This window comes from Mya arenaria, chromosome 13 (genome assembly GCF_026914265.1).
Source record: "Mya arenaria isolate MELC-2E11 chromosome 13, ASM2691426v1".
Lineage (NCBI taxonomy): Eukaryota > Metazoa > Mollusca > Bivalvia > Myida > Myidae > Mya > Mya arenaria.
This window is the reverse complement of record NC_069134.1, coordinates 31,651,297-31,795,475: the sequence shown is the minus strand read 5'-3', so window position 1 is coordinate 31,795,475 and position 144,179 is coordinate 31,651,297. Positions and strand designations below refer to the sequence as shown.

Here is a 144,179-nt window from a genome sequence, read left to right as displayed (position 1 = left end):
GTATTAAAACTTGATTGTCAAGTTGCAATGTTAAGACAATAGCCAGTTCAAAGCCTAGCGATGGTAATTTTGTTCCGACTACTTTGATTGATTAACCAAGTTCCAAAAATGTTTGCTATGATCAGATGTATTTCAGAAGAGTTTGAGATTGATATTTGAATTATTGTTTATTTACCCTTTATTTGTCGTTATTAATGATATGTTTAATGTCAGAATATAATGCATAATAAGTGTTTACCATTTACTTATACATGTTTTTGTTTCTTCATGATATGTTGTTATATGTTAATAATATAAATGTTCGTTCTGTTTCTTGCTACATGTTTTGTATCTTTAGAATGTGTATGTGTATTGTTCCTAAACAATTAACAATTAAAATTGTTCATTTTTTCTGCCAATATCTTAAAAAGAATGCGTACAAATAAATGTGTATTTACCATTGTATTTACTTATAAAATATGTTCTCATTTTTCAGATGTCTGTAGACCAAATGTGATGGTGAGCAAGCATCATTGCCAGCCAGCTGATTAATTAAATGCATTGTAATATTGCTATCCGAGGAAAATGGGTTAGCATATGATATCATCCGTTGGAATGTGTTGTTAGTGTATATCACGTTTCAGGTATTGATTATTCGTCTTTCGTACAAATTAACTATAAATATATGGCTCAGAACAGGATCCAAAACATAATTATATATACCTTAAGTTCAGAAGGCTGACCTCTTTTCCTATTATTTTAGTCACTGATACTGCTGTTGTCTAGTACATATATTAACGCATTGAATGGGTTGTTAACTATGTACATGATTTTTTAAAGACTCTTCGTATGCTATTGACGATAACGGCATTACTTCGATTGTATGAACGCAATTATGTAGGTTCTATCCATATGAGTCGATGAATTATGTAATCAGCATTAAGTACAGACAATGGATTTAAGTATATACTACCTTAAGTTAACAAACCTAGTTATTTATATATAGTATGTATGCACTGTGCTGTTTGTGGAGTTTTGTGCTGTTCTTCTAGGTTTCTTTTTTGTGAGTTTTTTTGTTTTGTTTTCTATGTCTTTGGCGTTTACCCAGAGCCATCAAACCAGGTTTATGTTTAAACTTTTTGCTGCTGAGCTTGTTTCTGTAGTATTTCACATAAGTATTGTATTTAATACGCGTGTTTCTTATGTAACTTCATTGCTTCTAAATTGATTTATATAGCGAATAAAGACATGTGTTTGTTCAATATTACAGATTACTCGAATTAAGCGATCCTTAATTCGTGGGGAGATGGGTGTGCATGAGTTAATTCCAATTATGCAAACAGATTGTTTGCTATTGCAACCGCACACAGACGAATCGATAAGATTATTTTTGATGACGTTGTTGTATCACAAAAATGATAATTAATTAGAATGTAGTGAACAGGGAAATGCACGACGACTTGCATCAGCCAACTTCATTATATCTGTAATGTTGATTCAGGGAAACTATAATGGAATGATCTCTTTCAGATGTCAAGTCTAACAAACATCAAAGCACCAGACGGATTTGATCTAATCGGAACAGACAGTTTTCTTGAGGCCTCTAGCATTACAGTTAACACCCACAGTCTCATTGGCATTTGTCTATTGCAAAACAGTCAATAACGCAAGAATTACTTATATTATCGTTCTTATTTAAAAGAAGATTTTGCAACACCCGCTTTAAATAGACCAACCGAAATGCATTCAATTCCGATCAGAAATAAAAATATTGACATTTTACTTGTATATATTTCGTACATATTTACATATCGAAATGTATTATTCTTTCCCAATTTCAAAACATATTTCATCTTCTGTTGACGATGATCCCAACACATATCTATGAACTATTTTCTTGTTAATTTGCGCATCTCGACTTCCAATATTTTGGTATGTTTTGTCATCTTGACAGCGAATTTCTAGCCAGACAAAACTGAAACTCAAGATGGTACATTGCTGGCAATAAATATTCACTACTGCTGTTTGCCATGTTCATGATCTATTCCGATTTGGGAATGAGTTAAAGTACTAAACAAATGGTAAGTGGATATAAATGTGCTCAGGTAAATACGCATTCATTGCTAATACAATGAACAACTATAAATAAATACAACTGCAATCAATTTCTTCGACTATAAACAATCGATTCCTCCCTTAATGAAATGAATAGCTAAGTATGAAGTTGGTAACCGTATCGAACATCTATATGAGGGTGTTAACCCCTCTGCCCTTACGTTAAAAGTATTCCTTTATGTATGTTTTTAAAGATTTCTGAGTTTCAAATATGCATACTGAATAATGTCAAGTATTAAAGTGTTTGTTGACCACGTACATGTATCGCCCCTTTAGTCCCAACTTCTCATTGAAACGTACAGCGTAACAAAATGGAGCGTTGATTTACGAAGAAAGTATATGTACCGCGTACATGTATTTTTATCTTTTATCTTTAGTTCTAAAAAGACCTGAATACAACGTTTTCCGCACTTATGATTTTATGACTCCGCATTCATGTGATAAAAATAAATAAAACATAAAATGAAAGCATGATTTTGACTTTTTTCGACTTGATATATAAAACAATATTCTGACAACACTGATAAATAAAATACTTTGAAAGAAACAGTACAAAGTTTGGAGTAAAAAGGTTATTTACTTTAAATGTCTCGTAGAACCTGTTTCCTTTTACCACTTTAGTAAATATGTGTCATGCAAATCTAGGCACTCACAAGGATTATTTATATGTAAACTAAACATATTCAGTTTCACCATTTGTTCGGTATAAAGAAACACTGCTTGATCGCTCGCCATTCTGGTTCTTTGTTCGGTTTGCAAGGAATATCAAGCGTATTAAGCGAGACATGGAATATTCATTATGGCCACCTTGTCATGCAATCTACTATTGTATAGGGCACACATTAATATAGTTCCTATTGGGACAATACTATTGACGTTCCGACAAAACAGCAATCACAACTCAGTTGTCATTGAAATTGGCCTCACAAATGACCTTGGCTGTTGAAAGATGCTTTAATACAGCAGCATGTAAAGGAATTAGATCTGATTGAATTTGTGCGGTACAAATTAGATATGAAATCATCCCGAGGCCATGAACGACCAAACGGGTCAATACAAAAACAACAATTATATAAAAGAATAACCGTAGCCTGACTACGTTTCTAAGCATTTAAGTGTTAATTTTAGCGCTTGTTAACCGTTTATAATTCCCCAGTTAGTTTTTACTTAGTTTTCACTGTCAGTACCAAGGTATATATATGTAATTCTTATTATATAGCAAATAATGTATTCATAATTATACGAAGAACAAAAATCTAGAATTGTGTTTCGTATTTAGTTGTTGTTTTTATTTAATAATTTTCACTGAACGTACTAAGGCGGCTATCCTAACATTTAGCAATGACAATATGCTGATTGTTGCTGTATGCTTTTGTGCTGTAGCGCTTTGTCGTTTAATAAGTGCTTGTTCGGCCATGGACCATGTGCCTTACAACAGGGTCTGGGTTATTTGGAGGCTGCTGGTATTGATGCTGCTTTATTTACTTTTAGGGAGCTAGTATTTAAGATATTTTCTGAACAATCATTAGTTCGGTTGTTTGGAACAACTTGTGATATTTAGACAAAATTGTCGTTTCGCGGGGTAACTTGTGCGCGGCAAATTGGGACAAAAAAACATTCCACAAGGTTAATTTTATCTTTCTCAGCCTAACTAGGGACATTACTCAAAAATAATTGCGAAAACGCGGTCAGTCTTCAAATTTTGAGCAGAGTGGTAACCGATGAAAATTTGTTACACGCGGAACCTAGTATATCGAAATATTACAATTCCGTAGTGTTTTTATTTATTTACACCAGGCGTTGTCCTAAGTTAAATATATATCGTTCTTTTCTCTCCTTTCATTTCTTTTTGGCCATTCCTGTCCCTCCTTTTGACTCACAGCTATTCTGCTTTCACTTACATGGCCTATGTATTGCTTCCACTGTCGTTTACACTCGCAAACTCTTCTCTTTGCCATTCTACGTTCTTCTTCAAAATGCCCTACTTTGCATGACCTTAAATTCCCTTCTTTTTGAACGTACATATATATATTTATCGAATTTTGTTAACGGTATCGATAATATTTGCGTACCACTGTTTTCACGTAAAACGGATACTAATGCTTATCCATCTACTTCTAGTGTTAGGAGTAGTTTATTCGATGAAACATGTAAAGATGAACGAAAGTCTTTTTACACTGCTTTAAATAATTACAGAAAATATAAAACTGAGGAAAATAAGGCTATAATGATTCGGGCGAGAAGTGTTTATAAAAGAAACGTTCGAAGTTATAACTACCTAAATATGAATAAGCGGACGAATCAATTAATAAATGCTAAAAACAAAAATGCAAAAGATTATTGGAAATTATTAAAAGATGGAACAACTCATAGAACTCCTAAAAATATATCGCTTGAATCGTTTACAGCCTACTTTCAGGCAATTAATGATCCTAATTATAGTTTTTTTCAGCCAGACGAAGACATATTATACTTTAATAATACTATTTTACAAAATGAATTAAAGATAAAGTTTTCTGAACTAGATTTGCCATTCACTGAGGAAGACGCTCTTAAAGGTATTTCAAATTTGAATTTGGGCAAAAGTGCTGGTCCAGATCGGCTACCAAAACGGTATCTGGCCAAGCACATAAAGCAATTTTTAAATTAAGAAAAAATTTGAACAAATTTACTAATATAACACCTGAGCATAAATTGGAACTTTTTGACAAACTTATTAGACCTATCCTATTATATGGTTCAGAAGTTTGGGGATTTTCAAAACGATTGCCAATTGAAAGGATACACACCCAATTCATATAATATATACTTTCGGTTAAAACAACAACACAAAATGACTTTGTTTATGCAGAGACGGGCAGATTAGATCAACTGTCCAATGCATTATAAATATTATTTAATACTGGCTTAAAGTTTTAAGTATGCCGAATGATAAATATGTAAGAATTATCTATAATGTAATGATTAATGATGTTGTAACAATTCCAAATAAAACAAACTGGGCAGTACATGTTAAAACAATATTGAGTAATATGGGGTTTCATCACGTTTGGCTTGCACAAGGAGTTGGTGATATTTCAAATTTTGTGTCATTTTAAAGCAAAGAATACGAGACGTTTATGTTCAAAATTTAAACAGCAGATTGTCAGACTCCTCAAGAGCTTTATTTTATAGAAACATTTCTGATTTTGAATTAAAACCCTATCTTAAGTGTGTTAATGTACAAAAATTCAGAATTGCTTTAAGCCAATTAAGATTATCGTCGCATCGGTTAAATATAGAAGTTGGTAGGTGGAATAATACAATTTTGGAACAAAGACTTTGCCCACATTGTAATGTCTTAGAAGACGAATTTCATTTCTTGGTTGAATGCAACCTGTATACAAATATTAGATCTAAATATATTCCTAGATATTATCGTACTAATCCAAATATGTTTAAAACCATAGAATTGCTGAATACTGATCATACTGATTTGTTAAAGAAGCTTTCTATGTTCGTGAATAAAGCATTTGCTCAGAGAAAGAATTTCATTAATTTACATGATACATGATTATTATATGTTTTTAATACCAGCCGTTATATAGTTGTTATAAGGAATTTTTCGTAATAATTCTTCTTTTGATTAACATTTGCTACTATTTTTGTTACTGTAAAATGTCTCAGCTAGTTAAAAAACACAACAACATATAACCACCGCCAAGCAAGTGTTAAATAATGGAAATGATCATGGACTATCATAGTCTACTTCATTGATGTATATATGTGTGATGTTATGTGTGGAAATAAACTTGTGTTCTGTTCTATATTGATAGATGATATTCACTGATTAAGTTTCCGTTTCCTTGTCCTGTTCATATATACACATTTAATGGTATGTATTAAAACAGACGTTTATATAAACGTTTATAAGAGCCCTGATCTCTTTCATAATTCAACTAACTGGTTGTAAAATGCATTGACTTCAGTAAATGACAACTTTATTACATGTATTATCAGAGGGAATAAAACATTTACTGATTATTATGTTGATTTTGTTATGTCATTAATACCTTTAAGATCGAATGCAATTTTAACATACTATTCAAGGACAAACATATTGCGTTGATCTGCATTCAAACTTTTCTAGACAAACATGGCTGATCATTAGAATGTTGGGATACTCTTGATTAACCACAAGAGTGACTGTTGCATTAGATTCGTAGTGTACGTAGTCGCAATGTATACAATATGATGGTATTATTTGTTCTAAAGGGTGCCGTTAGATCAAGAACACATATTTATATTTGATACGTTAAATGAATGAAAGGTTTCCTTCAATTCTAGAATAATTAGTAGGAAAATATTGTTCTAGCTCTAGTTAAGAGTCAGAAGTTTGTCGAAAGTACATGCGTCATCGTTATATAATAATCATTATGTTGATACTCTTCATAATATAACATGAATCGTTTTACACGTCAGTAAAGAGGAAGTACATGTCTAAATTACAAACGAATTTCGATTGTAATATTCCCGGAGGGACAAACAGAATGAATTTAAAGTCATTGTACTGGATCGTTTCTACAAACAAATTTGAAAATCATGCAGTAATGGAGTACACAAACTCAGGCGCGATTTTGGCAAATTCATAAATCGCCTAAGCGCTTGTCAGAAAATTTGCAAAAAATTCGTACCCAAGGGTTCATGCTACGTGATACTTTCACATTCTGCAAAATGTTTCTCCATTTGATTTAAAAGATTAATTCGCAATATTTTTATTTTTCATTTTGCTGACATTGCATTGCATGTGCATCCAGAGACACGCGTCATGCAATATATTTGTAGTGCAGTAATTACTTCATAGTTCTACGTTTCTAGAAAATATGAAATCGTGATCGGTGTCAGGATTAACAAATAGGATCGGTGCAATTAAATTCTACAGCTAAACTGCAAATTACAGCAATGACAGAACTACTTTCCTTACAAGCGTTTACAACTCCAGGAGTACTTAAATCCAGACTTTCTTTGTCTTTACTGTATGGATTAATTCGACTTTATAATTTTATGTTGTTCACTCTGCACGTAAGCTGCATGAAACCAAATCCGTTTAGAGAATTACGGCCTTCGAATCACCTGTAAACAATGTGTTTTCTCAATCAGCAATGTACCTATGCAACAAATATGCGTTTCTAATGTTAAAGATATTTTGCCAATTACATCACGATGATTATTTCACAATGACATCAGATCCTGAATTTTTGTTTTAAATATGGGATGCATTTTACCTTCCACTTATCACTAAATCATTAAACATGTAAATAGGAATGTCGGCAACAAATTTCGGATTGAAGTTAAAACGGCTGTTTCTATCGAATCCCACCTGTCCACAATACGATATGAAAACGACTTGTTCGTATGTAGTATGTTTGATGAAGTAGTCTTAAAAACGGGATAATGAAAGTGTAGTTGTAGTTAACAAATACACTGGATTTGAACTGTGACATCAAATATTCTCTCGTATAATGCCTATTAGGCATTGAACATCAAAACAGGCTCGTTGTTACATTTGAAGTTACTTTGCCTGTCCCTATTGTTGTCCATGCAATTTGCCAACATACCACAGTGTCTGCAGAGACATTCGCTCAGCAAGCAAAAACACAATCATGCAAATAAGCAATTACAGCAAACGTCTGTTTACAACCGATTGTTTGTTTGATTTGGAGATAAAGAAATAAGAGTAGTTCAATTTCACTCTACATCCCCATGTGTATTCCATAATGTGTTATATTTGTTTATAAATCGCAGCAATGACACTATAGAGTTCACTTATACTTTCCCTAAACAGTGTTCACAGCATCAATTACGAACGCGACGAACATTGTCAATTATTTTGTGCTAACGTTATTCATTTGCCCATTAGGGCATGTCAAATTATTTCTTTTAGTTCAGTGTTACCTGATATCCAAATGAAGTGTTATGATAATGAAACTCTCACAATTGTGTATAAAGTTTACGTATCTTAATAATAATAATTTACCAAAATAAACTGCAATCACAGTGACAACTCTCTAGAATAAGCCTGCATTGAGCAAGAATTTCCAGAAGATAAGGGACTGATTACCTTTTTGGGGTTGTGATTATAACCCTGGTGTGACACTAATAAACCATGATTTCGCAACAGCTTATTACTGATATTGTTCTTATCAGTTTAGAAAAAAAACATACTGATGGCTATAAGGTAGTTGAAAAAGATCCAGAAAAAAACTGTGATACATTCAAGACTGTTGTTCATATACTAAAGACACTATTTTATGGTTGAAACAATTTCGACATTTGCGTTTCGCTTAACGACACAGGATAGGAACAGAAGCCGAATGTTGTGCCGTTCAAAGTTGCAATAACGAGTTGATAGCAAACGAGTGTTGTTATTCAATTATAGTTAGCAAAGCGTGTGTGACCATTTGTGTGTGGTCACGTAAAAACATAGCTCCAAAAGCCTTTTAGATTTGACCTTCATATACAGATATATTATATTGGGAAGAAAGACCCGGGAAATAAAACTCCAGCTGCGATTCTAGTGTATACTTGTTTTTGTCCAGAGTACAACTCCATATTATATTAACGAATTTAAGGTATTGACTTAAACATCATGTACCTGTAAAAGATATTAAAGAAAACTGCAGTGCCCATGAACCATGATTATGGCTGAGATTTTTAAAATGTTTTGCCTTTTGTTCATTTTCATAGAGAAATCTAATATTTGTAAGGACAACATGCCCGAGAGTGCAGTTCACTCGTTAAATCATAATACTAGGTCAGAGTTAAATAAGTGTTCAAACGTGTGTTTTTTGTAAAAATAAATAAAATAAATGTTGTTTGTTTTCAAAAGTATAAATGCATGATAATACAATTGTGCTTTTGTCGTTTACCCAGTGCCATTAAACCGGGCTTATGTTTAAACTTTTTGCTACTGAGCTTGTTATAGTAGCTTTTCTCATAAATATTGGTGTCTGAAAGACTGAGCAACCCGTGTGTTGATCAGTTATTATCCCCTGTCAAAATGGAAAGGAACACAAGATTGACAAGTAAACACAAGACGGTACGCATTATTACATTTGTAACAAAAAACATCAATGAAAGTATTATGTTAGAGTTCCACAAACATAATTTTTCTATTCAGACATACTACCTGAGCCAAAGAAGCTACATGTGTCACAAAAGTGAAACTAGTACTGAATTGATGACACAGATATTGTACACACAAGAAACATAAATGTTTATCTTTATCGGTTAAACATTTAGTTTAAAGAATTCTATCTTGTAAATAAGACAATTTGCTACGTATCAACACTTTCTTTTAAATTAACATTACAGTAACATGTGTGCGGGTCATAAGCTCCATTTCAAGAAATTGCGCAGTTCCATAAACAAACTTAAATAGCAAGTTCAACAAATACATATTGCGGAAACTCAATTTTGTACGAGTGTAGTTTAATTGCACTTTTGTTTTACAATTTCAAGGAAACAACATATATAACTACCAGAAATAATGAGTAAGTTTACAAACGAATCATTTCTTCCTTCGTTTCCTTGCTGCTTCTAACGGTAAGACTTCGAATAGAAGTTGTTTGACTGTAGAAGCATTTTTTAAGCTCATACCTGAAGTTCTTTCCTGACAAAATATAAATAAAGAAATTTGCAGCGTAATTGATAAGTGACACCACAATAGCAATGTCAAGGTATGGTGTCACTGAAACATAAAATATATATGCTTCTCGACCCCTTGCTTTCACAATTATGTCCAGAGCCAACGACAACGTCAATAGCGGTAACAGCGTTCCGAGGTAAGTAAACGAAACTGTCAGAAGCATACAGGTTGTTCGGTGCGTTTTCCGCATAACACGGTGGTGCCGATTCTTTTGTTCAACTCGCGAGTTAATTTCGTTACGAATTTTGAATATTTTGTAGAGAATGAGTCCGTTACAAACCAGAACGAACGTCACCGGTAGAATAAACGTCAGGGTCATGTGGTAAAAGTAGATGTGAAGATTGGAGTACAGCTCGATAAAACTATCACTTGCTCCACAGTTTCTGGACTCAAGTTGTTCGACCATAACGAGGCGAAATGCCTGACTAAGACTCATGGAAATAAACAACACTATTATAACCACTGTTGCCCCTGATCTTCGCCTTATTAAGAACTTTTTGAATGGCATGCAGACCGCAATTAATCTTTCCAAAGCCATTAAAACAATTAGCCATGATGACATAAGATAGCAAATGTGTTCCGTGAAATTGAATATCTTGCAGCCGATATCGTCGAAGTTGTGAAATATTACACCTGATGAGGAGTTGTCTCGGGAGTATTCATCAACTGATCGTATTTGTCGGATTATCAGCGTAAGTGTATCAAAGACGGCGAGAGCACTCAGATACTGTGAGTAAGATTTATGACGCAGAGCTTTTGATTTCATGACGATAAGGGAAAGGATGTTACCGATGATTCCTGCAAACACTATTATTGGGGTTAAGACGGTCTTAAGCCAAAATCCCCATTTTTCCGGCTCTTCAGCGTTCTGAAAGTCTGTAAAAAGAAAAGAGCAAATGTAAAAACCGCACTCTGAATCATGCCATCTTATATTACTTTAGGCTAAAAATGAGTGGTTTCTGATGGAAAAGGCGATAAATTAATTGTTTATTGAAATCCTTTTATCGTTATTTTATCGAAAAGTTGGTTTAGTCAAACCCTAATATCTAAGTTTATCAAACATGCATCACAATCATTAAAATCACACGCTAACAGTGAGAAATGAATGTGTGCGTGTTTGTTTATGATTGTGTGTGTGTGTTCGTGTGTGTTAATAAGGTGTGCCGAATGTTAACACTGGTCTAAAGGTGTCTTTCATTGCTTGAATAACTACTTTTATTATATTACTTTTATTGATTTTGAAACAAACGCCATTAGCAAGTAAAAAACACACACCTCTAGCATGATACCCCTGCTCGTCGGAAACAATTTTACCAATAAAGCGCTCGAACGAACATAAACAAGCGACTTTCGTAAAAAACTTTGTCGAGTAAAATTGTTTGATATATACTAGGAGATTGAGGTGACTGTTCATGCTAATTATTGAATGTTTTCTTATGGACTTTTTATCAGGTGTTTTATTTCATAAATTCACAGTTAAATCCCTGAATTGAAAGTACAAGCGATCAAACGAAATGGAATCATATTGGTTGGACAATCTCTGATTATCGTTAACTAGGAAAAACATATCGGATACAGACTGGAGGGATTCATTATTTACGTAAATTTATATTTCTACTAAAATATATAGTTTATATTTGTATTTGTATATATAAGTAGAATGGCTTTGTTTTAAAGAACGGGATCCACTAATAAAAAAGATAATAATCGCATTTTATGAGGCTTTATACATATCTTTATGCCCCCGAAGGTGGGCATATTAAAATCGCACCGTCCGTCCGTCCGTCCGTCCGTCCGGCTCTATAACTTTCCCTTGTATGGACAGATTTTAAAATAACTTGCCACATGTGTTCCACATACCAAGACGACGTGTGGCGTGCAAGACTCGTGTCTCTACCTCAAAGGTCAAGGTCACACATAGTGGTTATTCACAATGGTGTGCTGCATATAAGGACATAGAGTTTAGGTTGTCGTGTCCGGGCTGTAACTTTCTCTTGTATGGACAGATTTTAAAATAACTTGCCACATGTGTTCTACATACCAAGACGACGTGTCGCCTGCAAGACCCGTGTCCCTACTTCAAAGGTCAAGGTCACACTTAGTGTTTATTCACAATGGAGTGCTTCATATAAGGACATAGAGTATAGGTTGTCGTGTCCGGGCTGTAACTTTCTCTTGTATGGACAGATTTTAAAATAACTTGCCAAATGTGTTCCACATACCAAGACGACGTGTCGCATGCAAGACCTGTGTCCCTACCTCAAAGGTCAAGGTCACATTAAGTGTTTATTCACAATGGTGTGCTGCATATAAGGACATAGAGTTTAGGTTGTCGTGTCCGGGCTGTAACTTTCTCTTGTATGGACAGATGTTAAAATAACTTACCACATGTGTTCCACATACCAAGCCGACGTGTCGCGTGCAAGACCCGTGTCCCTACCTCAAAGGTCAAGGCCACACTTAGTGTTTATTTACAATTGAGTGCTGCATATAAGGACATAGAGTATAGGTTGTCGTGTCCGGGCTGTAACTTTCCATTGTATGGACATATTTTAAAATAACTTGCCACATGTGTTCCACATACCAAGACGACGTGTCGCGTGCAAGACCCGTTTCCTTACCTTAAAGGTCAAGGTCACACTTAGTGTTTATTCACAATGGAGTGCTGCATATAAGGACATAGAGTTTAGGTTGTCGTGTCCGGGCTGTAACTTTCTCTTGTATGGACAGATGTTAAAATAACTTACCACATGTGTTCCACATACCAAGACGACGTGTCGCGTGCAAGACCCGTGTCCCTACCTCAAAGGTCAAGGTCACACTTAGTGTTTATTCACAATGGAGTGCTGCATATAAGGATATAGAGTATAGGTTGTCGTGTCCGGGCTGTAACTTTCTCTTGTATGGACAGATTTTAAAATAACTTGCCACATGTGTTCCACATACCAAGACGACGTGTCGCGTGCAAGACCCGTGTCCCTACCTCAAAGGTCAAGGTCACACTTAGTGTTTATTCACAATGGAGTGCTGCATATAAGGACATAGATATTAGGTTGTCGTGTCAGGGCTGTTACTTTCCCTTGTATGGACATATTTTAAAATCACTTGCTACATGTGTTCCGCATACGAAGACGACGTGTTGTATGCAAGACCCATGTCCCTACCTCTAAGGTGAAAGATACACTAAGTGTTTATTCACAAGGGAATTCTGAATATAAGGACATAACAGTGTAGGTTGTCAAGTATGGGTGGTATTTTGTTATGTTCAGAGGCAATTTAAAATAACTTGCCATATGTATTTTACACGTAAAGGCAAGATCAACTTTTCATGTACTGAACTTGTTCGTAGGTCAATGTCACATTCGGGGGCATTCGTCACATACTGTGACAGCTCTTGTTTTTTAACATTTAATCTTATTATTATGAGTGAAAGATGCTACTTAATTATTTTTTTTCTAAAAGTTCACATATGTTTCTTTTTTAAATGTTTGCTGTCCTTTGTTGTACTTACGATTTTGGCTCACTGATATAAAACATTTCATTACTTTAGTCTTTAGTTAATTTATCATATTTACCTGTATGTAAGTCCCCCGAGTTGTTCCCTAACATCGAATAATTCAACGCAGTGTTGTTTTCCATCGTAAACACTTTTCGTCTTGAATGCTGACGAACGGATCACAAACAAAATTACACCTGGAATCAATCAAAGAAGAATGTTCATTTCAAAAGAAAAGAAAAACGCAAATAAATATGATACAGTTAATAAAATATCATTTCCAGATTTCGTAAAATTGTTGCATACATAGTTCGTATTTTGATTTTTAACGTAGGGATATGGACTAATTTCATTTTAAGAAGAAAACGAAGAAAAATTTACTTCTGCCAGATGTTTTTACATTCTTCTAAATCCTTTTAATTTTTACTGGACGCCATAGTGTCAAAAGTAAGGTTGTTCTGTATGCGTAAACCCGCATTGGCACGTATGTAGTAATGGCTGTATCAATAGTTCCGGTACCATGGTATTACAGGGGTGCGATTCTTTTTCAAACTACCATTGTTATACTAAGTTGAATTGTAATCATCACTGTTATGGCTGTCCGGGGAAAACAACTCATTGATTATTGCAGTTATGGTTTATGAAAATCACGAAAAGGAAAGACCTGACAAATTATTACATAGAGAAAAGTCCCACGGTAGAGACACTTGAAGGACTGCTGAATTTTCGTCAGTACAACTAAAACTACAGGGGCAAGCATATTAGTATATATTCAAATATAAATGATGTATTAGAATCATTTTCTCAGTAATATTGTCAAACAACAATTTTTCACTTTATTTGTGTGTGTGTGTGTGCAGGAGGAGGGGGTCCAGGTGCTCTCCCTGACTCTGCTTAACCTTACGATGGAAACAGACCTTTCAGACAAAAAACATGGTTTGGAAACTTTTCATCTTTTGAATAAACTTGTCCAAGTCCCTCACGTTCTCTTATTATTTTCTGAATTGTGCAAAAAATGCACAAAATGTTACAGTAGAGTTACATTGGTAAATTGTATATTGTTTTATTATATGTAGCAAAAATAACATAATTATCGTTTCTAGGCTTTACTTATCCGGAAGAATACATATGTATCAATGTTCAAATTCTACTAGACCTACTTTTCTAGGGCCTCGGATCTTGTGTTCAATAAAAGAAAAACAAGTAAAAGGCTAAATGTTTGACAGATGGGTTCGTCTCTGTAGTTGCATTGTACTACTCGGAATAATGTAATTGCCCTACAAATGGTTTTAAAAATGTTATATTTTGACGGAAATCTCATTGCTATATGTTTACGATTACGCTCTTGCACGTGTACCCGTAGATTCAGGAAATACAGGTGTGAAAGTTACAAATGCTAATAGAAATATACAAATCATGTTAATTGCTTGAATGAATTCCTTTTGATCCAGATATATTGTTTACATTTTAGCACATTTCTTTTTCTGCTTTTCTTTTCGCATTTTATTGCTCAAAGCCTAACATATCAGACAATTCCATATCAAATTAGAATCTCTGGCATGAATGAGCGCAGAGGGACGGGTGTGATTTAGGTTATGTAAATGCTAAAACAGATGTAATTAATGCTCAGTATTAATATACAGTCGTTTTTAGATAAACAAAGAATCAGTCTTATCAACGATAAGAAAGATTCTTGTAAATTAGGTATTTAATTAAAAGAGCATGTATGTACCTCGAATAGTGTGATGGGCAAATTATTGACCCTACTACAGTATTCTGCTTTAACTATCGGTTTCAAGGCAATTACTCCACCAATTATCGATAACCGTAGGATTATTTTATATCGTGAGTACTGTTGAATGTGTTCGAAATAATTATGTCCTTCTTCTTGTCCTTTGAATGTTTTGCCGCTGAGTCAAATGAACTCTTATAGCTTAAAAGTGTCGTCAATTTCACATTGGTAAGTGTAAGGGGCAAACGTTTAAATTCTTTATTCGTATTGTATCTGTTTTCATAACGCAATGAAAGCCATTTATTAATGCAAAAGATAGAAGAGTTGTGTGCTGTTTTTGCTGACACTGTAGATGGAATACGAATGATAATGGTATTTAATGAAAAAAATGACGCCTGACTACTTTCAAGGCAGAAAAAACGACCTGGCGATCATTAGTTTTGCCTTTGGTGTTGTTTTTTTTTTCCTGTTTCGTCCAACTGGTAGCAAGAGATAAATAATCGCGATGAGTATTCAGTGGGATTTTGTTTCATTTAGATGGAAACCAACGATCACAAAGTTGACACATTCAGCCATTATAAAGTCAACTAATTTTTCGTGGGCCTCCATTATAGGCGCGTTGACTGTTTTTTATTAAATCGCCGAGGGACTATTCAGTCTTTATTTATTCAGTAAGCAATATGAATAAGACATAAATCAGCCAACACGATTTTTTTACAATTTAAGGGGCAATTCAATTTGCCGAAAACCGTACACAAATTAGTTTAGGCATTATAACAATCACCGGAGATGATTAGCAAGATACGATTTTGTATGAAATGCTGCAGTATATTTTCATTCAAGCTCGGTATTATATGTGAATCAATTATACAGCTATGGACATCACGCAAATTATTCTTGCAAACACAAAATATTTTTTACAATTTCAAACATGGACAGAATACCACACAATCGAAGGAAAATTCCAGTATTAATAACTATTTTGGTATTACTTTTGGAATCGGCAGCCAAATGTTAAAGATCTAGATATGTTTTTCAATGTTATGTTTACTAATCTAAACGATTTGATTGGTGGGTTATTTTAGGTGTTGGATAAATATAAACCAATCAATAAACATGTTGGCTAACTTTGACAAAAATATTACACATAAATAGTTATATACAATTGGCTGCGTTTAAAAAAAAACGCTGTCTGGAGTGAAGGCCTTTTAAATTCAGATAACATGACAACAGATAGCATTTAAATACAACATAGCATCCTGCATATTTGTAATAGCCATTGTAAGCTGGATACAAGCAGAGCAGACGCAACGATACAGGTCAATGTCAAATAAATGCCAAGACCGATGTATAAATGGTGTATCTAATAATATTTGTAGATGTGTTTTTCTAAAACCCTAGTAAACAGTTATAACGTAATCAAGTCGAAATAAAGTTGACATCACGCTGCGTAATAACTTGTCGAATCGTTTTAACACAAGGCGACAATCTAACATGATCAATATATCAGTTAATACCTTTGGTAAAAACTCACTCAGTCCTTTGAAAACAAAGTACCAAATTTATAAAGGATGTTCCATTATACAATGAGATACGCTCCATATTAAAAGAAAATTGCAAAATTGTTTATTATAATGTTTTTAAACTTAATCCTGGGAATACTGTTTAACTCCCCCAATCTTACCTTTAAATATCCAATCAAAGCAAGAAACGCAGCTGGACCAAAATTCTGAATATGTATCAGTTTTCCAATACCATGTCTCTACTGATTCCGTTACACTGAAATGTCTCGTGCGATGTGCTGGCTTGTTCTGTTTCACATTCAGTTATATTTTCTTAAATGTTCTATCGGTTAAGGGATCCAACATCATACTGAAACAGCCATTGGCCTTTACTAATATTCCAATATGTGAGCAGTGATTCCGCCTGTTCTGTAACAGCAGTATTTTAAATTAATTAGGCACATCTCGCATGACACATTACGAACTTATTGGTTTCTACAATTCACCACGTATCGTGATTGCTTGTGTTTCCTTCTGTAATCAGTTGAAAATGGATTTTGTCTAGCTTCTTTATTGAAAACCGACATAAACAAATTTGAGCCTCCGCAGGCGCTTAGTAAAACACCTTGTGTTCGATATCTTGAATTCCACATTGGTAATTTTATTTCGTAAACATTAACTGCCACGTATTTATTTGAAAAATGAAACTGCTGTTAAAATAAATGTTTGAAACGCAACACACAAAAAATGCATTTTGAGAATAATCTGTTTAGTAATAAAAGGGAACATATTTTTAAGGGAACATTAATTATTTTTGGGGGGGATGTGGGTGGGATCTAGGTGAAGGGTCAACGGATATGTCCCTTGAATCTTTTTGTGCTAAGGTTAAACGCAAACATCCGAGGACGCCCTGTAAGCTCTTCAATATTCTATTTTAAGACGCTAATTTTTGTGCCTCCTGAGCAAAGGCGCAATAAATGCGCTCTACATATTACCAAAAAAGCTGCATCGGTGAAGTGTGCATTGTATGACATATATGTGGTCAACAATGTATAATTAAACGATGCTTATCATATTTAATGCGAGGTATACAGCTCTTTGAATGTTCATGTTATAGTGGAACTATTCATAAAGTGCTTTGTACTTGCACAATACAAACAAACGTCTTTGACAATTGATTTCGTCTCTGTTTGACCTTTAAACGATGGTAGTACTAAACTATGTTATACTTTAAATAACTTGTTCATTTAATGTCTTGGAACAAATCATTTTTTGTGAAAATCCATGGAACCAATTATATAGGACTGCTGACAAATAATGAGATCGCAGATATTTAAATTTAAGTTGAAAAATTGATGTTTCTGCATTTTTTCTTAAGCCGCTACTAACGCCATAAAACATTGATTTTCGAACGGAAATATGAGAATCTGCGATCTGATTTTTTGTCAGCAATCTTATATAATTGGTTTGCAGATATTAACGCAAGAATTTGTTCTTTCCAAGACAAAGAATTAAAAAAGTTGAAAAAATGGTTTATTTTTGAGAGTGCAGCTTTAACTCTCTAACAAATACATTTGTTTTAGGTTTATTTGATTTTTAAGAAGCTCATTTGAACAACATAAATAGACTTTCCATAACATGAAAACCTTGTAATTTAACAGGTGTCAGACTCAAACAGCAGGCCTAAAGGTATGCTCGTTGAATGTTTAAAGTCAATGTAAGTCTTTGATCTCTTTGAGGGTGTTCAACAAGTCCCAAGTTTCCATTTAATTAGATTATTGAATTATAGCCTTACTAGTATGCATAAACGTTTAACAAATAAGCTCATAACTACATTGGAAATTACAAGGACAAACCCAATCGCAAAACAGTTTGAGAAAGTCCCTGTTTAACAGCACAACGCTAAGAGCACACAATTTAAAAAAAAAACACACACAAAAAACCCCACATTTATGCTTTAACATAAATGTTTCAATCAATGCCACATACTGTATTTTTGTGAATGCTTACTTAAAAGCGACATTATTACTAACTATTGTGATAGGCCGCTCTCATAAGTAATATCACGATGTATTATAAAATTATGTAGAAGTGTTATTCTTTGTTTGATTTATAAAACCTCATTCACATGCAGTTTTGGTTTAAATATTTTACTTCTATAAAAGTGATCATGACCACATATGTAACGTTATTGTTAAGATTAATGACTCCCATACTGTAAATGAGATAGAACAGTATGTGCATGTGATATCATTCATGCCTTTGTTTTTCAATTGTTCCGAACTGTTCAAGCAGGAGCAAGCCAAGAAACCTAAAACACACACAGTGAACACAAACACAGTTTATATACAATTTAATGAAATATTGGTTACTGATAATCGTTTGTAAGCGGTCATTAAACATATATGAGAACATATGGGGCGGTAACGTTTTGACCTCTTAACAGCACACTTATTCAAGCATTGATCAAGTAACGCAAAAATACACATGCCACGTGTATGAGTATTCTTAAACAGCTTTAAAAAGCTATTGGTTTGAGCGGTAACGTCCACCTGTCAGATGACTGATTTTTTCAATTCAAGATTGCTCGAACATGCACGGGATAGCTGGTTAGGTATATTAAAAATGTTACAGCTAGTAATTTGGACGAAATGTTAGTGTGGACTTACGGCACACCTATTATGCAAATACAAATGTCTTTATATATTTATTTTAACTCATTGCTCACAAGGAAACGACAGCATTTGTTTTAGTTTCGATAAGAAATGGTGAGACAATCTTTATATATTAATATATTAAATATATATACATTAATACAGATAATAAGCATACCAATACCGTTTCGTCCCTCGCGCTACATATCTGAAGTGTTAAAGTAATAAGACAAAACACAAACAATCATGCGCTTGTAATTCCCTTAATGAGCGTTGATGCATGAACAGTTTTGCGAAAATATTCAACGATTATCGAGACTTCCAATGTTGTCCTTTGGATCGCGGATATTTTAAAGAGTAGTTCTTTGGATCTAATGTCAACGGTAACTTTCAAAGTAACAACACATTCTGTATCGTAATTCATTGGCATCTACCCAAATCTATGGACTGCACCTGTCATGGCAATTAAAATGCATCATCTTAATTATTTGCTATACGTGTTCTAAACGAATGAAAAAATTTCCTACTTTATAACTAATGTGGGCGTTTATTAAACGATCTTTCCCATCAATATATATCAGATACAAGTTTTATACATTTGAGGAAATAAGAACTATAACAAACCTCTATAATTTAGGTAACATACTTTTCATTTTACAAGGTACCAAATTCTTGCTAACGTTGACCTTGTGCTTGGACTTCCTCAAGGCGCAACAATGTTGCCCGTTATTATTCACATTGTATTGGTGTTTCGGTTGTTGCAACATCATGGTTGCGTTGTGATATCGATATTTCGAATGACGTGTGCCTTGAATGACACAATGTTTGAGCATTGATAAACAAAGGGCTATTTTGTTACTTGTCTTATCCGTTCGGATATAAAAAAAGAATAAATCATTGTCTTATTTCAAATCAGGCATCAATAACTTGGACGCATATATGGAATAAAATGTTCTTCGAAATCTATATGATAAAATACAGGTACGAATCAGATTATAAAGACAACACATATATTAAGGTTATATTAACGTCAGCAAGTATTTTGTGCCGAATACAAATTGCTAATAAAGAATGATGTAATGACAACTAAAGTTATACACTAAAACAACATAGGCAACATTGCTCAACCACGAATCTTTTTTTTTTTAATTTTGCTAGCAATGTTCACCAACTGTTTAAAAGATGAAATCGTTTTAAAATGTATTGACGATAAACGGATAAACGTAAATACGACGGGTACCCAACAGTAGTTATAACTCACTGACACTTCACGCCCATATGATGTAATGCTCATTCTCCTTAGAAAATCATATGCCGGATTTCTGGTATATTGGCACGTGAGATATTAAGATAATATTTAAACGTTTAATCAAGATTGATTGAGATAAAGTTCAAAATCGTGTTTTTAGACAACGTGGTGTCGGAAGAGGTTTAACATGTTCATGTTAACATGTCACCTTTTGACATTAACTACCAGTAACCTGTTTGATGGTTATTGCCGAAAATTAATCTTCTGATCCATTTCCTACTTTAGCTACATTTGCTTGATTATTCTTCAGTATGTGTAGCTTATCTCATTCAGATTGTTGACAGACACGATACAGCGTGTTTGGAATTAGCTGATAACGGCTTTGAAATATGTCTGATTCACACCGGAACGTTAAGCCCAATGTTATGTCTATACGATATCTAAATATATACGATTTGGTTTTTCAGTGCTTCATAATATATTATTGAATTGAATTCCATTGTTTTTACATGTTGTGTTTTTGTCCATTTGTGTGTGCTAAATGATGAATATTTGGAATTAAACTAACGACAAACAGTCGTACAAACTATATTGATGTAATGTGTTTTACGCAATCGAGTAATGCTATACTTAATAGGGTTGTCATCAATTAAATGTCATCGCTCAGGCGATCAGGTTTGGTAATATACAAGTGCGTTGTGATTAAACAGGTTTATTCATTAAAATATTTATTATGCCACCTCAAATGTCAGTTTGGGATTTGATTCCATTGGCTGCGCACCTTAGACCTTCCACCCCTTTCCCCAGAAGTAGAATAAAATGAGGCCCCAACTATGGTATTGGGGGTTTGGGGCTCCTCTTTATAAACACTGTGACTATTTGTTATCATATTGAAATTATAAGTTCCACAGGGAACTGCCGTTTTGTTTTGAATGACTGTTTTAAGGCGGTAGTGCCAACATTAACGTCGATAGCGATATTTCAATGTTTTTTTTTGTACTGTTGTGTTGTCTTGTGCCGCTGTGAGTCGATAGCGATATTTCATTATCTCTATTGTGATGTTTGTGCATCTCTGTTCTTCTGTGTGTCATTATTGTGTAGAAGCCTGCCTCTGTGTCTATTTTTGGTCAAATAAATAGTTTAAAAGATTGAGAATCAGCAGGGCAGCTGGCTATAAAATACATAAATTCCCTCATGCCAACTTTTCTAGAACGCCAAAAGTCTGTTAGCAATGAATTTTCACTGCAAACTTTAGAGTAAAAATATCAACTGTAAGACCTTCTTTTAACATCAATTGTAGTTACTTCCCTTTAATATAATTGAGTAACCTCGCTTTGAATCAGTAAAAAATGGCAAAATATTTTATTTTTTTACTTAAACAAATGTGTTTTGTAACAAACGAGGTACTCAGATTGGTTATCGAAATAACAAAACTTTATTTAAGAAATGACAATCCCATTTTTCAAACGTTTTTCTAAGCTGTATGCGCGAACATTTGCTCTCGTACAAAATCTTAGACGAAAAAAAAGTCATCTATTTGATATATTTGCATACTGGCTGACTTTGTAATACGAACTTCCAGGCTAATCCACACTACAATTAAGTGATACACTTAAATATCCCAACACACCTCAAATGTATCAACGATGAGTGGTATTTACAACAATGATTTTCCTTGAATATGCATAAAAGAAACAGATAATCTGTTGTTTTCGGTTTAGGGTCGTATTTCACTTTACGCGTGATAGGAGAAAAACTTTATTTTCTACGATACACGTGTAATTAAAAAAATACGATATTACACTGATCAACAAATACCCTCAATATCGTTAATGTGAATTTTTTGTGTATTTACGTTAACTAATATCCTTTGTTAACTTGACGGAAAAAAGAAATACACGTGTTTTAAAGCGTTAGATCGCAATATATTTGATCTCGTATAAACGAAATGTAAGCTAATACTTCATGGATATTCGCATGCATGAAATATAAAAATGCCAAATGAAATATTTTACAAAAGTAAACAGATACAAACATACAAAAATGATATTAAACTGTCTCGTTATACCAAACAAAAGCAATTATGTGCTAAGAAAACCCCAAATCTTGTTATGGTGTATTGCATAAAGTGTCCATAATCGGATTTTCCGATGTTTGTTTCCATGATGGATATGATAATTGTTGTACACACAACGTCGATTTCATATAATGCAGAGTCAGTCTATCAGAAAATTAAAATGAAATACCATCGCTCATACTAATCAAAGGAATAGTTTGCGTATCGGATAGAATAGCGAATGCTCTTACCAAGTACAATCATGCGCAGAAACAAACTTAATGAAGAAGAGTACCCATGCAAGTTTTTTTATAAATGGGTGGTATGTACTTAAGTAAAAACTATGACAAGCTTTTAAAGTGCGAAAGAGTAGTTCGATATAGACTGCATATAATATTGGGACAGTAAATGTTCGGGTTATTGTTCAAACAATAAATTTATAGAGTATTGTATTTGGTAAGCTTTGTTTTGCAATGGAGGTCATTTTGAGACACGTAATATTGACTGGATAAAACGACATTTGTGTTCCGAGAATACATTGTACATTCAATATATTACATGAGCTGAAAATAAACCTCTTTCAACTTATTAGTATAATCCAGGTGTCATTACACAATGATTAATTTAGAAGTGAAATATTAAGTACTAAATCTTAACTATGGATCAGATAGAAAACAGTTTTCATGAAGAAATGATTTACGACTCAGTCAATTGTATGAAAAGTATATAATTTACCTGAAGCCTTAATATTGATTTAAGGCTTGATGAGATGACAGCTTTTTCAAAAATCTTGTTCCTTCTAACTAGTGTGACTTTCTCCCCGTGTACTCAAGAAAGGGTTACGGCTGCAGATATTAACCATTAATATCTACGAATATGTCATATGAAAACTATGGGGAAACCAAGCATTAAAATATATCGAATTCCCTGATAGGAAGAACCAAATCAAGAAGTGAAAGACACTAAATAAGACACAAACAATGACGAGAAATAACAAAGCCACCATTTTACACGAGCGAAACTGGCGTTCACTTCGGGTTAATGTTTGTTTAACAGACGTCCCTCTAATCATTTGTTCAGACCAGGGTGACATGCAATGCAAAAACATTCTCTACTATCCCGAAAGAACAATAATGTATTCTTTGAGTGTGAAGATGCCTGGCCAGACAGATATAACGTATCGTATATTCCATCAATTCAACAATTGTACAGCAAGCATAAAAAAGAAAGTTCCTATAAGAATCTCCTTTTCATCAACTAGAACAGCTTGAGTTAGTAGTTTCCCTTTGATACTATTATTTTCTAATTCTATTAAGCTGATTTATTATAAAAAAATAAAGGCCTGTCATTTTTTCGTCTATATATTTCCTTTGAGAAATTTTGCGGTTATAGTTTGGATTTACTGTTATTTCTCGAATATACAACCAACCCAAAAACGTATTTGTTAACACCAAGATAACAAGTTTATGAAGGCCTTGTATCGAATTTCCCAGACAGCACCTTATTAATTCGTTGTAACATGTTTTGTCCCAGATTGCAAGTATATTAATGCGTTTCATAAAGCCTTGGATTTTTATATTGAGACGTAGATAGAAAACTATATTTTCGTTATGTCGACTTTTTTCACTAGGTCCCGAAAAAGTCGACATAACGAGGTTCGACTGTATGTCAATTTGTTGTCAAATATACGGAATACATCATTCAAATAGTTTCATCAGACCATTCCTTTAACAGTTTATTCTCCTACGAAGATCATTTGGTTGTCATCGGTATATCACTTAGCTCGTTTATAGAAATAGACGTTGGTAGTGCTTCTCAAAAACTTTAAACAAAAAACGAACTTATAATGCTTTACTCAAGGTCGATAAGAAGTATGCGACGAGTATATGATTAAATAACTTCGTATTTCTTGTTCGAGTTTTTTTTAAACAATCCTTTTTTCAAGCATGGTTATAGTAAATAGAAAGAATACAATACGTAAAACTATACTAAACAATTTACACTATATTCAACATTTTGTGTTTAACTTACTTTCAACTTTACTTTTGCATTGATTCGATTTTAAAGATTGGTTTTCGTTTCATATTTAGCATTACAGCGATCTTATAAAATCGTACTAGGTTGTTTTGTTCAAAGTAAAGGACACTGGTTTACAACAATGGAATTACAAAAAAGACACATTTCGGGAACTTTAAGACAAATTCTTCATAAAATACAAGCTTTATTTAATCCAGCGTTTATTTGAAAACAATAAAGAATTAAGTGAAACTAAGACATTAACGAAAGCAAATGTATATTGAATATACATTTTTTCTGGATTTTCTAGATATTTTTTGGATTATAATCAGCAAATTGTTTGCCATCAATTATATCAAGGTTTACAATGATACAATTAAAACTACAGCGAACAGCTCAGAAGTCATATTTTGCGATGATTCTGTTCAAAGGCTACAGCGACAAGCTAATTGGCCATAATTTTAAAAATGAGTCTTTTCGGAGGATACAGCGACAAACTAATTGGCCATATTTGGCGATGATTCTGTTCAAAGGCTACAGCGACAAGCTAATTGGCCATAATTTTAAAAATGAGTCTTTTCGGAGGATACAGCGACAAACTAATTGGCCATATTTTAACGATGTTTCTGTTCAGGGGCTACAGCCACATGCGAATTGGCCATATTTTAACGATGATTCTGATCAGAGGTTACAGCGACAAACTCATTGGCCATATTATAACGATGATTCAGATCAGAGATTACAGCGATAAGCTAATTGGCCATATTTTAACGATGATTCTGTTCAGAGGCTACAGCGACAAGCTAAATGACCATATTTAAATGATTATACTCTTCAGAGGCTTCAGCGATAATCTATTTGGCCACCTGTTTATTAATGGTTCTGTTCTACATCAACAACCTAACGGGCCATATATTAACGATGATTCTGTTCAGAGATTTCAGCGATTATCTTATTGGCCATTTGTTTATCAATGATTCTGTTCAGAGACTACAGCGACAAGCGAATTGGCCATATTTTAATGGTGATTTTGTTCAGAGGCTTTATCGACACGCTATTTAGTCATATTTATAACGATGCTTCTGTGCAGAGGCTACAGCGACAAACTAAGTAGCAAGATTTGTAACGAATACCTTGTCTAAAAGCACATGGTCAAAGGCCTAACAGATACTCTGTGAGAAACACAGTAGGTCACAATAAAACAAAAGCATACCACATTATAATCACTTACAAACGAATTAATCAAGCCGTTGCGACAGTAGTTGCTCTTAAATTATGCAATAATGTCATTTAAAGATAACTATTTGACAAAGCACGCCTAAGCAAGGTCTAAACCTATGTCTTCAATAGTCTTATCCTGAAAGTATCATTGTAAAACCAGAAGAAAAAACACAATGACAGCAAATTAAATATTTAAAGGTATATAAATGACATCGAACATCCTTCGAAAAATAAAAGTTGATCATGCAATTCAGGTACAAACTTCAACTAGCCTCTCGCTATCTCTATTCATGCACGTGTTTCTTTCTTTTCACCCATGTTTCGTGCATCTAATGTATGTAATCAAGTTGTGTATCTGTCTGTGTTACATATTCCACTCATACTTCATTCTTTATGTAAGCCAAATTGTGGTCATTTCCTCATATGTTGTTGTTTTTGAAAGCAAGTTCATTGTTTTATTTCTTCACAGTTATCATTTGTTTCATTTTATTTTACTTGGATTACTTTGTAGAAATCATCAAAAAAACTGTATTTGGTAACCTTTGCCCTGTGGATGTACGCGTTGAAACAATTTCACTATTGTAGCACCTCGTGTGTGTATATAATCGAATGTATTATGGACACAGTAAAAAAGCCTATAACATAACAGTTTAATTTTATCAATTGTCAGTGTTCAAATTATTTATCAGCAAAAATATCTATAACTTCACCTTAGGTTTGTATGGAATTGATGCTGAACGTTTTTGACAGGTTGAATTTAAATGTGTTTGTTGTTCGAAATTTGAGATTATTTTCATTTTGATAATTAGCAAATCTGAGGGAATGCAAGGTTAAATTTGTTTGAGATTGATGCATTTGAATTCTTTATATGACATTGCAGTCTCTAAGAATTATATGCTTAATCTAGCTGTGTCATTGGAAATAGGGTTTTTCATTTCAATATTTCAAAACATCAGAGAAATACCGTAATTGTCATTCTTCAATGCAAAGACAATAGCCAGTTCGAAGCCTAGTAATGGTAATAAGTTTTTGAAGGGAACGAAGATGTTATTGAAACATAACGTGAGTGAGTATCAGCAATAACAGAAAAATAAGTATTGGCCTCCATAAGTATCGTTGTTAAAGAAGTAATAAAAGTGTTGTAACAGTATTTATGGACTTCTTGTTGGGTGTTAAGACAAACACAAATAAGAGCATGCTTAAATATCTAGTGATCATTCATATAAACAAATATTTTACTGGGGTAATATTTGAGTGCACTCATCCGATGATATGATGGAATATAGCCAGCATGAGTAGTTTTCTTTTCCATTCTATTCTAAGGGATTTTTATAGGACAACAGGTGTTTACCTTAAAAAGGCCCAAATAGTTTACTTATAAGATTTCAAAGTCAAGGTCAATCGAGTTTTTGTTTTAGTTTTGTATGCCTTTTCTCTGAAGATTTTAAGTCAAAATGTCTTCAATGTTTACTAAAGTGGTAAGTTTCTGATTTTGATGATAATTTGCTGGTAACTTTGAGTTGGTTTAAAACTATTTAATTTGATAAGCGCAATTTAAAAAAACAAACGCCTTTGTTATAACGTAAGTTTTCTTAGTGGAAATGTTTAACTTAGTGAAAAAACATCAGATATTTTAATGCCCTTTTTATCACATATTTGTACTTGTATTTATTTTATGGGCTCTTTCTTGCTTATTTTTTATACTTCTAATGCAAAAACGTTTTTAGTTGTCTTTAATTTCAACATCATGTTTTTGTAAATTAATGTGTGTAGGGCCAGTTCCTGCTTGTTACTTCATGGTTCATGCTATAAAAAGTAATCATTTCGATTCACTTTTTCGTCTGTCTAATGTTAAGCCTGAACCTTAGTTTTGGTTTCAAGGAAGATGCATGAGGCGAATTTTGGATAAAATTGTTATAACGTTTCCTACTTATCCTTCTCACTCTTTCAGACGTTATCAATCCGGAATAATGTTTTTCCGGATGAAATTTATAATTTTGGGGATTGGCATTCTGATGTTTATAAACACTACATCCATCTTGAGGTTAAAGATAAATTAAACAATCATTATTCAAAGCGTTTTAGTGAGTGTTATGCGAGGTAGGTTCGTTGGTGTTTGCTTCGTCTGAATTTTATTATTTTATATTGATTCTTACGAGTGTGAACGAGATATACGTTTAGTATTATTACATTGTTTCCCCTTGGTAAGCCATTAATAGTAATATATCAATTATAATGATTACATTTAAAACATAGTTATGAATGTTTTCATAAAGTGTATTTTATTCATGTTATATGTTTATCTTGATGATATGTTGCATGTCAGTAAATAATGATTATGCATGTACTGTTTCTTACTACATGCTATTGCCCCTTGATGCTGGGTTGCTTGACAGTATATAATGTTTATGAATGTACTGTTTCTTAATTCTTGTTCTTGTCTCCTGATTGTATTTGTATTATTTCTGAATGTTGTGATCCTTAATGTTAACCTTAACTTAAATAAAATATATCTTTGAATCTTATGTATTTTTTTTTCTTTAAGAGTAAAAAAGCTTATTTAGACACTGAAATTGATAGTTAAAAAAACATATTTTAAGCCATATATGCCCAAACGGTCATAACTGTCAAAATCTGGTAAAATATAGAATTGGCAATCATGTGTTTTAAGCGTTGTTGGAAATGTATTTCGGTCATGGTGTTTAATTGTTTATTGTGAATTATTTTGATTTCAAAAGGATGTATGCTTTTCGAGATATTGACTGATCAACCTAAACAAAATTAAAACACAGTGTTCAATATTCGGAAGGAGCTCGAGACAAGCTCTGCTCCTTGAAAACAAATACAACATACTGTTGTGGGACAAACTGGCCATTTAGACATAAGCAATGAATAAAGTGTCAACAAATATTGCGTTTTATATATATTTGACCATAAGTAATTATCTTTCATCATAAACCGTATATTCTGTAATTCTTTTGCTGAATCAAATAGTTTATGAAGTACTGTGTTGAAAGGGAATTTCCACAGTGTAGTTATGTCTAAAATGCGCATGTATCATGAAAAGGCTCCCGTATAACTTATTTTGAGGGGTTGTATGTATGTGTTCTTTTACCATTACACCCACAGAAAAAAAAACATTTTAATTTTTCAGATGTGTGACCATAGAGACAAAATTCAGATGGTGATCAAACGTCAGTCTCTGTTAACTGATTAATGAAGCAAGCTTAAATATAGGTATCCACCTCAAAGGGTTAACAAATCATATCATCCGTTTAAAAATGTGATTAGTGTACGTTCCGTGCATTGATTATTCGTCTAGCGTAAAATAGCTATAACAAGATGCCACTGATACCAATAACTAGTGACTTATCACTTCTCAGTTTTCATGTTAATTAAGCTGGACATTTAAAGGGAATCATATAAATCGTATAAATAGCAAAACTTGACTGTAACCAGAACCAAAGACAAGTATAGAAATAGCTAGTATTCAACAAATGTGTGCTTTTTGATATTTTAAGCAAAGGAAAATGTCAACGAGTCGTCAGTAAATAACGTCTTAATGCCTTGTTATAGTTGTTAACTCTGTCTAATATTTGGAGCAATTTGATCACAATATTATCCACCATATTTTATATACTATAAAGGCTGTACACAGACTGTACTAACCCCGTTTGGTAAGGTGTAAGAAAGTTAAATTTATTGGCGCACCAATACATTTGTTATGGGTGTGCACATATAATTTGATGGATTACATAAAGCAGTTTCCATCTTAAGTAAACAAACACATTTACGTACAACGTTGGTTTATACATCGACCAAAGAAATGCAAATGACCTTTTGGTTATAATTAAGCCCATATACACAATACAGGACAGAGAAGCAAATAAGTGGACGTAATCGGAATATTTTCAAAACATTTAAACTATTTAGAGTATATAGTAATTTATAATTTATAAATTCTTATTGGGACAATACAAATGACGTACCGACAAAACAGCAATCACAACTCAGTTGTCACTGAATATCGCCTCACAAATGACTTTGGCTGTTGAAAATGCTATAATTACAGCAGCATGTAAAGGAATTGGATCTGATTGAGTTTTTTCTGTAAAAACATGAAAACATCATGTGGCTGTTAACGACCAAAAGGGTCAATAAGGAGGCATCCATGTAAGAAGAACCGAGGCTGGAATAACGTATCGTAGTTGGAATAAGAAATATGCATTCAAGTATTAAGTTGAGCGCTCGGAAAGCTGTGCAGCTTTCAGTGAGTTCTTACTTAGTTTTCACCGACCGTACATAAGCAACTATATCAGAAGAACTATGTTTAGAATATAGTATCGAAATAGAAGTAACAAATATGCCTTCAAGTATGAGCTCAAAAAGCGGTCTAAACAATCAATGGATTCTCATTACGTTTACGCTGACAGTACCAAGAAGCCTGTCTCAACATTTAGCCATAACGATTTTTTAATTGTTTTTTATACAGCTTTGACTTTTGTTTTATGTTTGTTTAACCATGTTCAGTGTGCATTTAGAAGGATCTTGTTTTTTTTTAATTTTGAGCGAGCTTGGGTTGTTTCCATCGTATCTATTGTTTTGTTATTTTTTAGGGAGGCAAGTATTCACGCTATGATATCAAAAAAATAATAAATGACGCAATTTGTAATAAGTTTAAACTTTTGATAGTGTGGGCACTGTTTGTTAACATTCATTGATAATGTAAGTGTTTTTATCACATTTCGTCAAAATCGAGCTGAAATAATTGAGTTTAAACTCATAGTTATGTAAAAGAACAATACGCACATCTATATTCTCTACGTGAAAGATATCAGAACATACAAAATAGAAACAAGAACGCTGTCGAACGAACGCCAACTCTCATTTGTTTTGTTTTTTTCTCTGATCAGGAACATAACTTAATAATTATTAAAGCTTGAGTTATGCTCCTCATGCAACTTTCACACCAGAAACATCGTTCTAGTCAAGGACTATCCAAACACACTGGCTTTTGTAAACAACAAACAACAGTTTTGTAGACAAGACTTACTGCGACGATAAAGCCATAAACGTCAATCGTTACTGGCATTTAATATAAGTTTTTATTTTTCCACTTCAGACAGTGGCAATACATTAACAATAAATCTTCTCAAGGCCGTCTTCAAAATCCAGCGGTCATGTCCTTTTGCACTGCAGTTCCTCTGTTTTGTTTAGTCATACGATAGATTAAGTAAACTTTATACATTATTTTCAAGAAAACACAGGCAGCAGATTGTATAACAATTTGATGAGTTGGCAACAAGTTATATACATTTAATTTATTTTATTGATTAAATATTTGGATAATTATGGACCAAAAATGCAATATGGCTGGAGACGACAATTCAAAACATTATCGTATTTGAAATTTGGAGCCGTATGATGATACAGCCAAACATGGATAAGGATAAGAATTATAGAATAATTTGGTGTCTTTTTAGCTCGTCTGATTTTTGAAAAAACATGACGAGATATTGTCGTCACTTGATTGTCGTCGACGTCGTCGGAGGCCTTGATAATGATCTGCGTTTAGGTCACTCACGTGGAAGCTATCACTTTGAAACTTGGGGAGCTTGTTCATCTAATACCCTTCTTCACATTGTACTCTAAAGATGCTGAGTCTCACCTGTTTGTTTTTTGTTTTGTTTTTTTTTTGTTTTGTTTGTTGTTGTTGTTTTTGTTGTTTTGTTGTTGTTGTTGTTTTTTGTTGTTGTTTTTTTTCGGGGGGGGGGGTAAATAACATGAATTATGATGGATTTTGGATGATTTTGAGAATTGGACAAAGGATCTTCATTTTTTGTTTGAATGATTTCAAATTGTTCACAGACAAAAAATTGACGATGCACTTTAATATATCAAACGAGTCACACATTTGGAAGGGTAGGGTGGGGGACTTTGGGCTTTGTAATATTTAGCTAGTCTGATTGTTTTGAGTTTTGTGTTTGGGTCACAAACATGCACACTATCAAAGCTATCACTTTTAAACGATGGAATACCTGTTCACTTTCAAATGAATGTAAAAGTATAAAATCAGACGACCGTTCAGCACCCGAAGGCAGTGCTCTTGTTGATAATGTTGTATTATTAGAACAGCTAAATTGCTGTGAGCTATGACTGTGGAATAAGACTAACAAGTTCGCATTAACTCGTATCAACTACAATTGTATTCAACTGTCTGTTTCAACAATGGCCCTTATGAATCAGTTTGTCAGTCGATGTACAATGCAACGAAGGGATATGATTACACCATCCGTTGCCATACCTTCTATGTCCATTATTCCATTCATTCCATCCTCTCCTTTCATCACATCAAACCCTTACTTGACCTTTGTATTTCCTTTATACCTTTGACAAGTGTTCTGGATATTTTCTCGCTTCAGAATAAGAGGACCGTATCACTCGCGACGCTAATGATGAAAGGCAACCTTCTGCCAAGGAAAGTTGTCCCTGTCAATCGTAGACTAAGCTCAATTACGTATAATGAAAATGCGGAATTAATTTGACTTGAAACATTCAAGAAGAGCAAGGTTATCCTGCGAAGGCTTGTATTATTTACTTCACTCAGTGTATCCAAACTACGTACAAACAAAAGACGTATTGTGTACTACATTTGAGCCACGTCCTGCTTTTGGTCTTGTCGACCATTTTGTTGTTGTTCTTTACTTGTTTACAGAACATAAAAAATAGAATATCTAATGAACAATTTGATGTAAACCTCAAAGCCATTTTAGACATTTATTTAACGAAACTGTTTTCATAACCATTTCCAGCACTGATTGCCCTTTGTTTCCTTAAAAACACCCAGTAATAGTTGATAATCAAAGCAAATTAGCATTTATAAATGGTTTTAATTAATACCTACGCAGTCACAAATTATCCAGTAAAAAAACTTACTACTTATAATGATAATGTTCCATTCGTCCTCATATACTATCAGTTTTACGATTAGTTCTCAAATATGCCCCTTTCCATTTTCAAAACAACTTAACACTTGGCCTAGTTTGCTACATTTATCAGACCTTTTCGAACTATTTGTGGATGTATTGTTTATATTTGTTTATTTAGATAAGCTTGTTTGCGACGTGCAATGAAATCAATAAATATCATAACACACACGTTTTGATTTTATTAATGTGCTCTGGCCGTATCTTCTTTCTTCGTTGTGCTTCATTGTGTCAATGTTGTGCCTTGTGCCGCTGAAGTTATACATGTGATGACATTAACAAGTCAAATTTTTAATTCATTTGGAATAATCAAGCCGACAAGATATAAATGAAAATATTAATGAACTATTTTAAAGATGGTGGCCTCATAGTTCGAAACATTAATATGTTAAATAAATCGATCAAATCGTCATGGATGATGAGGTGAAAGGATGAAACAAATAGGCACCAATTCAAAACCCTTTATTATGACGATCAAATAAACATATAAGCAGGATAGTTCTCGAAAATTATCTCGACGAACAAACAATAAGCAAATAGATATCGATTTTTATCAGAGGTAATCTTATCGTTGTCTGAAATTAGCAAAGATATCGGAAATAATTGTTCAAGTGAACAATATTATGGAAAAACTCGGACATAAATGTAAATGTACGTGTTTACTTTGATATATGGTATGGAAAAGTTTTCAAATTTGTGCAACATATCTTTGATTACAGATTAAAAGAGTTGTATAAATTTGAAGATATAAAACATCTCTTTACAATAAGCAATTCTGATTTTCTCAAATATTATCAACGAACGGCTAGTATACAGAGAACAAATTAAACATAAAGTGAAAGATGAATCAGCTGTTAATCATGACAAAGTCTCACTTGTTTAGAAGTTTGAAAAAAAGTAAGCAAAATCCGAATGGAATACTGTACTTAATACAGATACAAAAGTTAAAATAAACGGAGAAAAATAAAGAAGATAGATGGAATCTAATTCTAGGTACGAATTTCGAGACAAATATATGGAATACAATATTTATACTTCCATTTATATGTAGCATTGAAATTACAATAAGAACCCTCCTGTACTAATAATACATTTATAAATAGTCGTAGACCAATGAATGTGTAAAAAATACAGTGAAATATGAGACAATGATGATCTTTAAAAACAAATATTGGGGAACTAATTCTCCACAGGGAAGCAAAGGAACGACAGTTTACGTCATCGGGGATCAAAACTGCATACTAGGGGCGTCCCAAGGTTGACCGAGTAATACTTAATACAGTAGTAGTATTCTAAATAACATTATCAGAAAAATAAAATAAAAAACTAATGATTTTTTGAAATTATGCATAATAAAAACAGAAAAAATGGATGATTTCAGTTTCAGATCGTATTTCATTTCACTTGTTATCATAGAAAAGCTACACTTTCTATGACACTCATGAACTAAAAATATATACGATGGTACTCTGATCCACAAATATCCTAGTTATCGTTGATGTGAAATTTAGGTATATTTCTCCAATCTAATGTCCTTTGGTAATTTGAGGGAAAAACACGCTTGTTATAGCATTAGATCTCAATGTAAGCAACTCCTACGTGGATGTTTGTACGCAAGAAATATAACTGCAATGCTTAATAAAATATTTCATAAACATATACAGGTCAAAACATACAAATAAATAATGTTTAACTGTCTCGTTATATAAAATAATGGAAGCTTTGTGCTAAGAAAACAATGAATATTTGTGAGCTTTATTACATAAAGCGTCCATGATCGGATCTTCCGATGTTTGTTTCCATGATGGATATGATTAGTGTTGTATACACAACGTCGATTTCATATAATGCAGAGTCAGTCTACCAGAAAATTAAAATGAATTATCATCACTCACTTTTATCAAAGGAAAAGTTTGCGTATCGGACAGAATGGCGAGTGCTCTAACCAAGTACGTCATGCGCAGAAAGAAACTAAAAGAAAAAGTGTACGCCTGTAAGGTTATTTTTCAATTGAGTAATGTATTTAAGTAAAAACTATGACAAACTTTTGAAGTGCAAAAGAGAAGTTCGATACTGACTGCATTTAATGTTGGAACAATAAATATTCGGGATATTGCTCAAACAGTAAATTAATATAGTATTGTATTTGTTAAGCTTTGTTTTGCTCAATAATTCATTTTTAAACACGTAATATTAACTTGATGAAACGATATTTTGGTTAAAAAAATACATTAATATTCATTATATTACATGAGATGAGAATAAACCTCTTTTGGACTTATAAGTGTATCTATGGAAATGAATTTGAAACAATTTTTATGATAAAATGATTTACGACTCAGACAATCGTATGATAAGTATATAATTTTCATGACGCCCAGATATTGATGTTGATAAGTTGACAGCATTTTCAAAAGTCTTGTTTCTCTAAAACAATGTAGATATATCCCCGTGTAATAACGACAGGAGGGGTAAGGCTGCAGATATTTAGCCATGCATATCTTATAATATGTTAAATAAAGATGAAAACTATGGATATGGCTCGCCAGACAGACATAACGTAACGTATATGCCATAAAAATTTATACCAAGGCATGAAATGAAAGTTCCCATAAAAATATCCTTTCCATCACCAATCATAACTGAAGTCTGTAGGTTCAAATTTCGTCTAGATGATCTATTATAAAAGATAAAGGCTTGTCAACGTTTCGCCTGTATATTTCCCCTGAGAAATGTCTCGATTATAATTCGTATGTACTTTCAATATCGAATATGTTAACCAAGATTACAACTTAATGAAAGCCTTGAACTATATGTTCCAGGAAACACGTTAAAGATTCGCTGTTTTATCGAAGATTGCAAGTTTATAAATGCGTTTCATCAAGCATCGGATTGTTTTATCAACGTCTATTTATATCCATGTGTTGTCAAACAAACGGTTTACATCATTCAAATACTCTCATGAGACCATTCTTTTTACAGATCATCATCCTACAAAGAAATATAGGTTATCATCGGTGTATCACTTAACACGTCATGTTTGATAACGACAGTGTTACTGAGCAAGCTTTGCTCCTTCTGAAAATACACGTGTATTTTCTATGTGTTTCTAAATGCCATTTTCACATAACGTTTGTATTTAATCCTTAAATACAGTAACACTGTAATCTGTAATTGTCATTTATTCAAACAAAATATTAAGTTTTGAGTACTTGAACTAAGTAATTCTTAATGAGGGGGATGAGGAGAAGTGTGAAAAAGAATGGGAAAAAAATCAACTATACTTACAGTTTGATAGCTTTTGCAACCGTACCAAACCTTATCGATGACCAAAATAATTGATGTTGTTGTTGTGACAAACCAATACCTCTGATAAAGTTAAAGAGCACAGAGAATGGCATAATGGAGGAAAAAATCATTCTTTTGGCCGACCTCATTATCTTTTTGGTTCTGATTCAGGTGGACTATGCTTCTATCCCTTTCAGCAGTTGACTAGGACAAACATCAATGGACCAGACATATTTTTATCAAATCGGAACTAGCATTACAGTACACAAGCTCAATGAAGAAGTGACAATACAGCAAGTCATAATTATATTACATTCTTGTTAGAAGGAATTATTGGTTTTGCTTTCTAATCGGTTTCAAAATGACCAAACGAAATGTATTCAATGCTGAACTTTGGTAGCCGATGTATCAAGATTTAAAATTAGGCTCGTATCTGAGTGAGCCTTTCCATTCTGGTAATCTTACCATTTGTTGGTAAAGCTATTTTGATGATGGTGTGGTATTTTCACTATGTTGGTGTTGTTGTGGTTGCCAATGTGCTGTTGATAAGTGTGTGTCTCTAGTTCATTGTCGTTCGGGCCCTTGTCTTGTGCCTCTAAATTATGTTTATTTTCTTTTATTTTTGAGTACTGGGCTTGTCCCTGTAGTTGTATTATGGAACGTTAACATTATGGACTTATATCCGAAATTTCAAATTTAACATATATATGTGTACGCACGTAACATGCATGATTGTTCATATCTTGTTTCATATTTCAACTACAGTTACCGATTGTAACAATACGTATCTATGTAATTATTTTATTTGTGCATCTTGGTTATCAATAATATTACATCAATCCAGCGAATTTCCAACATTAATTTTAAATGTTAGCATTGCTTGAACAAAGTATAAGACGACAATGTTGAATAGAGACACCCTCCGCCTTCGCCAGAGTTTGCATTCACGAAATGGATATCATATCAAATGTGGTAAGACTTGTCCGTCTCCGGTTGTCGAGGTTGACTACTGCTTTTAACCAACCTTTTACCTAATGATGATAATACATTCTGTTTTTAGATGAAATACTAAACTGATAGTGATAAGTGGATAGAAATATGCACTTTTTGTTAATATGATTATTACGGCAACATAAAAGCAAAGGTTACATGATAATATTTATTTCCCGGTATGTTGAGGTAAAACCCACATTCATTGTCAAATAATGACGAACTATAAGTTAATACAAGTGCAACCATTCTCTTTCTACAGATTGTTTTTTATCCTTTTTATAATAGGTTAATGGTCACTTAAATATGGGAGTATTAACCTCAACGAACAGCTATATGATGGATGAAACCTCTTAACCCTAGCTGTACGAATAAACCTTCATTTACACTATGCCTGATCAGTAACAAATATGCATACCGAATAATACCAAATATTGATGCAATGCCTCCATGCATCAACCTCAAAATCCCCAAGAACTTAATAAAAGGTCCCTTAATACAGATTACCAAAAGTTTTGTTTCATTTTTTTTGAGGTTTTTAGTATGTTCTGTGTATAATTATCACCATCATGTGTCCCGAATAACCTTTTTAAAAACTCAATACCGCGTACAAAAACGGTGGATTAATTTTTCGAAGATTGTTTTTATTGCTTAACGTACACGCATCAATTCTAGAGCTCTGACTGAGAACCCTTTGAAAAAAACATAAACACAGCGTTAGCTATGTCTATCTATATATATACACGCACTTATTTAATTTTGGCTAGTTTTTGAAAACTGTTGCATTTTATACGAGTCTCTTTCCTGTCCGATACCTAGGCATAAAACAAGTTCATTGCCTTTTTGGAGAGGCCGTTAGAATGTTCCAGTGGCGTGAATCGAGAGCTATAGCACTACTCCACTCTCACATTGTTTACTAGTATGGCATTGTCAAATTTTAAATTCCGACAAAAATGATACATGAACGGCCTTTAAAGGAACAATTCGAACAATAGAAGTTCTTTATTCGGTTTGCAAAGAATCTCAAGCTTATCAAGCTAGACATGGAATATCCATTATGGCCACTTTGTAATGGAATCTACTATTGTATTGTGCTCACATTCCTAAAATTATTATTGGGATAATAAAAATTAGGTACCGACAAAACAACAATCACAACTCATTGTCACGGAACATGGCCTCACAAATGACTTTGACCGATGAAAGACGCTATTATTACAGCAGCATGTAAAGGAATTGGATCTGATTGATTTTGTTCTAAAAAAACATGAAAACATTCCAAGGCTATAAACAGCCAAAAGGGTCAATAAGGAGGCATATTTGAAAGAAGAACCGAGGCTGTAATAAAGTAACATAGATGGAATAAAATATATATGTCCTTAAGTGTGAAGGCGGGTGCTTGGAAAGCTGTTTAACTTCCAGTGAGTTTTAACTTAGTTTTCATTGACCGTACCAAGGCATTTATATCACAAGAGACATGTCTAGAATACAGTATCGAAGTAGAAACAAATGTGCCTTCAAGTATGAGCTCAATTAGCGTTATAAACACCCAGAGATTTCTTACTTAGTTAACGCTGACAGTAACAGTACCAAAGAGGATTTTTATTGAATTTTTAGCCAGCTAGGCTTGTTCCTATAGTTTCTATTGTTTAATTCAATAACTTATATATACTCAGACTGAAAGACATCAGTCAGCATATACAAAATAGAAACAAAAGCCCCGCGGAACGACAGCCAACTCTCGTTTGTTTTGTTTTTCCCCTAACGAGGAACATAACTTAATAATTATAAAAGCCAAAGTTATACTCCTCCAGCAACTTTTTTCACAAGGTTGGATATTTTGAACATCGTTTTAGATAACGACTATGCTAAGGTTAACACAATATACCGGCTTTTGTAAATAACAAACAATAATTTTGTAGATAAGGCTTAATGCGATGATTAAGCCCTAAACGTCAATTTTTACTGGCATTTAAAACCAGTTTTTTTTTTTTCCACTTCATACAGTGGCAATATATTCACAATAAACCTTCTCAATGCCTTCTCCAAATCCAGAGGTCATGTCCTTTTGCACTGCAATTCCTCTGTTTTGTTTGAAGGTCATAACTTAGTTTAAGTTATCTTAATATATTCCAGGAAAGCGACGGCAACATAATGTTTAACACTTTGAAGAGTTGTCAACAAGTTGTATACCTTAAAAATTATCTTATTGTTTAAATTTACTTTTGGATAGGTATTTGCCAATCAATAATTTTGACCAAACCAAAAAAGCAGCAACAAATGGCCGTAGACGACAATACAAAGCACGATCATATTTGAAATTTGGAGCCATATGATGGCACAGGAAAACATCGATGAGAATTAGAATTATAAATTTATTTAGTAATCTTTTAGAAAATGTTGTTTTTGTTAGGGCAGCAAAATTGCTGGGAGCTATGATTGTGAAAAAGGGCCAACCAGTTCGTATAACCCGAATCAATTACAATGATATCCAACTGTCTCTTTCAACAATTGCCCTTACAAATCAGTTTGCCATTTGAAGTGCAACGAAACGAAGGGGTATGTTTACAGCATCCGCTGTCATAGCTTCTATGTCCCTTTTTCTTGTCATTCCATCTCCTCCTTTAATTAATCAAAGCCTTTGATTAGTTAGCATCGTTGGTTACTTAAGCTTTTTGTTTCCCTTTTTTCATTTGACTATTATCTAGATATTTCCTAGCTTCTTAATAAAAGGACCGTATCACTCGCGACACAAATGATGAAAAGGTGACCTTCTTGCTAGGACTGACTCGATGTCAATCATAGACTAAGCTCAATTACGTATAAAGAAATGCGGAATTTATTTTCCTTAAAATATTTAAGAAATATTAGGCAATCCTGTGAAGGTTTGTACTTCTTTCTTCACGCGATTTATGTAATCTACGTTCCAACCTAAGAAGTGTCGTTTAATACATTTGAGCCACATCCTGCTTTGGGTCTAGTGGACCATTTTGTTGTGTGTGTTTTATTTGTTTGCAACATATAAAGACAAATATCTAATGCACAGTTTGATGTAAAAATCAAAGCCAATTTAGTCATTTAACATACAAAAAGAGGAGGAACCTGCTAGCTGTGCTGTAAACATCGAAAGGAAAAAGAACTCGAGATAATATATTTAAAGAAATATCGCGTATGTTCGTTTTAATGTCACTTTTAAAGCCAGAAGTACGAGACCGCGATGCTCCTCACAAAATCTCAACTATTGCACTACGCATCATACATCATACGCTCGTACATACGATAATGATATTTTTGAGACTACCACAACTCCATCTTATCCATTTTGTAAACTGCATCCAATTTTACGATATAGCTCATATTTCGAGCCATAAATTGTAATCAGTGTCGTGTGTGCATTATAATTATGTATTGTTAAAGCGAGGATAATAATCAGTTTAAGTAGACTAAAAAGCTAATTTTCATGTCAAATTTTAAGGAAGAAAATTGCGTAAATGTTTAGTTTCATAATTAGGTTTATATAAGTTTATTTCTTTCACATGTTTTGGCATGTGGGAACTGTTTTCATGCACATACAAGTACAATAAAATTGATCTCGTATAATGAAATCTGAAGGATCCTTAAAAAAACTGCATTCATCAGCACAATTTTGTTTTCAAAGTCGAGGTCGTTTTGTTTTCTCTTGGAACACACTCGATAAGTAATATGTTTACAAGTATTTACGTAAGTGCACATGTTTATCTTTGCCTGAAATTAGGCTTTGATTAAAGTGGTTTTAGTTTTGCATAAGAGCTTAAAAATTGATACGAAATAATCGTTTTCAGGGGTTTTATAATTATAGCAATCCCAGACGTTTTCTTAAGAATTCACAGCCTTCCGACGATTTGTGAAATCAAAATCACTGACGCTGTTATACCTTGTCTTCCAGACCATATAAGGGAGACCATCTATAGGAAACTGTGTTCATAACCATCTTCAAACTGATTGCCCTTTGTTTCCTTAACAATGCACAATATAACTTGATGATCACAGCATATAAGATTTTAAAAATGAATTAATTAATAGCTACGTGGCCATGACTATTCTTATAAATATATATATATATAAATATCGCTATTATATTTATCTGTACACACATCATACGATTTATGTTTGTTTTTCATCAGCCTATATTGTGCACCTGAAATAGAAGATATGTAATGTCAAAGGGGTAACAGCTTTTTGTTTATTTCACAATATGCACAAGTAACATTTCCAGTAAAAGTGTGTAAAAATGAACTGCTATGGGAGTTTATGTTACAATTGGATACACCGATACATTTCTAATGTTTGAAAAAATAGGAGACATTTTATTTCTAGTGATTAACTCATGTTTATGTACAAAAAAATAAATATCTAAGGAAATCGAACATGTACATCAGACTTTGTCAAAAGAACATATTTTCAAAAAAGAAGGGTATTGAGGTTTTTTAACTCTTATTTCAAAGCGCGGTCAACTCTGTTTATCGCATCCTTGATAACATATTTTACTGATAGATTACTCTCTATTTTGTTCAAAGTAAAAGTAAAAAAGTGAATTGCAGAAAACTTCTTAATATGAACTTTAATGAAATGAAAAATATCCAAGAGAGTTAACCAGAAACTATAATACTAGAATGTTTCATATTCTTTAAGTGTCCATTTTCTCTGTGAGAGTGGGAGAAATGGAACATGGCTATAAAATATCCTAGGGACATAAATCTTTTAACAAACGTGCGAACAAGCTTCCAAACAGCCAAGGTTTTAACATTATACCTGGTGTAATACTATCAACAATAAGTATGTCCACTGTTTATGAACAAAGGGTTCACAGTCACCACAGTATCGAACGGTGTCCTGGTCGGTGTAGGGGTGAAATGATCATATTTTAGAAACTAATAAGTGATCGGTTGTAACATGCTGTGATACATTATGAACAATGAGAAATGTTGTAGCTTCAGCATTTAAATTAAGAAACTGTACAATAAACACTTCAGAAAAAAAAGACATAGAAACATATTTCAAACATAGCTTCTCTAGTTTTGTATCAAATCTGTTTTTGTTACCATTCATTGTGCGTTGTTTGTTTTTTGTTTTGTTTGTGTGGTTTATTTTTCTTTCTCATATTATATAAATGCCATGTATCATTGTGACCATATTTATATATATATATTGTTCAATCTATGTATATGTTATACCTTGTCAAGAATCTGTTTGGTTTACGACAATAAACGTTTTTTCTTCAGTCTGTTTGCATGTATGTCTGTATATTCAAAAATGACTGCTGACTAGGTACGGTTTCTGTGCTCCGCAGTTTTGTTTAAAATTATTTTACATAATTTTTTTGTTGTAATCATTTCATCACAAAAAAGTGAAAAAGTGCGCACGCATTTGCTAAACCTTGACTGTTTACGTCTGTTTTGTGTCCTAAAATCATTATATGGGTACCTTTTTTATATCGTAATTATAAATTAACTGGCTGTATAGTACGCAACAGTCCAATACCTTTTTTAGAAGACATTTGTCTCGAAAAGCAAAATAATTTAAAAATGGCATTCATGTATGTGTAAACCATACTAAATCGAACTTGCAAAGACTGTCAGATGGTAAGATAGTTTTACTCCGTGTCATTATTACTTCATTTAGATGTGATCATTTAACCGTGATCATGGAGATTTTAAACAAAGCGTTCTTTAAGCAGTCATATAGGTTATAGTTCTTTCAAAGTCCCGAACTTTATTCAGATTTTGAGGTATGTCGAATTCTTCAATCCACCGTTTGTATTTGTCCAGCTGTAATTTTATATTCGGATAGGTCAAATATCATCGGTAAATGTTATTTGAATGGGGTAGAATGGGGCAGAAAACATCGAGCTAATTTTTAAAGAAATGAACGAAGCTGTCTGTGTACAGGTTTTGACATATTAGAGATTCTATGTTGTCAACATTAAGTTGATTTCTATGAATAATAATAGAGCTCCCGGGCAAGGCCAATTTTGCCTTAAGACATGATTGCACCGAACTTGGTAGAAAAGGTCAAGCTAACGCATGTTATAAAAATTCTAAGTACTGTGCCTTTTTGGTACAAACAATAACCAGTCCGAGGTTTAATTCATTTTAATATTGATATAATTTAATCCACTTTAAAACGAACGAGCACTTGGAACAAGCTTGACTTGAACAAATGGGAATTTGTTGAATTCACCTGGCAGTTGACCGTTACGAGATACTATTAACTAAATATTTTGACCTTTTCTTCGATGTATGGTATATGTAAGTTAATGTGGTGACAATGCGTCACAAAGCGGTGCCAAACCGGACTCAATCATTACAAGTACTAAGGAATGTACCTATACTATAGGCTATAGTGGATTATGTGAACCATTTATATCATCAAAATGTCTTCAGATTTCAGAACATGATTTCACTATAGCCATAATAGGACTAATATAGCCATGATGTTGGTGAATCATGACGGCATGAACAATATTGATAGGTAGTCATCTACGGTCCTCGAGACATCAGATTCTAAGAAGACCATTTCATTATTCGTGTTCCTTTCCATTGCCATCACAAAGCAATGTAATACAGTGGGGGGTTTTTTAAATAACGAGAAAAAAAAAACATTGTTACGAAGGTTGGTTAAAACTGACCTACTAAAATTTGTATTTCCGTTTGTTCCAGAAATGATATGGTGTTAATGATCTCTTATTTAGTCTTAGAACATTACAAAGACAGACCCAGTGTTAACGTTTCAACACCTTTACTGTTTCCATAGCCATATCATTTACTACCGTTCTATTATTTGTACATGTTCTATCAAAATAATTCAAGGGTTTGCGACAGTTTGATTTAATCCTGACATTGCCAGGAGTATGCTTTAACTTCATGGAGTAATGGAAAACGCAAACACAGATGGGTCTGTATCTTTAAATTTTGAATAATCATGACATTTACATAAGGATGGAAAATGATATCAATAATTTGTACACAACTATCTTACAAACATGAACTTGATGTCAAATGATAATGTAAATGGTATATGTACAATGGTTAAAATACAAACATGATTATACAAAAATGACCGTCAATCTATAGCCACATGTACCAAGTCGAAGACTGTATAGATTGTTACAAACAAATAATATTGCCGATATCGATAGTTGTATATAACTCGAAACTAAACTCTAAACATTTTTCTGTCATGTGTGTCGTGTACAAATCAAATTGGAAACATATAGTTTTAAAAAAAATAGAATAAAAACATTGTTCTATATAGGAACATTATAGTGAAAGATTAGCCCCGTATAATTTATGCATTCCTCGTTTGCAAAGACCGTATGTTTGGCGTATCGGAGTCGGAAGATCTCGTGTTCGATCCAAGCTGGGAGCTTCGTCGATTATTAGTACTGTATATTACCAAGAAATGGTTCCTAGTCCTATATAATATAATTATTGCTACATAAAATACTACTGGGCCAGATAAACCAATACAATGTATTTAAAAAGCCTGTAACAACGACATCTCTATGATCGCTGTTTCATACTTGTATGTTTACAAATTCCTCTCTTCCGGTATATTACAATGACTTAGTTTATGTCTATTATTTGATACAACCAAAAAACTCGATCTTTGTAAAATTATAAGGCCTAATTATTTTAATATTTAGTATACACAGTTATTTTAATTCTGATAGAACATTCACTTAAAGGCCTAGTTTAACCCTTATATATATATATATATATATATATATATATATATATATAAAGAGAGAGAGAGAGAGAGAGAAATTTGGAGTGGCCGGGTAATACATGTGACCACGTAATACAAGTGGTTGTCAAACCTTTGACTGTATATATTAACCCCCTGAACACAAAACACATGGGATATGTTCTAAAAATAGAAACTAAATAGGCTTAGCCGATAAATTCCTCAGCCTTGTCAGATAATCTTTCTCCATCCGCAGCACTTACCTAGTATCGTATTATCCTGTTATTCTTTTTTATTTAAAAAACGATAAATCGCGTTTAAATTAACAAGTACGTTTTTTACAAAAAGGGAGACTACTGTCTTTCCCATTGCCATTTGCAGGCTATCCAATCAGTGTTAACATGTGCTAAACGTTCATAAAAACTGTTCAAATTAACTCAATACTTGAATTCCCACTGAAAATGCATTGTAACATTCCAATTTGAAACAGAACGCTTTTAAACCTGTATAAACGTGGAACAGTCACCAAACAATCATCTATTTATGTAACAAGTAATCCAAATATCACGGTCATGGTTCAACTTCATGATCACGAGTGTGTTTACAAATTTTCGCCACATTTTCAATGGATTTAATTCATTTTGATATTAAAGAATAAAGACTTTGATTTTCAGAACTGCACCATCAAAGTTATTGTTCATTTGAAATGTCATTCATCACAGAAATGAAATTTAATGTCGTTGAATTCTGCACATTTTTTTCAGCATTTTCGGGTCGGGTAAATGTACATGTGGGTTTTCTGGCCAATTTGCACTGAAAGTGTCATAAGCAGGCAGAGTGACGAAACTTTCATGGCGAGTGACTTTTGAGATCGGTCATTGGCGGACTGTTGATACAATTCTTGATTACTGATTGTGCCTTCCCTCTGACATTTCAGAATATATAAAAGTCCGTGTGCGCGGTCACATGATCAACTGACTGTAGATATAAACATCACGTAATCAATTATCCAAATAAAGCAAAATTTACATGGCACCCTGTTATAAGATTGTTTTGTATGCAAGTGACAGTATAATAATCAAATCGAAATAAAACAATAGAAAAACACAAACGTTTTTTTAAACCTTATTGATTTCAGCTAATGGGGCCCTTAACAAGAAATAAAATGCACACACTTATTTGTTAAATTTGACGTTATGTAAAACAAACAATATGTTTGTTGTGTGAACGTGTCAGTGAAACTGATGAATACAGGGGCAACTTGTTGCACACCTCTTGTTTAAATAATGTGACAGAATCATTCAATGAACTCAAGAAATACATGAAGAAACACTTGAAAGCAGTACGAAACATATTCATATCAACGAATTTGTTAAATACATTTAGTATGATTTATATTAACAAATCAATGAGCGTTTAAAAAAGATCATACTGGTGTACTCATTTGTAGTTTCAATGCTGTTAACTTAGTTTCTAATCTCTGTTTATCTTTGACCGCCGTCTGCAATCTTTCATTCATTTCCAACTCAGACGATTTCCACATGAGCAGTAATTCCTCTTTGCTGAATTTATCAACATTAAAACCAGTGCTAGTTTTTCCCCTTCGATTACCATGAATTGTTTGCCGTTTTCTAGGATGAAAAGTTCTAGAGTCCTTTGGCTTTGTGTCTGGAATTGATAACCTTCGCATGTGCTGATCCTTAAGTTGATCTGATGAATTCCTCCGTACGGTGTGTGATTCTGGTGCGAAACTGAGCTCTTTCCGTTTTGGTCTATATTCGTCAGAAAATAAATCCCCATTAGGAGTTTTTTTCTCCTTTGAATCACATTGTCGTATTTCTAATGGAACATCGTATAAATGTTCTCGTCCGCTTTTAGTTTCGGTCACTAACTCAATAGAATGACTAGGCTCGAGTTCAAACACAGGTGATGTGTAGGTATGAGCTTCTTGTGCATTATTCGACACAAAAGGTCCAAACTCCTCGGCATCATTGATGGTTGGAGGGTCATTAACTGCTGAACTCTCGCTTATCAGAGGGTCCTCTGAAGCGATTCCTGTTAAAATATCTTGCGAGTCTGATTGTTGAGCCGACCAATCAAATCCATCGTGGCTAACAGACCGGTGATTCAAGGAAGTGGATTCATCAAAGTCTTTCACTTTGGTTGGAAGAGTAAAATCTAAGAGATGTTCCTGGTTTTCTATCATGTTTTGTTTGCGAAATTCGCTGAGATCGACAGCCTGTGTTATATCTCGTAGTGAGATCTCCCGGATTTGTGGGGAAGGTGAGCAGGGAGTGGACTCGTCCCCGAATAGATTGTTGTCCTGCATCTCCTTCATCCTGAAATGAGCATATATCATGTTCACCATTTCATTTGGAACGTATTCATATATTAGGGAGTGTTTTCTTGTTTTTGAGAAGGAATTAATTTACATATCAGAAGCTACTGTGCAATACCGCACAAGGATATTGCACGGTAAGCTTGCTAATATGGTACAAAAGTGTTACTGCACCCACTAACTACCATGGTATATGAAAATAACGTAATTGACGCTTCGGTCGTGTGTATAATTTCAATAACTCGATATGTTGGTGCAGTAGGTATGACTTTAAAGGTATAATACAGTTTCTTGTAATTTTATGGAAATTAACACTATGAAACTAGACATTCTAGGAAACATTCCTCAATAAACATTGTTTGTGTTTGTTGTTGTTATTTTTTTCACTAAATATCACCCAACATTAACAGCAACAGAAACATGAAAAGTACATTAAACATTTGGTTAATGATTGCATTGCAGCGTACAGTATTTTGTTTAATCGTTCCGGCCCCAAATTTGCGAAACATATCCGGTATCATTTTTCAATTAGCTCAATGACATTCTAAAACTTTATTCTATCACCCAAAACATGTTTGTAATGATAATAAAATGATTTTCTTCAAAGGTTCTAAAGTCTTTCAGAGAAGACAAAAACTCAACTCATAGCAAAATAAATATAGTGAGCTCAGCCTGATCATGTTATAAGGAAATTACGATTGTTTGTGAAACTGGAGCCGGGCGATAGACAAGGAATGTGTATGTCGTTGTGGTATGCATTTAAACAATATCATTAAACTTTAAATATGCAAATAAATAGCAAATACTACCTCAAAAACGTCAGACATAGCAGTATTTAAAGCGATATATATATATGGTGATATATATTTATATTGGCAAGCGAGGGGAGGGAGGCTTATAGTTGGTGATTAGCATAGTCGAGTACATTGGGAAAAAATATTATCACATATCATATAATTGATACACTCTATTGGATATACATGAATACAATGGGATATAAGAGCGCATCTTTCAATTAATATATCGTTTCGAATTGATGACAATATGTTTATGGATATTTTTCATTTATTCAGCTCGTTCATAAAGCATTTTTGCTACGGATTGCAGACTAAATATTTCCAACAATACGAGTTTGTATAATTGAAAGACACGCACTTTTTAAAGGTACATGCATGTATATAAGAAGAAAAAATGCCTTTAACAAGGTAGTTTTGGTTTATGCGATCAGCGTTCGAAGATGACACTTTGCAGAAAATTACATATTTTTGGGTTATCAGTTATAAAACAAATTTAAAGACAACCTGAAATATAATAGTCATACATGTATTCACCGTACTGATGTTAATATTTGTTAAATATATGCACTTTACATCATCATTGCCATCAATATACTAATAAAACTAGAAGCGCCGCAATGCGACGAACCCAGGTTTTTGTTATGGGCAATCAGAAATTATAGCCAATTAATTTGTTGTATGAGCAAGTTCAATCTGCAGCTTCATATAAGGTATATTCACACTAAGATTCATCACTATCCATCAATTCTAACTAAGTTGTTGAGCAGAAACAATTTTTCTATTTTTAGGAACAGTGACCTTGACCCCACCTCCCAAGCTGGCTCTTCACATAAGCTACCTTCGCTCTAAGTTTCATCAATATCTATCAATGCTAACTAAAGTTATTGGGCAGAAACCATTTTTCTATTTTTAGCAGCAGTGACCTTGACCCCACCCCCCTCAAAAGAAATTCCAAGCTTGCTCTTCACATAAGCTACTAGTACCTACACACAAAATTTCGTAAATATCTATCAATCCTAACTAAAGTTATTGGGCAGAAACCATTTTTCTATTTTTAGTAACAGTGACCTTGACCTTAGCTCCACCCCCCTTAAAAGCAATCCCAAGCTAGCTCTGTACATAAGCTACCTACACACCAAGTTTTATCAATATCTATCAATGCTAACTAAAGTTTTTGGGCATACACCATTTTTAAATTTTCAGTAAGAGTGACCTTGACCTTAGCTCCACCCCCCTCAAAAGCAATCCCAAGCTAGCTCTGTACATAAGCAAACTACACACCAAGTTTTATCAATATCTATCAATGCTAACTAAAGTTATTGGGCGGACACCATTTTTAAATTATTAGTAACAGTGACCTTGACCTTCGCCCCACCACCCTCAAAAGCAATCCCAAGCTAGCTCTTTACATAAGCTACCCACACACCAAGTTTTATCAATATCTATCAATGCTAACTAAAGTTATTGGGCGGACACCATTTTTCTATTTTTAGTTATAGTGACCTTGACCTTAGCTCCACCCCACTCAAAAGCAATTCCAAGCTAGCTCTTCACATATGCTACCTACACACCAAGTTTTATCAATATCTGTCAATGCTAACTAAAGTTATTGGGCAGAAACCATTTTTCTATTTTAAGAAACAGTGACCTTGACCATTTTTCTATTTTAAGTAATAGTGACCTTGACCATAGCCCATCCCCACTCAAAAGCAATCCCAAGCTAGCTCTTCACATAAGCAACTTACACACCAAGTTTCGTCAATATCTATTATTATATTTTTCTATTTTTAGTAACAGTGACCTTAGCCCCCCCCCCCCCCCCTCAAACGCAATCCTAAGCTAGCTCTTTCCATAAGCTACCTACACACCAAGGTTCATCAATATCTATCAATGCTAACTAAAGAACAGAAACCAATGTTTGACGCCCGCCCGCCCGTCCGCCCGTCCGCCCGCCCAACGACAACCTCATTCTAATAACCCGGTTTTCGTTGAAAACCTGGTTAAAAATATAAGAAATGTTGCAAACCACTGCTGTACTTGTACGTGTAATTAATTTGCGAAATAACCGCCGTCTCAGGCTTCTCTCGTGAATTAGTAGGTACCATTCGTCACCTTAGTGCAATAACTCAATAATTTGGAAATAGAAGCAGATATTGAGGTATTGCACTAAGGTGACGCATTACCGTTTGCCTTGCGCGAGGCTTCTCATACCTATGTGAAAGATCACAATTTCTCCCACCTCAGATAAGTAGATCCAATAATTTAACCATGCTAGATATTCTTATCTTGCCCACGTGCGAAGATAAAATGCCCATATGGAAATCCTTTTAATGGTCACCATAATTACCTCCCTGTCGTCAGTAGCATCAAGGAAATTCTTGTCTTATGGTCATATTTAAAATGCTAATTAATTATTTCTCGCTTCAAATGTCACCATAAAACATTTTTCACGCACCATTCAAGAAATAATGCTTCATTCTCCTTAGAACTATTTAAAAATATCGATTTGACTATTAACATTAACTGGATTACTGCGCGCATATCCATGACAACCACGTGTTATCGCATATCCATACGCAATTATTTTCACTAAGCACAAAAGAGTTCCAGAAAAATACATTTTTACTTAATTTTGTTTAAATGAGGTGGGAGAAAAAGCATTTTCCATAGCCGCTCGTATAAGATAGGTTCATCCCGACCCTCGCGAAGGGTGCTTTGCGGAAACTCGGTAAACCTTATTTCCGCAAAACACCCTACGCTCGGGTCGGGATGAACCTATCTTACACTCTCAGCCATGGAAGATACTTATATGCTACTTTTTTCCTTGGTATTGACTTCCGGTTTGAAACTGGTACGGAGCGCAAATGGTCGGGGTGCGACACATAATAGTTCACACGTACACGTACTCGTGCAAGTAATGATTTGCAACCTCTCTATTGTCAGACTATTCACTTTGTTTCGTAACATGTGTCCTTAGAATACAAAATCGTGAACTAATTCAGTTTCAAAGTTTCTAGAAAAGAAAACACACGAGTTTTAGTGTTAGGAACTGTGTTATGTACTCTTAATGATCTAAGACAGGGTTTGCATCATAATATTTCTAGTTAATTAAAGTTGCTTTCATGGAAAACCTTCCGCCTTTTTTCAGCTTGAAAAATGACGATCGATGCTTGTGATCCAATTAAGGCAAGTAATGTTTACGAATGAGTTTAAATGGATAATTAGACCTTTCATAAACACACACGATTTCTTTCTTAAAAAGTTGATTTCAAATGTTAACCTATTTGGGTCTTTTGTTTACAGAATTAAAATTGTTGAAAAACAATGTATTTAACAAAAGTGTTTATTTTCTACAAAAGGTCATTGTTTAATTTCTACAAAAGGTCATTCGATTTCATTATTCTTATATTTTGTTAAAGGCCATGTACTTACTTGTTGCGTTGTGGACTGCTGATTAAATGGAAATCATAAACAAACAATGATGTGTGCCAGTGTTGTAATCAAATTAATTATAAAACGTTTTGGCTTAACCGTGAGGGGCGTTCAATATTAAGTGTACATCGCGACAGCAACATAACAGTATTTAGTACTGTAAGTTATAAAGTGAGGGTTTGATATATGCATGCACAAACAATAATCTGTTTTATAGAAATATTGTCAATTACAAAACAATATTTACAGTGTGGTGTGTTAAAATACATGGCATGTCTGAATACTGTTGATTGGAAATCAATAATATCAGTATGATTTTATTTTAGTATTTCAATAAATGCATGTATACTGTTTGTTAAGCTAAAAATGTATGTTAAAGACGTGCGATAATGTTAATTTAGTGGTAAAAGAAGGAAGTGTAATCACTTGAAATAAGATAGTGTTATGATTTAGTAATAAAGTGTCGTTACTGACAAAGCGGGCTTAACATACACTGCATAATGAATGCCCCTCGTTTAAAAATAACAACAAGCATGAAGTGGAACAATATCCGGTTAAAGAAGGATTTTGTGCATTTCCACAAGGGATGGTTAACGTGATCACAAAATGCATGGAAATCATGTATCACTAGGAATAAAATCAAAATGAAATTGGCACACAGATAAATGAACTCGTTTGCCAATAACTTTCTTAAACAAATTTAAATGTGCAGCGACTGAGCATGCGATGTATGTGTTAACACTAGGAATTCATTTGAGATACAAACGATATATTCTCAAAGCTGATTCTAGCCTTCTTTAATGCATGTCGTAAAATGTTACGGAAGTTATCTCGAACAAGAAACAATGCTAATTTGAGAATATTTGTTTGGGGTTTTAAAGTTAAAGAAATACAAAGAGATGGAGAACACATATCAGATAAAAAGTCTAAATGACAGAAAGAATATAATAAGTTGATATATAAAAAAGATATTTTTATGGAAATAAAACTTTCAACACTTGAAATATATTCATACCATTTCGCCTTTTCAATGATGTCGAAGAAGTTTCTATTAAGGCGCTTCCGCTTTGCTGCATCAGCCATTTTATTTGTCTGCAAATAAAACAGTAATAGAATAAACACCATTTTCTATCGTACTCATGTGTTCATTTCCCAAACGTTCGATAGGAGATTCGAGTTAATTACCATTATAACTATTATGAGCCATGCAGGTGCCTCTAATGGATAATAAACATGGCAGTCAAGCGTGATCTTGTCTTTGATACAATTACCAAATGTTTATTTGGTGAAAAAAAAAGATACGACGAACTGCAGCCAATTAAATCAACATTACACAACTGTTTTGTATGTTGTCGTTATGTTTTCTCTAACCTGTTATGCTCATTTAAAAGATTGGATAATACTTACGATATGATACACTTAAACACATCTATAAACAGATCGAAAATAAATAATTCAGCCCATTTTTCTACATTTTGTTGCAGGTTTTCTAAAACAAATATCAGAATCAAACACCTTTTAAGATAATCTAAAAATTTAAAATGATTTCAAAACATTTCACTATTCTAATCAACGTCAATGTCAACGGCAGTGCACATAACATTCACGTAGCAGCATGATTGTAGCACAGACCGAAATGAATGATCAGTTTAGTTGTAAGGTGAAATTATAAAGACACTCAAATTTATGGTCATTGTTTTGAAGTTTGTCTAATACATACAGAAAATACATAAAGATAATGAGTTAAATAAAAGTCTGGAACTCTGTTTTTGCCTTTCTTAGTGCATTTCGTGTATTGTTCGTACGAGAAATATACTCTTGACTGTGTGAACTATACTTTTTTAACAATATATTAAACAAATAAAACTTTTTCGCACATTGGTACAAACCTTGATGGTATTTTTCTGGAAGAGCTTGATAAAGTCCTTGCTCTTCCAGATACCCAGCATCTCCCGGACCGTCTCGTGCGCGGGAACCAGCTCAGCGCTATTGATCGATCTGTGCAGCCGCTGTAAGAAAATACCAGAGTGGTGAGAACAAGATTTTCTAAATTGTTATACTTCGCATGCTCTCGTATGAATGAGAGACAGTAACGTAGTATTTGCCCCATAAAAACAACTGATTGTGTTCCATACCTGATCATTACAATGGTCAAGGCAAAACACTGATTAAATTCTCCTCATAATTTGAAGACATTATTCTGATTGCTCAGTTATATGTCTGTGCTCCCAATACATTGGTCATAGGAACTAACGGGTTGTTGATCATTTTGCACTAACACTTACAATATGTGATAATACAGTTCGGTATAGAGTATTGGTGTGTCCCACATGTACAGATGTGCACATTCGAAGTACTGATTTTATTTTTACTTACAGAGAATCCCTCTGATGACTGTTACTTTTGTTTATTCTCTTAATGCTTATACACACAGGCAAACTCGTGTGATCACGAATAACCAGTTAGAAAACCTTTTATTGATATTGTAACTTGTTGATAATTTCACATTAATCTATAAACGCTAATAATGGCAAATCTTTGTTAAAACTTTTTAAAGTCTGACTTGAGTTCGTGAGTTCAGAATGTGTTCTAATGGTATGACAAACTGCAACCCCATATCGAAATCTCTGAGTACTGTGAGTGAGCCCCCCCCCCCCTCTTTTTTCTCCTCCACCTCCTTTCCTCATTTCTCTCATAACTATCACCCCCCCCTCCCCCGCTACCCTAACCTCCGTGTATTTTGTAAGATATTTTTTATAAATATAGCATCTGACCACCATAACATGGCGTAATACTCATATTGTACCAGTTAATTTTGGATATTTCTATTCCTTCGTACCAGCAGTAGTGTATCAAACAATTCCTGAATATATTTTGATTATTTGTACTCACCATACCTCTATCAATGAAAACAGAAGAGAGACTTAGTAAAACCAATTATGGTTAACTCTCAATTCTGTAATTTTCTCAATGTTCATGCGTTTCTTTCACTCCATATATTGTATCTATGCAGTTCTGTATTTTCAAATGCTTATTTACTGTGTTCAATATTTTCTGTAATAAATGCTGGTTAAACCAACCCCATATCGAAAGATGTTATATAGGGGTACAATTTAAATTTGTTCCGCGTCTATAGATCAGCTAGCTGTCTTTTTAAAACATAACCTTTACAAACAGGCACTATAAAGTCCTTCATGGTCTACATCTTTTTTCTATACACAACATATCAATGGGTCCTTTTACAGTTTCATAATCAATAACGGTATCCGACCCACCAATAGGTGAATTTGAAAAGCCATATAACCCAAATAATGTTGGTATCGTTTTTAACGATTCGAGTGCAGAAATTTGTTACCTAAAAAATTAATAAAAATTGCAAAATATTTCATTTACATCTGATTTCAGTTGAAGATGCACTCTTACTCCCAAATTAAATTTACCACAACTAATACAACCGGTTTGATACACCAAAATATATGAATAAATGTCGAATACAATGGTTCTTATGAAGGATACTGAGTTTAATTTGAAAGAAACGTGCAGAAAACATAGTAACTCTACCTTATGAGACTATAGTAGATCACAGTAAATCTTTTAGCATTCACCAATCATTTAATATAATTTAATACCGTTTCAGCTGTTAAATACACGGTTACAATATTGTTATCAGTATGTAATATTTTCCATAAATTCATTATTTAGTGAGTAGTTAAAGGTTTGTCACTCAAAATGTATCTTTGTTTTTACATGTGTATGTATTGATTGTGATTTTGAATAAGTGTTTCACTTTAAATAAGGAGCAGAGAAACAACGGGTATTAACGTGTCTATAATGTATGATTTACTTTCGTCATTTGTCCATATATGTAATCAGTTTGCAAATACTTTCAGATACTTCCAAAATTGTATATTTGTTGTTTTTGGAGTTTTTTGCTGTTGTTTTATGTTTCTTGTTTGTGATTTTTTTTTGTTTTTGTGTTATATGTCTTTGGCGTTACTTTGTGCCATTAAACGGGGTTTATGTTTAAATGTTTGGCTACTGAGCTTGTTTTTTGTAGTTTTTCATATTAATATTGGGTCAAAAGGCATCAAAACTGAACATTAGGGGTAATGGAGCTATCAGAAAACTAGCTAAATTGTGGATCGGATGAATTAAGATTTTATAAAAGTGCAATTGCCAAACTATTGAAATGTTTTATCTTCAGAGTTAAAGTGCAACGTGCAATTTTGATCAATAAAATTACAGTGTCATAACCATATTTGCGTCACACATTAAGGTTTCCCGGTATTAAAGAAGCACATTGACTGGTTACAAGTTAATTAACAAATGTCAGAATTGTTTTCTCGTTTTCTGATTTTAAATTCTCTGTAAAGCGAAATTAATGTCAACCCATGTTTTCAAGTTGTGTGTACATTCAACAAGTCAAGTAATTGTCAGAGACGTTTCATCCAAAACAAGATTTATTTTTTCCAAATACTCCTCTAATATTGATCTAATACGAATAAATTGCTTGGACCCATGATTGAATTTTCGGCAAAATCAAGTTTTGTTGGTCCCGGTCTTATTTACCACTGTCGAGCTTTGTTTGTGTTAGCTTATTCTGAATGGAAATCAATGAGAAAATGCGCTAATCAGACCATCTTTTGTCGAAGAAATCCGCGCTTTCAATGTTGAGGCAAGTTTCACCATACTGACCAATTCGGAGACATTAAATGGCATGAGGGGTTTTAGATATCTTATTTCTCGTAGGGGATGAATGAGATGAGTATGCATTGTTATGAAAAGAAAGTATAAAAGTCAAAATTATTCTCGTTTAACTACTAATATCTACATTATATGGATTCCCAAAAGAATAATAAATATATCTGAAAATCAGTTTTCAAAGAAACTGAAAAAATAAAGGGAACACATGACACTACAGTAATAGTTCTATAAAATGTACAAAATTAACTTGTAATTATTCCTTATATCAAATTATTTAACTGCTTAATTAAAATATTTTTAGTATTTGATATCTCTTAACACCTTCTGCATTCTTTATAATTAAACCTTTCAAATTGATTATTGAAATCAAAAAACTGTTTAAAAATCACAAAATAATCGCAGTACCAATGTATAATCAAAGTTTTGATAAACTATTTCATATTTTTATTAGTTCACCTTACCTGACTGAAAAACATGACATGGACACTTTTCCAGAGACTTTGGCCCGGTTTCCGTCTTAATTTTGGAACACACCATTTGAATATTGCATGTTCTAAAAATAGAACACATATTCCGACAACGATTCCCACACAGAGCATGACGAAACTTCCCGCGTGATGTTGTTCTTCTAATTGGGAATCTTCTGACTTTATCCTTTGTTTGTAGCACCGTGAGTCAGCAAAATGGACATCAATAAGATCTTCAATGTAGCCGCTTTCGTGGTACTCATTTATCATCTTTGATAATGGAGTCTGGTATACAAAAATAATAAACAGATAACCGTATTGAATCTAGTAATATCTTAAATATGTTCAATACGAATTCTTACAGGTTACGAATTTTCCAAAAGACAATTTCTTGGTGTTAAAAACTGACCATGATACATTTGAATGACATATATACAAATGACACTTCAATTACAAATAAGAAGACGAACACAAAGTAACGAACAAGGTAAAGATTGGTTTAATTTTTGGGTTTCAACCTTCATATTGAGGTCACATTATTGGAAAGAGTACTGAAATCAATAAGGATAACGTCTTGCCATCAGCTTTGAGTTTATACTAGCAACAAATATGAGTACAATGTGATCTCTGCGTACTGGTTTCAGATGCAATTGTTTTAGTGATAAATGGTCTTCAAGTCGTTAAAAGTTAATCATTGAAGCAACAGGGAAAAGTGAAGTAACAATATTCTGTTTTAAAGCGCAGTGATTAAATAGGCACAATAAAGGTTGGCATTTTTAACTCATTTGACTTAAATGATCAAAACGAAAAAAAAAAATGATTTGTGTTCAGATAAAATACATTGATCTTTAAAAATGTGTTTTATATAATTAATAGCTACGTGGCTAAAACTAAAAAAGTTAAAGCTAAAGTTCCCAGTTAAAAAGACGCCAAAATATCGCTAATATATTGTATCTGTATACAAATTATATGAGTGTTTTATCATTAAAGACGAATGATTAAAACATAATAATGCATTTAAAAAAATAAACAAATACTTCTTTGCATTAGCCTATGTTGTTGCCCTTTTACAGCCAATTAAACACCAACAATGAGACACAGAGACGCAAGATAACATACATTGTACAACTTTAAACACAAAGTTGGGGTAACGGTGTGGCATTTTCAGAAATACCTAAGTGAAAACTCACTGGGAGTTAAACGAGCTTATGGGCATCAAACCTCCTAAAATGTACTCGAGGTTAAGTTGTTCTTTCCTTGTTTTGCAAGTTAAATGTGTAATATGAATATCACAAAAACGCGTTCCTAAAATCTGGTAAATAAATTGTCCAAATATGAACCATTATATATGAATAGACAAACAGAAGAAACATATATTTTACCCTAATAAAACCAAGAAAAATGTACAAACTAGACAAGAGATAAACAATTGACAAACGACCAAGACGTCAAAACATGAATCCGGTAATTTTTCAGAACCATCTCAATATACATTGCTTAGGGGTTTGATTGATGAGATGAATGCTTTGTCAAATCGTGTTACTCTCAATACTGTATGATTTTCTTCAGCAATGAGATAATCAACAGAAATGGTCAGCTAGAGAACGCTTGCTTATTGAATTAAACATGAATATTGGAAATAACCGCTTGAGATGTATCTAAATATGACAAATACCAAAATTAAGCTATCACAGCCATGTACAACGATACTTCTATGGTAGCTTAGGGATTCGTTCTGAAGATGTTGCTATTCGCCTCATGTAAACCCAGGAAGTAAAAGCTCCTTGTTTGATTGAAAGTCTACATCAAAGGATGAAGGCAAAACAGTTTTATGTAACGTCTTAAGAATAAGCACTTAGAATAGTTTTGCTTTTAGCTATGTGTGTTTCTCCTAGCTTCGAAGAATGAATATTACTTCGTCATGCCCCGTGGCGCACTTCGATGGTTCCGACATATATCTAATGAGATTGTCTACTTTTTTTCTTACTAACTGATCTGTTCCTACCGCATTGTATTTGGATGTTATTGAATTGGTTTTAGCATGTTGTACTAAATAAGGAGAGAAATATCATCAAGATGAACTATTAAATCAATTTCTAATGAAACAAGTCCGTACTTTCATAGCATCGTGTACGGCAAAAAGTGGTTTAATTTAGAAACAAAAACATTTTTATTTAAACGAAATGTAAAAATTGAGAACAATTAGAGTGAACTATTTGATATGCATACGTTTTTAACATAAATGTGTATTTTAAGTCCAGTCATTGAAATTAATAAGTTGGATACTACAACTTAAGTTAAGAACTTAAGATGTAACTTACATCGACTTCGATTGTTTATTAACGGCAACTCTAATTGCAGCAATGTTAGCATGCATCAACCCAAACGGTCGTATTCTTTTTAGAATTATTATATAATATACAAAAAGTCCCAGAGGAGACTGTAAACGAAGTACTTGGCCATTTTCAACGTCGCTGTTTACCTTTAATGGTGATCCCTTTGGCAGCCCGATCCCGTACCCATCCTCCCCAAATGTTTGAGTAAGCAGCCTTAGCTTACAATCTGGATCTAGCTTGGCCCGGGCGTAGTCCAGAATCGGATAATCTCCTAAATAAGCGTCCAACTCGCCCTTGCTATTGATAAAGACAATGTACATAAATATAAATATATATAATTTCTAATATATTGTTTCAATAAATATTGTTTATAACATAAATAAAATACAATCAATTTTTCTTTCCTAAAATGTACATATTGTAGCATATGGTAACTATAAATGCATTTGTGAGATTAGTAATTGACTCAGTTTCGAAGAGATCGTTAAGAATATGTTAGTGGATATGAATGGTAGAAGTAAAAATCAAGGCTTTTAACCTATGGTCAAAGCACAACAGTTTGTTTAACGACACAAGGCTGTGAGCATACCTCGACAATTTGACAGGACGGAAGTCCAAAGTTATAACAATAATTCTTAGAAATTGAGTGCACTTTAAATGAACAGGGAACTATTTTACTAAATCGCTATTTCAAAAAAAAACAATGTACAGTTGTTAGCAGATACGTAGGTCACATATTGCTTCCAGGTCCTCAACATGTGAAGGGTATCCCTAATGATGTTGTTGAACTAAATCTGAACTCTTTGATTTGCTATGTATTTAGCACGCAGCTTTGAACGTTCTTCATCTGTACTGTCACAAAAGTCATTATAAAATCATTAAGATGATTATTTTAATTTAAGTAGTCATATGAAGCACCATGTTACACGACCTTATTACAGCGAATAAAAAGGAATTCAACGTTAACACAAATGAGAACATGTCCTGCTCGATGTCAAGGTAAAATGGTCATAACTGAGTATATAAGCAGTGCTTACTCTAATCATAATGTAAACGAAGTAAAGTTGGAAGTTAAGAGTTCTATACTTTGTAATTACGAGTGACAAGTTATACTCTGTTTCCTGCGTTGTATGTATGTTAAACATATTCTTTACAGACTTTGCAAACACTTCGATACAAATACATTCACGAATGGCTACGATACACGCGTGTATGCAAATTCATTTTATAACTGTAAATCAAGGCATAAAAAGAAAAAGCACCCACAGCCTAAAACTGTTAAAGTGAATTATTTAATTGTATTATTGGAAATTAAAATTAATTGAATCAACCAGAATGTACCAGACTAAACTATTGTATTGTATATATCAATTAACATTTGTAAACCAGAGCTTTTTCACACCTGATGAATACCCCAGACATCTACTGGACACAGAAATGTTTAAATGTCGTGTTTTGAAAAGAAAATCAAGTAAGCAATTGTAAAACTAACATTACAGCGAGATTTTATGTAAAGATGCAACACTTTTATGGGTGAATGCTATATACGAAGTTCGTCAAGGGCTGTAACTATTGTTGAGTAAAATTTCGAACGAATTTAAGGTACACAGTTGCCTATTCGGACTTGCATTCCTACAATATTACACGAGTGCAGGTGCTTTCGGAGTAAAATGCGACACGATATGTTTCAGACAATTTGTAATTAAGTCTAGAGCAAAATGTTTTTAAGAAGAAATGAAATTATGAATATTCATATGTGTATAACACACCATTGTGACACACATTTCTTTGAAGATTATGAATTAATGTTTTATATTTTCATCTTTATACATCACAATAATTTACAGTCCATTTGCCACGTCGCTAACAATGACTTTTGGTGATATACGTTAAAGCGCTACCTGCAAAGCAGCGATGCATATTTAATTGATGCGTCGGACGTAAATCCTTTATAACCTCTAGTTATACCTTTCTTTGGTATAATGATAGTTTAATATGCACTATAGGAAAACGATTCCGACACTGCTGATACGGTATTTTTATTTTAAATGATCACAGCATCAATGAAATTATACCATGTTTAAAAGAAATATTCAAAATGTTTTCTTTACGTTCCAATTTATATTTATTCACGGCGCCTAAAAGCCGGAGATTCCTTCTTTCCAAGAAATCACACGAAAGCCAAGTTTGGATATTTGCTTTTAATATGTTTTGGATATTGAAAGTGTTTTCCGGTCCGACGCAGTCAGGCTACCACTTTAAGTAAGCAAAATTTACCGCTTTAGTGTTACTTACTGTGTGTGTTTACTGGCCCAAACGATCAACGTGAAAAGAGAAATACCGCTGACTGCCTTATCAAATTGAATCCAATCGAAACATTTGAAACATTCTGCAATGCTATTGAACTAACTTTAATTGCTAACACTATTTTTCTTAAAATGACTACAAGCAATAATATATAAAGGAATGTTGAAAGAAGCTTGATACTTATTTTATTGATTCATGCATACAATCCTAAAGATGTTAATTCTACTTCAGCATTACATGAGCTTGTTGATGGCATTGTCCGTGGTGTCGACAAGGTAGTTCTGGGTCTTGCTCCACAGTCGCGGGTTCAACTGCTTCACTATCCCTTCTACCGCGCTCCCTGGTAACACACCTACGTTGATGTCATTAAGCTGAAAAAAGCAAATTGTTTAAGATGTGTTTAGTATTAATAATCGTGCTTAAACGTAGATTTAAAGTACGTCAGTTAAAAGTATGTACAAGCAGAAAGTGGAAAGAGTTTGGTTCAAAGACTTCTGTATTTCGGCTCAGAGATAAGTGAATCTATTATAATTCACTGAGACTTCAGTGTATTTTTTTCACAGACCGTGAGGAATTGGCTCTTGTGGGTCTGAAATCCCTCGGATGATATAGAAGAAGCTTATATGAATCCGATTGATCTCGTTTTCTCAAATTATATTACTGTGTCTTTTTATGCCCCCACAAAGTGGCGGCATATAGGGTTGCCCTTGTCCGTACGTACGTCTGTCTGTCTGTCCGTACGTACGTACGTACGTCCCGAAGATTGTTTCCGATCTAATTCTTAAAAACCGTTTGTCCAATCCTCACCAAACTTTAAACACATGTTTGTGACCATAATATCTTGATCAAGTTCGATAGTCATGGAAATCGCTTTAGTCATTTAGGAGTTACGGCCCTTTTTTGCCAAAAATACTTCAAAAATATATGTTTCCAATCTAATTCTTGAAAAGTATGTGTCCAATCCTCACCAAACTTTACATACATGATTGTGACCATAATATCTTGATCAAGTTCGATAGCCATGGAAATCGCTTTTGTCATTTAGGAGTTACGGCCCTTTATTTGCAAAAAAAGACTTGAAAAATACGTCCCGAAGATTGTTTCCGATCTAATTCTTGAAAACCGTTTGTCCAATCCTCACCAAACTTTAAACACATGTTTGTGACCATAATATCTTGATCAAGTTCGATAGTCATGGAAATCGCTTTAGTCATTTAGGAGTTACGGCCCTTTTTTGCCAAAAATACTTCAAAAATCATTATGGCTTATTTTCTGTGACAAAAAACCGAAGTGGGGGCATCCGTGTCCTATGGACACATTTCTAGTTTGTTCTTGGACAACGGGCACAACATAAGTTCATGTTGAAAATAAAAAGCCATGCATTACAAAGTACATGACCCTTAGTAATGACCGCTAAGATAAATTGAATTTGAGAGGTGAGATTTAAAATTTTAATCTATTGAGCTCATCGTTGTTGTTTAAATGGATTTATGTATGATTCATTCAAAAATCACAAGTAGAATGCATAACAACGTCTTTGAAATTTAACTTCATGTCAAAATGACATGAAATGTTTTATTACGAGCAAAGTTAAATGGAAAATCGGCATATTGCCCTTGGCCATAACAGTACAAACATAAAACATGATGAACAAGGCATGAATTCATAAAATGACAATATGGCAGAGTTATAGAATGCAGGTTTGTGTTGCGTATGCCTGAAAATATGAGAGCTAGGGTCATTTCGGGAATATTTCCAAGCATTTGAAGTTGTGCACCTGGGGTATAACGTGTGGCTCCGTTAGTGAGGGGAGCTCTTTGGCAATTTACTATGTTAACTTGTATATGAAGGGTTTGGTTTGTGGTTGTGCCTAGACGATTGGCTATTATATAATTAAATGACGGCATATAGAGCATTTGAAGTTACTTATATACTTAACTATACCATATAATTTTAGTCTGAAGGTGGGGTCAATTTTAATAGCATAATTTCTTAAACAGGACAAGGTTTGTATTTCATAGTTTAGTTCATATAAACTTGAGTGATCAAATATGACTGAATATATTCGATATCAAAAGTTGTATAATTCTCGACATAATTGGCCTTGATTCTGTAACAAAGGCGGGAATTTGGGGCTTCTGTGGCCACATTTTAGTTTTCATTTAAAATTATGTTTCACGTATTAAAACGACTTCATAAAACAATTATTTTTGGTATTTTGTTCTTAAATAAGGATATCATAAAACAGTTCAATTCAATCTTGTGTAATCTCAACTGCCGTTAATATTTCGAGAGCACATTGTAAATATTTTTCAAAGAAATCATTTATTATACAGTCCGGTATAATTCAACCTTTTACTTGATTAAAATGTCGAATTATGAAATATTTTCTATTTGAACCTAATGTATTGCCATTGATGTTTGATATAGTATACAAATCTAGGATAACTTTTTACCTTTTTTATTACAAAGTACGGTTTATGTTGATCTGTTGTTTGGACTTTTCATTTCAAATATATTATTAAACGTAGAGTAATAAGTAAATTTATATCAGGATATTTTAGCTGTAAATGGTCACAAACTACTAATCATCGTCGTCCCGATATTCACAGGAATTATGGTCATGTTGGGGGTATTTAAGAAGCATCTCAAACATTCCATGAATGAAAAGACAGAACCGAACGTGACCTGTGAACAAAGAGTATGAAGACATAACATATAAACGGTTCATCACGAACACAGATAAACTAAAATCTTGATAAGTCTATGTAATATAAATATACTACAATTACGAAGAAAGACACTTAATACGGCCAGTAAGTAATGTAATTATCACTTTAACATACAATCGCATTCAGTGACTAGTCAATTTATGAAGAAACTACTGAGACAACAGACTACTTAGGAACACGGCTTGGAGCTTTCCTCATTAAACAACACTCTTATGAAGTCATGTGACAGCCATTGTCAGTTGATACTTCCGATCAATACTATGAAGTTTTATTGATATAAGTGTTATGCAAGAAAACAAGTTGTTCTTATTTGCGGGATTTGTTATCTTTTGTCTTTATAGGTATCCTGCAGTTATACAGTTTGAGTTTGTTTTCTGTGAGATTTTTATGTTGTTTTTTAATGGGAATTATATTACTTCTATCTCTTTTTTACTTAACCCATCAATTAATGTAATCAGAACCATATCAACAATTTCATTTATCAATTACCTTGGTAGCTTACGATATAGTATAGCATTCACTTTTAAATATTAGACAGGGAACCTTAGACAACCAATTATATACCCTACCATTTATGATTACACAACAGAAATTTATGCATGTTAAAATGTATGTGTTATGTCCTTTGTGTCACTTGCTGGTACATATATATCATTTCGTAAGTTAACCCAATAATAAAAAAATGAAACCATAAATGGAAGTATCTTCTATTCCAATTGGTTTCTGTTTTCAGCTGGAACGTTTGTCATTAGAATATTTCAATAATTGTTCAGCTGGAGGGCTTCTCACTTTTTTCTCTTGCTTGTATTAGGTTTACCAGATGCAAATACAAGTACATGACCCTATGTAATTTCCATTTCAAAGACATAACGTGACCTATCTAAACTAAATGATAACATCTAGAGTTTATCTAAAGCGCCAATTACAAATCTTTAGGCTGAAAACTTTGGTCACGAAGGCAAAACGGATGATGCGATCGATACCTAGGGAGAAGCTACGTCAAAAATGATCAATTGACGGATCCGTTTATATCAATTCTTGCGTGAAATAGTAGAACGCCTGTAAATAACTGTTTCATTTCTTTCTTTGTATAAAAAGAGAACCCCATAACACATATTCTTTAAAAGGCAGTTATATATATATCTAATATCCGATTTCCTCACCAGCTTAACCCACCATAATCCTTAACGTGGCAATGGATGGGACTTCAACTATCACATAGTTCAGATTTGACTTAGTAGATGAATCCCACGATGCTATAATGCTGATATGAAGAACTTGTGAACTTATTGATGTTTCATTTAAACAAAGCAAGTATTTATAATGGTTTACTGTACATGGTTGTTGATGGATGTGTGTGCTTTCTTTTGATGTCCTTCTTCTACGTTGAAAACATTGATAGCCTTATCTAACACAGCTATAGAGTTTTAAAAACAATCCTACAATGCCCTTTCCCTATAAAAATGTTTTCATATTAACACATTTCCGTCTAGTTTGGTTTGTATCGGTAATGTTGATGCCTGGATAGGAAAATGATGCTCTCGTGGGATTGTAATCAACCGAAAAGGATATCAATCTTCGAAAACAAGTATTCTTAACCTCAGGAAGAACGATTGCTTTGCAAAGCGTTTGAAAATAGGTCTTTACATTAACATATAACAACATTGACTTAACAAAAGGAAGGTGACTGATTATATGTTTTGTGGCTAAATTTGAAATGATTTGTAACAAAATACAACATGTGTTGCAGCTAATGAAATTCAATAAGACAAGTTTGCACTTTTATTAAAAAATCCGTTTGCCTCAAAAGTTCAACTTCATTTAAATCTTCTGTCAAATTGCAAAGTCATGGAATATAGAAATTCATCAGAGATGCTTAAACTTAAATCGGAAATATAACCAAGACGACAATTGCAAAAACACGCCGCGCTGCATTAGAAACATACCCATCATTTCAAGCCTAAATAAATAGATGCAAAAAGCATTTGGAGGTCACTTCAGTAGTGCGTTTGTTTGTCATGTGAACACAGATGTATCTTTCTGACATAACACAAATGTATTTCACAGTGTAAAAAAATTTATCCAACACTGAAACTAAGAATGTTTACATATCATTCAATATTTCCGTTCATAAACCGTAAGCAAAAGTACAACTGATATGCCCGATATTCTCGATGGCTTGTACTTCCCTAACATTTTCTACATTAGATACTTAATGTTATTTAGGCTTTTTACTTGAAAGTCTTGACAAGCGACTGCGTTATTTATAGTTCCTATTTTTCATTTAGTTTCCCCATTTATATCGTTTTTTTATCAAGGCAGTAACATTCTCATCAACAAAAAACGAAAGTATGTAAAAACTATATAACACTGCTGAGCATTTTCAGGGAACTTCTTGGAAAAAAGTTAATATTATATATGATGTTTTTGCAGATGGAAAAAAAGACTTGATCAGTTCACATGTATTACGGCGTAGTTGCTAAATTGAGCATGGGAAATTTCCATTACATATATATATGACATAACAACTAAGCGTTCATTCTAATTGTTATTGTGCTTATATGTACTGACATTAGAAAGGTGTCGCATTGGCAAATTAGCTCTGAGAAACATTTTCGACCTTCTGCACAGAACGCGGAAATATAACTTTGATTTCATAATACAATAAAATCTACAGTAACAAAGCTAGGGTCGTATTCATAAAGCATCTAAGTGACATTTATTAACTAATGGTAACGTTGCCTTTTTTCTAACTTGAATTGAAAAAACACTAACACTTTTTTAAACACAAGGGTCAAGGCCAAACAGCCACTCAACAAGTAATATGCAGAGGAACAATACAAGAAGTCATAACGTGCAAACTACTAAGTAGTTGTGGTTATAATTTTCGAATGAATCGTTACAGTGAAGTAATTTTATTTCGGGCCCAGTGGGATGATATTAAATCTTATTACATCACTTTCATGGAGATACCTGATAGTATGGGTACACGTTTTGCTTGTGTTTAATGTATATGGTAAGTTTCCAAAATCACCTATTTGATGTGTGCGCGCGCGTGTGTGTGTACGCGCGCGCGAGTGTGTGTGTGCGTGTGTGTGTGCGTGTGTGTTGTTGATATAGCACGTACTTGTTACGTTTATTACCATATTTCATTATTTGACTGTGCTCTGGCCGTTTTTTACTCGAATTTAAAATATAATGGTGATATTTAAACCAAATTAACAAAATAAGAAAATACAAAAGTCCACATATTTCTACTAAAGCTTAATATTAATCAATCGCTTATTCGCCCTTTTTTAGTTTGGCCTCGATGAGTATTTAACGACATGTGAGACAATATTCCTGAGTGAATAATGAGATCACGTCTGAATAGGTTTGAAGCAAATGGGCATAATATTCCGGGTGGCATACATTTTGAATTAAATTTTATTGCAGTACTTTTGCAAATTGTGTTGTACCTTCCTTTTGAACGTAATTCAGTTTAATCTGGGTATCAACATGAAACAATAATCAATCGAAAGAGCAATCAACAGCTAAGTAGCCCCACGAAGATTCTGTCTCAATGTACAAGGATAAACGTCAAACAAAATTGAAAACAGGGTGTATGTGTTTTTAACCGTCAAGGGACATATTTAATGTTTTATGGGGAAAAGTGGTGACATTATACCGGTAATGAATGTTCTTTTTCAAGAAACTTAGAGCGTTCATTTCCGTACATCATTATAATAAAAAATTATATCATCAGATATTGTGAAGGCTTTTGAATAATAATAGTATAGTGAAATATTTGTTGTAGACTATTGGGGAAAAAAACATAGTATATGATGGAGATACATCCAGTGTCTCCTTCATCGGTTTTCAGATATAATAGAAACTAAACGAAATGAGTTCACCTGCTCAAACATCAATGAATATACAACTTAAGGAATGTACGTCATAACGCTTTAAAGTCAATGCTAAAATCATGTCATATCCAATTTTTTATAGACGCAAAATCAAATTGTCTGCGAGTCTAATGTAGTTCGTGAATTGTGTCTAGAGATTAAGCAGTTCAGGAAGTTGAAGTTTTGTTATTGCATTAATAGACTTGACAAACGATTGCCTTATTTATAGATCTCATTTTTCATTTGTCTGTTTCCGTGTATATTGAGAGGTAGCCAATCTGATAAGGGTCATGGCCAAATGCGCCCCCTATAATGTTTCCTGTTTTTACAATAACGTTTGATCTGAATTTTCGTAAAAAAATCATTTCGCCCTCGCATTAGTTAAGTGAAATTGAATATATTTTATTATCGAATGAGGTCCTGAATAATAAACTATATTTTTGTGCATTGAAAGTATTCCGACGAGGCGGCATTAAACACGGATTAAACATATGTTACTATATACAGTACATTTGCACAAAAATGGCCGACAATTAGGCAATAAGGACACCAGCAAGCCTTCTGAAGGTAGGTTAACATAGTTTGCCGTTAACAACACACGCCTTGAGCAGTAAAGAGACCTATCGGGAACCGATTTCTACATTTTACCAGAAATTTACATCAAGGCCACAAAGGATTTCCACAAGAAAGTAAAGATTTTTACTGACATATTGAGACTTACGTTAAAATCATTTGCGTTAAACAAAATATATTTGAATAATGGAAATATTGACGTCTACATGCATATTCACGACAAAAGATGATGTTCTTAAATTCCGATAATAAATAAGTTATTTTAAAACAATTACTGTTTCAAATCATGTATTGCTCTTCAACTACGTATTTTCTAAAAACGGGTCTAATGAAAAGCATACGATGTTATTGTCCATGTCGTTGGTTGATATTTGCCCAAGTAAAATCATTACGATCAGACAAATATTATTTTTAATGAGGTTGTTTATAACCATGGTCAACAATGTATTATTCTAACAATAATCACACCGACTGATTCATATATATCATAAATATAACATTTAATTGGTCAGCACATTCTGTTTGCCAAATTCCTTGCTGTTGTATAAAAGATTTAAGGTGTAGTAAAGGCTGAATCATACAACTAAGATATTTTTATACTTTTAACTCAAAAGTACAACAGTATATGTTTTACAATCGCACAATTGCAGACGCATTTTGAAGCATATTGTTATTGACTTCAATTTCTGTGTGTTTATTCTGTAAATGTGTTTCCTAAATGTATAGAGCTGATGCAATATTAAAACAAAACAAATCTGTCTTAATTACTAAGAACACACTATAAATAGAGTAAAGGTTGAATGATGTCAACAGATAAGTTGTTTTTCGAGTAAAAGATACCAGAGAAACCTTCGGGAGGCTTTTCAAAAGTCACGCCAATCTAACGTGGAACGGACTCAAAAAACAAATGTATTTTAGTTAATAGCTATTATTTAAATCTAGCTAAGTTAGTTTTTTACTAAAACTGAATTATTTCGAAAAGTAGTTAATTAAACTATTAGATTAATACGGCAATTATTTATATCATATTGAATTACAGCACTTTTTTCACCTTAAATATTTGTTGTCAAGTAAATGGTGTTATTTCTCAACCAACTCCTCTCGTTGATAATTTCTAACACTCATTTACACTACACGCTAACGGATCACAGTGGGAACAACCGGTGACAGAGTTTACGAGACGCGGTTTGGAAAATATATCTCCGATTGACAAATGAAACGATGTACTCCCAGCACAACGGTCGAAATAAATGTAATGAACTCTTTATATAAACTGTTATTTGTCAGTGGAGCTAGATCTATCGATTTTATTTAAATTTGGGATAGTTTCCCTGATTTTCTGAAGACAAAACACAACAACATCAGAACTTAAGTAACGCATTCATCAACAAGGCACTCCAGTAACGGAGACTTTATGATGTTAAGGTAATGTGCAAAACATGGTTTGGATTATCCTTCATTATGTTTACAAGCTGATTTATATTGTTACTTAAGAATAATTGTGACATTAATAGTGTAAGATTTGTAGCTAACTGTTACATAATATGATCGTCTGTGTTTATTGATTGTGTGTGTGTGTATACATCTCTGTCTCTGCCACATACACAAATCTTGCATTGAATGGAATACACACACATTTTAGGCAATCAGAATTGTTTTAGAGCCATGTTGTCAATATTCAATATTCAAATTGGAGTGTCCCATAGATAGATGTTTTATTAAGACTTATTGTAGTAATCATGGTAGCCCTAGTGTCATGACCTATTCTGGAGAATTTGCCCAGGTTTTTTCGCATATGAATGTAGAACCATCAAAGAATTATAACTACTTTTATTTGTTTTGATCAGTTATACAAGTCCCGAAACGGAACTTAATTTGTTCACAAAATTGGCTTGTACCGACATCATTTTATTCGATTTTTTTTTGGTTTCCTATTTAATCGTGAACGTTCGTGTTAACATGGCAACTGTCAGAACATTTCCGGGTTTTATAGACAAGGGAAGGCCTTTCCGGCCAATAAGTACATATGTTTTAGTCACCTTTACATAATTATCTGGCAAATATTGGATCTGCTCTGTTCAATGCTGATCCGGAGTAACTCCACCTCACTGATTTTGATAAGGATGAATTGAATTTTTCTAGCAAATATGTCGCAATAGTTATCATTTGATGGAACGAATGCATAAATCACCTGCCTAAATATGTTGCTGTTGGTAGCTGTTCACAGTTACAGTTTAATTTTGAGTTGTTGTGTTTTTCGCATTATCTAATCAACAAAACGCCACTCTCAAATTGAAACAATGTTTCGGACACAAGTAAAACTATAACAAAAAATCTAATACTGTTAGAAGATTACATTTTACATCATTAGGTTAAAATGCAACATATCATTTTTTTCAACTGTTTGTTTCATTTTATCTATAGTATTTTATGCCTGGTACTGATTGTATATTCCCTATTTTGGGCTGTATTTTTAAATTCAAAAAGACGAGTATACCAATGCATTCCCGTGTAGATAAGATTGATCTTCATAATGAATCTGACTGTTATTGTAAATCATATCACCTGTCTTTGGAATACAAAAATACAAAAAAAAACACAATATTTTTATTTTTTTAAACGTTTATGACACTCTATTTGCAGGGATTCGGTATTTCATTCCCATGTGGGCCAATTTCACGATGCCTCTAAAACATTCTTTGTTCTTGTTTATACCTCTATCGAAGAAACCTTCCCCAGGATGATTTACATCAACATCAATGCAGCCATAAATAAAAATGACAAATTAAGAAAATCACGGTTTAATTAAATTGTGGTTGATGATTTTACAAAAAGATATTGATTAGCTATTTTGTGTTATCTTTCTGTTTTGTGTGTGCTTTTCGTGTCTAACGTTTAGTTTCTCTTGAGCTCTAGCCTTGTGCCTCGGTGGTTTTACTTTATGATAATGACTACTAAGCTTGTTTCTGTTAATTTCCATTACATGCTTATAAATTATGAAAAAAAATCTTATAGCAAAGCGTTCTAAAATCAATCAAGCTTGTCTTTTCCCCCAAGTAAATGGTCTAATTTCTTAGTAAACACCATAGGAGGATAATTCCTGACAATTATTTACATTACACGCTAACAGATCACAGCTGGGACAATCGGTGACAAAGTTTACGAGACGCGGTTGGGAAAATGACTCTCCGCTTGACAAATGAAACGATGTATTCACAGCACAGCGGTCGAAATAAATGAAATGAAGTCTTTATATATGAACTGCTTTTTGTCAGTGGAGCTGAAGCTATCGATTGTATTCCAATGGGAGATATTTCCCTTGATGTTTTGTAGAACAAACTACACCACTAGATATTAAGCAAAGCAATCATCAACAAATCATTTTGGTAATGGAAATTTTATATTATATGGTAATGTGCAAACATGATTTTCAGATCAATTCTTCTGTCTGAATTTGGCTTGCAACATATTGTTTTATAAAAGAAAGTGTGGTAATAATAGTGCTGGATTTCGTATAAGCTAGTACATTTTGTGTGAAGAATAGTATGATTGTCTGGGTTTATTTATTGTTGCTGTGTCTGCATCGCAGTTACTGTTATATTTCATGTTAACTAGACTTCAAACGTTTTATGATCTCTAAATATGCAAAAACTTAACGTTCAAATAGGGCCTTACGTTTTGTATTTGACACAATATGCTGGACCTTTTTATGTACTTGCCCTTCCTATATAATGCTGTCTTTCATGAATACTCTCAAGCTGTCTCAATATTTTCGCGTTCAAAGACGGCCTTCCTTGACAATGAATTCACACTCATTAATTCGTCCTGGGCATAATTCCTTCGACTATTTCAAACTCACTCTTTACAATGATGGTCAAGTCTGCTTTCATCTTATTTAATCTATTTTAAAAATTAAGTGAATTTGTTATACACAGCTGTAGCAATATGTCATTATTTTATGTCTCGATGGCATAATGCACCTGCCAAAATATGTAAATTGAAAATAATGTTTCAATTATGTCGGTTGTTATTTGTGAAAGAAAACGTTAGCACAATACGTATTTGTATATTGTTAAAGGTTATTACAACGCCACTATAATCGAGATAGCAAAGCGATCATCACTAAATTCCTCCAAAAAACGACATAAAGTGTTGCTGCTTCATTAAACTTTATAGGAGACATCTCTTTTGAAACGAGAAAAGCGGTGACAAAATGGCTAAAATATTTGGGATTTTTATTTTCAACATCGTTCAATTTACATGCTACTTTTTCCTCTTCACTTATTACTATGATGTTCGTTTGTTTCTGTTTATAAATTGCTTTCATTTTAAATTCATTGACACATGTTGATTATTGTATTTCATATTTTTGATTGTATGTTGTCGTTGGTGAATAACACTTACACCTTTGTAAAAATGAAAAAAATATGATGATCTATTTGATGAATAAAGGAGATGGTATATATTTATTTTGAATCCCTACCATGATAATGCTATGCTAGGCTAAGTCAGTGGTGTTATTTGTTTCTCAATTGTTTTACAGTGCAATAAATATCGTGTACAGTCAATGTCAATTTAAGCAAATATCGGTTTGTGCAACTAAAACGTTGTGACAATGCATACTAATTTATATTGGAAATGGAACCAAATAAACAGACCGAACCGAACGGTGCAAATATGTAATCAACCATATTAGTATTTATGTCATGCGTATTCTCATAACCAAAATTTAAAACATTTACATAGATTTCAAGGCAGCCTCATATCAGATTTTTCCACCGAAGTCAACATTTATAAGGCCTTTTTTAATTATATGTTTCACGAACGGCCAGAGTTATGAAGTGTCAGAGGAGGAGGAAATAAAAATAAAAATAAAATTACATTTCTGGAATTTTATTTTTTGGTCGGGAAACAAAACACACAGAAAAGCAAAAGCTATGATGTATTCTCTAGGATTTTCTATTTTAATGTCAAGTCAATATGTAAGTGTGTGCACATTTGTTTTTGCTTTATCTGACAAGTTCACTTCATATTTTCATTAATCACTCTTTATACTTTGTAAATGCATGTTATAATAGACAAGTGACATAAAAATAATCAACTATTATTGGTAAATTTGCCATTTAGAGTTTAACGAATCGGATACCTCTTCACTGTGTTGTCTTGGCTGCAAATTGTCTGATACCAATTCACCAACCATGTCATTGTTACAGTTTGCAAAAGAGCTTTTTTGTTTCCTTCTATACAGGGAATATTTATCCGCCAGGAACTAGCGATCCAGGAACTTGTAATTCAGCTGATTATAGCTATCTGATAAAACAAAAGCTGTCTATTCAACAGTGATTCAAATAATACTAGTTGTCCATCACACAATCTGTCCAACAAGCAGTCCAAACAACACTGGAAGTCCAACCAACACTTCCGGTCCATCCATTGATAGTAAGTGTTGTTCAACCAACACGTATGGTTCATCCAATATAGTGGTCCAGTAAGCAATAGATGCCCAACCAACAATAGAGTTTCAACAAGCACTCGCTTACATTATGTTGCTACCAATCTAGCAGCCCAACCGATTGTAGTGATGTTCTTCATTGAAAGTGATGGTCTCAGTAGATAACATCAGCATATTTGAATCATATCTGTAAAGAAAGGAATGGAACATTAAAAGTATATTTTTTTATAAAAAAATAAGATACTCTCAGACTTATTTATGTAAACATTTTATTACATAGTAATAAAACACACAGAGCAGTATAAATATCATAATTTATATTGATGATAATTTATATATGTTCATTCATATGACTATTACATAGTTATGCTGTACCTGGTAATATACATAAGATTCCTCATTATAGATTATCACTGTCAGATAGTAAAACAGCCTAATGTATTATTTGTGTTAACTTTCGAAACAAAGGTTTTAGAATAGATGATATTTTTTTGTTATTAATAATACTCCAATAAGAATAGTAACCGCAGTCTTTTCTGAACCCTCTACCCCACCCACCAGAACTAAACTTAACAGGTAAACAGTCAAGCGATTTATAGCTCATGACATTCAAATTATATCGCAATAATGAAATATAAACTCATTTAAATGACAAATCTAATAAATAAAAATAAATAAATAATAACAAACCTGGAACGATAATTAGTCCATATTTATCGCTGTTATAACCCGGAAATAAACCGGAAGTTACCCTGCCGAAAATGATTATCCGGTTGAGCTAAACCCCGGTACCAGGTATCGATATCGAGAAAAGCCGTTATCACAGTTTATGATACCGGATTATGTTGATACTGTGTTATTTAAAGTATGCATTGGTTGTCAAAAAGCAATTAATACCGGACCGTGGATACTTGAATTTATCATCTGATATTAACCCTGATATCATCAGAAAGTGATACCGGATACCGGGGGATACCAGGTACCGGATACCAGGGTTTTAGCACCAGCCTGCAAATCCAATGAATGTTTTCCATTGGTTTAAACTTTTTCAGAGATGTTTACACCAATATTTTTACAACTATTGCGATGTCCTCTGTTTTAAATGATTTGCCGCGATAAAGTTTCATCGGCGGAAATAAAAAAAAACGAAAATCACAATTTTATTTTTATTTCAAAAATGAGTTTTTTTGAGCGGCGGTGTTCGTAAAACATAGAATTAAATAAAAAGGGCCTAATATATAAATATTTGATGAGTGATGTATAATTCCCAAAGCATATAGAATGACATAATATCTTAAGGAACATATTGAATAAAAAATATGGGGAAAAATTGTGTGTTTTTATGCCTTTTGGGACATGGTCTTAAAGCAAGCCATCCATTGTTAATACAAAACATGCTAGTGGTAAAGTTTTGTTTTTAACTTACAATATGTTACGTTTGTATTAATCATTGAAATTTTCCCCAAAGCTTTGTTTGTGTTGGCATTTTTTTTTTCAGGAGCAAATTAATAATAATCTACACTACACTTTTGTATAACCTTCCTCTAAAATATCATTTAAACAAAAACGCTTTTTAGATGTTATTCAAAAGTATAATCCATTCAAAAATAATATCATGGCTAATCATAATAAATTAAACATGGACTTAAAATATGTATGTAAATACCTAAAATGCACTAAACTTCTTTGCATCCTCATGATGGAAAGCTTATCTTAAGGTTATCGAAAGTAAATGTATGTCTGCTTTAGTGTCGTCGATACTCAAGTATAAGATTTATTAATGTCTGGTAGGTTAATATTATTATGCTTTCATCTGAGATGGGGGTTTTCGTGTAGAGAAAGAAAATGGCAAAACAATACCGAATATAAGATTAACAAAAACCAAGCGCTTCTATGCGTATAAATTATTCAAAATGTACATGTTCACGTTGAGTTTCATTACAATTAAAGATCGAAAATAACAAGTAGTATGAATAATGTATTTTGAGTCACTTATTTAACAGATTAAAAATCACCAAGCATTTTTCTTTCAAGTGTATCTGGCCTTAAATGGGAACGAATGACATCAAACTTAACATTAACATTATGGTAGTGGAACTTGCTAACATGCAGACGAATTATCTAAACCAAAGGCATTCCCTTGTAGTACGGACATAACTCAAGAAACGTTCTCATAACCTATACACGCTATTATCAAAATACAGTAATAAGGAAAGAAGTAACGATGTTAAATATAATTATTGTATATTACCGAATATATTAATAAATAAAAAAATGCAAAGCTTTCTTAAACAAATTATGCTCCATCAATTTATTCTTGTCCACCTAAACGGCCTCATTTCTAAGTCAACTTTTAAGAGGATATAATAATTCCTAACGATTATATACAGTGCACACTGACTGATCACAGCTGGGAGTACCGGTGACAGAGTTTACGAGACGCGGTTGGGAAAATGACCCTCCGCTTGACAAATAAAACGATGTGTTCGCAGATCAATGACAGCATAAATGTAATGAAGTTTTTACATAAACTATTTATTTGTCAGTGGAGCTGAGCGATCGGTTATATTTCAATGGAGGTATTATTTGTAAGTTATGAATATTTGTGCTAAACATGGTATGGAACTACTTCCCTGACTTGATCACTTTTGTGCATATCAGACACGTCAAACAATATGTTTTTATATTCAAATCGGTGAAGACGTTCTGGTACCTTGTTGATTTCATTTATATTCTACAAGTATATTAGCATTCCTGCCCTGATTTTGATACTGTATATTTCAATTTATATTCGTTTTAGTCCCAAACACTTACATTAGGAAATGATTAGTTATGTCCCAACTAAAGCATGCTTTATGAAAGTTTGGTAGTCAGCGCTACATTTACTTTCATACATGAAATATGATTAGGCTTGATAGACATCAAGGACAGCATTACTGGTAAAAACCAACTACATATCCACGTATACTTCATATATTTCACTATTGAAATTAGATTTTACAATGCTGTCAAGATTGGCTTCATCTCCTTTGCTTTTATTGCCATGATGCGAGTATACAAACGTTAAGTGAAATGTTCTTATATGCTCTAACGAAGACACTCTTTAAGTGCTCTGTAGGTTTTGTTTTGACTTTCTTCTTCAAAATAATCAATTACATCAAAAGTACTTGCACATAATTAATGGTGATTACACTGTCGCTTTTTGCCAAGATGACAAAGCGAGTAGCATTAAATTTCTCCCAAAACGACATAAAAAGTTCCTGCTTTGTTAAGCAGATATTGAGAAAAATAACTGGGTAAAAAACAGCGACAGAAAAGATATTATTTTGGAGGGATTACATATTTTGCATCGTTGAGTTGAAATAAAATATCAATACAAAATTTCAGGAGGGGGGTGATGTGTTCCAAAAATCAGAGTTTTAGTTGTGTACGGTGTTAAAATGAATACATTTGAATGTTGATTTTTAAATATTACAGAAATAATGTACAGTGTATCGAAGGGGTCGTTTTACTATAAATATCTCTAAATATATTGCCAACAGAGGCAATTTCAATATTTTCTCACTGGTAATAACAGATAAGAATTCCGCAATCAACCTTTTTATTTAAAAGAGCAAGTATCACACTATTTAACAACAGTAATGGCAACTATAGTCTTGATACGAAAGAAAAACTAGCTATGTGAAATGCAGAATGATGTAAACTATATAATCTCTCACATAAAGATGATGATTAATGTCGTATGTAATGCTCTTGCCAATAAGTCCAACATCCTCAAAAAATAACAAATACAATTCCAAGGAAGCCTCAGACCAAATTTGCCGACAGAAGCCCGCACAAGTCAAAATAAATAAAGCATAAAGTAACGTTAGGAGAACAGAAATGCCCTTGAGGATACAATATGACATAATATCTTTAGGGAAGTATTGAATGAAATGAGAAGAAGCTGTACATTTTTTCTGAACACTGTGATCTTAGCCGGTATTTACGAAGAGTTGTTGTTTAATTTTTTCAAAATAGTTTCATTTATCAATCTTTAATGAGGTTTAGACAGGTACATACACTAAATAATTTTCTAATTGAAACTTGCAAGAATATAAGAACAACTGACAAGAAAACCTTTACAGACGGACACAAAAACACGAGCCAGGTTATTTGAGCAATGCCGACGTAGTTTATTATAAATATGTAGTATACAAAATTCGGCCCTTTGTACAAAACTCGAGCAAACGGGACTCGACTGCTTTTTTAAAAAACTGTGAAACATATTTCTGCCGTTACACGATATTCTAAGCATCCCGAGAGAACTAGTTAAAAAAATGACATCCATTAAAGCCCAAACTCATCTTTTAATTATAATTATGCAATAAAAGCAATGATATGATAAACATTTCTGAAATTAGTGAATATATAAGATTGACGTGTGTTGGTATGTATTAATTTATTTTGTCTGGATTGTAAAGACGACTGTTAAATGATATGAATTACACTTGAGTCCGTTTCCTGGGTAGAGCCAATACTGTGTCACTTTTGAGAGGCCATGAGAAAGTATACCTTGTGTAACCCGCATTCATATTAGTGCAAGGCGGCCATAAATACCACTCGGCCACTCTTATACATAATTATGTAATATGTGGTGAAGCATAAGTCAAAGGGTTGTACTGTTTATTATTTGTTTTGATTGTTACAGCATTTTTAAATTTATTTCACGCATTTTTAACGAAATTAATAACAATTTTGGAACCCATATGTCAAAAAAGTATCGTACAATCATATTTTCGAATATTTACATTTTTGGTTAAAGTGACATTTTGAAACAAAAAGCTTAACTGGTAATCTAACGCTAGGTCTATTTGAATTTTCAAGTTATACATTTATACGATATATTGTCGGACCCCTGTTGTTGATAAGCACCTGTGACTTAAGTAAGGATTTTTTTTTCTTCCTTATCAATACTGGCACTCAAACATATTTTCATAAAGAAGCAGACTTAATATTTTACTGAAGAGAGAAGAGCTTCTACGATTAACCCCGGTGCTAAATCCAGAAGCGTGGGGGAGTTTAATATCAGGTTATCATTGTATTAAACAATAAAGGTAAAGTAAAAAAACATACGTACCCAAGAATCATGAACGCTCCGGTAAATGATGCCAGCATGTTTTCCAGCTATGAAGGCAGCCAAGTTTGCAGTGTAACTAGCAATGACAAAGATGCATGAAAATGCCCATAGGTTTTGCATAACTTTACTAGGCCAAGCTTTTGGAGATTTAGTTTTCACAGTATGGCCAAAAAGCACTGAGTATACCATCGTCATTCCAGATGCAAGCGTATAATTTTGTTTTCGTTTCTTACCCCACGGATTTAAGCCAAATGGACTATTCCACTCAAAAATACCCATGGCAATTGCTGTTAATGTGGCACTAATGATAATGGCAAACCACACAGCAGGAGCAAATGGATCCAAGAAAGCTTGCATATTTGAGGCTCTTTGTTTTTCAGTATACAGTATAGAAAATCCTGAGAAGAAATAAATACTAGTAAAGTCAATGACCTTTACTCGGTCTCGTGTGATACTAAATGCGGCCACCGCCATATGGGCAGTCCCAGACATGAGTTCTCGAATCATACCGTTCCAAGATCCATTAACCTCTTTGCCATAGGTTGTGTCTGAGACAATGTACAACTCATAGTCAAAGTCTAGATCGCTGGCTAATCTATTGAGCAAATCAACGGAGAGACCTCTGCAACACTTAAGCACATATGGGTTGCTTTTGTTAAACACACCGTTCTTGTAATCCTCCAGGGCATGTATGATATTATTGCGCCCTGTGTTGTTTATATAGATACAAGTTGTCTCGGTAGCACAGTATCCATAGTCGGGATGAGGGCTTTCATCCATGACAAACGGCTTTACAGGGTTTGTCACTATCCTATATTTCTTTCTCCCAAATGCAATTTGACTTGTAATTGATTCTCCTGGCCACACTATACCAAACGGGCTCACATCCTCCCCCTGAATGTATCCAATTCTTCTCCAGAAAGGGGTCTGGCCGTCTTCCCGTACCAGGTTTTGAACAACAAAGTTAGAAGCATCGAGTTTACCCTGATTGTCGAACACAATAGTTCCTGACCGACCCGTTAGGGTGGTGGACTGTAAAATCCTGAAAAGGTAATTGAAATGCCAGGTTATGAAAGAACTTGATGTATCTGTTAGTGTTTTGAACTTTGCATAGTCAAGATTTCAAGACATGAACTCAAGCCGTCGACTTTTGAAACCTTTGTTTAAAAGGCAAGCCGTGGTTCCATAATATGATGAAACGTTACTATACGTGCATTGTTATGACTAAAGTGTATCATTTTCAGTTGTTAATTGACAGAACAGTATTAATGTCTTATGTTTATCTGGTTATGTATATATTTATCTTATTACATAACGGATCACTCCTTAGACAGTCATTATTGTACTGTTTAAATTTTAGATTTTTACACCAATTATGACACATAACCTTTTTTGAGTTTTCAACTGGTGCTCAGCTAACTTGGCATGAAGTTTGTTTTAGTCATAAGGAAAAAAAACTTTGATAACGTTTTAAGTTGTGTCTTTTAACGCAATCCATTGTTTGCTACCTAAAACTATTTTGTATGGCTACAACTTATAATTTGTCATATATGAAATTGTTTAGGAAATATTTTGTATTGCCATCTTTGTGTATATTTATTTTGCGTTTGGCCAAACGTTTGTATTTGCTGATATTGCCAATATATTGAAACCGAACAGACTGATAACGTTTTTATAATGTATAAAATGCTAGAAACAACTCCAACAATAAATATTTTGATATACATCTGTTTATATTACGCACAGGCGTTCAAGTTAATTGCTGAAACCATGCATCTTTTGATGTATAGCTGTTTATATAACACACGGGCGTTCAAGTTAATTGAATATTGATGCCTCGATATGCATATCAAATGAGTAGTATTCTCGCTGACGTCGTTTCTGTTCTGACAGCTCCAATATGTCATTTCGTATTTTCGCAGGGAGATATTCACAAATGACAATTGTATAAATGATAAACCAAAATGACGATAATAATGCAAAGGCTCGCGTGGCTAAGAGTATGGTGATGTAAAAGTTATGGCATAATCATACGTTTTGTAATTCTCCTGAAAGTTTTAATAACGTTACACGAACATTCATTACAAGTGTGTGCTCAATCGTTTGTATACAATATATATAAAACCAAATTAAGAATGTTTTGCTCAATGGTTCTTATATGTATATATATAAATAATCAATGAATAATAACTCCTTTAATTGAAAAAAATGTCTTTTTACGTATACGAAGTGACTCAATTAAAAACTGTGTATAATTCATGTTTTTAAAACTTACCTAAACATCTTTTCACCTAAATGTTGATTTGAAGATTGTGTATAGTTCCAGCAGCCTCTAAATATAGGAGTTTCATGTGGTGCTTGTATCACAGACTTAATAAGAAAATTGGTTCCATCTAATATCACATCATCAATATTTATAGCGTAATTAGGTACTATAGACAGTGTACCTGTGGGGAATGTTGACATATATTCGTAGTCACGTGTCAAACTGGAATCGGTTATAAACCACGCATGATTTAATGACGTCACATTAGCATCATAAAATGACTGAAATATCCGTTGAACTAAAGATAAATCCGCGTGAATCACAACAATCTTTGGTTCCTTTTGGAGAAGTGAGGTAGCTAGTGATTGCAGTTTCTTTGCATCGAAAGATTCTGGTATGATTTTAGTGTTGATATTCCACTTTGATGCATCGGTGACATTTTTCTTCATTTGTTCGTAGAAGCCATCAGAGAGGAGTGAGTCTTGCACAATGAGGATGAGGTTAAACCAGAAGTTAGCTTGAAAGAATTGGAGATACGCCTTAGCTTGGTCCGCCTGGGAGGGCCGCAGCATGAGCAACAATGGGTTGTGGGCCTGAAATAGGGGTGTTCAATGAGTGTTCAGTCTTAACACAATTTGCTGTGATTTATTATAGAATACTTGGCGTTGAAATAAAATAATAAAACATGTGAAATACAGAAAACAGATTCATTGAGATACATTTACAGTTTTAAGACCACACAAATTCTTCACATGTACTATAAACATTTACACATTTATTATTCATAAAAAATACGTATTTATTTACATAAAATTATTTGGTGTTATATAACAGTGAACATTCACCTTTTTGAACAAAGAAAGACGAAATGCTCTTCAAACAAGACAATAGTTACACGTTTATATGCATTTGAAATTGACCAGAGCACCCCCAAGATAATATATGGGCAAACTCCTAAAGGTACGTTTGGTTTGTATGTTTAATGAAGACTTGTTTACGTAACGGGATGTAAAATCGAGCCATAGTTTGAACACGGCCCCAACCTTATGACACAATTCACAGAAACAAAAACAGTTCGTACACAGCATATTTGTTCAGATTATTGAAGATTTTTGAATATACTTTTTTCTCCACGAGTTTGAACGCTACTGTTCCATTATATTTATAAATACCACGGCTCGATTCTCCATCGTGTATAAGCTGTCCGTGAGTTCACAAAAAAATGAGATAACATATATCACTAAAACCTTAAGTCTGGAAGCAATAGATATTGTACGCCAAAGAACACTTAATATTTATATTGAATATAAAGTCGAAATATAAGTGTCAAAGACCAGACAATCCACAGAGTGCAAAACTAATTTCATAACTGATACCTTACCTTCTTAAGTCTTTTTTATCCGCTTAAAAAGAAAGGTTTAATAGATAAGCTGAATGGCTTTCTAGAGTATTAAGCGGGACAGGAAGAACGTTTTAAACAATTCAATATTTCATTTTTATTGAATTGAGAGAGTAAATAATTTTAAGACGCAAAACATACATCTCTCGAACATGCTTTTGAAAATTAGTGAGCTAATCATTAAAAGTCAAATTTCATAAGACATTTATTGTTATTCAGGTATTCAAGTATTTCACCAAGATGACTATCCAGTAAAAAATGTCTAGTGCCTTCTGGTAAATATTTGTTACAAATTAGAAAATATCCAATAAAAGAGTGAAATATAGTGATAAATTCACTTCTTGGTTACAAAACATGGAACATCTTTCTTAAAATAGAAGCAATCATCAAAAACCCACAATGTTGAACAGTTTGGCATTTAAAATTGTTCCAAATCTTGTTTCACTTTGGCGTTGAATGCAAACGCTTACGTAGCAAAAATCTGATAAAATCTTCTTTTTTAAGATGACCTCCTACCCATGTTCAAAATGTAACGTGTATTACGCTTGCAAAATAATGGATCTTAAATTGGCATTTTACTTTTAAAGAGTGTATGTTCCGGCCCTTATTTATCGAAACTTCTTAAGTCCCTAATAACAGGATTAAGTTAAGCTCACTATTTTGGCTTTTCACCGATGAGCGTTATATTTACTTTTTTACGAATTTACTAAAAGTAAGTATGTTTTTTTGGTTAACTAAAATAACTTACTTAATTCTGTTAAGCTTTAGAAGTTTCGAGAAATTGGGACCGGTCCATCAAATCTACTTTTGCTAAGTTCATGTTCCTAGGAGTATCGAGCTGGAATTGTAGTTATTAAAGAACAAAGTACGATGATTTAAGATCCTGTAAGCCAAGCCGACCGAGAGAAATAAACACATTCATATCGAATATACACCCACCAAGTAGTTATAGCAAATGGAATAATGGTGTTACAGTGTAACTTAAGTGTTAACATGTTTTCAAACCCTTTTACAGTCACGTATATTTATTATACGTTTCCTTTAAACAGACCAATATTGCATTTCCCCTCTCATATGATGGCAATACAATACAGGCATCGCTAATGGAACAAGAAAGACAAATAAAAGTGAAGGTATTTCTAATTTAGTAGTGTAAACACGGTTTCATTTTTTAACGCTAATTCAAAATATATATGAAACTGTTTACAGAGGTGCTGGTTTTTAAAGAACAATGTAACATGGGTGCCGATTGGTACTCATTAGAATAAAAACCATAACTTTAGTACTGATATCAATGATATGCTATCATAGTTTCATACACAATTTAAACCATGTAAAAACATAAATGTGAAGTCCAGCATTGTTGTCTTTTTTATTGTATATGGGTGATTGGATCGGGTAACGTAATAAACGTCCTTTTACTGTTCACTAATGGATAGTAAATTGTGACAACGATAAACAATACTATAACCTGTAACGGTCGCTACCGGACACTGTAGTTATAGGTGGCTAGGACTCAAATGTAAGGTTTAAAATATTTCGTAAACAAATTGTTGTTTTGTTAATTTCAAAACTATTTGCAAAGGAATTTGGCATGGCATTCAGTCATTCACGACATAAGCGATGTGTGTATTCAATTTAAGTACGTTAGCCTTAAACTGGCCATTATGTTAAAGGAAAAAACAACCTCGGCATCGCGTGCCTCTAACGTCGTTTCATGGACATAAAGGACAATTTTCGATAATTACTTAAGGTACATTACATACGTTTAGTATAAAGACAAACATTCACAAGAAGTTTTAAATATACAAATGCAACCAAATGCATGCCAGATAAGTTCTTAATGAATTTAATATGCTATTGGTTTCATACAAATATTAAGCTAATTTCAGGTCACGTGACATACGTTTATTATTGTCATAAATCATGGCTAGAAATATTTAGTATTATGTTGCGCCTCAATAAAAAGCCATATAACTTCTTACTAAATGTTATAATGTATTTTTATAGTTTCCTACATACATCAAGCAATGTTAAGGTCACTTAACATACGTTTATTATCATATAAATAGTGTATAAAAATATTTATTATTATTTGGCGACCAATAAAATGCAAGAAAACATCTGTAAACTGTATTAAATCATATGTTATCATAGTTTCATACAAACTTCAAAAATTAAGGTACCTAAACATACGTTTATAAATCAGATAAATTGTCGTCGGAAATATTTGATATAATCTTTCAACTAATAAAATGCCAAATAAATACTACCTGAAGTTAATGATTTGTTTTCATAGTTTCAGACAACTATTAAGCAAAGTAAATGTTACTTAATATACTTGTATCATTCAGTTAAAATAATCGCCAGAAATATTTAATATAATTTTGCAACCAAAAAATGCCAAATGACAAGATTGAATCGATGCTTTTCAGCGAGCATATTACATTTGTAACGGACGATAAATCATACGAAAACTTAATAATGACATGACATTGATTCCTCTTCGCGACATGAAATCGTTACGTTCAACAAAGGAAGGCCATATTTACCATATTAGAAGGTCAGAAGATGTTGTAGAATTGCATATCATGCAAATAAATGCCAACAAGAGTTTAGGTAAGAAAATAAATAAAGGGAAATGCGTTGCAGACTTTTGCAGAACAGTGTCTGGGTATTTGAAAGGTTTTGGTAATTTAACGGAAACAACTCCACAAGCAACACAGTGCAAATATACTATATAAAATCTAGGTTTGTTTATTACGGATTTTTACATATCCACTTGGAACGGTCAGTAAAATATATTTACTGGGTTTTAAACCAGTTTGCATGCACAACCTCACTCTTATCCCAACAATCCTGAATAAAGTAAAAAAGCAAAAAGGTAAATTTTATCCATTAACTTGATGAAACTTAATGTTAAAACAATATTAATAAACTAATAGGTAAACCCTAAGTTCTTCAATGATTAGGGATCCCAACTCTATCTGCATACGAAGGAACACAATTCAGAGTACCTAATGCAAACTTTTCAAAGATACGATGCAGTTATTGTTTGAAACTATGAGCATCACATACTGCCTTAGCAAATAAAAGGTTTAAAACTGTGTGACCAAGGAGACCAAATCATCAGAATATACCATATACTCTTCCTTACAGATAACATTAAACGCCCAAGAACATTTTATATCACCAGATGTAATACTATTACAAAATCTAATATAGAACCCCGTTGTATGAGCTTTTTACGCTAGTTTCTTTTCATTCGTTTTTTAAGACAGGTGAAATGCAACCCTGCAATAACGTCCGTTGCCAGTGTAGTGTAATTGTTTTGAGAGGCCAAACGAACATACAGCCGATGAGGTTCAAGCGTACATTCCCTTTGGTGAGAGACGAACGCCTTCACTCCTATACCCAACCGAATAGGATTGTTATGCTAAAACATTCTTTAAGTCTTTAAGTCAATTAATAAAATGAGTTTTTGTTCTGGAATAAACAATAATTTTCTTCGGTTTGGAATAGTGTTTAAATGGCAGTATGATACAATATGTATAAAATGTCTTACAAATATATCTGTACATGGTATTAACCCGATAAATACAGTTTAGCATAGCAAATTGGATTGTAACAATAGTCGCTTTAGACATGTTGTTGGTTTATCAAAGGGGAATCTATACGTTTTGTAAACAACAATTTCAAGCCACAATAAACATCGCAATTAACCATTATAATAAGTGATTTCTTTCATCCAAAAGTTGTTTACACCTTTCAAAGGGTACTTATTAACATGTTTATAATACGAATCCTCTAGCTCTGAAACCATGTACTTATAAGTCCACTTTAACAGAGTATAAGGCGTAGGTAAACCTACTTAATTAAACAAGTTAAACTTTCCAGTGAACTCGTCTTTCTCTGAATGTTTCAAGGCGGTGACATCAACATACGATACATTGATACACTATGTACCGTGGGTGCCCAATGTTACTTGTTAAAATAGCTATTCATTCTTACTGAATTTAATAATATGTTATCATAGTCTCATACAAAATATCAACAAAGTTAAAGTCAATAACCACACGTTTATCATTCAGATAAAATAGACGCAAGAAACATTAAATTTAGTTCTGCAACCAATAAAATATATTTATCTACTGAATTATATGATATGTTTTCATAGTTTCAGAAATCTTTTAACGCAGAGTTAATGCCATTTAAAATAATTCCATCATTGAGTTAAAATAAATCACCAGATTATTTTTATATAATTTTGCAACCAAAACAAATCCAGATGACAAGATTGAATCGATGCTTCATCAGCGAGCGTATTACATTGTTAGCGGACGATAAATCATACGGAAACTTAATTAGGACATGACATTGATCCTCTTTCGCGACATAAAATCGTTACGTTTAACAATGCGAGATCAAATATATCATGTTAAAAGGTTTAAAGATGTTGTCGAAAAGCATATCATGCAAATAAATGCATGAAGTTTGGGTAGGGAATAAACAAAGGGAAATGCGTTGCAGACTTTCGCAGAATAGTGTCTGGATATTGGAAAGAGTTTGGTAATTCAATGGAAACAACCAAAACTTATTAAGGTGTTTTAATGCCACGTCCATGCTCAGCAGACACGAAAAACTTTACTTATTTAAAGTAAATCTCACTTTGTTCTGAGCATGACGTTGTTGTTTTATAAATTCATATAAATTTATATAGGTTATAAATACAGTGCAAAGCTAATTACAATGACCTTTTGTACATAACAATACGTATGTTTAAAATACAATGGAAATACTGAGACAAGTTCATCACTACGAACATTTACTGTTTACTTTAATATGACAAACAGACGTTGTTTCTTCTAATAGTTAGTTTAAACATTATATATTTTACAACGATTGTGAAGAAAGCTATGATAGGTTATATAAAGTAACTCTCGTTGGCACGATGTTGCGCGAGAGTTTGATCTTGTGATGTGGGGGAAACCGGAGTACCCGGGGAAAACACACTTGTCCGGCTCGGTGACCACTAACCAAACTCACATTGTAATATTTGACCACGTAATCGTCGTTAACACATATTATCAATTGTAAAACTACACAAGCGCGGATGTGAGTGACAACTTGTGACAACTGGTGATACAGATTGAATCCATCGAGGCGCAGAATGTAATCATTTTTAGTGTAGTTTCTTATTTTAAATGTCAAGATGGTTTACCCCTGGTTGGGTTTGAACCTTTCTTCAATGAGAGGCTTACACCAATAGGTCAAATTAACATTTCCGCATATAACTGAATAAGGTTGTTCTGCTCAAACAGTCATCAAGTTCATTAGTAAAACAGATAAAGTATCTAATTTTGAAGGGGGGTTTCCTGGTATAAAAATCATTAGCTTCTGTCTGAAATGGTGTTTCTAAGCGTTTCAATGCATCCACCAATATAACATAAAACAAAGTCTTACAAATATATCTGTACATGGTGTTTACTCACTGAATCTGAAAAAAGAGCTTTAACATTGCCGCTGGGTTTGTAACAACAGACGCATAGAGTTATGGTCGGCTTGATAAAATTAAATACACATGTGTCAACAGCATTTCCATACCTCAATTTACATCGCAAATAGCCACAGCAAGCAACTACTTTCTGTTTTCAGCTTAAATGATTCTTAAAATAGTTATTAAGTTCTTAACAGGTTTCAAAGCGTCATTATTTCAAACTTTATCATGCATATGTTTACAATACGCATTGTCTTGCACTGAGAACATGTACTTATAAGTACTGGTTATTAAACGAGGCTCATAATGCCCACTTAATTAATCAGGTTTGAACTCCAAGTGACCTTGTCTTTCTCTGAATGTTCCAATGTAGTGAATCGAACATGCATTTGATAAATTCAATTAAATTCCATAGTTTATTAGCACAAATATTCAAGGTTTGGCGGTTACATTTACATACATACATACGTACATGAGAAGAGCGTGATCATATGATGAAATAGAGTATTAACTTTATTAACATATTGATAATTCAAGAGTAATAACTAATAATTTCAATAAATGATCCAAACATGTTACTACGCTTGAACACTGACGTAATCACTCAATACCATTTGACAATATTTTCAACCTTTTTAACATCGTTTAAATGAATAAAAATAATAGAATGACCAACCCGCTATACGGTATACGGTCAGGAAATTAGTTTTGACAATAGCGGGTAAATAAAGCTGTGTTGATTCATGTGTTGTCTGTCTGTGTTGTATGTACACTGTGTGTTTCTCTTGGTAAGTGTCTTTAGGCCATAGCCTTGTGCCTGTAAACAAGGGTTGGCTTACATATTACTAGGATTGTCCCTGTAGTTTTCATTGTGTTATTATGCTCTTAGGCGCAAGCTCTTGTTTGTCATTGATCCAAAATTGTCCTTTTACGAGCAATTGGATGATAACGTGTTTCCTTCACCGCCTAATGACGTTTATAAGAAAATTAATGAAACGTTGCTGGAGAAAGAATTCACCTAATTAGGACCCAGGTCCATCCTCAGCTAGTTGTGTTTATGAATTTTGAGCAATTCTTACGATACATTTATAGGAAAGTAAATCTTTGGTAAGGATTGATATTTCTATCAAACCAAGTGAATCTTGTAAATAAAATGATATGCATAGGATTTTCAACGACGGTTTCTACTTTAGGAAATAGATGTGCTACCTGTTAACGTTTTCAGTAAATTAACATTGTATCATCAGCATGTTTGAGAGTAGAAAGACACCAAGTGCTAATAACTGTCTGTATTGAAGTATGGGAGTTAAAACTGGTACTAACTCTTTGCTCAATAAGTATCCAATTATGACATTTATTAACTAGAATTGAATAGTTTACTAGAATTTATATTTGTCATCAAATGGTCAATAACTAGGTGCATGCCTTGAAGACAAATTATTACTAGTCTAAGAAGTTTCATAACACCAACAGTATGGTGACATTTGCAGACGCAGTTACATTATCCTAAAGGGAATAAAATTGAAATTAAACATGAACATATACTGAACAGCATGAATAGTACGCGATGATACTGTGGACCGATATAACAATGGTGTGTTGAAATCAATAAAACCCTTCTGGTGGAGTAAATTGACGGGAGTGAGCTTTTAAGCCGAGTTTCAACAATAATGAGTTTATCCAAACTTGACAAATTGGAAATCCCATAATGTTCAGGCCGGGTTCAATTCAGTGATGTTTCATCAGAGTGAAATGATTGTGAACGCATATTTTGCATGAGACTTTTTTTAAAGCAAAACCGCTGTTTGGCCTTCATTGTAATTTTGAAATTCCGCAGGAACAATATCATTAATTTTAGATCAATTTCTTGCGATAAAGGTTATAATGGCATACGCTATCATGTGAATTTGGTTCATAATAATAAAATTGGAAATACAGGGACCAACTATGTAGCCAAAAAAACAACCTTATGAAAGGCCTTACAGACAGTAAACCGGAGACTCTGAAGATCACACAACAAGAAGAATACACATGCATAACAGTATATTTACTAAGTGTGTTAGGTTTATCGCCTTTGAAAGGTCAGCGAGACTTAATATGTATTATTGAAAAGCATGGCGGACTCAACTTCATCAACTCTGAGGGAGAGTATCGTGGTATATGGTTCAGTTCAATACCGGAGCGTTGAAATAGTTGACTTATCTAGGGATATAATTGACCTTCGCTATATTTTGTATCATTGCTAACCCCAACGCGACATTGATTAAACCCATAACACCTACACATGTTTACAGAGACCTCTACATCAATTTAATCAGTAACCTGCATGTGTCAATAAAAGAATAACAGTCCAGAAGCCTGACATTCCAACAATGTCCTGTTTAAATGCATACGAATGAAGGTCAAATAAACACAAAACAATAAACATACAGTATGACGCAACAATACATATCAAGTATTCTAACATAATGGTCAAGGGAAATAAAAGGCAAGTGCCCCTTCTTTTCAGAGAAATAAGATAATGAGATTGTTCCAGTAATCTGCCGACACCAAATAATGCATGATAAATAAGTTAATGTGAGTCCTCATTGAATCTTTATAATTTGAGTTCTAAATTCAATTCTGGTGTCTTGGTAAATATGTGTTAAGACTTAGATGTTCGTTTCGAAATGATGATGAAAACTATATGAATTCCAAGGCGGTATACCCGTCATTTAACGGTAAACCAATTTTGATGGGTGTGTGGTTTATTTGTGGTTTTGAATTTGTGTATGTGGTGTCTGTTTGTTTGTTGGTGTTTGCAGTTGTTTGTTTGGTGTAACAACGTTTGTGTCTGAAGCTCATTGTCGTTTGAGCCATAGCCTCGTGCCCTTTAACAGGGTTACCTTTTTACATTTTCGACTTCTAAGCTTGTCTCGGTAGGTTTCATTGTTTTACGCATCAATTTTCACCAAATATCCACATGTGTGCAACATTGAATTACCGTTTCAAAAACTGTTGAACCAAGTATTTTCAAAGACACTTAATGAAATAATATAATTTGTGTTTTGTAATTAAAGAAATGTTTATAAAAAAAAATAATTCTGGGGGGGGAGGGGGTTGGGCATTCATAGTTTTTGATCGAGTGTCTTTTTTAAAATGTTTTAAGATGAAACTAAATATGTTCTTTTCGTATGTATTCGGGTTTGCGCATTCCAGTCAATGTTTATATGAAAAACTACAGAAACAAGCTCAGTAGCCAAAAGTTTAAACCCGTTTAATGACACAGGGTTAACGCCAAATGCTGTAGAAGTAATAATAAAACCGTATATGTACAATACGTGAACGACACTAATCTACTTATTCATCACTTTAAAGTATATATCTTGCGTTCCAGAGTAAAAAACAAATCACCGTTGAGTTGGAAGTAAATAGTTGTAGTATAGGCCTACCTTACATTTTGCGTATTTAAGCTGCAGTCTCACAGATATACCATTTTTATTTTTTTACCTTGGAAAGAGCAATTTTTGCGTCAAACCAATTGACTGGAAACCAATGATATAAGATTGCTGACAAAAAATCAGATGGTAGGTTTTCATATTTCCGTTCGAAAATTAATGTTTTATGGCTTAAACCGTTACTAACGGTTTAAGAGAAATGCATAAAACATCAATTTTTGAACTTAAATATAAAAACCAGCGATCTAATTTTTGTCAGCAGTCTTATATAACTGGTTTACATGCAATCTCCCATAAATTGGCTCGTTCCAAGACAAAAAATAAAAAAAGTTGTCAAAACGTTCAATCTATGAGAGTGCAGCTTTTAACACCATTGTACGCCTTTTACAATTCATATTTATATAATCGCGAATAGCCGTTGGCTGATATCCCTGCTCATCAAGGAGATATGATCAATCAATTACTATTCCCCGTTTCGGATAATGTGCCTGATGCAGATCATACTCCAATATTATTTACACTAATCACTGATTAATAAATATGGTGATTGGGTATATGCAGCTTCAATTAATCATGGAATTTATGAATATCTACACTTGAACAGCTAATGTGTCAACTTTTGAGGCGTTTAGCAGTAAAATTCAACATTTCTTTTGTTACTTGTAAATGATGATTTAGAAGCACATGCTCGTATTGCTCATGTTCGGATTGTTCCGAATGGCCATATCGTTTTATATTAATTAACACACTTATTACAGAGAGTTTGACTGATGGCTTCCCTCTTAGCTACAAGTATAGCTTTTATGCAATCCATATAAATGTTATATAAACTTATTTCTGCACTCTTTTAAAGAAAAGCTATGTTCTGATTGTAATACTAATCGGGTCTGTTTTCTTGCAAAGAAACAAGTTCCAGTGGCAGTTTTGAGAGGCAAAGAAGATATCGATGCGATCCAACACCATTACCGCTACTCCGTCACATCAACAAATGCGCGTCATTTGGATTTGATTGTATAAAGTAACTGAAAATGCTATAATGGATAAACATTCGGTTATTTATATATAGTCTTTGTTACGGGCACAGCACACATTCAGTATTAAAATCAAAATTTCGAAATTGGAAGGATTCCATAAAGATTTCAAGTTTTCTCGAACTTAATAAATTACAGTCGAACCCCGATGGCTCAAACTTCGAGGGACGGGCGTTAATACATCGACCCTCGAAAAATTCGAGCCAAGCGGAAATGAATATGTTCAGTCTAAAAAAATCTGCCCTGAACATTCAGTTCGAGCCAATCAGGAATTCGAGCCAGGCGAGTTCGAGCCAATCAGGAATTCGAGCCAGGCGAGTTCGAGCCAATCAGGAATTCGAGCCAGGCGAGTTCGAGCCAACGGGGTTTGACTGTATGTCATAAACACTGAGCAAACAAAAAAAATAAAGAGGGGGATGGGTTTTATCTCGTTTTCCCTGGGGTGCGAGGTCATTTGACGGGGATTTTACCATCAGATCGTCCACGCATGGCGGGAATTTTACCCGGGCCTGGCTGGGCCGAAAGTCAAAGTCCCTGCTATTCGCCGGACCTAGGGTGGCCGTGGTAACAGTTGGTGCAAGTCTGGTGCAAAAGAGTAAGGGTAAAATTGACGTCTCTCAACTTCAAGCCTTATCAAAGGGAAAGGTTCTCGTCGCCTCTCGACGAGTCCCCACTCGAAAATTTTACATTTATACTTATAAATGTTTCTACAATTAAACAAAACCATAAGCTAAAAGCGACTATTCAAAATATCAAATAATAACGCTTGAACAGTTGGGCTGCATTTCAACGCTGTTTGTTAAACATTATTCCGAAAACAATTACTTTCACAACTTTGTGTCTACAGTTATAAATACTTAATCTACTGCTGAATATTGATCCAACTATAAAATTGTTCATAACTGCAGTCCCATTAGAGTTTCAAAAGTGACACAAGAGTGCCTTTTTCATTGCAGCTTCTGTCTTGTCACGGAATCGCTGCTCTGCCATGATATAACGTTATGGAAAATCTAATAAAACTCGTTTAGAAATCCATTGTTTATCAAAGAAAAAGATAGGCTTAAACAATGCATTTACAAAGGCACATTCCTCGTGAAGAGCACCGCTGAGAGTTCCATTTATTCAATTAGGATCAGAAAAAGACTGTAAATTTGTTAGTGAACGACTGGTTGTTTGAATAAAACCTTATCTTGAAAATCATAAACAATATTACATTGGAAACATAACGACAAGTTGTCTAACATATAACGTTTACATTAAGGCACACGGCTATTAAGAAGTATTAAAACATACCAAACGAGACACACACAACGTAAAAACAACATCGTAAGACAACATATGTATCAACGTATACTAATAAATACGTGTTGGGTCGTAGCGTTTATGTATTTATATTGTATGTATGTTTCTATCTGTTTTTAATGTGTCTGTGTCAGATACATTTATATAGGTGGACGTTTAGCCTTTTTGGCAGTCCTTGTAATTTTATATGAAAATGTAACAAAATGCATAACTGATTGTAAGATAATACTTCCCTGAATGTAACGAAATAAATCCTTCATTTTAACGAAATGAAACCCTGCTTGTAGCGAAATGTATCCCTGATTGTAACGAAATGTCTCCCTGACTATATACGAAATGTATCCCTGATTGTAACGAAAGGTATCTCTGACTATATACGAAATGTATCTCTGATTGCAAAGAAATGTATCTCTGACTGTATACGAAATGTATCTCTGATTGCAACGAAATGTATCTCTGACTGTATACGAAATGTATCCCTGATTGTAACGAAAGGTATCTCTGACTATATACGAAATGTATCTCTGATTGCAACGAAATGTATCTCTGACTGTATACGAAATGTATCTCTGACTGTATACGAAATGTAACCCTGATTGTAACGAAATGTATCTCTGACTGTATACGAAATGTATCTCTGACTGTATACGAAATGTATCCCTGATTGTAACGAAATGTATCTCTGACTGTATACGAAATGTAACCCTGATTGCAACGAAATGTATCTCTGACTGTATACGAAATGTATCTCTGACTGTATACGAAATGTATCTCTGACTATATACGAAATGTAACCCTGATTGTAACGAAATGTATCTCTGACTGTATACGAAAGGTATCTCTGACTATATACGAAATGTAACCCTGATTGTAACGAAATGTATCTCTGACTATAAGCGAAATGTAACCCTGATAGTAACGATAGGTATCTCTGACTATATGCGAAATGTACCCCTGATAGTAACGAAAGGTATCTCTGACTATATGCGAAATGTAACCATAATAGTAACGAAAGGTATCTCTGACTATATGCGAAATGTAACCCTGATTGTAACGAAAAGTATCCCTGACTATATGCGAAATGTAACCCTGATTGTAACGAAAGGTATCTCTGACTATCAGCGAAGTGTATCCCTGATTGTAACGAAATGTCTCCCTGACTAAATGCGAAATGTAACCCTAATAGTAACAAAAGGTATCTCTGACTATATGCGAAATGTAACCCTGATTTTAACGAAATGTATCTCTGACTATATGCGAAATGTAACCCTGATTGTAACAAAATGTATCTCTGACTATATACGAAATGTAACCCTGATTTTAACGAAATGTATCTCTGACTATATGCGAAATGTAACCCTGATTGTAACAAAAGGTATCTCTGACTATATGCGAAATGTAACCCTGATTTTAACGAAATGTATCTCTGACTATATGCGAAATGTAACCCTGATTGTAACAAAATGTATCTCTGACTATATGCGAAATGTAACCCTGATTTTAACGAAATGTATCTCTGACTATATGCGAAATGTATCTCTGATTGTAACGAAAGGTATCTCTGACTATATGCGAAATGTAACCCTAATTGTAACAAAATGTATCTCTGACTATATGCGAAATGTAACCCTAATTGTAACAAAATGTATCTCAGAGTATATGCGAAATGTAACCCTAATAGTAACAAAAGGTATCTCTGACTATATGTGAAATGTAACCCTAATAGTAACAAAAGGTATCTCTGACTATATGCAAAATGTAACCCTAATTGTAACAAAATGTATCTCTGACTATATGCGAAATATAACCCTGATAGTAACGAAAGGTATCTCTGACTATATGCGAAATGTAACCCTGATTGTAACGAAAGGTATCTCTGACTATAAGCGAAATGTAACCCTGATTGTAACGAAAGGTATCTCTGACTATAAGCGAAATGTAACCCTAATTGTAACAAAATGTATCTCTGACTATATGCAAAATGTAACCCTGATTGTAACGAAAGGTATCTCTGACTATATGCGAAATGTAACCCTGATTGTAACGAAAGGTATCTCTGACTATATGCGAAATGTAACCCTGATTGTAACGAAAGGTATCTCTGACTATAAGCGAAATGTCTCCCTGACTGTATACGAAATGTAACCCTGATTGTAACGAAATGTATCCCTGACTATATGCGAAATGTAACCCTGATTGTAACGAAAGATATCTCTGACTATAAGCGAAATGTATCCCTGATTGTAACGAAATGTCTCCCTGACTATATACGAAATGTATCCCTGATTGTAACGAAATGTATCTCTGACTATATACGAAATGTATCCCTGATTGTAACGAAATGTATCTCTGACTATATGCGAAATGTAACCCTGATTGTAACGAAAGGTATACCTGAATATATGCGAAATGTAACCCTGATTGTAACGAAAGGTATCTCTGACTATATACGAAATGTATATCTGATTGTAACGAAATGTCTCCCTGACTATATACGAAATGTATCCCTGATTGTAACGAAATTTATCTCTGACTATATACGAAATGTATCCCTGATTGTAACGAAAGGTATCTCTGACTATATACGAAATGTATATCTGATTGTAACGAAATGTCTCCCTGACTATATACGAAATGTATCCCTGATTGTAACGAAATTTATCTCTGACTATATACGAAATGTATCCCTGATTGTAACGAAAGGTATCTCTGACTATATACGAAATGTATCCCTGATTGTAACGAAAGATATCTCTGACTATAAGCGAAATGTATCCCTGATTGTAACGAACTGTCTCCCTGACTATATACGAAATGTATCCCTGATTGTAACGAAAGGTATCTCTGACTATATACGAAATGTAACCCTGATTGTAACGAAATGTATCTCTGACTATATGCGAAATGTAACCCTGATAGTAACGAAAGGTATCTCTGACTATATGCGAAATGTAACCCTGATTGTAACGAAATGTATCTCTGACTATATGCGAAATGTATCTCTGATTGTAACGAAATGTATCTCTGACTATATGCGAAATGTAACCATAATAGTAACGAAAGGTATCTCTGACTATATGCTAAATGTAGCCCTGATTGTAACGAAATGTATCTCTGACTATATGCGAAATGTAACCCTGATAGTAACGAAATGTACCTCTGACTATATACGAAATGTATCCCTGATTGTAACAAAATGTCTCCCTGACTATATACGAAATGTAACCCTGATTATAACGAAAGGTATCCCTGACTTTATGCGAAATGTAACCCTTATAGCAACGAAATGTATCTCTGACTTTATACGAAATGTAACCCTGATTGTAACGAAATGTATCTCTGACTATATACGAAATGTATCCCTGATTGTAACGAAATGTCTCCCTGACTGTATACGAAATGTAACCCTGATTGTAACGAAAGGTATCTCTGACTATATACGAAATGTAACCCTGATTGTAACGAAAGGTATCTCTGACTATATGCGAAATGTAGCCCTGATAGTAACGAAAGGTATCTCTGACTATATACGAAATGTATCTCTGATTGTAACGAAATGTATCCCTAACTATATACGAAATATATCCCTGATTGTAACGAAATGTCTCCCTGACTATATACGAAATGTAACCCTGATTGTAACGAAATGTATCTCTGACTATATACGAAATGTATCCCTGATTGTAACGAAATGTCTCCCTGACTATATACGAAATGTATCTCTGATTGTAACGAAATGTCTCCCTGACTATATACGAAATGTATCCCTGATTGTAACGAAATGTATCCCTGACTATATGCGAAATGTATCTCTGATTGTAACGAAATGTATCTCTGACTATATGCGAAATGTATCTCTGATTGTAACGAAATGTATCCCTGACTTTATACGAAATGTATCTCTGATTGTAACGAAATGTATCCCTGACTATATGCGAAATGTATCTCTGATTGTAACGAAATGTATCCCTGACTATAAGCGAAATGTATCTCTGACTATATGCGAAATGTATCCCTGATTGTAACGAAATGTATCTCTGACTATATGCGAAATGTATCCCTGACTATATGCGAAATGTAACCCTGATTGTAACGAAATGTATCCCTGACTATATGCGAAATGTATCTCTGATTGTAACGAAATGTCTCCCTGACTATATACGAAATGTATCCCTGATTGTAACGAAATGTATCCCTGACTATATGCGAAATGTATCTCTGATTGTAACGAAATGTATCTCTGACTATATGCGAAATGTATCTCTGATTGTAACGAAATGTATCCCTGACTTTATACGAAATGTATCTCTGATTGTAACGAAATGTATCCCTGACTATATGCGAAATGTATCTCTGATTGTAACGAAATGTATCCCTGACTATAAGCGAAATGTATCTCTGATTGTAACGAAATGTATCCCTGACTATAAGCGAAATGTATCTCTGACTATATGCGAAATGTAACCCTGATTGTAACGAAATGTATCTCTGATTGTAACGAAATGTATCCCTGACTATAAGCGAAATGTATCCCTGACTATAAGCGAAATGTATCTCTGACTATAAGCGAAATGTATCTCTGACTATAAGCGAAATGTATCTCTGACTATAAGCGAAATGTATCCCTGACTATAAGCGAAATGTATCTCTGACTATAAGCGAAATGTATCCCTGACTATAAGCGAAATGTATCTCTGACTATATGCGAAATGTAACCCTGATTGTAACGAAATGTATATCTGATTGTAACGAAATGTATCCCTGACTATATGCGAAATGTATCTCTGACTATATGCGAAATGTAACCCTGATTGTAACGAAATGTATATCTGATTGTAACGAAATGTATCTCTGACTATATGCGAAATGTAACCCTGATTGTAACGAAATGTATCTCTGATTGTAACGAAATGTATCCCTGACTATAAGCGAAATGTATCTCTGACTATATGCGAAATGTATATCTGATTGTAACGAAATGTATCCCTGACTATATGCGAAATGTAACCCTGATTGTAACGAAATGTATATCTGATTGTAACGAAATGTATCCCTGACTATATGCGAAATGTAACCCTGATTTTAACGAAATGTATTCCTGACTATAAGCGAAATGTATCCCTGATTGTAACGAAATGTATCTCTGACTATATGCGAAATGTATCTCTGATTGTAATGAAATGTATCTCTGACTATATGCGAAATGTATCTCTGATTGTAACGAAATGTATCTCTGACTATATGCGAAATGTATCTCTGATTGTAACGAAATGTATCCCTGACTATATGCGAAATGTATCTCTGATTGTAACGAAATGTATCTCTGACTATATGCGAAATGTATCTCTGATTGTAACGAAATGTATCTCTGACTATATGCGAAATGTATCCCTGATTGTAACGAAATGTAACCCTGACTATATGCGAAATGTATCTCTGATTGTAACGAAATGTACCACTGATTGTAACGAAATGTATCCCTGACTATAAGCGAAATGTATCTCTGACTATATGCGAAATGTATCCCTGAGTATAAGCAAAATGTATCCCTGATGGTAACGATATTATCTCTGATTGTAACGAAATATACCACTGATTTTAACGAAATGTATCCCTGACTATAAGCGGAATGTATCCCTGATTGTAACGAAATATATCCCTGATTGTAATGAAATGTGGCAATGATTGTAGTGAAATGGATCACTAACCATAAGCGAAATGTATCCCTTATTGTATCAAAATATACCACTGATTGTAACGAAATGTATCACTCGCTATAAGCGAGATGCATCCCTGATTGTAGCGAAATATATCACTGATTTTAACGAAATATATCACTGACTCTAAGCAAAATGTATCCTTGATTTTAACGAAATGTTTCCATGATTGTAACGAAAGGTATCTCTAATTGTAACGAAATATACCACTGATTGTAACGAAATGTATCCCTGACTATAAGCGAAATGTATCCCTGATTGTTACGAAATATATCCCTGTTTGTAACAAAAGGTATCTCTGATTGTAACGAAATATACCACTGATTGTAACGAAATGTATCCCTGATTGTAACGAAATATATCCCTGACTATAAGCGAAGTGTTTCCCTGACTATAAGCGAAATGTATCCCTGATTGTATCAAAATATACCACTGATTGTTACGATATGTATCACTCGCTATAAGCGAGATGCATCCCTGATTGTAGCGAAATATATCACTGGTTGTAACGAAATGTATCACTGACTATATGTATCTTAGATTTTAACGAAATGTGTTCCTAATTGTAAAGAAATGTTTATATGCTGTACAAACGTGCAGATTTTAAAGCTTTTTTGCAATCTTATATGCAAACGTCTTCATGAAATGATTTGTTTAATTTTCTGCATGAGTGTAAACTAGTTTCTATAGTGCGGACAATGCTGTTTTGTTGTATGATTGAACGTTGCAAGAAAGAAAGAGTGCCATCCCCACATCATTGATATTTACACCCGTTCGCTTCAGGGAAAAGAGAATAAACTATAATTTGTACGCTCATAAACCGTACCGAGCCAATTATGTGCCGTAATTGCAAAACTTTACATCCTTGTCACAGAAATGTCAAACGCAGACACCTTTGGGTAATTGAAAGTCTCTAAATTTGTGAACACGCAGGCAAACTATGTTTTCCTAGACTGCAAACGAAATCAAGCATTATGTTCATTCTTAGAATTTACAGTTATTTCTATATAACTGTTGCTAAAGTTATCCTTATTAATCACTACAAATGTGCAAGGCCAATTGCCAATTGACAGTACATAGATGAAAGCTTGATTCATTTTCCTGTATCTAATATGTATTCAAGCTATACGTTCCGTGTGTTTGAACAACATTAACAGATAGTAAAGTGTTCTAGTGCTTTTATTTCTATGAATCAAGAGTTATTAAAATCTATTAAACCCTTATATAAGGAAATCTGGTACAAAAACATGTTTAATTGTTAACTACAAATGACTACCAATTGCGTCACATGTTCGGATTGTTTAAATGTTATTTCCAAAACAATAACACCGGATTATATTTGAAAATCCCGATTCCTGGTTAGAAAATTGACATTGATACTTCAGCAACACGCTTAGTCATTATAAGAATGCATATTACTGCGTTATTATAGGAAAATAGGGGAACATGTAAAATATAAAGGAAAAGGCCTTAAGTCCCATGGTTGTATTCAATATTGATCTTAATTGGATCTAAGAACGGTGTATGCGAGATATAAATAACGGGCCTTTACAGTGAATGAAGGCAAGCATGTTTAACCATGGGATTGACGACTTAAGTTGCTTTCGGCATGTCATATTTAGTTGCATATTGGGTTGTCCGGTTAGCGCAGTGGTTAACACACTCGCTTCTCACAAAGGCGACCAGGGCTCGATTCCCGGCCTTGGCGCATGTGAGTTTGGTCTGTGGTTACCACCCGGACAAGTGGGTTTTAACCGGATACTCCGGTTTCCACACGCTCGCGTAACATCGTGCCAACGAGAGTGATTTATATAATGTTGTAATCACTTGTTTTACAATCGTTGTAAAATAAATAAGTTTAAACCAAACTATTGCAATTCACCGGAGGTATATAATACGATATCTAAAACATAGTTTGCAGTCATTGTATGTTATTTCAGAAATAAATTATGTTTAAAACTTACAATGTTATGTATCTGCAAATGACTCTTCACATATGTTATTTATTGCAACTAAAACTACAGAGACGCGGTCAGCAGCAATGTTATTGTGATCGCAAGGATCTAACACAAACCAACAGGGTACTACAAGAAATTCCAAAATAGTGAATAAACATATCAATAAGTATTTCTGCATCTCCCTCAATCGGTTGTGGGTAATCCCCACCGGCGGCACCTTCTGATGACCTCTCAAAATGAAGGACTAGTTTCTCCTTAGGAAACAGACTCTAGGGTGGATGATACAAGCTTAAGCTGTCTGCACGATCGTGCTAAATTAAGCAGGATAAACCAACAGGTCGTCATTAAAGATCAAAGATCTAGGCTAGAACTAAACATCATCAATTGTTGCGTGACTAAATACGGAAGGGACAGGATTGTGTTTCAGGTGATTAGGTCAATGTACGCATGGATATTCTGGAGTCAATTAAACCAGACAAAGGTTAATTGCGTGTAAAAATCTAATGACATACATGTCATCTAATCGGGAATTAAATAGAGGAATTCAGTGCGACAATATAGGGATTTCGTATTTGAATTTTATCTGGAAACTACATATCTTCTACCGGTTTCATTATTGTCGTAATGTACAATACAAACTATCGGTTTGCTCTGGGCCCTGGGGAAATACGGAGAAGCGACAGCCTCTCAATTATATGCAATAAACGACATTTGCCGTAGACCTGATACTGACTTAAACCAATGTCGTAAAATATAGCCTGATGTCCTCAAATATTCCCTGAAGAGAACTGCTTTGTAAATATATGATAGACGTTCAGAATTTGTATTAAGGGTTATCATTTGTGATGTAGATACCTTTGCTTTTTCCAGTTCCTATTTCGTACGATAAGGTCATTTATTCAGTGTGACGTAAGTGTAGGTGTATCCTTAAACACTGGCGAGGCCTATCTAGAGAATTATATGTAAAATGAATTGTATTCTGTATGCATGCATTCCCCCTAAATAGCTATTCTGACAAATAACTGCTGCTAACGTTTGAGGACTCATACTTTCGAATACTTATTTCTTTCAAATTCATGCACATACGGGAAAGTACGACGATGCGTTTTAAGGCCTAGTTTAATGAATGTTTGGCATGGCAATCCCCTGCTGTGCATCTTCTGTTAATCGCACTGATGTCACAGTTGGTTCCAATTTCCTGTGTAATCGTTTATTGGCTCAGTGCCATCTAGGGTCCATTTTTATAATAGAACCTACAAAACTGCACAGCAGGATACTCAGATCGGAGTTCTGATAAGGCCATTATGCAATTAGACTAAAATCAATACACAGAGGTTGTGTACTATATACAGTATTTTTGTGGGTTCACTTATATAAGGATTAATCTAGACCTTTAACGTTTTAATAATTTAATTTATGCAAAAAGTGTTTCTAATATTCCTTCAGAAATAAGAAGCGTAAACAGAGAGAGCGCGAAGTGAACATTTTATCTACCATACGTCTTCAGAAACATTTTAATAGAGTTTCTAATAGAAACTTAGTTTTTCCCTGAACCATAACATTTTATTTGTCTAGACTATTAAGGAAGACAATTGATAATAAAAGATCCGAAATGTTTTATTTGAGTGAATTCAAATGCAAATTTACATGTCTGAGGATTGCCATTGGTTGTAAGTCTAAGGAAAACAGAGATGTTACTTAGGCCGTTTGAATTGCCGGGTCATCAAAAAAAAGAAAGTGCAAGATTCTTTTGCATTAAATATATGAGTTCAAATTCTAATACATATAATGATTATATTTGAAATAATGTTATTTTCTTCCGCTAACGAAGTTCAAAATGTGTTTTTAAAGCTGCACTCTCACAGATTTACCGTTTTGACAATTTTTTATATTTTTGTCTTAGAAGGAGCCGATATTTGCGTAATGTCTGTAAGCCAGTGATAAAACACTGCTGACAGAAAGTCAGATCGCATATTTTCATTTTTCTGTTCGAAAATTAATGCTTATGGCTAAAAAGCGTACCAACGGTTTAAGAAAAATGCATAAAACATTTTTTTGGACTTAAATATGAAAATCTGCGATCTGAATTTTGTCAGCAGTCTTATATCACTGGTTTCCATGCATTTTTGCATAAAATAGCTCGTTCCAAGACAAACATAAAATAAAAAAGCTATCAAAAGTTCCATCTGTGAGAGTACTAGTGCAGCTGTAATGTACCTGCCTTACAAAATTCCATCCATGAAAGCAAAATCTAGTCGCTTAAAACCTCATGTTGAACCGAGAACAAACCGGATCGAGATTGGTAAGTTGATAATGTCAAGAAGAGAACTACATGGGAATAAATGGAGATTTGAAAGTCTCTATTCCCTTGTTAGCCATTGATAGGCTTCCTAGTAAACGGAAGGATTAGGTTCGTGACGCTGAATGACAAGTGTCACATCTAAATGATCAGGAATGTCAACCCCCTGTTTTGTCTTTAAACATGCCTGCTTAGAGAGCTTTCAAGCGGAAGCCATATTGATACGTATTTTATGGAGGACAGGATTTCTAAGGATGCCAATATTATCAAATGCCGTTGAACTCCAAGCCATTATATTATATTTGGGTTATTCACAGGATTTCTAAGAATGCCCATATTTTCAAATGCCATTGAACTCCAAGCCATTATATTATATTTGGTTTGTTCACAGGATTTCTAACAATGCCCATTTTATTAAATGCCATCAAAGTCTAAGCTATTAAATTATATTTGGGTTGTTTACAGGATTTCTAAGAACTCCCATATTATCAAATGCCATCAAAGTCTAAGCCATAATATTATAAGTTGGTTGTTTAAAACTCCTTATATATCAAACCAGACGAGTGTTGCCATGCAAAATCTGTCTGCAACAGTAATTTAATGAACGGAAATAGTTTATTATAAGGCCCCCCCAAAAAAAATGTCTGTTTAGGGTAACCTTCCAATTTTTTTTAGGTAGGGTAGGTAGGGATTTTTTTTTTTCAAAATCTGTCGTAAGTTCAGAGTGTTTCCTTGCACATGGCAGTCTTTCCTACATTACTGTCACTGCCTGACTTTTTTATCATATAAACAATAATTCTGATCGTCCAATTCGCATTTATCCGCCCTTCGTAACTCTCTATTCGCTAACGAATATTTTTTTTCTCAGAAACGGAAAAAAATAGTTAGGGTCGGCGCATTTTTATAGGTAGGGTCGGGTTACCCGAAACAGACATATTTTTTAGGCCTAACTGTTAATGGAGTCTTAGGCATAATAGGATGATGTATCTAGTAGATTGAGACTCCGTCTAAATCTCTTTGCAGTACATCATATTCGTATACAACGCAGACTTAAATATTTCTGTGCTTATATTGTAAAGGTATTATTCGATTCTTTATAGCACATATCACATTCAAGAGTGTGTAAATGGCTGTTTTCTTAGTATAGATATTGCAAAATTATTCTACTCTCAAAGTAAAATTAGAATAATTATATCTACTGATATAGACTTTAAAACAATGTAAAATTATTTTGTTTTTTATTACAGTTATAATCTAAACCATGCTTTATTTGATGGTTTGCAATGTGGTATTAACTTATAAGTTAAAATTGTACGTGTATAACTTATATTTGGATGACCATTCACTATGATATATAGCACAATAATTATAATTATGTAATAGTCAAATCCCAATCTCAATGTCGACTGACTAATTCTGCCATATAAAATCATAGTATGATTCCAAATCTTGCATGTTATACAAGATACGAGATACAAGATCCTTTAATCAAAGTCGGGTATATGATAACAAGAAACATTAGCTGAATGAGCTATTTCCGAACAAGTTTTAATACTTTCTGAACTTAATTTTCTCATGGAATGTGTTGATAAAAAGAGGTTGTCGGTATTTCAAAGAAAAGTAATTCTAGAGCAAAAAATATACTTGAATACTGCTCAAAATAGCAATAAACTGTACTTAAATCATTTTTTATTGGTGTATAAGTATCTTCAATGGCAGAGAGTGTAAGATAGGTTCGTTCCGTCCCGAGCGTAGGGTGTTTTGCGGAAACGAGGTAAACCTCGTTTCCGCAAAACACCCTACGCTCGGGACGGAACGAACCTATCTTACACGAGCGGCTATGGTAGATGCTTTTTTTCCCACCTCAGTTAAACAAAATTAAGTAAAAATGTACTTTTTGCCGAGACTATTTGGTGCTTGGTGAAAATAATTGCGTACGGATATGCAATAGTTCGTGGTTGTCATGGATATTCGCGCAGTGATTCAGAGTATGTAAATGGTCTGATCGGTCTTTAAATAGTTCTAAGAAGAGTGAAGCATTATTTCGTGAAAGCTGCGTGAAAACTGTTTTCTGGTGACCTTTGAAGCGAGAAATAATTAACTCGCGTTCTACATATTGCCACCAGATAAGGTTTCCATGATGCGCTACAGACGACAGTCTTCAACAAGGGAGGTAATTACAATGTGGTGACCATTAAAAGAAGTTCCATATGGGCATTTTATCTCCGCCCGTGGGCAAGATAAGAATTTCTAGCATTGTCAAATTAATGGTTCTACCTATCTGAGGTGGGAGAAGAGAATACCTTCCCCTTGGATTCTTGACCAAAGGTGTTAATCAACATATTTTTTGATAAAATGCGCTTTTAAAAACTCTATAACCCATATGCTTGTTTAAAACTTTTGGATGCTATATGATCAAATGCGTAGAGACTGAGATTGAGATTCGACTTAAGTATGTTTGTGATATCGGGGCCAGGGGCCGTTTTCAATAAGCAACTTAGATCGAAACGAAATTAAAGATAGGAAACTAAGTGTTTTGATTTGCCTGAATATTAAGCTGACCAATAGGCTGAATGGAATCATGGAAGCATGTCTAAGGATAAGAATAAGATCAATATTGAATACTGCCCCTGGACTGTACATCGTACGAAATTGAAATAAGAATGAACAAATGTATGTTTTTATTCTATGTTCCTTCAATTCATTTAACAGAATGCAACAAATTCTTATCATAGTTGAAAACGATATATTCATATAAATTGTGTTCTTTATCGTTTGAAGTTCTGTTCCTCTCGTGGAATTGCAATTATTCTTTTAATACGATTCTTGTTATTTGTAAGGCTTCTGGGCGTTGCGTTGTAGTTCCCATCGCATTATTGATGAAAATACTAATTGTCTACAAGGCACTATATGTTCGGTCTAAACAGCTTATTTTACCTCGATTGTGAAGTCATGTGATATGACTCACTATCGAATCCATTTCTTGGGCAGAAAACAGTACAGTGCCTTTGTCGAGGGGTCTTGAAGAATCATCTTGCATTAGAGGGGGTAGCGTTACTGTATGTCACAATAGATTTGATTTACAATCGGTGTGTTTCTAGTGTTTGCAATATTACAACTGTTGCATGTCAATATTTAAAAAAAAAATGTATATATATGTTCTTTTTTGTGTTCAGCTTGGATTCATGTAATTGGGTCCAGATTAATATTCCATAATTGATAACGATATTTTAATGTTCTCGTAATTTATATTCGTTGTTTGTACCTCGTTGAGTATATCTTATTTAGAGACATGGTTCAATTCGACTTTACTGGCGAAATCGAGGTGTGCATCCAAAAACATACTGGTTTTTTTAATAACTAGAATTAGCACGTGACAGTTAATATGATTTTATAAATTGTCACCATTTATGACGAGACACCACTATATACGTCAGGGTTGCATTGCTATGCTGAAATACATGCGTGACTTTTTACTACAATGATACAAATATATTGTTATACGCTGTTATTTTCTTCCGCTGTTATATTATTCTGAACATTAATATTCGAGAAAAAGATGAGTCCAGGAACTGTTCCAACTGTTACACGAAAAACAAATAGGTTTTCAAATAAATGAGCTGATCCAACGTTAATATACATTCCGATTTACCTCTTTATCGCTTATTCTGTGTTTATTTTGAACGGTCAGTGGCATTTTGCTTGTATGAACCCAATTAATGCATTCAACTGTTGGTATCCCAGGTGCAATTTAATCGTTAATTATTTAAATTACCAATCTTTCTACAGCCTGAGGATTCTTCAGGGGATACAGCTTGTATTCGTTTTGGATTCTCGAACTATACTGCTATATGTGATGTAAACAAAGTAAGTAACATCGAAAGAGCGGTTTTGCTAAAATCTGACAGGACTTGAAAACAAACATGTTCTTTGATGTTTTGTAGAACCAAGTTGTTGCTTTTTTATTATTTTTTCCTTTATTTCAATTATTTTCATGAAAGTTGGATACTATTTGTATTTTAAATTGAGATACTGCCTCTAAGAAAAAAACAATTCATTTTTATTTTAAAGTGGAAGGCCTCTCATAATTTTTCTTAAGAATGAACTCTTTGTTGTATGTGTTAACGTGTATATGTACTGTATTGTATACGAATGAGACAGAAATAAACTTTAAACCAGGTTAAGCTAATTTCGTTCAACTTTAATAACATTTGAATTAAGGAAACAAAATGTGCACACCCATAAATCTTCAAACGAAACAGAAAGAAGAGAATTATAACTTGAATTTAGTTGTCTCTTTCGATGTTAAATGACGCAACTGCTGGACATAAAGGCTTCAAACATTTACAGATATGTTCGAATTAGTTATTTATTTATTTTCAAAATCGATAGGTGATACCCAGTTATATTTGATTACACTTGCAAAATGCTTTTTTTTAATTTTCATACGCTCCTTTTATCGTTGTGTTTGTTCTTGTAATTATGTTACACATATGTATAATTTTCTTTACCCATGTCACTGTACCCGTAGAAACGTGTATGTCTGTTATTTGGCAAGTTCATGTTTGATTCATTGAAATAATATTTGAAGACTTAGAGAAATAAGGTCATAATTTATTTGTCAACGGGTGCTTTATTGAAACATTCATAGTTTGTTGTAACAAATGTTGCCACAACAAATAAAGGTAAGTGTTATTGTTTTGTTTGAAGCTGCTGTGTTATAAAAATATTATTTTTCCTCAGGGTTGTTCCAAGTACCGACTTCACAAACATTTTTAACCGTTGGAGTACGAACGTTATCAGTGTAATAATCATAGTTAGTAGTAATAGCAAAACAACTATTGTAAATTTAAGTAAATATTTGGTACAGGCAAAAATAGATGAAACCTATTAATCAATTATATTGTTTAAGTCGTAACCGTATAATCACTGTTGTAACAACAAATCATCTGCATTTCCACAATGTATCTAAATAACTAGATAAACAGCTTTTTATATCTTTTATTATTCACAATATTGTTATACATGAACATTCTCCATATTTCTTGAGCTATTCTTGAATTGTTATAGATATTGGCTACCTTGTAACGATGATCACACGCATGAATATTTTGTTTAATTGTATATATATATATATATATGACGAGATGCTTTGTTGCATAAGTCGAAATAAACTTCTGTTCTGTTCTGTTCTGTAATAATCACCATACTTGATTGAAATGTTTGCCTACATTAATAAAGCAGCATGCTAAAAGCTTTACCAGCGAACAATACAAATATTATGAAATCAGCCTCTTTCCGTTCAATAATACGTTAGACTCATAAAATCAGTAAAATGACCATAATTGCATCATTACGTCATCTTAGGTTCCAGGATTTGACATTTGCTATATAGCATCAGTTCACATTATGATTTCATTGTAAATCAGAAGAAAGCTTTCAAAAACCGGCGACGGTCACGAACCAGTTTTTTTATTAGCTGCAGAAATGGCGTTATAGGGCTTCCCCAGTCCACAGACGCTGTGATTAATATCTATAAACAACATTACACAAACATCATTTCTGTCAAACGGGTATGCTATTTCAGAAATTTATAAGAACTGTAGTAGACGAAAGAAACTACTGAATATATGAACTCATTCCATCTGATGAGCTGGATAAAACTGTTGACATACCCGGCAGTATTTCACTTGAGGCGATTAAAAATGAGTTAAAAATGATCATGGGTTGATTGTTTGGAATTGTTTTAAAATTAACAACGTGATTTAGGACATCGTTGTTAACTTTTAAACGGGATCTAAACATTTGATACACTCACAATTTCAAATAAAACAAGTTCGGCTGAAACAGCTGTCTCAAATCTTGTTAAAGATACAGCAGATCACAAGTGTCCCCATTAAACTTCCAGAGTAGTTATGATTTGAAAGTTAACAATGATGGCGTTAACAACGCTCTATACTTTAACAAAGTTCTGAAAAATCGGCCCAATATGTGATGAAATGATATGGATATAATTAACATATCATAATTTTGCTTTCCTATGCAATATTATTGTTTTCCACATTATTTAAAGTGACACTCTTATTTAAAATCAATACAAACACATGTTTAACAAATATACATTTTTTGAGTGATGAACCTTTAACTAGTACTTACTAAATAATGCATTTATGGGAAATATTAATTACTCAAACAAGATTGCATCCGTGTATTTAATGTCTGAAACCCCAAAAATAGCAAATGATCGGTGAGTGCTAAAAGATTAAGTGTGATCTACTTTCGTCTCATAAGGTAGAAATGCCTTGTTTTCTGCACCTTTCTTTCAAATTAAACTCGGTATCCTTTGTAAGGACCCTTGTTTTCGACATTTATTTATTTTTTATAACATTTGAATTGTGGTAAATCTTATTTGGGAGTAAGAGTGCTTCTTTAATATTTTCTATACAGTCACTTATAACATGTTTTCAAAGGATTACACACATTGGTCCTTTATCAGAGCTCTTCAAATATGACGCCATTTTGTGACGAAATAAAACAGTTTGAAAAAAAAAATGCCTCAAAAGCATTTATTTGCTTGAATATGGAACGTTCTCCATCACTGGATATTCTACCTACTGTTCGACGCAAAGGCTGTACTGGTTAGCGACCCCTTTTCGGCCGGAAATGGAGGTTTTTCCTATATTACTTTTGACACAAGATAGCTATTACGATAAAACTTTACACTCAGATAGGTCGGCCCTTCCGACAAAAACTGTATAATTTGTTTTTTTAAAAATAGCTATGGATTCCGAATATTCCCACGTGCAAAGTACCCCTATAATTTCGCTAAAATAAGCACCCTACTGTACCAATTATTCGCCCACCCCATAAATTCGCTGTTCATACAATGTTTTCATATATTTCTCTCTAAACTATATCTTTAAACATTTTTATTTTATTTGACCAGTCCAGCGACCGTTTAAAACGACAATTGATCAATAAATATAATATGTTAACTATTACATACTGTTTATGTATGTTTAAAATGATACAGCACCTACTCGGTAAGCCACCTCTTTGCAGAATTTGAAAAAGCTACCGGGATTCCTTCTTAAAACATGACCTACACTATGTATGGTTATTTATAGACTTCCGAAGAGGGATAACGCATGTCAGCGATTACCTCACCGTTTTCAGGTTTTACCATTTGCTTTTTCTAAAATTGAACGTAAAATACAGCAATTTATGGTATTTGTATAATTTAACACCGGTTTTTTACTTTATAATGACAAATCAATAATGTCGTCTGATAGTGCAAGGCATAATGAAAATTAAAAAATCCTTACAGGGCCTCATGCAAATGAGCGCGCGCGTGATGACGTAATCCCCGCATTCAACTTACAAGAAGTGTAAACAATGTTTATTTTGGTCAAATTCCACATACTACTTACATTTGAACGCAAAAAACAGCTGATATCTGTCAAAAATGATACTGCAATGAAACGCCATACTGATTTGTGTAAAATATTTCGTTTTGACTGCTTTTAACTGGGTGGGCGAAAAAGTGGTACGGGCGAATAATAGGTCGCTAACCAGTATCCTCTCTCTCTATATATAAATCATTCAGAATTTAGTACTTTTCAAATAGTATCCGTTTTAAAATTCCATTTCTCGTTTGCTTCCTGAAAACATTTTGCAAAACGATTTTTTCAGTCAATGTAATGGACTTGAGGGTTCTGTAAAACTCAATCTTACGATACATAATATCCAGTGTGACCAGTAATCAAGATCCCTGCTGGAATAGAGGAATAGAGGATTACACAGTCCGATTTTAGAATGGTATCTTACATATCGGACGGACGGTATTTTGGCACGAAAGCGTGCTGTGAGTAAAAAGATCCTCATTTGTCAACAAAAAATTTCATCCACTTAACATTATATAATAATAATTTATATATAAGTAAAATGTATTTTTTTATAAAAAAGGCATTGTTCGGGCTCTGTTATTTTCTGTAGAACACATAACATATTCAAAGTATATATAAACTATATGTCGGGATATCGTTTTAACATTCCACCGTTTTGCTACATTTTATTTCTTCGTAACATGATTTGTCAGGACTATTCCAGCTTAGCCTTGTTAAGCAAACATTGTCTGTGACGATCCCATGGGAAATCGTTCTCTGTTTCTCAAGAAGTGACCCCAGTAAAATGAAAATATATGTGATCGCTGTTGATGTTAGTCAACACGATTTACTCGTGGAATTCATTTTGTTCTATGTTGTGATACAATGTAGCATGCATAGCGTTTTCTTTAAAGCTGCACTCTCACAGATTGAACGTTTTGACAATTTTTGTTAATTTAATGTTGTTTTACTTATAATAGAACTTCAAATAAATGGGTCTTTTTAGAAAATGTAGTGGATTCTATAACGAAAAGCCATGGGGAAAATTGTATAAAAACTAGCTTTGTTTTCTGTGTGTTATATGTTGGTTAGATTATACATGCAAACAATTAAATTGTTTAACAGTCATTATTGGATAGACATTGACCAATCAATACTCATTTTGTCTAACTTCAACCAAACCAAATAATGAAACGGTTTTATACAATCGGGTTCACCATTAAAACGTTGAATTATATACAGAAACCAATAAAACGCATACAACCTTAAAGCTGCACTCTCACAGATTTACCATATTTACAACTTTTATATTTTTGTCTTGGAAAGATCAAATTTTTACGTAAATATCTGCAAATAAATGATATAAGATTGCTGACAAAAGATCAGACCGCAGATTTTCATATTTCCGTTCAAAATTAATGTTTTATGGCTTACACCGTTACTAACGGTTTAAGAAAAGTGCATAAAACATCATTTTTTAAACTTTAATGTACAAAGCTGTGATTTAATATTTGTCTGCAGTATTATATCACTGGTTTCCATGGATTCTCTCAAAAATTGGCTCATTCCAAGACAAAAAAAAGTTGTCAAAATGTTCAATCTGTGAGAGTGCAGCTTTAAGCCCAGCGTTTTTTATGAAAGGTCAAACGAGTCTCGGCTTTTGCAAATTAGGGCTCGAGATTTCAACCCATCCGGATAATCAAAACATGTAGTTTGCATTATTAAGATATTATGACTTGTGTGTCTGGTTGAAAGACTGTTCAACGCCCATGTCTATAAACTGAAAGTGGAACATGTTTTTAAATTTCTTTTAGAGTTATTAAATTCCTTCTTCATACAAGGCACAATATATAAATATTATTACATTTGCTTTGTCAACTTTACAGAAATTATAAAACAAAAAAGTGTGTTTGAAACTGAAATCAAATTAACGCCCGGGCGTAAAAACTCAGAAAACTCTATTTTCTTAGACAATAAATGTATCAATTATTTACTCCAGTAATTGAAATTTATAAAATGCAAAGAAACTTGAATCCCCAGGGTAGATTTCGTAAATTGATTCGGAACGAAATGAAGGTCTGAGAACATTTGTCTGTATTTTATGTTATGTAACACATTGGGTAGCTTTATATCACTATCAATTCCTAATATTGAGATTAATATCTGATTGTCTATGAAAACTTTCCTGTTTAATGCACGACAAAGAAAATATTCCCTTTAGTAATAATGCCATATTGTTTCATTTCAATGATGTTACGCGGTAATTGTAATGGCAAAGAATCGACCAAAAATGAATCGGACTATATAGACGCAGCGTTAGTAGAACTTGTTCAAGATAATCTGAAAAATATACTTTGTCGTAAAAATGATAATTTACGTTTCCTTTTATATGACGGTGTTTATGAAATTAAACAATTAGCCTCCAAGAAAAGCGCTCCAATAACTGTATAACAAGTACCGCCAGTAATTCAGTACATATGTATAATAAGCTCATAGGTCATAGCTCACTATTTTGAAATATAATTTGAACAACTTTAATATAAGGAAACTTTTATTTTCATTGGATGTCTATGGAAAAAGAGTGTCTAATCTCAGAAAACATTGCATCGCCATATTGACTATCGACCATATATAAGTCATAAATTCATTTATTTGACGTTGGACATTATGAAATACAGTGATGCACGTTTAAAAACGAGGGTAGCTCTAATCAGGGACATTCTGTCTGTGCACTTACTCCAAAAGCCTAATATGACTAAGATTTTTTTATCAGAGCAGTCGCCGAATGGGCTTTGTCCGAGTGCGAGTATAAATAAACGTACACACCACATCATCAAATAGTCAAGTTAGCGTCCCGGAGTTTATCCATGAAACATCTTTAGCCATCTCTAGTAATTTCTTAACTAAAGTCAATTTCCAGACAACGTCTTAGTCAAATTGTTAGAAAAGGTAAGTGTTTTAACATGACTAGTATATATTACATTGTATGATCAAATTAATGAAACTAAATGTCTTATGTTATGAAATGGCTTTCGATGTTTTACTATTACCTGCCTAGATGAAACAAACAATAAGAGTACAAGGGTTTCATAACCTTATTATTTACGAAATGCAAAAGTAAACGTTCTATTATATTAATCATGCTTATATGGAAAACTACAGAAACAAGTCCAGTAGTCGAAAAGTGAGCTTAAACCCCGCTCAGTGCCACAGGGTCAACGCCAATAACCCAGAACACAAACACAAACATCCGCAAACCAGAAACACGTAAAAACAACACAAAACTCCACAAACAACACACTACATAAATAACACTAGGGGGCATCAAGGTTTATTAGGTACCGTCTTGGAACTGTTATCTAAATGTAAAGCAAGTATTTCCAACGTATGTTGTACAGCCTACCGGAAAATTGGAAAAACTTGGATATACCCCCATCTGAAGTGATTACTGTCATACTTTATACTCATTTGGTATAAACATAAAGTTGAAATAGCATCAATGAGGCTGCGCATTCAGACGTGTTGAATTTACATAATTATACAATTAAATATGATGATTTTGCTATGTTAGTTATGTTCACTTCATTGATACCATATGATGTATAATCATTGAGTAACCACAATAAGTGTAAACTACGTTTCATCTATAAAAGTACTCATTCCTGAGAGAGAGAATATATCCCGAAAAAATCATTCAGTTTAATGTTTTATGTTTGGTATGAATTATTTTAAGAGAATAAAACAAAGGACTGTAATTCCAAGACTATCTACAATTCCAAATAATTTCAAATCAACTGCCGATATTCAAACATTATTTAGGCAAACTCTTTGGCCTTTGTCTGATTGTGTTGAGTCCTAGCGTTTGAAAAATATATTTCTAGCAAATGCGCACAAAAATCTACAAAATAGTTTGTTTTTGTTTTAGCAATATTCGAAATAGCGAAATCATATAGATATCAATCGTGTAAAGCATATTTCAATATAAAATAAAAAATGTGTTTAGATTTCTCATAATAAAACATGTTCAAACTGAAGTGGTGTCCATTAAACAAATTAATGTAAGAGGTATCGGTATAGAGAGATGAAGTACAAAGCATTATTACAGTAATATTGAAACTTCAGGCACAAGCCCAGTTCACAATTAAAACCAGGAGCTTGTTTGGCACAATGTGGAGGCTTATTAAACACTTAACACGACGACACAAATCACCACACATAGACAACACATGCCTAAAACATGAATATCAAATACATTTTGGGGTTACCGATTTGCAAAGGTGGTGTCAATATAACATCAGGTTTAAGGCAAAAATGGTTAGTCTACGAATAGAATATTTAATGACGCGGCGGATAAGTGCCACTATATAGCCCTACCCTCACTCTAACACTAGTGACGTATATAATTATACCCAGCCGCCTATGTCCGTTACTGGATGTTATTTAGTCTTCACAACTCGCAAAGATCAGTGAAACTGGAGTTCAATACGGGAATGCAAACATTTAAAACAATTCCACCACCAAAATTATAAACCTCATTGGAGCGAACATGAATGTGAAGATAATTAATAAAATAATCTGTGAAAGCAACATGAAGAATTGTTGACACCGACAACCGGCAAGTGAGCTGTCTCATTTGCATTGCAAAGGTGATAAAAGCTTTTATTCCTTCGATTGCATTAAGCAAAGTAGAGAATATAGAGGGAAATTGACATAAAATAGAAGGAAACTTAAGTGGTGACAAATAGGCGAGGATAAGGGATAGAGGACTTTTCAAAACATGGGCCACATACAGTCACAAGCAAGGAATTAGCTGAGAGGTTCTGCTCTTAAATGTGCATAATATTAAAAGATATATAAAATGCCTATTTCTACATTGTCTGGCGTACCATTGAAGTAATTATGAATGAAATCAAACATCCAACAGTTAGTTTCCACCTTCTTCTGTATGCACAAACTCAAACGAAAGATATTCATAACTTCTGGAAATAAGTTTAAAAAAGTCCCCATAGACGCCAGAAAATAATTACCCGAAAGTCGTTAGATGGTAAAAATAAGTCGTAAATATTGCCCGTCATACTTAACAAATTCCCTTGAACAAGGTTTTGTTGTTAACTGTGTGCATGTGTCTCAGTTAAGCACGCAATGTAGAAATGGGTCTTTGGTGTACCACAATTTTCACAAACCACCTTTTTTAACAAAAATGGGATCAAATGTTGTCACAAATTTGTCAAAAGTGTGTTGAACTTCGATTTAAGCAACTGTAAACATGTGATCCCCTTTTTTACAACTATTATGAACATGTGTTTTGTGAATTTGTGGCTTTATAAGGCTTAAATAGTTGCCGCTAAACTAGGTGCAAATATTATTACCGGACTCCCGACCGTACACTGAAAATATACATCATACATGTTAAATAGATTGATACATCTACAACAGTTATATAAACATACATTTAAACAGTCAATATACATCTACAAATACATGTATGATCATGTTAATATCTTAAAAAACAAAACAAAAAGATGGCGTAGCTTATTTTGGAGACAGTTTTCGCGTTTGAAACTTTAAAATGTTTAAATTAGCATCATTAGTCGTACCAAAACGTGTCCCCGAGATAAGTCTGCCAATATGCTACGCCACCATGGTAATTAAATGATACTCATTCTGAAAACAAAATTAATCGGAGAAATATTTCATGACAATTTGCATTTGTTTAGCAAGAGCCCAAACGAAAATATAGCTTGTCAGGCGCCAATATCACAAAAATACCTCAAACTCCACTCCTTTTACTATTATATAACATCATAGTTTATTGGTCGTATATATGTACAATTTGTAAAAAAGCATTTTCTCATAAAATATGTCGATTAAAGACTTTGGTCAATATTCCAAAGAACAAAGCTCTACATCAAGAAAAGCAATTAAGAAAAAGTCTTTGTTCTTGGGCATTTACTGAAGTAACTGTTTTGCTCTAGTATACGTTTCGTGTGAAATATTTACAAAATATTTATCAACACACTCGACGAGAAAAACGCTTTTCAAAAGACTGAAAATATGTACGATTTTAAATAGCTTCTGATGATATATGGTAAATTATTTGAGATTAAGATTGAGATTTCCTTGAGTATTTTTGTGATAGTATTGCCGTGAATATCATATAACATTATATCCATGCATTCCTTAATAAGACAGAATTTTTAAGTAATACAACATATACCTATATTTGGAACCTTTAATAACAATCCAGATAAAATGCATAATGTATATTCAGTTCAGGCCTTAAAGAAGATTGATAAGAATCTTTTATTTAAGGATTCTTGCTGTTGTAAGCATATTTATGTATATTTGTATCATTGCTGACCTACGCAGAGGAAAAATGTCTGACAGGTAAAACCACAAAAAAGCAATCAGAATGCAGAATAAAAAAAATACTCGCTGTTGTTGCCCATTATAAATGTTTTTATTCAGTGATACGAATAAAGACTCAAATAACAGGCTGTATATTGCAAAAGCCTTACTATTTGAGGCATATCATAACCCTTCTAATTGATAGCAAAACCGTAAGCAAAAGTATTGCTTTGTCAACACAACTCTATACGATTACATTAAACATTCAAATGTTGACAACTTTTGCTTAACTTTCGATTTAGTGTTGATAAATTATTAAACAAATTTCAAAATATTATATTTCATTTTATGTTAAATAAACCATGTTGTTTTGTTTGTCGATAGTGCTGTAATGAGAATGGTGTAATGCTAAAGACTCTTTTTCTGATATTGCTGTCGGTGGAATATTAGTTACTTTTATCTTCTTTTTGACAATTACACATGTTTTTAGAAAAATAATTTGAAGTCTTAACTTAACACCTTGATTTGTTGGTGTGTTTTTGTTTCAAAACTTATAGACGTGTTTTATACTTACATCAGAGTATCGCAAATGGGCGTATAAACCATCTTTTAATTATACAAGTATGTCTGTTCCTCATATTTTCGTGCTGAGAAACTGACGTGTTTTAATAGTCTAGAGAAAACAAGGTTTCAAACGATTTTCAAAACTATTTGGTGGAAGTGTCTGTCTCAGTAGATTTGTAACTCACCGTCTGCAGTCGTTCAGTACACTCTTCTAAATTTCCTAATATGATTACAAATGCCTGTTATGGCCATAGACGATGAATAATAATGTAACATTTTGGCAACTTCTGCACAGGAAATTTGGTAAATACGCCCATTAATCGGTCAACGCGTTTGGCATAAGACATTATTTTGATTCAGTTGTATGGTTCCTGGAAGAACAGCAGACATTTTTTGACAAATGTGCAAATCTGTAAGTCTCAAATCCAGCACGTCCTCTGTCTTCCATTTTCTTCCTGTAGGTTTGGCGATTGTATTTATCGTAATGCCGGGAAATCTACATAAATCTGTCACCTTGCTCACCATGATGTTGTCGGTCTGCTGTTTAATATCATATACGCTTTACTTAACTTTACCAGATAATGATTGTCGTTGGATGTGTTTCGTGTGTGTTGCCCAGACCCCAATTTCTCGAATTTTCTTAAGCTTAGCAGGATATAATTCCTCATTTAATTTGGCAAGATACATTTTTAAATCTGATGTTAGAAAATGAAAAATAGTTTATGATTGTTATCATAAAGAACATTTCTATCGGAAGTCTTAAATCTCTTGAAAATACTATTAAGCAAAAGATACACAAACAAAAAAGTTGAGCTAAGCTTAATACTGTAATAATGGACTTATTAAAAGACAAGCATTTCGAGAACTTTGGACCTGGACATGTCTTATGTACTTGGTTAACCGGTTTAATTCCAGTTGAAATCATACTGTGACTTGCCGTTCGAAGGCGATAACTGCAACACGTATTGATAACGATAGCTGAATGTTTATGTAGTTTGTTCTTTTGTTGCGTTGTCTGTCTCGGTAAGAGTTAATGCTATCCTCAATCATTGTGACTTAAAACGAAGTTGATATTTAATGATTTGAGATTAGAAAAGTTTCCAATACATATGGGGACCATGGCATTGGTTCCTTAAAACTAAATAACTACTTTTTGTACTGCGTGCAAAGTCAAATAATTGTTGGGTATGTTAGTGAGTGTTTCAGCTTATCTTTCTCCTTTATTGTCACGTACATTTAATCAGTGTAGGTTGGAATTTTTGTTTCGTTTGATTGTCAATATGTTATCTGATTATAAGTAGCTTCCATGGCCGAGAGTATAAGATTGTCATCCCAATCCGACCGTAGAGTACTTTGAGTAAGCGAGGTTTACAGAGCGCACATGGTAGATGCTTTTTCTCAAACCTCAGATAAACAAAATATATTCTTTGTTTTTACATATGGGTCATTCTGTTTCTTTCCCCATGGGCAAGAAAAGGATTTCCAGTATGGCCAAATAGTTGGTTCTAATTATCTGGGTGGGTAAAAAGTCTTTTCTGTACATGTCGATTCATTTCATGAGCTTAATTCACGTATGTATTTACTTTATAACTGTATTAAACAGATTACATTTTACATTAAGTTATAACTCATAAATGAAAGTGAAAGGTCACATTTATATAACACTAACACATGTAAGTCGTTGAATGTTACTTCCGGTTCAACATAAAATGGCGGCAATGATATGTTACTTCCGGTTCAAAATAAAATGGCGGCAAAGATTGTATTGATATGTCTAAATTATCATTATATATAGTTTTAAGGTGGTTTATATGTTTTTATTTGACAAGTTGAAAATAAGATTTTTAACTTGCTATTATGAACAATTGCCAAACAGGAACTGGCAGATGCAAAATTGTGAATCTAAGCCTAAAATGCTTCTTTTTTCATTAACGTTGCTAACGCTTTTCAACAAAATAAAGCATATTTTGTCATAATTTCCAATAATTATAAATAATTGAAGGCTTATTTGAACTTAAATGGTGTTCTGTTATTGAAGGATGCATTCTGCTCGAATGTCAAATGAAATTATTATATTTCGATGTCTGACTATATAAAACGTGAGCGATTCCCTTTCGTTCGTTCTTTAAGTTAACCAATACAGAATAATATATTGTTAAGTTTAGGTCAAAGTATGTGTTGTCAATTATGATATAACGTTAATGAAGCTATGAAAATTTCTTTGATAAATAAGTATTTACTATTGAGTAATAAACCTGCTGCCTTTGTGTACAAAGGTAACACTCCCCATTTGTCATGAACTTAAGCGTGATCCACAATATTCCATATGGTGATAGCAATATATCGAAAGAAAAAAAAACACATTTAAGTTAAACAGTTGTAAAAAGATGTTTTTACAAATTAAAATATGCAGCAATATTCAGCCATATGTATATGTCACAACAACACAGCAAAACAACATGCCTAAAGCATTGTGTGAACAACACCAAGCCTCTATAATGTAAACTTGTCTTATTTCATATTCAAACGCAACGTATATTCCAATAAATGAATGAAACACATCATACCTGCACATGTCTTTCCACAACAGAATCCGTGGTGAGGGCGATCACCGGAATCCCAAGGGGCTGGGCCACCAGCCCCACCCTCTGCACTGTCTCCTCTCGGCCGACCACAAGGAGCGCCCGGAAGTTGCGTCCCTGCAGGAAGGAGCACAGGGAGAGAAAGGATGTGTATATGCTCGAATCTTCCTGCAGGGGCGTGGCAAAAGCGGTGAGTGTTAGGTTTGATTGATGGAGGAGCCGGTTCTCTTGGAATGTTTGATAAAACACGCCGTTGAAGTGGTTATAGTCGGCGGCGTCGAAGACAGCTCCTATACTACCGATGTTGGGTGAAACAGTGTACGCGTAAACAAACAGGGGAAGTGCCGTGCCCAATAGCAAGATACATCGGTGCATCATGTCCTAAATCTCGTGCGCATGTGCGCGTCCAGCATAATTGGTCACATGAGCCAAACACTTTTACAATTACACATTTTGATAACACGTATGATCATAATTTCATATATTTGTGATTTAATGCATGTTCTGACCTCTGCGATTTTAAATGCTGATAAAGAAGATAAATCCTGAAACAAAATCTGAAATGTTTCTTATTTTTACCCATACATTCAAGAAAACAAATACAAACAATGACTCCGCAAGTTGGTTAATTTATATCCATATGGTGTTGAACGTAGGTCAAGCGACAATGCTAAGTACACAAGTTATACTTAAACGAATTCCATTTTTTTCTTAATGAAAATAACTCCCTGCGAATATGCTATTCACTACCACTTTTCAATCCTCGTTTTACCACTTATCATATCTGTACCTCTGAATCAATCTGAGAATCGACGATTTCAACACAGTCATGGTATTGTAAGAGAACAGGAGCACATCCGAGTATTTCCCCAATACCGTACACAGTAGTTGCCGAGTTAGATAATGTTGATACGCCCCATAAAGTGATATACCATGCCACACCAGTAGTTTGCAAAATCGGACAGCTTGTGATATTGGGAACCAATTCTCCAGTAAACTGATAATGGTATCATAAAATCTGATCACTCACCGGGGACCTGATTGTTATAATGAGTTATGTTACTTTAAGAGAGAAGGACCGCTTAATTCGTCAGTGAAAAATGACTCTGTCGCTGTTGTTTTTTAACTTTCATGGTAAGACGCCAGGCGATGCTAATAAGGTCGTTTGTTTAGATTACTGCTTTATCATGATAGTGGTCAGGAATTTCACAATTTATTTTGGTTTTTTATCTGTTCAAAAAATGTGTTTATGCTGTGCTCGGGGTATTTGTTCCTAAAAATTATTTATAGGTAGGTAAAACAACACTCAAGAAGTCAGAATGTATGCAATGTTTAGTGTACGGATCAAAACGCCATGATTTAAATATTGATAAAGACTATATGCACGGCTTATGTTTAAAGTAAATTTTAATCAATTATCTGATATTATGTTCACAAACTTACTCTGCGATCTAAGGTAGCGGTGGGACTCGTAAATTATTCAAAAGGGATTATAATAACTCATCCTTAAACTTATTTAAAACTAGTATTGTTACAGAATAAAACATGGAATCATGTGATATATGTAAGAGTTCAATTTGGGGGGGGGTCTACAGAAAAAAGAACCATTGTTAGCTTAAAGCTTAAATGCTACAGATTAAAAAAACAACAAAAAAACACGATACAATGGACTGCAATGGTTAATGACAAAAATATCGTCTAGTTGGTTATTGTAGAACCATAAAATCACCGTCATCATTGGTGAAGCCATACACAGAACACTACGGCAATGTTTTAAATGTTATTATTTATCTAGTAGGAAGCAAATTCCCCTTATTCAAATTAAGCATTTTAATTTATATAACATTTTTGTTTATGTCGTTTTGGTTCCTTTCTAAATAATGGATCTTTTCAGAAGACATAAACATTTTTACAAATGAAAAACCCAGTGAAATTATGCAGTTAATTCAGACAGCAAATCTAGATAACAGCACTATTGCATGTCTGGCCGGCATTAGCAAAGCGTTCCAGCTAAATATGCTTACAAATATCTGTAATGAGGTAGAGAATCAGTAATTTAATGACTACAAAGGCCACACCAACGAGATATTTCGTTTTTCGATTAAGTTCTTTTTCAGAAAATAACCCCATTCAAGTACAGTCAAAAAGAACAATTCAATATTCAGCTTAAAGCATCAAACAACAACACCGTGTATATATATTTATAAACCTCATAAATTCACATGCAATACATATCGCAAAATACAGTAGTCTTAACTCCACTCCAGTGCAATACGGCCGTATTCCAATCTGCTGACTTCACATCATAAACGTATCATTGCGCGATATTAGAAAGATGCCATAAAACTAACAAGTGCGCCATTGATTATGAAAACATGCGTCTTTGAAGTGATTAAATCTGTAATGTAATTAATAAAAGGGATTTATTACTAATGCGTTTAGATCAGAAATGTAGTATTCTACTCCGTTGGATTTTTGCAGATTTTTAATTCACTCGACGTGCGACTCGTAAAATTCGAATATGCAGAAATTCTTCGAGTCGAATACAAGTTTCCGGATCAACTCGCAGTACTAAAAAACCTAGTGTATCTGACAACTTCTTGAATAATGAAACAGGTATATTCATGAATATTTCGTGAAGTTTTGCTTTTAATCAAATCAAGTAAAAAAAATCAACGTTATCATAACTCTGGATTATCATTTTGAATACTGCCCATATATTCTTTAATGGTTTTTTATCGAAAAATGTTTTTTTATCGAAATTGTTCGATTTTACTGTATTTTTATTTTGCAAGATAGCTCCGATTTGTTTTACACCTAAATGATAAAAATTGTGGCTAGGGATAAGGCTCGGGATAAGTTCAGTTACCAATTACAGTCAAACCCCGTTGGCTCGAATTCCTCATTGGTTCCAACTGGCTGTTAAGGGCCGATATCTATGTATAAAATGTAAACATTCCCGCTTGGCTCGAATTTCTTGAGCCTCGATCTATTTTCGCCAGTATGGTATTTCGAGCCAACGAGGATCGACTGCATTAACAATTGTTTTACGTTTCTTTGAATGCAAGTACGTCCTATAGTGACTGTCCAAATATGGTTGTATTATATAAACATTATTGACAATTCAATGTGCGAATGTGTTGCCGACGTGATAATTGAAAAACAAAAACTGACAATATTAAAGCAATGCTTTTGTAGTCATGTGCACACATTCTTCCATCTGTTGCCATCCATATATGGATCTATAGTTCATCGATGCATGCTTGTCAAGGTAAACACTGCAATGTCTATTTATTATCGGGATAGTATTTCATTGGAATTAAGTCTTGCACTGATTATTAATTACCAACGAGACAATTGTGCAGGGAAAAATCGATAACATTCTGTAATCAGGAAACAATTCAGAGATAATAGCGGCATAAAAATGAGAGCAACTTGACAATTATAAGTTAATGGGTTTAGAAGTGAATTAGCGAGGATTCCTTTATCCTTCATTGTATCACATGCCAACAGATTCAAGCCATTCAATATTCCCAGAACACATTTGCCAAAAACGATTTTTCTAATGATGCATTCAACCTAAAAGGAAGAAACAACATCCGATTTACCAATTGAAAAAAACACCCCGCCGTTTCTTGGGATATTTCAAGCGAGAGGCTATTTAATCTACAAAAAGGCAATGTTACGCTGTCAATTCATTTTATGAATACATGATACCATTTTCTAAAAGAAAAATCATGATTCAATTAGTGTGTGAATGAGCGCTCAGTAGCTGACTGCTATTGGACGATCACACTCGGAGTCCAGTAGACGCTTGAATAAGATGGAATCAATAGTGGCGCCATTTTGAAACGCATAATTTACACACGGGAAAAAGAAAAATAATCCATTTACTGAATGCATGCCAAATTTCCCACTGTCATATCCATTAACTGTGATTTTAAATTGGGTCAGTTGTCGACGCATTGCATGTTAATACATCTAAAACAAGAAAACTCGATATAATACATGTGAGATGAAATATTTCATTTTTTCTGGTGAAAAAACTCTTTTAGCTTTAAATCAGTTTAAAAAAAAATGTTTCCGAAACTTAGCGTACAATTATAATTTTGGCATTTCGGTAACAGACTCACAAACATTTTTAAAATAGTCGTCCATTTTACATTTACAAAAAGAAAATGTGCATTAAAAGAAACTCCTTTAAAATGGTCCACACAAATTTGTTTATAAAATAAAACGTCTGCTTCTTCTAACAAAAGGGGTATAATATCGATATAACCTGTTAATATTACTTTAGATGTGCGAACATACTGCAGACAGCGACGATGTGATAATTGAAAAATTATCAAAATGACAGTTTTGAAGCTATGCGTTTGTATAAATGTACACACCTTTTTCCATCTGTTGCTATTTATGGATCATTGTTCATTGATGCATGTTTGTCATGATAAACACTGCAATGTATATTAAATTTATGATCGGGATAGTATTTCAGTGCACTTAGGTCTTTCAGTAATTATGAATTACCAATGAGTCAATACGTAGGAAAAATCAATGACATTCTAAAAACAAGAAACAATACTGGCATAACTGCAGTATTAAAATGAAAGCAACATGCAAATAAGCATTTACATGTAATGGGGTTGAAGGTAAATACGCATGGATTCGAGTATTCTTTATATTGTATCGCATGCCAACAGATTCTTTCCATTTACTATTCACAGAACTCATTTGCCAAAAAAGACTGTTCAAATTGTGTCCGACCTAAAAGAAAAAAACAACATCCGATTTATCTATTTATGTCATTCCCACAGTGACTTGAGGCTAAAGCTAGAGGCTATTAGATCTAAATAAGGAAAGTGTAACGCTGTCGACCGGGAAAACATTTTCTATTAACGTTTTCATAGTTCAATAAGTGTATGAATGAGTACCTCGTAGCTAACTGTCATTGAACGATCAGTCCAGTAGACTCTTATAACAATGGAAACAACAACGCCGCTTCTTCAAAACGCGCAAATCGCACATGGTATACACATGAAAAACAATCCATTTACATATATTCACGCTAAATCTTCCCTGCCATATCCATTATTTGCAATTCATAAAATTGGTAGTTTCCGACGTAATGAATTGAAATACATGTTGAATGAGAAAAAATATGATTCGTAGTATTATTTTTCTGGTAACAAACGTTTTTCAGCTTCAAACAGTATAAAATGAAACGTTCTCGAAACGATTTCAGTCTTAGCATTTTTGTAATAGACGCACAAAAATACTCGCGCATTTTACATTTGAACGATTGATGTACTAGCGGAAAAAGGAGGTGTGCATAAAAAGGGAACTCGCTAAACATAGTCTCATCAAATTTTATTTTAAAATAATACTTCTGCTTCTTCAATCAAGTTATAAATGACCATGTATTTCAAAGGGGTATGTCGATACAACTTGTTTTTAGAATTTAATTATCGTTTTAATGGGATTTTTTATAATAGATTTTCGATAATTAAAACAGATGTATGAGTGAAATAAAAATAATATTGCACTGATTCGAAAAATGAAATAACAATTTGATATATTTCAACGGATCGAAATATCAGCTAGCTCTCATTCCAAGCCTTTAATTAGCACGAACAGGGTTAGACAGGGTTAGACACAATTCCAACAACGTCATTTCTGAAATGACTTTGCGCGCGCATGCAGCTTGGTGCGCTTTTATGAAAAACACACACAATAAGTTGCCATTTTATATCCTTTTGAGACAAATAAGAAACAAAAGTCATAAACAGAACCACACTTTTGCTATGCTTTTTTTTAAATACGAGTATATTTCATAACAATGCAAATTTCTCTTTTTCTTATCAAGTATTTTATTTCATGTAAAATTTCTGGTTGTTCTAGTTTATTTTTTACAATGTTTCATTTCAAAACACAAAAAAATCATTTGTTCAAATAATAAAGAGCGATGTAATTAATTATGATGTTAATAAAAACAGCAAACTAGAAAATAACCCGTTTGCATTAATACAATTAAACATACAAACTCAGTAGCGAAACTAATCTCTTAGGGACACAAGGCAAGGACCCAAACAACAATGAACTATAGACAAACACATATTAACATTGCATATACAAATACTAACACCAAAAACTAATCTACACCACATTTACAAATACAAACAAACAATACCGTCATCAGAATTGCTTTACCGTTAAATGATGGGATTACCGCCTTGGAACGGTCAGTGAAACACGTGGAACTCGAGTCTACTTGAGGCTTTAACTAGTAAGCATGGCCATTACCTCGCACTTGTCTCATCATTTTAAATGTTTATTAAATTAAAATATATAAGCCTCATCTGAGCACGCATCAACTAATACTTCAAAACAATAAATCATAACGCAAAACATACCATAAACTCATAAATTGATTTCAAGTACTCAACGACCGGATATCAACATCACCAGTAAAATAAGGAATAAAGCCGGAGCAAATTGCTAGCTCTTAAGAGGTGCGATAAAGGCATTTAAAGACAACTATCTCAGTAATATTCTTCGAGATGTATACACGAAATGAATAAAAAAAAATATGAACCGTTCTTTTATAAATACGGCAGAGGCGTCAGTCAAATACGGTCTTAAAAATAACTTTCAATCTTCAAGAAAATAATTCGCGGACTGCAACGCTCACCTCGATGCAAAACGATATTAAAATATTATAATATCGGAAAAAAGTAAATGAAGTAAAGGTCATTTGAAGCTAAAGTAAAACGTTGTCACTGCTTAAAAGGAAAATTATGAGAGCACGACTTTAACAAAAGTGTCATAAGTCCTATAAATATTTTACTATGTTGAGGAGTTGTTTATCGAAATGAATGTTATCTTCAAGAAAATCATTTTTTTCAAATACAAGCGGACATGTATCATGTCTGGTCACTATAAGCAAAGCATTCTTGCGAAATTTGGTTACAAATATTTGTAATGAGGAGAAGGTGCAGTTGTTTAATACCTCTCTATGTTACACCAAAGTGATATTTCGTCTTCGGATGTAGCGCTCCTTATATTTCTTAAAAACAAGAGAAGTCCAGATATGTTTATATTATACTCACCTCAACTCAACTCAACTCAACTCAATATTCTCTTATTATATCACAGTTTACATTTAAGTAAAAGCATGTGAAAACTCAATATATATACATATATATATATATGTTAACACAGGTATAAAGAGATGATAAAGAGATGGGTTAATGGCGGCTTCACAACAGGTTTGGAGTATATCACCAAATAATAAATAATTTGCTTAGAGCAAAAAGCACGTTCCCGCCTTTAACCAAGGGCGATAAAAAGTCCCGAATATATATAAGTCGATGACAATTCATTCTTACAATGAAAGCGTCGATAATACCCACATGCAGGCTGTAAAAATTGCTTCAGATGTGCGATATGTATTACTGATGGTGCCTATGTGGTAATTGAAAAAAAGATTTTTGAAGCAATGCTTTTGAAGTCATGCGCACACATTCTTCTATCTGTTACGGTGAACTTTTATTGAATTACACTTCATCGATTCATGTCTGTCATGGTAAACACCACATTGTCTACTGAAGTTATCATCGGGATTGTATTTCATTGCAATAAGGCCTTTTAGTGATCATGAATAACAAACGAGTCAAATGTGCAGGGGAAATCGATAACATTCTAAACACAGGAAACAATACCGGCAAAATATCGGTATTAAAATGAAAGCCACTTGACGGAATTAAATAAATGGATTTAGAGGCGAAAACACAAGGATTCGTTAATCCTTTTTATATCACATGTTAATAGTTTCTAACCAGTCATAAAACACATTTTTCTAAAAAGATTTTTCAAATAATTGATATATTCAGCCTTAAAAGAAAAACATCATCTGATTTAGCAATTGAATACATTCCGGTATTTTCTTGGATTATTTGAAGTGAGTGGCTATTAGATCAACAAATGCAATGTTACGCTGTCGATACAAGGGGACCATTTCATATATTTTTTTCATAGTTCAATCTGTGTGTGAATGAGCGCTTCGTAGCTGACTGTCATTGGACGATCACACTCGGAGTCCAGTAGACGCTTGTATCAGATAGAATCATTATCGGCGCCATATAGAAACGCGTGATTTTCACATGGGTAACAAAAGAAAACAATCCATTTACAGAAGTTCATGCCAAATTTCCCCTACCATATGAAATAACTGTTATTTACAATTTGTTTCTCAATTAAACCTTGCATTTGATGTTATTTGGTGTATTTAATTTTCTTATACATCTGATATACGGATTATATGTTTCAATTGTAGATATATATGTATGCGAACTGGAGAACAGTCAATTATTTCCGTATAATGTAATATATTGACAAACGAGTACCGAAAAGGTAACATACGTTACTGTCGCCGATCCGATTTTTTTAACTTTGAGATGTTTATGCAATTATTTTGTGCTGCCACTGTTGTTTTATTTATTTGATTTTGATAAAGCCATAAAATATGAATATTTACACATGTCAACGCGGAAAAAGAATGTCTGATATATGGTTAAATTATTATTACTAATATGTCGCCAAACTGCTGTAAGCACACAATACCCCATTTTGCATCTATGTTTTAACGACATAAAATAGTATTAATTCAATTGTTTATACATTTAACAACAGCTCTTATGCCTATAAACTGTAATTAAAGTAAAAAAAATTGGTAATGTTTCAGTTAATTCCGAAATTGTTGTCATTTGTCCAATTTTTTTTACAAAGGCATTTAAGAATGAAACATACGTGACCATAGTTTCAATAACCACATGTCATAATACATTTTTTATTTCATGAAACATAATTCGATCATGCTAAGATAACAACGTGCAAACAAAGATACTTTGATAAATATATTATGATTAGCTTTTTGAATGGCTACAATGTTGAAATGAAACAAACGTTACGAGACACACGTTACCAAGATACTTCAATATTACCAATTTGTTAATGTACGAATCGCGTACGGGTTTTACTATTCAGTGACCTCACCAACAAAATCGCTCCAATGTTTTGAAGGCGATAAATTTTCCAATTTTGATTATTATCGCAACCAGATGATTACAGATTTACCCTGAAATACCGTCGTGCCAAGTAAGAGTTTATTATTCACTGTATATTTTGTTTGATATGTTTTTATGTGTTTTTAAAGATTACTGAATGTTTTACGATGTAAACAAACACTAACATTTCATACTCATTCCAGTTCATGGACGAGGCCTGTTCGTCTTAAATACTGAAACATACGTCGAACAAATCTATGGCTAAGGTTAAAAAAAGTTTGGGATAATTCTTATATTTGGGTTTAGTAATGCTGTTTTAGCTTTTGTTTAATATTTTAATAAGGAAATTCATCATTGGAGGCATGCTGTGAATGAGATCTATTGTTGAAAGTGCATATTCTTTAAAAATTCAATGCTTTCCAAATGTGTCGCTGATAGTCTTCCGAAAAGGTTTGAAAGTACTGACAACTACGCTAAATGCAACAATTAAATGCCACATATTTGTGACCCGTTAAACTTGTTGAAGCCTTACTGATTTTTAAACATTAAACAAACTACAAACATTGGCACATTTTGGTAACGTATGTTTCAGAATGCCGCTTTAACGAGCAGAGTAACAGAAGACATACAACAGAGAACGGAAGAAGTTATCAGAGGGTGAAACATTTTTCCATAAGGACCGCAGAAGACAACAGAGGTATAATTAATATAGTAACGCAGCTGTCGGCCTCAGAGAGAAAGAAACGAAATGATGACATCAAACGCGTATGCAAAACACCGTCAAACACGGATGATAAACAGGAATAATTTTGAATTCTAGTTCAAGCTGAACTCAAGAGTCACTTTCAAGGCAAGTGATCGTAAGAGATCTTACTAGGAGAAATGGTCCAAAGAAGGGATAGGGTACGGCACTGAAATCTGCAAACGCCAAACTCAGAAAGGTTATCAAGAATAATATTTAAACAAAAAAGAAGGTAAAAACTTTGTAAAGAAAATTGCAGCGATTATCTTAACCAAAACGCTACAATGGCATCCTGAAACCAAGACGAAACAGCTTTGTTAATGATATTTTCTGGAATTAAATGAGAAAGGCTAGAAAGCGGCTTTTGTTCAGCAATGTTACACCACTTGAAAACAGATAAAGGTGATACAGGCCGCAATACGAGTTTGTATAATGCAATTGCCAAAAAAGTTCAAGTGCATTTCCAAGCTTGCTTCAGCGCTTGATGTAAAAAAAAACAAATTGTCAGAAGTCATTCAGAACCGTGTCACCAAGTTCTTTGAAAGGGAAGACAACGGTAGCATTCAGTCGGGTAAGAGATTCGACGAAGTGCGACGAAGCAAAAGTCCAAAGCCAGATCTTCACTGATTATTTGGCAAACATACACCAGAAATATGTAGCCGAACACCCAGATAACAAGATGTCAATATCTATTTTCAAAGGAACCATAGATTGAAATATTTTTTGTTTTGTTAGTGATCGATATATAAAGCGATTTGGTTTTGTCTCCTTATTGTAAATGTACATAATATTGACAGCATACACGCACGTCCGCTTCTAAAACTAGACTGATGTACATACCGGTACGTATGTCCCTCTATGCAATTATGTTTGTGATACATTGATAAATAGCTATAAATCTTACTTTATGCATGATATTATAATGTAATAAAATCTCTATTGATCGTCTGGTAAAGTATAATGCAATATGGTAGTGAAGGTCGTGTATTGATATTGAATGTTAAGGTGAACTGAAACATACGTTACAAAATGAAATTAATTGCACAATCTTCGTTAAAAAGTTTAAAAAAGCAAATGATATAATCACATCATTATTGATACTTTGAAATGTGAAAAAGCACAATACAGTATCTCCAAAACTCTTTGTTTCTTTCATTAAATACAGTTTTCGTATTATAATTTTTATTATATACAATAGCTACACGAAATTAATGTTATGTACTTATGAACACTTTAACAACTGTTATTCGAAATCATACAAGCGATATTAGTTTGTTCCAGAACAAATTCACATGTCAACTACGGTTAACTTCTTTTTAAATTTCATTTTTTCAAAAGTAGTATATACCTCAGTTGTTTTTGAAACATACGTTACTGTTCACGTGGTTACGATTGTCGATTTTTTATCTTAGCAGGGATAAGCCAATTGACCAAATAGTTATTCCTTTCTCCAGTTATATGTTTCGAGTTAATGTTTCTTATTGTTTAATTTTAGTTAAGTTATGTATTGTGAACGTGCACGTTTGGAAATCAAAACAAAATAGTATATACATAAAAAACGTGTGTTTGCCACAATGTTAGTTTTTCAATTTGTTGCAATTTTGTTAACAGCCGTTTCTGTGGTCCAGTAAACATCTTTCTGTATAGAAAAATCCTTCTATCATGACATTTAAGTATAGGATATTTCATATTGAAAACTATTTTATATACGAATATAGAATGTCTTGTCTGTACCAAAGAAACTTACGTTATTACTAAAAATATAGTACCTTCGCTCAGGTGTGTCTAATAAAAAAAATGAACATGAGATTGTTGAAATCATTCTGGAAATTTCATAGTGATATATTGGAGTCACCCTGTGGTCGGTCGGTCGGTCGGTCGGTTGGTCGGTCCGTCGGTTTGTCGGTCGGTCCGTTGCAAATTACCTTGTCCGGAGCAAAACTTAAAAACTACTGGGTGGAATTGGATTAAACTTCATAAAATGATAGAGCATAATGAGAGGAAGTGCAATGTACAATAACCATAACTCTATTCTTGCGTTATACTGACTTATTGCCCTTTGTTACTTTTTTGTCCGGAGTATAACTTGAAAAGTACTGGATGGAATTCATTGAAACTTCATACAATAGTATAGCACAATGAGAGGAAGTGCAGTGTTCAAGAACCATAACTCCAATTTAGCTTATTACTGAGTTATTGCCCTTTATTTGTTTTTTTTGGTGTCAATTTTTTTTCCAGACATTAACTTGCAAACTACTAGATGGAATTTATTAAAATTTCATACAATGATAAAGCACAATCAGAGGAAGTGCAGTTCACAAGAACCATAACTCTATTTCAGCTTATTACAGAGCTACTGCCCTTTGTTACTTTTTCTTGTCCGGAGCATAACTTGAAAACTATAGGATGGAATTTAATAAATCTTCATACAGTGATAGATCATAATGCGAGGGAGTGCAGTGTACAGGAACCGCAATTCTATTTCAGCCAATTACAGAGTTAGTACCCTTTGTTACTTTTTCTTGTCCGGAGCATAACTTGAAAAGTATTGGATGAAATTGAATAAAACTTCATACAGTGCTAGATCATACTGAGAGGAACAGCAGTGTAAAGGAACCGCAATTCTATTTCACCTATTTACAGAGTTAATGCCCTTTGTTACTTTTTTCTTGTCCGGAGCATAACTTGAAAACTATAGGATGGAATTTAAAAAACTTCATACAGTGATAGATCATAATAAGAGGGAGTGCAGTGTACAGGAACCGCAATTCTATTTCACCTAATTACAGAGCTACTGCCCTTTGTTACTTTTTCTTGTCCGGAGCATAACTTGAAAACTATTGGATGGAATTTAATAAATCTTCATACAGTGATAGATCATAATGCGAGGGAGTGCAGTGTACAGGAACCGCAATTCTATTTCAGCCAATTACAGAGTTAGTACCCTTTGTTACTTTTTCTTGTCCGGAGCATAACTTGAAAAATATTGGATGAAATTGAATAAAACTTCATACCGTGCAAGATCATACTGAGAGGAAGTGCAGTGTACAGGAACCGCAATTCTATTTCAGCTAATTACAGAGTTACTGCCCTTGTTACTTTTTTCTTGTCCGGAGCATAACTTGAAAACTATAGGATGGAATTTAAAAAAAACTTAATACAGTGGTAGATCGTAATGAGAGGGAGTGCAGTGTACAAGAACCGCAATTCTATTTCAGCCAATTACAGAGTTAGTACCCTTTGTTACTTTTTTCTTGTCCGGAGCATTACTTGGAAAGTTTTGGATGAAATTTAATAAATCTTCATACAGTGCTAGATCATACTGAGGGGGAGTGCAGTTTACAGAAACCGCAATTCTATTTCACCTATTTACAGAGCTACTGCCCTTTGTTACTTTTTTCTTGTCCAGAGCATAACTTGAAAACTATAGGATGGAATTTAAAAAACTTCATACAGTGATAGATCATAATAAGAGGGAGTGCAGTTTACAGGAACCGCAATTCTATTTCACCTAATTACAGAGTTAGTACCCTTTGTTACTTTTTCTTGTCCGGAGCATAACTTGAAAAATATTGGATGGAATTGAATAAAACTTCATACAGTGCTAGATCATACTGAGAGAAAGTGCAGTGTACAGAAACCGCAATTCTTTTTCAGCTAATTACAGAGTTACTGCCCTTCGTTACTTTTTCTTGTCCGGAGCATAACTTAAAAAGTATTGGATGGCATTGAATAAAACTTCATACAGTGATAGATCATAATGAGAGGGAGTGCAGTGTATAGGAACCGCAATTCTATTTCAGCTAATTACAGAGCTACTGCCCTTTGTTGCTTTTTCTTGTCCGGAACATAACTTGAAAAGTATTGGATGGAATTTAATAAAAATTCATACAGTGATAGATCATAATGGAAGGGAGTGCAGTGTTCAGGAACCGCAATTCTATTTTTGAGCTAATTACAGAGCTACTGCCCTTTGTTACTTTTTTTGTCCAGAGGATAACTTGACAAGTATTGGATGGAATTTAATAATACTTCATACAGTGATAGATCATAATGAGAGGGAGTGCAGTGTTCAGAAACCGCAATTCTATTTCAGTTAATTACAGAGTTACTGCCCTTTGTTACTTTTTCTTGTCCGGAGCATAACTTGAAAACTTTTGGATGGAATGTAATAAAACTATAAACAATGGTACAGCACAATGAGAAGGAGTTCAGTGTACATGAATCACTACACTATTTAAGCAAATTACAGAGTTATTGCCTTTTCTGTGTTTTTTTTTTGTCAAACTTTTGTCCGGACAGTAACTACTATAGGAATAGCATAAAACTTCATACAATGATAAATCATAATGAGAAGCGGCGTTCGTGGGTATTAATCACCTTCAGTGATAGCTCTAGTTTACAATTAAATGAGCATTTATCATTTAAGTTCATTTTATATGTTTCATTATATGCATCCGGCGGTTTACAGAGATGTATTTTTTTCATTTTAAAATGATATTATATTGTTTCAAACATTGAATTAACAGTGTTTTTTTTAATGTCTATTTTTCTCTTATTTCCAAATCTTCAGCACGAACAGTGCTCGGACAAAATTTCAACGATATCAGTTTTGAAATGACGTTACGTTTGCATACATTTTGGAGCAGCAGACAGTATATATATTCGTTTTTGGCATAATTATGATAAACAGGGAAAACATGACTGTTTGTTTCAGGTTCACTTCGTGAACACCAAAAGTTAGAGTGTCCGGTTAGAGAAGCGGTTACCGCATTCGCTTCTCACCCAGTCGACCCGGGTTCGATTTTGGGCTGGGCGCGCATGTGAGTTTGGTAAGTGGTAATCAAGCCGGAGAATTGGGTTTTCACCGGGTACTCCGGTTTCCCCCACAACCAAAGACCACATTATCGCGCAGCATCGTGCCAACGAGAGTGACTTAGTATAAGTTATCATAACTTTATTCACGATCGTTTTAAAACATAAAATGTCTAAACAAACATCAAAATATATAATGGTGAAATATAGCTGCTTTGCTGATCGCTCGGCGAAACTTATCATTAAAAAGTAAAACAAACATTTCCTCTCTATTTCTGAGGATTTCTAAGAAACATTACGTTAAACATGCACGTTCACTTTATTCCGCTAGTTTAGTATAGTATATGGTTTATTTACACTGTTTTGCAGTCTGATTCTATCAAAATCACCGATGTTCGAAATAAATAGATATACGATTAATTTGACGTCGAGACATTAAGGCCATATTAAGTAACCTAGAATGACTTTAAATTTCAATACAGTTCTTAATGTTCTAGCGTTTAGTGCAATTTTTCAATATCTATTGCCTTTTATCTTACACAATTGTTATCAAACATTCTTTATGACACAGAAGGGCATGAACATTTTCGGATTTTTTACCTTTTTTGTGCATTTTGTGCATAAAGTTAGTATTTGTCCCAAAGAAATCATACTCTAGATTTAATTTAGAGATAGACATAACGACCCTCCAGTCCTTTTTAGGGTTAAAAGTGTATTTAAATTGTTAAAGACTACATTCTACAGAAATTTGAGGAAGCAATGTATTTACTCACTGTTCTATGCAACAAAGCACACAGACAAAAGGGTTTTTTTAGAACCAAATATATAACTCCAACAAATAACTTGATGCTCTATTTTTCGCCTTATTGTAAACATGGCGAACATCTTGGTAAATTGCCTTTAAACTTTTAACATGCCTTTTTGTAATCTTCTCCAGCAATATATTTTTATACCAAATCAATACATTTAAGTGATATTATGAAAACACCAGGGAAAAGCCTAGTAGCAAAACATTCATAAATAAACCACAAAGCAAGGGTCGAAACGATAATTCATCAGAGAAAGAAACGCATAAACAAGACATAAAAAAACAAGCGCAACAAACATACCGCACACAAAATAGCGATTTTGATGGGATTGTCGAAATTCGAGTTCACTTGAGGTTGAATAAGTTTATATGGCCACACCTCACAGTTGTTCCAGCAATATAACTCATACACTTAGTCATTTCAGATACTCTAAAATACTAAAGTTTGCGATTAAAAAAAAATGCATAACTTTTGAATGATTGTACTACAGTAAGAAATTACTGGTTAAATGTGTTAATGTACAGATGATGTTAGCTTTAATCGCATTATTAGGTGATGTCGTTTTTTCTTTTGTTCTATTTGTATTGTAAAAAAAGAAAATGTCTTATTGGAAACTAAAACGTGCTACTCTATAGTGACTATTAGTTATGTGCATATAACCATGGATAATATGTATAATGTAAATATACAAATGTACATTATGGTTTTTTTTTATATATGTTACTATGTATGTATGCTTACTACCTTTGATACTTGTAATTTTCAGTACTATTAGTATTGAACTCAATATACGTATTGAACGTGGATGTTTTGTCATTTTGGTACAGAAAAACATACTTATGGATCATATTGTTGTATACTTGTGTTTGTTTATTTTGAAGGACCAAACTTTAAAACCATCATGTTCTTTACTAAAAATTTGTCTACGTTCATCTTCCATATTTATGTGAAAAACTACAGAAACAAGCTCAGTGGCCAAAAGTTTGTACCGCCTTGGAATGGTCAGTAAAATGTAAACTTACTAGGGATTTAAACCATTTTGCATGCACAACCTCACTCTTTTCCAAACAATCCAGAATAAAGTAAAACCCTAAAAGGTAAATCTTATCAAAGTATGCATTTACTTGAAACTTAATAATAAAACAAATAATAATTCAGTAATAGATGAACCCCAACAACTTCAAGGATAAGGGACCCCAACGCTATCTGCATACGAAGGGATATAATTCAGAGTACCTAACTTTTTAATTTCATTACATGTAACACTATCAGTGAAACATAAACTTTAGAAAGTCCTTACTTAACTATAATAATACAAATGAAGCAACAGGAAACGCAATTACTAAAGACAAACATAAATGAAAGTGCTTAGTGACACAAACATCATAATTACAAACGGATATACAAACCGGACAAACCAAAGACAACTACTATCAATTAAGGAATGAATTGAGGGATTGGTGTCATTATCGGGGTATGAACACAGTTAGGGTGGTTAAAGTGTATGGAGTCCGAAGGACTACAGGCGTTCTTTGACCAGCCCGAATGTTACAAATAATTCTCTATAGAAAATTGAATGTTGTTGCCGTCAAAACTACAAAAACAGTTAACGAAAGCGATTCTTCAATATGTATTTAAATATAGTTATATATGAACAACTATACACTAACGATATAATAATTCTCTATTAGAATCCAAAAGATGCTCCCTGGGCAAATATAAAGCAAAAACAAAACAGTGATGCGTAAATTTCCATATGTACAATGTAAAGTATGCTTGTAAAACTGTCTGGAAAACGTAAACAGTCAATTAAATGTTCGTGTTTAATCATTGCAAGTATTGCACAATACCGGCGGTTGTTAAAAGCGTCTGGCCCGTCCCCATCCCCGTGGAGTTCAACTTTATCTCTAAACCTCTATTGATCCTACTCACCGCATAATTACTATCGCCTAAGCAATCAACTACAAAATACATGTAAAATCTGCATATATATTTTCTATTATATATGACATGTTACAGATGCACTCTTACTCCAAAAAAAGATTTAACACAATAGTATTGTTTTAATATTCCAAAAAAAGATGAATATATGTCGAAAACAATGGTTCTTGTGGATGATACCGAGTGTAATTTGAAAGAAATTAGCATAAAACACAGTCTTTCAACGTTATGAGACTATAGTAGACCACAGTAAATATTTTAGCATTTACCAATTATATTTTTATCAGTAAATAATAATTTTAATAAATGCATTATTTAGTAAGAAGTTAAAGGTTTATCAGTCAAAATGTATGCTTGCTATACATGTGTATGTATTGATTTTGAATAAGAGTGTCACTTTTAATTCATACATGTAAACGGGATTAACGCTTTGACTTTGTCATTTATTGGTTTACGTGTAATTAAGTACTGTTCTTTTCTTAAATCCTTTGAATACTACTGAAAGTGTGTCATCCTATGTTGATGGGATTGGAAAGGATAATTGATGGTAATGTTGTTTTTCAAATTATAGTACGTGCTTTATTAGATTTTAGACATGTTGATGACAGTGCAAATTGCTTGGGAGTTGGGGATTGTCGGTTTCAGGTTCACATTTAAGCACGCTGTTTAATCTTACAAATGTACGGTGAACAATTCTTCTTGAAATAAGTGTTACGATTAGTAAAATTCTTGTATTTAAATAAAGGTGAACAGTGATTGTGACAAAACCCGTCACCTTTCAATCAATATCCGACGCAAGCATCTGCAAAACTCCGACTTCTTCCTGCACGAGCATATTTTGCCCGATATCGCTGCACATAAACGAGCACAAATAACAGCCTTTAAGACCGATATGCACTAAGAGAGCTTTCCTGACACTCCGATGCAGCAGACGGACCTCCGGCCAAGCAGCGACACTCAGACGCACGTCGGATCTGCATCACGCACCAACTAGTGTTGCACTGATGCTGGACTTTTCCTGTTCTCATGGAATGTTAATGGTTTAACTAGTTTAAAACCGACTGATTCAAATAATATGGTGAAACATTTGTGAATATGGCATTATACTAGTTAATTTATTAATTTGATTTTAATTTATTATTATTACCTTTAAAATTCTCAGTGTGTGTAAGTGGTTACGCAGGACACTGTTTTTGAGGACATTTACATTTCAATTGTTCGGTTAAAATTGAAAAAGTATTCTTTGAATCTTGCTGCTGGTACTAGAATAAAGGCTTACATATATGTTTCGCTTGTGTTGATATATGGGTTGAGTGTGCTCCGGCTTATAAGTAAAAACTGCTGTTTCGTTTGGTAGTCTTGGTGATGTTAATGCTTCTAAAAACTACTGTTGTTACTGATCAGCCAAATGTTGACCACGAAAAAAAGAATCGTTCGTAACAAAAAAACTCGCTAGATTGATGAAGAGTGTTTTTAAATGTTAAACGTTTGTTTATTGGAGCATTATAATATAACAGTGGTAAATTGGCATTTGAAAAGAAAAAAAAATGCGGTGTGAAATTAATAAAATAAAGGTAATTGAGTTAAAGGTTTAGACAGTGTAAAGATAATGTTCTTTTGAGGCAATTCAGCAAAAATAAATCCAATAGTAAAAATATTAGCACTGGTATGTTTTTCGATATTTTTCAACTTTGAATGACAATATGTCAATTGCATCGAAGAAAAGTGCTAAGCATTATTGTAACGCTAGTTCGAAGTATTGTCTTGCATTTTAAAGAAGCAGATCCCCAAAATTATGTGTTGGGAATCGAAAACTTTACAAAATTGAAGAAAAATCAAGCAGCTTTTGCTTGCGACATCTGTTAAATTTATAGTTTACTGCTTCTACTTTCAATGTTTTTGTCTCATTATAATGGCACTCATTTTTAGCTGTTTCTTCATAGTATTACCGGAATTATCCGTGCAGTTGATGGAAGGCTTTTTTGTCTCTTTATTTAAGAAAAATGACCCCATTGGTTGAAATAGGAATATACGTTTTACGGTTGTTGATTTTAATAAATATTTATAAAATATCAACAAGTATGCTTAAAAATCGAATCACTGTCTGGGCGGAAAACAATGAAGTCATGAGACATGCTCAATTCGCCCATCAAGAGGTGCCGTGTTTGTACTGAAGGTAATGAGTAATTTGTTAAGGTAAATAGTCTCCTATACGTATTGTGCCTTAATAGTCTTTAAGCATTCCATTTGCAGTTTCCGTTAAAATGTGTGTAAGTATTATACAATCTTGGCGTTTATGGTAAACATGGTAAAGTATAGTGATGCGTTTTGCAAAGTTGAAGCACTTGTTGTTTTCTGATTATTATAATTTTCTAAAGGCTTGAAGCAAGGGGATATACTGTCCCCTATTTTATGTTCAATATTTTGAGAATATTGCGAGTTATATTTGTTGGATAGCATTATTTCGGATATCACTCTTAAAGAAACACCTATTTTACTAATAACGGCAATTTATCCGAAAAATTGCAATCTAGTCTCATTATTATATATTTATATACTAGTTAACGTTGAGCAAAAGAAGTTAAACTCGAAATAAGTCGAATTGTTGTGTAATTTAATAACAAAGAAACAGGTATATTGTATTCAATTTATTAAATAAAATATAATGTTTTGAATCTTTAATCCTACGTCGTGATCTCCATTGACGAACAGATAAAGTATCTGCAAACATGAATGAAATAGATGAATAAAGCATGGAGTTACAAAACACACATGAACTAAGATTGACAGCCCACATTGAAGGCATGCAATACTCGACTGCTAAAAACTATTAGGGTTTCTGCCTTGGACGAGGATTTCGGTACCTAAATGATACCACGTAAGGAGACTTGATGCTTAATTTTAAAGCGTATGCAATTTGAGGGGCTAACACTAAATCGGTTAGAATTTATTAAGTATTCGTGAATAAGAAATCTCAGTCGCTTCGCTGCGCTCCGCTTCCTTAGGTTACTTATTTGCGACGAAATTACTTAATACACTCGAACCTATACTTATAAAAGCTAACCTTACCGACAACGTTCTTAAAATATAAAACTATACAGACTTAATATGTCTAATTTTCAGGTAGTATTTCTCAAATATACCGTACATTTATGTTGGTAAATCAGCAGTCAGCCATTATTTATTTTAATCAGCCGAATCGATATATTTAAATAGAGACAATGTCGGTAGAGAGAATATTATCCCAAACTTAAAGCTGGTTAAAAGGTTATCGTTTCTCATTTACTAACTAATAAGCCATGCCCAGGGCCATTTATTTGACAAAAGCTTACTAATACGTAATAACAGTAAACCATAACGAAATAGCTGCATTTCATTGGATTACATTACATTACTACTGACGTAATAGCAGTATCGAAATATTAGCAACGTTACAAAAAAAAATTGATAGTTTAAGAAGTGAATGAGCGAGGATTTGTTTATTTTTTTAATATCGCACAGTTTCTTGCCTTTCAATTTTTCGAGAACATTCGCCCAAAGAAATCTATTGATGTATTTAACTTTAAAGGAAACAAACATCCGATTCACCAATTGAAGATATTTCCGCAGTTTAGCAAGAGGATAATAGATCTACATTAAGGCAGTGTAACGCTGTCGATACAGTTTAGGGATACAGGAACACCATTTACATTAATTTTTTATAACTCAATCAGTGTGTGAATGAGCGCTTCGTAGCTGAATAATTTGGCGATCACACTCGGAGTCCAGTAGGCGCTTGTATAAGATGGAATCAATAGCGCAGCCATATTGAAACGCAAGATTTTATCACGGAAAAGAAATCCTATGAAGAAATTCAAGTCAATGTTCCTGTGCCATATTCATTTACTTCGATTCACAGATTTGGTTAGTTGCCGACGGAAAGCATTTAAACACTTGTGAATTGGGATAAAACGACGTAGTTTATATCATATGAAGTATTCATTTTTGGTACAAAAATGGCTTTCAGATTCAAATCAGTTTGAAATGAAACGGTTTGGAAACTGTAAGTACAATAACAATTCTGGTAATTCGGTAATAGACACAACAATATTGTATAAAAAGTAGGTCTAGAATTTAACATTTGAACAATTCATATACTAGGTGTATAAGGGAGAGTGGGCATTAAAAGGAACTCGCTAAATATGTTCTACACATATATTAAAATGATATTTCTTGTCATCCATTCAACATATCCATGTATTTGTATTACAAAGGGGTATACCCAGACATCATGTGACTCATTTTAGAATTTTATATCATTTTTGGCATACACTAAATTGAAGAACAATACTTAATTTAGTGTAAGATCGCAATATATTTCACCTTGTAAACACCAAAAGTACATATTTCACTATTTGCAAAGCGTTTGTGCTATGTAAAACAAATTGCCATCTTACATTAAACAAGACAATAGTGCAATATTTCTGAGAATTTTTAAGAAACATGCAGATAAAGCAAGCACAGTTTATTTTATTCATCTATTATGTGTAGTTTAAAGTCCAGATACACACTTTATTCCGGTAGTAATACGTACAGAGTTTGGCTGTCTGACTCGATGAAAATGACATCGATGGTCAAAAAAGAGAAAATAATAATAGTTTAGGGGGTTGAAACAATTTGGCCGTATATATTATCTAGTCTCATATTCATAATATAAATTAAGGTCCAGTTCTAGTTCTAGTGTTACATACGTAAGTGTCTATTCTTACAAAATTTCACTCATTTTTTTATGATTGAAACAATAAATAAGCAATTACATTTTTGCCATAAAACTTATTTTACTCATTTTGTATTGACAGTAGTTGTTATCCTCTCCACTTAAAAAAAATAATCGTATTTGAGAATGTTCCATAGACTTGAACAGTTTGTCAATAATATACTATCCATTTTGCATTCATGTTTAGGCAAAAGGGTATTTAAAATTATTGAACACTTTATTGTACGAAAATCTCAAATCTCATTGCACTGAAGTATTCAGAAGATAAGGGTTTGTCTACACCCAAACATAGAGATCCTACCATGAATAACATTCTCTATAGTTCGCCTTTTGGTAAACATGATACTAATTTTACATTTTTAATAATGCCTTTTTTACTTCTCCAGCAATCTTTAATTGCTATCACATCAATTAACTTAAGTCCAAAATATTTAAACTACCATGATTTGCATTTCATCACTTAATCATTGTTAATACAAATGCAATTACGGGCTTTAAGTGTTTAGGTATTTACATGCAATCATTATATATTATCGTTATTTGTTTTGGTCTGTATATTTTGTAATGAAAATATAATGTCGTATTGTCGTATTGAATGCCTACTGCTGAATTCTCGTTATGTGCATGTACAAATGGTATTTATTTTGTTTTGATCTATCAATTAGAAAAACGTGATATCTACATACCATCTTTGATACTTGTAATTATCAATAAAAATAATAAAAATATGTTAAGTGAAACAAAGATAAAAGTTACAAACGGAAAACAAGCCAGACACGCCAAATATACCTTTTGCCAACATAATTTGAAATTAATCTGATATTTATAAACAGTCGTATTTGGTAACCCTCAAAACTAAAAAACAACAACAGTTAGACATTTAAGAATCCGATTTTTCAATAAATATCTATATATTCCTATTTATCAATTCAAAGCTAACGACGAAATATTTCCCTGTCAGAATCCAAAACGAAGCACCCTGAGCAAAGATAGGGCGAAAATACAAACCGAGCTGTGTAAATATGGAAAACGTGGACAGTGAATGAAGCGTTCGAGTGTTATCATTGTAAGTATCCCATAATATATGCAGTTGTCAAAAGCGTCTGGTCCATCCCCATGGGGCTCAATTGTATCTCTAAACCACTATTGATCCAAGTAAAAAAATAGTTACTATTTCCTGAGCAATTAACAATAACCGCTTCATTTTAAGATAAGATAAAAAGCTTTATTAGTTAAAGTTTATATAACTATTTAAATATGAAAACAAATGTATTTTAAACTACCCAAATAATTATGTTAATGAATCTCTTAAACATATCATTTTTCTAGCCTACCTGTTAGTCTTCATAGCTATTCGTGAAGTTTTTTTGTACGTTGGTGACGACAATTCATATTGTTTTCTATGCACATACATCCTGCATATATTTTGTAT

The 144,179-nt window shown here is 33.4% G+C and overlaps 2 protein-coding genes across 2 annotated transcripts; both read right to left on the bottom strand.

Annotated features, from left to right (window-relative positions):
* Positions 1-9,632: 9,632 nt before the first annotated feature.
* Positions 9,633-13,429, bottom strand: LOC128213239 (cysteinyl leukotriene receptor 2-like). The gene is made up of 2 exons (XM_052918805.1): positions 13,357-13,429; positions 9,633-10,657 (listed from the first exon to the last, which is right to left on the bottom strand). Exons 1-2 carry the CDS (start codon positions 13,418-13,420, stop codon positions 9,633-9,635), a joined length of 1,089 nt encoding a protein of 362 aa, XP_052774765.1. The 5' UTR covers positions 13,421-13,429.
* A 32,693-nt stretch (positions 13,430-46,122) lies between these two features.
* LOC128215198 (glutamate receptor ionotropic, NMDA 3A-like) lies at positions 46,123-121,000 on the bottom strand. The gene is made up of 9 exons (XM_052921906.1): positions 120,608-121,000; positions 81,113-81,696; positions 78,838-79,879; positions 61,315-61,448; positions 58,917-59,067; positions 56,429-56,719; positions 53,153-53,272; positions 52,279-52,355; positions 46,123-47,035 (listed from the first exon to the last, which is right to left on the bottom strand). The coding sequence occupies exons 1-9, from the start codon at positions 120,998-121,000 to the stop codon at positions 46,123-46,125; spliced, it is 3,705 nt and encodes a 1,234-aa protein (XP_052777866.1).
* Between the last annotated feature and the right edge of the window lie 23,179 nt (positions 121,001-144,179).

Excerpts from the sequence above, each read along its gene's own strand:
- LOC128213239 (XM_052918805.1), bottom strand. The coding sequence starts at position 13,420 with ATGGAAAACAACACTGCGTTGAATTATTCGATGTTAGGGAACAACTCG. Across the intron at positions 10,658-13,356 it reads CTCGGGGGACTTACATACAG|ACTTTCAGAACGCTGAAGAG; the intron begins GTAAATATGATA and ends TTCTTTTTACAG.
- LOC128215198 (XM_052921906.1), bottom strand. The coding sequence starts at position 121,000 with ATGATGCACCGATGTATCTTGCTATTGGGCACGGCACTTCCCCTGTTT. Across the intron at positions 79,880-81,112 it reads TTAGGTGAAAAGATGTTTAG|GATTTTACAGTCCACCACCC; the intron begins GTAAGTTTTAAA and ends TTACCTTTTCAG. Across the intron at positions 59,068-61,314 it reads AATGCCATCAACAAGCTCAT|CAAGGGCGAGTTGGACGCTT; the intron begins GTAATGCTGAAG and ends CTTTATCAATAG.